General features: G+C 42.8%; 6 protein-coding genes, 2 long non-coding RNA genes and 1 pseudogene across 15 annotated transcripts; 6 read left to right on the top strand and 3 right to left on the bottom strand.

Annotated features, from left to right (window-relative positions):
• Window positions 1-233: 233 nt before the first annotated feature.
• LOC139388560 (zinc finger MYND domain-containing protein 19-like) lies at window positions 234-13,087 on the top strand. 2 transcript variants are annotated; one of them, XM_071135295.1, is made up of 7 exons: window positions 234-713; window positions 5,018-5,048; window positions 8,324-8,383; window positions 8,548-8,654; window positions 8,816-8,956; window positions 11,934-12,114; window positions 12,361-13,087. In XM_071135295.1, exons 4-7 carry the CDS (start codon window positions 8,554-8,556, stop codon window positions 12,502-12,504), a joined length of 567 nt encoding a protein of 188 aa, XP_070991396.1. In that variant the 5' UTR covers window positions 234-713; window positions 5,018-5,048; window positions 8,324-8,383; window positions 8,548-8,553; the 3' UTR covers window positions 12,505-13,087. The 2 variants fall into 2 exon arrangements, with proteins under 2 accessions (XP_070991396.1, XP_070991395.1); XM_071135294.1 differs by lacking the exon at window positions 5,018-5,048.
• A 5,732-nt stretch (window positions 13,088-18,819) lies between these two features.
• On the top strand, window positions 18,820-19,294 carry LOC139388740 (uncharacterized). The gene is made up of 3 exons (XR_011629321.1): window positions 18,820-18,911; window positions 19,008-19,068; window positions 19,178-19,294. It is a non-coding gene; the product is annotated as an uncharacterized lncRNA (long non-coding RNA).
• A 384-nt stretch (window positions 19,295-19,678) lies between these two features.
• On the top strand, window positions 19,679-20,756 carry LOC139388741 (uncharacterized). The gene is made up of 3 exons (XR_011629322.1): window positions 19,679-19,972; window positions 20,086-20,173; window positions 20,294-20,756. It is a non-coding gene; the product is annotated as an uncharacterized lncRNA (long non-coding RNA).
• Window positions 20,757-37,430: 16,674 nt separating this feature from the next.
• On the top strand, window positions 37,431-55,115 carry LOC139388635 (suppressor APC domain-containing protein 2-like). 2 transcript variants are annotated; one of them, XM_071135415.1, is made up of 6 exons: window positions 37,431-38,354; window positions 47,316-47,446; window positions 49,713-49,859; window positions 50,077-50,181; window positions 50,462-50,575; window positions 50,790-55,115. In XM_071135415.1, exons 1-6 carry the CDS (start codon window positions 37,532-37,534, stop codon window positions 50,916-50,918), a joined length of 1,449 nt encoding a protein of 482 aa, XP_070991516.1. In that variant the 5' UTR covers window positions 37,431-37,531; the 3' UTR covers window positions 50,919-55,115. The 2 variants fall into 2 exon arrangements, with proteins under 2 accessions (XP_070991516.1, XP_070991517.1); XM_071135416.1 differs by having other exon boundaries at window positions 50,465-50,575.
• A 5,794-nt stretch (window positions 55,116-60,909) lies between these two features.
• On the top strand, window positions 60,910-61,661 carry LOC139388167 (C-X-C chemokine receptor type 2-like; annotated as a pseudogene).
• Window positions 61,662-63,129: 1,468 nt separating this feature from the next.
• LOC139388129 (zinc finger and SCAN domain-containing protein 2-like) lies at window positions 63,130-66,771 on the bottom strand. The gene is made up of 2 exons (XM_071134710.1): window positions 66,463-66,771; window positions 63,130-66,162 (listed from the first exon to the last, which is right to left on the bottom strand). Exons 1-2 carry the CDS (start codon window positions 66,659-66,661, stop codon window positions 64,559-64,561), a joined length of 1,803 nt encoding a protein of 600 aa, XP_070990811.1. The 5' UTR covers window positions 66,662-66,771; the 3' UTR covers window positions 63,130-64,558.
• Window positions 66,772-67,978: 1,207 nt separating this feature from the next.
• LOC139388538 (PH and SEC7 domain-containing protein 1-like) lies at window positions 67,979-84,033 on the top strand. 4 transcript variants are annotated; one of them, XM_071135250.1, is made up of 14 exons: window positions 70,377-70,549; window positions 71,148-71,841; window positions 73,689-73,779; window positions 74,060-75,371; window positions 75,555-75,635; window positions 75,765-75,936; window positions 78,780-78,869; window positions 79,008-79,051; window positions 79,282-79,454; window positions 79,637-79,707; window positions 79,838-79,983; window positions 81,812-81,956; window positions 83,287-83,433; window positions 83,577-84,033. In XM_071135250.1, exons 2-14 carry the CDS (start codon window positions 71,299-71,301, stop codon window positions 83,859-83,861), a joined length of 3,300 nt encoding a protein of 1,099 aa, XP_070991351.1. In that variant the 5' UTR covers window positions 70,377-70,549; window positions 71,148-71,298; the 3' UTR covers window positions 83,862-84,033. The 4 variants fall into 4 exon arrangements, with proteins under 4 accessions (XP_070991354.1, XP_070991353.1, XP_070991351.1 ...); XM_071135253.1 differs by lacking the exons at window positions 70,377-70,549; window positions 71,148-71,841 and adding an exon at window positions 67,979-68,184; XM_071135252.1 differs by lacking the exons at window positions 70,377-70,549; window positions 71,148-71,841 and adding an exon at window positions 69,953-70,033.
• Window positions 84,034-92,467: 8,434 nt separating this feature from the next.
• On the bottom strand, window positions 92,468-105,098 carry LOC139388007 (paired box protein Pax-8-like). 2 transcript variants are annotated; one of them, XM_071134489.1, is made up of 13 exons: window positions 104,946-105,098; window positions 104,302-104,467; window positions 100,574-100,702; window positions 99,464-99,629; window positions 99,024-99,221; window positions 98,688-98,764; window positions 98,185-98,310; window positions 97,804-97,970; window positions 97,000-97,120; window positions 96,188-96,424; window positions 95,815-95,916; window positions 94,433-94,519; window positions 92,468-93,521 (listed from the first exon to the last, which is right to left on the bottom strand). In XM_071134489.1, exons 3-13 carry the CDS (start codon window positions 100,641-100,643, stop codon window positions 93,451-93,453), a joined length of 1,422 nt encoding a protein of 473 aa, XP_070990590.1. In that variant the 5' UTR covers window positions 100,644-100,702; window positions 104,302-104,467; window positions 104,946-105,098; the 3' UTR covers window positions 92,468-93,450. The 2 variants fall into 2 exon arrangements, with proteins under 2 accessions (XP_070990590.1, XP_070990591.1); XM_071134490.1 differs by lacking the exon at window positions 96,188-96,424.
• Window positions 105,099-129,651: 24,553 nt separating this feature from the next.
• On the bottom strand, window positions 129,652-135,090 carry LOC139388306 (ADP-ribosylation factor-like protein 3). 2 transcript variants are annotated; one of them, XM_071134907.1, is made up of 6 exons: window positions 134,986-135,090; window positions 133,707-133,850; window positions 133,045-133,161; window positions 132,893-132,943; window positions 132,580-132,765; window positions 129,652-130,515 (listed from the first exon to the last, which is right to left on the bottom strand). In XM_071134907.1, exons 1-6 carry the CDS (start codon window positions 134,986-134,988, stop codon window positions 130,468-130,470), a joined length of 549 nt encoding a protein of 182 aa, XP_070991008.1. In that variant the 5' UTR covers window positions 134,989-135,090; the 3' UTR covers window positions 129,652-130,467. The 2 variants fall into 2 exon arrangements, with proteins under 2 accessions (XP_070991008.1, XP_070991007.1); XM_071134906.1 differs by lacking the exon at window positions 134,986-135,090 and having other exon boundaries at window positions 130,302-130,515; window positions 133,707-133,868.
• Between the last annotated feature and the right edge of the window lie 9,089 nt (window positions 135,091-144,179).

Consider the following 144,179-nt stretch of genomic DNA (forward strand, 5'->3'; position numbering starts at 1 on the left):
CCTTATTCTAGCGAGATGCACATAGTTATCAAAATGTCACGCAGTGTAAGTATATACGAAACATAACTCTTATTTGAAGGGTTTCTAAACCCCCTATGGGGAAAAACAATTATGGTGGAAAAACAATTGGAACCATTTCATTGTTTGACCGCTAGGTTTTATGGGTATTAAGATCTCACCGGGATCCTTATGATTGTAATGTACATTAGTTAACTGGCATGGTTAATGTTAGGTAATAGTTATGGTTAATGTAAGGGTTAAAGTTAGGGTTTAGGGCATGGACGTCCAAAGGTTCCCAAATAGCACAGACGTTAACGTGATGGAGCTTGGGTGTTGCTCCAAAGAAATCCCCGTCTTGATTGGCGAATCGGATAGGACGTCAAGAGAATTAAGAACGCAACATATGTTACGATTTTTGGATTGGACCAAAGCTTTTCAAAGCTCTATTCTCATTGGTTTAAAATGTTTTAGCCTCTTTGCCCCTCCCCAAAATCCAGCGGTGTGTCATGGAGATTTTGTTAGCGGGTAGTGAGGACCAGAATCGGGCAACGATTGACCCTGTTTAACTTAACCGGCTGTACATCGGGGCTGGGGGGTCGCCCTGACGAGTTTTAAACGTGTAGATCGCCTCATATTTTTCCACTTGATCGACTGGTCTTCCAATGTCGGATTTCAAGCTTGGGATTGTTCGACTTGGCCGTGTGGCCGGGAAGGTGAGCTGGATCCGAGGGCTGCCATGTGCGACAAGAAGGGGATGGGATCACAAAAAGCGGTTACAAAATGGCTCGTTGAGATAGGTGATGGCATCGAAAATATTTTAATTTTGAATATCTGTCGGAAAAGAAGCATACATAAGTTAGCTATCTAGCTAACGTTAGGTGGCCCAAATGTTTCGCTAAATTCGTATTCTCACGAAGCCGCCCATCTCAAGCCAATTACTAATAGCTAGCTAGGTACAGTTCACCGACGTTCGTAGCTAGTTAATTTATCGAAGCAACGATGTCTTTGGTGAATGTTGAAAGTTAAAATATCATGTAATCTAAATGCACACTTTACCGGTAAAGCAATTGTAGTGTACGCTAGCTAACTGGTATAGATAGTTCTGCTCTAGTCTTAATGAGGAAGCCATTGCATTGCCACGCTTTATCCAGGAACCCCTTGCAGCGTGATTGAGCACCGGCATGTTTTAGCCAACGGTATTTTTTAAACTAGCTTATTTTTATCTTAACATTTGAAGGCTGATACAAATGTCAATAATGACGCCACATAACATGTAACGTTACTAGGGCTAGCTAGCTAATGTTAGTGTTTTTTTTTTTTAGCTAGCTAACGTTTTATTTAGGCTAGCGACAGTAGCTACGTGATCTACTTTTACCTGACGAATTTGAACAGTGACTTGAATATTTAGGGGCCCTCTTGCTTTTAGCCATAGTTTTAGCACCGAGGGCAGCTGGTGAACATTGAAATGGGTGTGTCACTTATACATGAGAACCACTTGGACATATCACGTGTTCTGGAGTGACCCCCCAGGAACATTAGTCAACACCACAATGCGGTGCTGTTGCATGCCACTGCTATGCCTTCCCAAAATGCTTGTTTCATGATTGCTAATTTACTCAAAGCAAATCTAACTTGACTCGTGGTCTTAATTAGGGATGCGTCTACACTTAGAGAATGGTTACCTGAAGGAAAATGGGGAAGGGTCATTATTTAATTTGTTTTATTTAACTAGGCAAGTCAGTTAAGAACAGATTCTTATTTACAACTTTAACTGCCTTGATCAGGGGCAGAACGACAGATGTTTATCTTGTCAGCTCAGGGATTCGAAATAGCAACCTTCCGGGTCCTGGCCCAACACTCTTAACCACAAGGCTACCTGCCACCCCGCCTTGCTTTTTACATTTAAGGCAAAGGGAGGGTTTAGTATTTAAAAAAATAATAATATAGTCCAAGGGAGGGTCATGTAATTGATGAAATTTAGATATTTGTTTTATAATTAGTTGCTACATATTGATGTGTGCCCAATCGCCCCCCCCCCCCCCATCTCTCATTCTCTGCTCTCATGTATTATCCATATTAATTTTTTGTTGTAATTTTACAGCCAATGTTAACTTTTTTATTTGTGGCTACGACAGTCCATTGCAAAACATTCTAGCAGTATTTCTGATTGTCTTTTCAGCTCACGATCACATACTTTTAATGTGGGGCTATGACAGTCAATTACATGATGTCTCATATCTCACCACCACTAATGAGATGGGTGTACATGATGCATGTTGTCAGAGCATCTCAAAGTCAGTGGGTGTGGTCAACAGTGCACACCTCATCTCTGCTGTCAAATCGAACCTGGATCAATATTTGGTTTTAATGCAGATGAGAGCACTGCTGAATCCAGCTTCACAAAGGGTACCATGAGTTCTAATCCTCTGAGGGAAATGGCAGGGTATTCCCTTTGAATCAGGTACCAAAACTCCTCAAGTTACCCTTGAATGCTTTGTTTGAAGCATTCGGTAACATGACAGCTCGAAAGGCCGCACTTGAATAATTCCGAATCAAGGGCGACCTTTTCCCAAAATCAAAGGACACCCGGGTTGAATTTTATCTTTTAGATTTAAATAATTTTCATTTAGCTTTAAGGTTAACAATGTATGATTGAGAGACAGAATATATATAATACCAGTCAAAAGTTTGGACACCTACTCATGCCAGGTTTTTTTTTTTTGGTTGCCATTTTTACATTGTAGAATAATAGTGAAGACAATAACACATGTAGTAACCAATTTTAAAAAATAATCTAAATACGTATATTTTAGATTTGAGATTCTAAGTAGCTACCTATTGCCTTGATGACTGCTTCGCACACTCTTTGCATTCTCTCAACCAGCTTCATGAGGTAGTCAGTCACCTGGAATTCATTTCAATTAACAGGTGTGCCATGTTAAAAGTTAATATATGGAATTTCTTTCCTTAATGCGTTTGAGCCAATTAGTTGTGTTGTGACAAGGTAGGGGTGGTATACAGAAGATAGCCCTATTTGGTAAATGACCAAGTCCATATGGCAATATTATAGCTCCAATAAGCAAAGAGAAAGGACAGTCAATCATCACTTTAAGACATGAAGGTCAGTCAACCCGGAAAATTTCGGATAACTTTTAAAGTTTCTTCGAGTGCAGTCGCATAAACCATTAAGGGCTATGATAACTGGCTCTCGTGAGGATCGCCACAGGAAAGGAAGGCCCAGAGTTACCTCTGCTGCAGAGGGATATGTTCATTAGTTACCAGCCTCAGAAATTGCAGCACAAATAAATGCTTCAATGTTCAAGTAACAGACACATCTCAACATCAATTGTTTAGAGGAGACTGTGTGAATCCGGCCTTCATGGATGAATTGCTGCAAAGAAACCACTACTAAAGGATCGATAAGAAGAGACTTACTTGTGCCAAGAAACACGAGCAATGCACATTAGACCGGTAGTCCAAAGGACAGATGTCCGAGTCCAAATGTTTGATTTTGGTTCCAACCGCCATGTCTTTGTGAGACGCAGAGTAGGTGAACAGATGATATCTGCATGTGGGGTTCCCACCGTGAAGCATAGAAGAGAAGGTGTGATTGTCTGGGGGTGCTTAGCTAATGACAGTTGATGTGTTTAGAGTTCAAGGCACACTTAACCAGCATGGCTACCACAGCGTTCTACAGCAATACGCCATCCCATCTGGTTTGCGCTTAGTCCCACTATCATTTGTTTTTCAACAGGACAATGACCCAACACCTCCAGGCTGTGTAAGGTTTTTTTCTTTACCAAGAAGGAGAGTGATGGAGTGCTGCATCAGATGACCTGGCCTCCACAATCACCCGACGTCAACCCAATTAAGATGGTTTGGGATGAGTTGGACCGCAGAGTGAAGGGAAAAGCAGCTAACAAGTGCTCAGCTTATGTGGGAACTCCTTCAAGACTGTTGGAAAATGATTCCAGGTGAAGCTGGTTGAGGGAATGTCAAGAGTGTGCAACACTGTCATCAAGGCAAAGGGTGCAGCTTAACTAGGTCTTTCCTTGCACTACTTGGCCATACAACTGGACAATAATCAAGATATGAGAGAACTAGAGCCTGCAGGAGTGTGGTGTTACGGACAGCCCTCTCCCCATCTTTACAACCATTGAATCTATATGTTTTGACCATGACAGTTTACAATCTATGGTAACAGCAAGTCATTTAGTCTTCTCAACTTGTTCAATCAGTCATTACCAGATTCAGCTGAGGTGTAGAATTTAGGGAATGATTTGTATCAAATACAATGCTCTTAGTTTTAGAGATGTTCAGGGCCAGTTTATTATTGGCCGCCCATTCCAAAACAGACTACAACTCTTTGAGGGTTTCGGTGACTTCATTAGCTGTGGTTGCTGATGCGTACATGGTTGAATCATCAGCATACATGGATACACATGCTTTGTCTAATGCCAGTGGCAGGTCATTGGTAAAAATACGTAGTCCTATGGCATACCCTCTAAATTAGTCTGGGTTTGAACTGAACAGCAGGCCTATAGGCTATTTAGTGTGGTCTAGTTCTAGGCTACGAAGTGCATGCTCTGAGAAGCACAGCAAAGTTCTATTTCTATGATAGCTGCTGGGATGGTGTAGGAATAAATAAAACAAGGCTGCATTACACATGCAATGGATGTTCCAACCTTGAGCCCCAGGCTGCTCTGCCCTTGCTGATAAACTTTTTGGGGTGCTGCCTAACCAATGGCAGTTCTGATTTTTATTTATTTATCAAGCCTAGTCCCAAAAATGCATCTTGCGCGTCAGACTAGCCTATAGCCTAAATTCTGTTCCGTTTGAGAAAGAGAGCGTGAAGAAAAGGACCGGAGGTAAACTTGGATTGCTACTACTATAATTATTTTATTAAACAATATTGTTTTTCTTTTTTTAGTTGTTATTTTCAATGACGGCCTTGCAACCTTACAGTTAACTAGTCCAACGCTCTAACCACCTGCCTCTCATTGCACTCCATGAGGAGACTGCCTGTTACGCGAATGGAGTAAGCCAAGGTAAGTTTCTAGCTAGCATTAAACGTATCTTACAAAAAACAATCAATCAATCATAATCACTAGTTAACTACACATGGTTGATGATATTACTAGTTTATCTAGCGTGTCCTGCGTTGCATAATCGATGCAGTGTGTATCGTTGCTCCAATGTGTACCGAACCATAAACATCAATTCCTTTCTTAAAATCAATACACAGTATATATTTTTAAACCTGCATATTTAGCTAAAATAAATCCAGGTTAGCAGGCAATATTAACCAGGTGAAATTGTCACTTCTCTTGCGTTCATTGCACGCAGAGTCAGGGTATATGCAACAGTTTGGGCCGCATAATTTGCCAGAATTTTATGTAATTATGACATAACATAGAAGGTTGTGCAATTTAACAGGAATATTTAGACTTATGGATGCCAACCGTTAGATAAAATACGGAACGGTTCAGTATTTCACTAAAAGAATAAACGTCTTGTTTTCGAGATGATAGTTTCCGGATTCGACCATATTAATGACCTAATGCTTGTATTTCTGTGTGTTATTATGTTATAACGAAGTCTATGATTTGATAGAGCAGTCTGACTGAGCGGTGGTAGGCAGCAGCAGGCTTGTAAGCATTCATTCAAACAGCACTTTTGTGCTTTTTGCCAGCAGCTCTTCGTTGTGCTTCAAGCATTGCGCTGTTTATGACTTCAAGCCTATCAACTCCCGAGATTAGGCTGGCGTAACCGATGTGAAATGGCTAGCTAGTTAGCGGGGTGCTTGCTAATAACGTTTCAAACGTCACTTGCTCTCAGCCTGTAGTTGTTTCCCTTGCTCTGCATGGGTAACGCTGTTTCAAGGGTGGCTGTTGTCGATGTGTTTCTGGTTCGAGCCCAGGTAGGAGCGAGGAGAGAGACGGAAGCTTTTCTGTTACACTGGCAATACTAAAGTGCCTTTAAGAACATCCAATAGTCAAAGGTATATGAAATACAAATGGTATAGAGATAAATAGTCCTATAATTCCTATAATATCTACAACCTAAAACTTCTTACCTGGGAATATTGAAGACTCGTGTTAAAAGGAACCACCAGCTTTCATATGTTCTCATGTTCTGTGCAAGGAACTTAAACGTTAGCTTTCTTACATGGCACATATTGCACTTTTACTTTCTCCTCCAACACTTGGTTTTTGCATTATTTACACCAAATTGAACATGTTTCATTATTTATGAGGCTAAATTGATTAATGTATTATATTAAGTTAAAATAAGTGTTCATTCAGTATTGTTGTAATTGTCATTATTACAAATAAATAAATAAAAAATAGGCCGATTTAATCGGTATCGGCTTTTTTTGGTCCTCCAATAATCCGTATCGACGTTGAAAAATCCTAAACGGTTGACCTTTACTCTCCAGAGATGTTCGATCGGGTTCAAGTCCGGGCTCTGGCTGGGCCATTCAAGTACATTCAGAGACTTGTCCTGAAGCCACTCCTGCGTTGTCTTGGCTGTGTACTTAGGGTCGTTGTCCTGTTGGAAGGTGAACCTTTGCCCCAGTCTGAGATCCTGAGCTCCTTGGAACAGGTTTTCATCAAGGATTTCTCTGTACTTTGCGCTGTTCATCTTTGCCTCGATCATGACTAGTCTCCCAGTCCCTGCTGCTGAAAAACATCCCCACAGCATGATGCTGCCACCACCGTGCCAGGTTTCCTCCAGATGTGAGGCGTGGCATTAATCAGACCAAAGAATCTTGTTTCTCGTGGTCTGAGAGTCCTTCAGCTTCCAAACTTCTTCCATTTAAGAATGATTGAGGCCACTGTGTTCTTGGGGACCTTCAATGCAGCAGACATTTTTTGGTTCCCTTCCCCAGATCTGTGCATTGACACAATCTTGACTTTGAGCTCTGTGGACAATTCCTTTGACCTCATGGCTTGGTTTTTGCTCTGACATGCACTGTCAACTGTGGGACCTTTTATAGACGGGTGTGTGCCTTTCCAAATCATGTCCAATCAATTGAAATTATTATTTTTTTTGTTGTTTGAATTTTACCCCTTTTTTTCCCCAATTTCGTGGTATCCAATTGTTGTAGTAGCTACTATCTTGTCTCATTGCTACAACTCCCGTACGGGCTCGGGAGAGACGAAGGCTGAATGTCATGCGTCCTCCGATACACAACCCAACCAGCCGTACTGCTTCTTAACACAGCGCGCATCCAACCCGGAAGCCAGCCGCACCAATGTGTCAGAGGCTACACCGTGCACCTGGCAACCTTGGCTAGCGCGCCACAGGAGTCGCTGGTGCGCGATGAGACAAGGAGATCCCTACCGACCAATCCATCCCTAACCCGGACGACGCTAGGCCAATTGTGCGTCGCCCCACGGACCTCCCGGTCGCGGCCGGTTACGACAGAGCCTGGGCGCAAACCCAGGGACTCTGATGGCACAGCTGGCGCTGCAGTACAGCGCACTTAACCACTGCGCCACCCGGGAGGCCCCAATCAATTGAATTAACCACAGGTGGACATCTCAAGGATGATCAATAGAAACAGGATGCACCTGAGCTCAATTTCGAGTCTCATAGCAAAGGATCTGTAGACTTATGTAAATAAGGTATTTCTGTTCTTGACTTGTAATAACTGTGCAAATATTTATAAAAAAACTTTTTCGCTTTCATTACACTTCATTATGGCGTACTGTGAGTAGATTTGAGGAAAATAAATAATTTTTGAATAAGACTGTAACGTAACAAAATGTGGAAAAAGGCGAGGGGTCTGAATACTTTCTGAATGCACTGTATAAAAGGCAATTTTTGTCTTGGCCCATCAAATATGCCAATTGATTCATGCAATGCTTTTACTATGAAGGATATCTTTCCACCCCTACTCTTGTCCACGGTGGTCTGGCCCGCAGCCCTGTGCACTATCAAAATTCCTACATTGGCATGTAATGGATACAGGATGAAGAACAGTTTATAAAACGGTGTATTTAAGGCTCTGGTCTGTCCAAGAAGTGATGGCAAATGTTCTCTACTATCCACTTTGTTTTATTTATTATTTTGGGTATAGGGTGGTGTCGCTTTTTTTTCATACCTTCGGGGAGGTTTTTAGATAAAAGGGCCATCCATTTTCATTTCAGAGAAGTCCAATTTTCTCCATTTAACCCTTATTATAAATAATGTTCACGCCCTCATACCGTCCACATGGTTCAGTGTCGTGTCACACCTCACTGTTGTGACCTTTACACTACACAATAATAGTGTTAACCCACATTCCAGGTGGCATTATCTGTCCTTTCTTTTGCAGACGAAGTACACACTGATCGATGAACAGGACATACCATTGGTGGAGAACTATGCCTTCGAGGTAAGAGGGTGGGGATTTACGAGGAGGGTGTGGTGAGGGTCATTCTAGTCAAAGACCATTCCCACACGAGACTGGCCCCAGTAAACAAAACAAAACAAGAACAACTGGACTTTTCTTGAGGAAATGGTCTGGGATATAAAAATGTCACACCATTATTTTTTCAGGCACGCATGGATGTCGATGCAGACGGCAATGGGGCAAAGATCTTTGCTTATGCCTTTGACATTGGCAAAGGGCGCTGGGCTGGCAGGCCACTGCACGAGCTGCTCTGGTGAGTTGATGTCCCACCCCTACATTCTGCTCCTGAATACATCATCGTAGTCTGTTGGTAAGGGCAGCTTTTTGCCTTTTATCAAACAAACTATCCATTGTTCATATTGTGTGTGACGCTGGCAGACTGGTTGTCAAAAGGAAATGTCAATGTTTCTCCAGGGAGAAGCACAGAGGAGGCATCGCTCCCAGCTTCCAAGTTGTCCACATCAACTCTGTCACAGTGGATAACCGTCTGGACAATCTGCGACTGGTCCCCCTGGGCTGGAGCCCCAAACCAGAGGAGATCTCCAGCAAGCAAAGGTATTACAGCTACCTTCTGCTCTCCTAGCATTCATCACTTCTCCACTACAATTACTAGAGATACATTCTGCTCTCCTAGCATTCATCACTTCTCCACTACAATTACTAGAGCTACATTCTGCTCTCCTAGCATTCATCACTTCTCCACTACAATTACTAGAGCTACATTCTGCTCTCCTAGCATTCATCACTTCTCCACTACAATTACTAGAGCTACATTCTGCTCTCCTAGCATTCACCACTTCTCCACTACAATTACTAGAGCTACATTCTGCTCTCCCAGCATTCACCACTTCTCCACTACAATTACTAGAGCTACATTCTGCTCTCCTAGCATTCATCACTTCTCCACTACAATTACTAGAGCTACATTCTGCTCTCCTAGCATTCATCACTTCTCCACTACAATTACTAGAGCTACATTCTGCTCTCCCAGCATTCATCACTTCTCCACTACAATTACTAGAGCTACATTCTGTTCTCCTAGCATTCATCACTTCTCCACTACAATTACTGGAGCTACATTCTGCTCTCCTAGCATTCACCACTTCTCCACTACAATTACTAGAGCTACATTCTGCTCTCCTAGCATTCATCACTTCTCCACTACAATTACTAGAGCTACATTCTGCTCTCCTAGCATTCATCACTTCTCCACTACAATTACTAGAGCTACATTCTGTTCTCCTAGCATTCATCACTTCTCCACTACAATTACTGGAGCTACATTCTGCTCTCCTAGCATTCACCACTTCTCCACTACAATTACTAGAGCTACATTCTGTTCTCCCAGCATTCATCACTTCTCCACTACAATTACTAGAGCTACATTCTGCTCTCCCAGCATTCATCACCTCTCCACTACAATTACTAGAGCTACATTCTGCTCTCCTAGCATTCATCACTTCTCCACTACAATTACTAGAGCTACATTCTGTTCTCCCAGCATTCATCACTTCTCCACTACAATTACTAGAGCTACATTCTGCTCTCTCAGCATTCATCACCTCCACTACAATTACTAGAGCTACATTCTGCTCTCCCAGCATTCATCACTTCTCCACTACAATTACTGGAGCTACATTCTGCTCTCCTAGCATTCATCACTTCTCCACTACAATTACTAGAGCTACATTCTGTTCTCCTAGCATTCATCACTTCTCCACTACAATTACTGGAGCTACATTCTGCTCTCCTAGCATTCACCACTTATCCACTACAATTACTAGAGCTACATTCTGCTCTCCTAGCATTCACCACTTATCCACTACAATTACTAGAGCTACATTCTGCTCTCCTAGCATTCAGCACTTCTCCACTACAATTACTAGAGCTACATTCTGTTCTCCTAGCATTCAGCACTTCTCCACTACAATTACTGGAGCTACATTCTGCTCTCCTAGCATTCACCACTTCTCCACTACAATTACTAGAGCTACATTCTGTTCTCCCAGCATTCATCACTTCTCCACTACAATTACTAGAGCTACATTCTGCTCTCCCAGCATTCATCACCTCTCCACTACAATTACTAGAGCTACATTCTGCTCTCCCAGCATTCATCACCTCTCCACTACAATTACTAGAGCTACATTCTGCTCTCCCAGCATTCATCACCTCTCCACTACAATTACTAGAGCTACATTCTGCTCTCCCAGCATTCATCACCTCTCCACTACAATTACTAGAGCTACATTCTGCTCTCCCAGCATTCATCACCTCTCCACTACAATTACTAGAGCTACATTCTACTCTCCCAGCATTCATCACCTCTCCACTACAATTACTAGAGCTACATTCTGCTCTCCCAGCATTCATCACCTCTCCACTACAATTACTAGAGCTACATTCTGCTCTCCCAGCATTCATCACCTCTCCACTACAATTACTAGAGCTACATTCTGCTCTCCCAGCATTCATCACCTCTCCACTACAATTACTAGAGCTACATTCTGCTCTCCCAGCATTCATCACCTCTCCACTACAATTACTAGAGCTACATTCTACTCTCCCAGCATTCATCACCTCTCCACTACAATTACTAGAGCTACATTCTGCTCTCCCAGCATTCATCACCTATCCACTACAATTACTAGAGCTACATTCTGCTCTCCTAGCATTCATCACTTCTCCACTACAATTACTGGAGCTACATTCTGCTCTCCTAGCATTCACCACTTCTCCACTACAATTACTAGAGCTACATTCTGCTCTCCTAGCATTCAGCACTTCTCCACTACAATTACTAGAGCTACATTCTGTTCTCCTAGCATTCAGCACTTCTCCACTACAATTACTGGAGCTACATTCTGCTCTCCTAGCATTCACCACTTCTCCACTACAATTACTAGAGCTACATTCTGTTCTCCCAGCATTCATCACTTCTCCACTACAATTACTAGAGCTACATTCTGCTCTCCCAGCATTCATCACCTCTCCACTACAATTACTAGAGCTACATTCTGCTCTCCCAGCATTCATCACCTCTCCACTACAATTACTAGAGCTACATTCTGCTCTCCCAGCATTCATCACCTCTCCACTACAATTACTAGAGCTACATTCTGCTCTCCCAGCATTCATCACCTCTCCACTACAATTACTAGAGCTACATTCTGCTCTCCCAGCATTCATCACCTCTCCACTACAATTACTAGAGCTACATTCTGCTCTCCCAGCATTCATCACCTCTCCACTACAATTACTAGAGCTACATTCTACTCTCCCAGCATTCATCACCTCTCCACTACAATTACTAGAGCTACATTCTGCTCTCCCAGCATTCATCACCTCTCCACTACAATTACTAGAGCTACATTCTGCTCTCCCAGCATTCATCACTTCTTTACTGAGGAAAATACAACATCTTTACTGAGGAAAGACAAGGATATTCAGACTTAGCTCAGTATGACTGGTGTGTTTTAAATGTTTCAGTTGTCATGAAGGTGTGTTATGGTCTTTATTTCTCCCCCTGTAGAGAGCAGTCTCTGTACTGGCTGGCCATCCAGCAGGTACCAGCTGACCCTGTAGAGGAGCAGTACCTGGAGCTCAGTCGTACCCGCTACTACAATGCTAACGGAGAGCTGGTGGAGGAGGAGGAGTGCTCCTGTACTTACTACGAGTGTCACTACCCACCCTGCTCGCTCATCGAGAGGAGAGTACGTACTGCTACCATCCTATTCAGTTACCTTCAGTTATTTTCACACTCCATATACTTTCACTGTAGGCAAGGGAATATTGAAGTACATGGCTTTGAGGATTTCTGTGATCCCATTTACTTCCGAGGCTGACATAGATATTGTTGCTATTTTTAGGCATTTTAATATGTTAGTCTCAGAACAGTGTCACAAAACCCATACAGGTGTCTTTCCACCAGTCTGATTTCTGTCTCCATCTGTCCACAGCTTAGAGAGTTCAACATCTGTGGTCGCTGTCAGGTGGCTCGCTACTGTGGCTCTCAATGCCAGCAAAGGGACTGGCCCGCCCACAAGAAGCAGTGCCGTGAGCGCAAAAGAGTCCTTGCCCTGGAGTCTGAACCAGAGCGATGATCTCTGGATCAACTACCAGGATAGGGGAATGGGGGGAAGATTGGGAATGAAGTGCAAAGAAAAAAAATCTGCCAACAGAGAATTATGAGAGGACAATGTTGGTTGGTAGGGTTTAAAAAAAAAAAAAATCTCCATATACTTTCTTAACATGTCAATGGGGATGGTGGGGAAGTGTATATATCATTTTTTTTCCGGAGAGGACGATCCTCCTCGAGCTCTACCTGCTGCTATGGATTTGTATGTTTGAGTAAGATGATGTCACACGGATAAATTGCTTCTTTTGGACAGCAATTGATTATCGACAGTTGTCGTCATCAGCTTTCTCCTTCCTGCCATCCACCAACCTGTAATGCCGTGTACAGGGATCTAGGGAGGACAGTACCTGCTGCTCACCTTGTACAATGGGGCATGGACCTTTTCACTGTACCTCTTGGACCTCTGCTGCACACACTCAGTCATCTCCTTGTTATGCTCTAAGACCAACATACAGCAGATAGATTTACTTTGCTATTTCGCACTAGCAGTGTTGTGTGTGCTGCCATTTTGGACTGACGGACATGGATGAAGTGCTGAACATTGGGGGGGGGGGGGATTTTGGGTGTGTGTGTGTGTGTGTGTGTGTGTGTGTGTGTGTGTGTGTGTGTGTATATATATATATATATATATATATATATATTAGTGTCCCTCTTTGTTGGGAAGGGGTCATCAACTTTGGGCTTGATCAGGCATTAAACATCCCTGAATGAATCTGCGATTGGTCTGTTGCCCTTCCAGATGCCCACACAAACAGTCCCTGTCACTAACGCTAACGTTCAAGGGATATCCTGGGAAAAACTTGGAAAACCCAGGTTGGACAGGCTATGTCAGTTCGGGTCTTGGGATTGTATGAAATGGCCCGAATTCAATTCCATTGTTTTCTACACGTCAGTCATCAGAGATATTTGTTCTATGCCCAATGATCACTCCCTAGGAGTGATGGATGAACACCTGCTCAAAGTTTGTCTTCCTGTTGTGTCTTAGGTGGCGATGAGGAATCCTGACACTCACAGATAATGCATGTAACAAGCAGACCGACATAATACATGCAGCACACGTTGATAGTTTATGTGGACTGGTTCATAACACTGTGCACTGAGTTGTTTTAACACACCCAACCGTTACCTTTGTCATAGAGATGGGGGGGAGTTTAGAGGTAGGGAGAGTTGACTGTTGGGTGTAAAAATTCTACTTTTTTTTTTTTTTTTTACAGAATGAAAGCATTAATCACAAGAGTAAAAAGCTACAGTATATGAACAGGAGTACAGTTGGGGATAACTAGCTGTCTCTTTTCACTGTAAAATGATCAAATGAAATAAAATGACAAAATGTTTCCCATGGATGTATGACTGGTGGGAGTTTAAGGCGCCCTCATGGTATGTCACCTCAAAACTGTTTGTTCATTTAGATATGGAGGAAATGGTCTACGTTCACTTGGCCTGATACAATAACAGTGTGACACAGAAGCAATTTGAAGGTGTCGCATATGAGGGTTAGGCTCAGGAAATAATAGCCGGGAATTTATTGTGGAGCTTGTAAAATTAGATCTTTACTTCCATTGGCAGGTGTGTGAATAAACTGGAAGAAAAAGTAAAAGGGACAGCAGACATACAAATAAAGGAGCCTGGACAGTTTAATGTGTCTAAGTAAAGTGGAATGAATAACCTTTACTCAACGTCACCATGGTGATCAGTGGGCTGGTCTGGTACTGTGCAGCTCTCTGGGACAAGAGATAGGAGCATAAGGAGCCTGTGACGTTTATCCCCTCCCCTCTCCTTCACATTCCCAAAGCGAACCCAGGCAAAGGAGTGACAAACCCTCACTATATTGAATTAGAGCCTATGTGAAATAGCGGCTTAAGGAAAAATTGCTTGAGAAACACTTACGACTGCTACTAGAAAATGTCACAAAAGTCTATCTTTAGTTGAGTTACCATTGGCCCAGAGGCTCAAATAGTGTTACCGGAGTGCTGAAGGATGGCTTGCTCTGCTGTGCCCAGTGGACTATGATTTACTTACTGGACAGCTTATATGGATGTAGAAAGTCTGTACCCGAACCACGACTTTTTGAAAACTCACTTTGCACCAACCCGGTGAGTATTTCAAGCTTATATGTTCATATAATTACATTTGTATTATTGTAAGGGCAGACGGCGTCAGAGAGCTGCGCAGGCAATCATAACCAAATCCTAACTCGGGAATCCTAACTTTGGGGACTTTTATTCCCAAAAGGCACTGAAATCCTGAAATAAAACCACTCCTGACAATTGATGGCTTGTCCTTGCCAATGTCACTCGGAGAGATCACTGTCCATGCTCCTGTGTCCGGAGCCCACTCATGTGAAGGCTGCGTTGGAAGTTCTGAGTAGGTCTGCTCAGGAGAGCAGAAAGCAGCTGGTGGTGGAGATACTGAAGGATCCTAAGAGAGAGCGCTACATCAGGACACTAGAATATTTACTCAGCTCCACAGACTCATGGTGAGTGCAGATTGATACTACTTTACAGTTTTTACACATTACAGTTTTGCCCTGTTTACACCTGGGCTCTCAAACAACCCATCACGTACTCTATTCCTAAAGGTGTGTCATGCAAACATGCCTTGTGATCAAGGTTGCATTATGGTATTTGTGTACCTATACAGTACAATGTTTTATTTTACTGTAATAAAGAAGTAATTAGTCCCTGCACATCAATGTTTGTGCTGCTAAGACAAAATGCACATATTTCCTCTAAGTAAGCATTTGTCTATCCTCTCCTGTGCAGTGAGAGGAAAAGTCTTCCCTGCCTTGTACGGGCCTCACTTTGCGTTCCCATAACAGCAAGGTCCCCACCCTGAACTCCAATAAGTGATATGGAGGTTGGCTGCCCTTGAATATGCCTGAGTTTGTGACTACTGAATGTGACTACTAAAGAAAATCATGTTTACTGCTGTTTGTAATTTACACAACCATGGTTCCAAGACGCATATACGTAAATCTCTAAACGCATATTAATATCAGCCTTTACACTGACTGGTGGTTAATGTTTTTCCCGTTGCTCATTCAGGCTTTGCAGTACCGCAGCCTATCTTCTTGGAGTCCTGGTGGAGAGAGAGGAGGTTGTGCAGCAGCTCAAGGCCAAGGCTCCAAAGGGCAGCAACAGCCTTGTTGGGACTCTAGGGAAGCTCCTAACCAGACATGATCCAGACATTGTGATGAATGCTGCTGGTGCTTTAGCCTCTTTGGTAATAGAGTGTGTGTGTGTGTAAAAGAGAGTGTGTGGGGCAGCCTTACCAGTGACCCTCTCTGTCTTGAATCATCCCTCTCTCTCAGGTTGAGAGCTCGGCTGGACGTGGGTGGCTACAGAGAGACCAGGCTGTGTTTGGTCAGCTCTTGACCAGCCTGTTGACCCTGCTGGACCAAGGACCAGAGAGCATGGTGAACTCTGCAGCCCTGATCCTGGCCAGGCTGTCCCTGTGTGATGTGGCCTGCCAAGGCCTGTTACGCCACCCCTCAGCCCCCAGCACCTTGGGCTGCCTGGTACAATGCCTGGCACACAGCCATACAGGTCAGAGCTAAGGACGCAGGAGGGATAAGGTCTTGTGTGGCAAAACATAGTGCTGCCAATGCTCTGCACTATTGAACCCAAAATACCAGTAGGAATGGTTTTATTGCTTCACTAGGTCGGGATGTTTCGTCAAATGTTGACAGTGACAGGTTTTCTTGTTTAATAGATAAACGTTTAGCTGCATGCTTCTAATGGCTGTTTTTCACTTGTAATAGACACGGCTATGAATGCAGCCTTTGCTTTGGGTCGTCTGTGTGGAAGTGAAAGAGGCAGGAGTCTCATTCTGACATTTGCGCCAGAGTACCAACTGGTAAGACACTGTACACATCTGTTTTAGGAGAACAGTAGATGGTGGAATAAGTAGTAGATTCTGAATCCACACCAAGCTCTGTCATTCAAAAGGGCCTTGTACTTTTCATCTCTCCAGGTTCACAGTCTGCAAGCCCTCATGAGTGAGGTGGCTGGGCCAGAGGCAGGACAGACAGCCTGTTTTGCATTGAGTTGCCTAGTAACAGAAGAAGATGGACACGCTCTGGTGCTGGGTAGCCCATCCCTTCCCAGCCTTCTTGATGCTCTTCTCTACCGCTTACAAACAGAAGACCAGGACAGTGCCTGGTTTGCTGCCATGTACGTATGTCACTCAATCCTCCACCTTACACCCTAGGGCTTAACTCCTTCTATGATCAAGAAGCATTAATAGTCTCACTGTCACTGTACCACTAGAGAACATGGAAAACATTTCACAATCTATCACAGTGAAGTCAGGTTAGGTAGCTAGCTGAAGCACACCGCCTCACCCTTCCGTCCCTCTCTCGGTCTCACAGGGCAGTGAAAGTGTTCGTGTCACGACTGGCTGGAGTGTTACACGTGCGAGAGCACAGGTCTCTGAGGGAGCGACTGAAGGTTGTCTTATTACAGTACTCTCTGGAGAATTTCTGTTGAACCAGTTTATGCTAATGTGCCTGGAATGCAGTGTTTGCTTGGTTGGTCAGTTATTACATAGCCTATAGATATTTTTTTCAGTATCAATAGGATGTCTATTATTACATCAATCATATTACTATATCAAAGTTTTATTATATATGTCAATATCCATTAACAGTTATCAATTCAAAATTAAATTGTCTTACTTGCATTCATTACATTGTCTCAATCCCTTTCTGACTCTCTCCTCCAGTCTCTCTCCAGCTCTCCCTCCATTGGCAAGGATCTCAGGGAGGAAGTGACCTCATGTCTTAGGAAGCTGGAGCCACTTGTTAAGCCATTGCCCCCGACAACTAGGCGCCTCCCATCTGGGGCCTGCACTGTGTCATGGGAGAAGTGTTTCCCTGAGAGTGGCCTAGAGGTCACTTACAGGTCAGCTGGATGCAGGAATGTTAAGGAGTGTTATTATAGGGACCTTTTCACCAAATACACCCTCTCGCAATATTCTTAGAGGAAACCAGAAAATATCAAAGTGTGCTAACAAACAACCTGTTTTACATTGTGGCATACTGGCATTTAACATAGAATTGCAGAAACAACAAACAAATACTAAAATGTATCTTTTTTAGCAATAAGCTGATATGTGGTCTCTTACTGTCCTCAGCCTTCTGGACAGAGAGATAGTTCTGTATCGTGGAACCCAATGTCACGTGACTTTACCGGTATCAGTCCTCAAACCTGGACATGAGTTCTCACTCCGACTAATCCACTCTTCCGCTGATGGAGACACCAGCCCCTGCAGCGAGCCTGTGCTATTGGTCATAGAATCAGAGGAGACGGGGGCAAGGCCTGGTCCTCCAGAGAAGCTGTGCGTGATTGGATGCACAGCCTCTCATGTGCGACTGAGTTGGGTTGCGCCGGCGGGTGAGCTGAAGCCCCAGGTGTATCAGCTGTATCGTGGGGAAACACTACTAGATACCACAACAGAGCTGAGGTAAATGATGTAACAATCAATGTCCTTTTTAAACAGCTCCTTTTGAGTAAAGAGTTATCATCATCCTCCACACAAAAGCCTGGAATATTAACCAGAACACCAAACACTATATTATGTTATTTGCCAGGGCTGTAGTGGGTGGTCTGTCCCCGGGAACCGTTTTCCAGCTGGGTGTGTGCGCAGTGGGGCCAGGGGAAGAGGTGGGCCCCTGTGCGGAGGTGGAGGTCCGTACAGCCAAGGAACAGGACCACGCACCCAGCGGCCTGACCATGGTGGTGCTGGGCAGGCATGAGCTGCAGATCATGTGGGGGGCTCCCCTGGTGCCCCTGGGTCGCCTGTTCAACTATGAGCTGAGGCTGAACGATTGCGTGGCTTACTTGGGCACGGCGCGTGCTCACACTGCCCGCCGTCTGGCCGCCAACACGGCCTACACCTGTACTGTAACGGCCATCACCACCAGAGGGCGCTCTCAGAGCCGGTCCGTCACTAAGAGGACCGCTCGCGACGAGTACCCGTACACACAGAGGTGAGAAGAGGAGAGACAATCAGATTATATCTCTAACATGTAGCTTGTGTAACTGAATCTATCCATTGACAGGGTGGACTTTAAGAGTGTTCGGTCTCAAGTGATGCTCTTTCCCATGTGTGGGGGCCGTATCACAAGCCACAGTTTTGTTATATTCTGTCCGTCTGGCTGCCTATCAGGTGTCTGTACTCCTCCAGCCGTCAGCCTCCTCCTAAGACTCCTTCATCACCCCCATCAGTCACAGAGGCAACAGAGGTCAGACGAAAGGTCACAGAGATCGTGGAAAAGGCCAAGAAACCCCACTCTGCACACGACCATCTGACCAAGGTCAATCTGTCCAGCAGGCAATACAGAGGGACTGATCACGACAGCGAGAGACACAGGTTACCCTCATCTGAAACGAAGCTTTGTCATGTGAGAGATCATCTTGACGTGTAGAATTGGTGTGATTTTATGTCCTTTTCTTTTCCTTCCTCCAGGCAACCTTTGGTCTACACTTCATCTGCTGGCTGTGAAAGCAGCAAAATGGAATCATCTGAGGTAGGCCTACCTACACTTTGGTATCTTAGACAGTGCAGTAACAAAGCAATTTTGGGGGGAATCCAAGCGCTAATGATTTCTCCTGTTTTACTGTATTTCTTTGTTCTAGATGATGACCATGGGGCTGGTGAATGGATATGATGCAAAGGCCTTATGGAGGAGAGCCAAAGAGAGGGCAGGAGTATCTGTCTGCCCTGCTGGGCTTCCAGTCCGACCCCTGCTCCATCTCCAGGCTAAGACTGAGGAAAACCTGCTTGAGAGGCAGTCCCACCGTGGCCTGGACCAGCATTTAGACCCTTCATGCCTCAGGGCCCAAATAAGCCCATGTAGGTAGTCTGACTAGACATCCTGGTCCACATTTTTCTAATGTTCCAGCTTAACACGTTTGTATGTAATAGAACGTCAGTTTGGCATAGAGGAGCTACGTCACTGCCTATGCCACTACCTTATCTGCTTGAATAAAATATAAAATAGTAGCTAGCAAGATGGAGATCACAGACATTATTTTGAATGAGTTAATTTTGCAAGTGACTAATTTGCATCAATTAAAACCACTGCAAAGGTTTGGCCTGCAAACTTTGTTTACAAATTGACGTTCTGGCATGTTTTCCTCGTGATTTGTTGGGAGAGTTGTCTGTCTGAAGAGGGCCCTCCCCGGATTAAAAAAAACAAACCTTTATTGAAGTTGCCAAAAGAGTCATTGAAAACAGAACCTAGTCACTGCTGTTTCCTAGGGTCGAGACTACCAGGTAGGTTATATTTGTTTGTCAAATAGATAGAGGCTTCACTGGTCATGGGTAATGGTGCACCTATTGTATAACCCCAGGGATGCTTCTCCAGTGGAGTGCTCTCAGAAGACGACCTAGAGACAGAGGAAAACTCCCCTGTATCCCCCATCATATAGGTGAATATGTTACATGTTTAGCAACAACACAAATGCACTATTCCTGTCATACATCTGTTTCTGTCTATGTCTGTGCTTGTGTTCATGTCTGTTTGTGGTGGTACATACAACAGATGCAGTGAAGTTAGTCCATCCCATTCCTCCCTCCTACCCACAACTGGACTGGACAGGAAACTATAAAGACAAGCTGCTGAGAGACCGGTAGGGGTCCTGTTGACTTTTTATCTGGAACTTGAACACTCTGCTGTCTTTCAATATTGTTTTCTGCCTTAACATCCCTTCCTATAACCCTAACCCTCTGTCTGTGTACATCTGTCCTAGGACAAGGCTTTTGATAGGACCAAGAGTGCAGAGCGAAATCCGAGGAAGACATCCCCTAACAACAAACTGGACCAAGCTTAGCTGATAATGATCCGTAGAGGAAAGCATGGGTTTACACGGAAAAATCTAAAACAAGCAGAGAATGGTGCTGCTTCAGAGAATGGTGCTGCTTCAGAGAATGGTGCTGCTTCAGAGAATGGTGCTGCTTCAGAGAATGGGTTTTGGGGGCTCGTCTCAATACCAGTGATTTTCATAAAGACTGTGTGAATGGAAAAATGTAATAATCAACTGTTACAGGCTTGTTATTCAGTATTAATGCCCGGAATTCAATTTTTTAAAATGTTTTGTTTATTTTGATGCCCATGTTTGTTTCAAATCACTGATGTTAGATGAGTGAATCTCAAATCATAGATCCTCATTTTTGCATCAGTCATATGGTTAAAGAAGTATTACTCAGCAGAAAATAAACTATCCCACCAAACAAAATATTTTTCTGTCCCCAAAATAGAGTACAGTAATGTATCTATGAAATGTATTTTTTCTGATGTTATTGTCAGATTATCCAGCCTCGTCATTATTTGACTAGTGTAGTTGTACCTGTGTTGTGAACAGAGACATTTTTAGAGGACATATTCAACATCAAGCAATCATCTCAAATTGGGTTGCACATTTTTGGGGAATATGCAGAGGTGGAAACTTTCCGTGGGAATTAACGGGAATGAACTGAAATATATGGAAATTAATATTAATACCATTTAAATGTAGATGTTTTTTGCATTGGATATATTTACCGTATCACATGGAGACAGAAACGTAAACCTTTGACCTCATCATAAGTAGACATAATTGCAAATGATTAAATCCTTCCAATAGAAATAAAAAAAGATTGAATTATGAATTAAATGAGTTGACTCCTCACATGGGAAGATTTCACTGAACAACAAAAGAAAGGGGATATTGAATGATCCCCAATGATCCATCGCATCTCCCAAAAACATTTTCAACACACATCTGTAAAATGATAGTCTAGAAACTAAAGCTTTGGTTGTCTTCCTCTCAGGACGATGGAGGCAACAGGGGAAAGAGCCTCAGATCCACAAAGTCCCTTCCACCAGGTGGGCGATTGAGATATGTTGGAACAACTGCCATATTGCATCTCCATCCCAAAGCCCTTGCTTGGAATTGTACTTTGTCAGACTGCCAAGAACCTTGCTTTCCTCCAGGCCAAGGTGGCGAGACACGGTAGTGATGACACCATAGGCCTTGTTGATCTCTGCACCAGACAGGGTGCTCTTGCCAGCGTACTTGGAATCAAACATGTACGCTGCTGTGTGTATGGTCTTCAGGCAGAAGTCTTCACGCTTTTTGATGTATTTCAGCACTGCAGTTTCCTCTGCTTGGAGCAACAGTGAAGTGGGCAGGGCAGTACGGATTTATTCTCTTACATCTGCAAGCAGAGTCTGAACATCAGACAGGATGGCATTGTCTCCCTCAATCCAAGCAATGGCTACTGCTATAGGTTCCAGGAGTTTCAGGCTGCTTTACCACTCTCTCCCAAAATACATCATCCAGGAGGATCCTCTTGATGGGGCTGTCCATATCGGCAGACTGTGATATGGCATTTTCATTTCTTGGAGAGACTCCTTCCCCTCCAGGAGACTGTCAAACATGATGACAACATCACCCCAATGGGTGTTGCTGGGAAGCTTCAATGTGTTGCTCTTATTCTTCTCACTTTGCTTGGTGAGGTAGATTGATGCTATAACTTGATGACCCTTCACATACCTAGCCATTTCCTTGGCTCTCTTGTAGAGTGTATCCATTGTTTTCAGTGCCAGATGTCCTTGAGGAGCAGATTCAATGCATGAGCAGCACAGCCAATGGGTGTGATGTGAGGGTAGGACTCCTCCACTTTAGACCAAGCAGCCTTCATGTTCACAGCATTGTCTGTCACCAGTGCAAATACCTTCTGTGGTCCAAGGTCATTGGTGACTGCCTTCAGCTCATCTGCAACGTAGAGACGGGTGTGTCTGTTGTCCCTTGTGTCTGTGCTCTTGTAGAATACTGGTTGAGGAGTGGAGATGATGTAGTTAATTATTCCTTGCCCACGAACCCATCAGAGATGATTGCAAAACTTTCTGCTTTCTCTATGATTTGCTTGATCTTCACTTGAACTCTGTTGAACTCTGCATCCAGCAAATTAGTAAATTAAGCATGTCTGGTTGGAGGGGTGTATGCTGGGCGAAGAATATTCAGAAATCTCTTCCAATACACATTGCCTGTGAGCATCAGAGGTGAGCCAGTTGCATTACACAGCTCGAGCAAGACATTCATCAGCATTTCTCTGACTACGCTCCTCCATTGAGTAAAAAAAACCGTTGAATTCCAGGAGGACCATGAGCTGTTGCTATCGATAAGGTGTCTGATTCATCATTTCCACCTCGAATAGAAGTAGAGGGACTTTTGTCAGATGTTGCTTGTTGTAAGCGCTGAGCAAACTTTATGCACTTGGCCAGCTGATTCTGCATCTTTGTTGCATTCCTCACATATAATTTGGCACAGTATTTGCAAATGTACACAGCTTTTCCTTCTACATTAGCTGCAGTGAAATGTCTCCACACATCAGAAAAAAAACTCAAATACAGTTCCATGTACAGATAAATAGTTAAGCTGTTAGATTAAGATAAATGTTTTAAAATGAAACATGTATGGAAACAGCAGGCTCAAGCAAGCTAAAACCCACATGGTAGCAAAAACTAACTTGCAGAAATTGTTAACAAGTTACAAATGATTATAAACACACTTTGCTGTAGGCTACTATTTACTAGGTAACAAAACATCATGTATGTCATATAAAATATATTGACCCCACCCAGTATTGTAATCAAAACTTACCAGAAAGCATGTAGTCCTTGGCTCAGACAGTGTAGTAGTGTCGGCACAATAGCATCTCATTAGTGTGCAAGATCTTGAGAATCAGCTGCACATGTAATAGAAGAGTGTGTTGCACATGTGATGGAAGAATGCACTGTGCATGCAGAGGGTTGCAATTCCATTGAATTGGAGATACTTTAACCAAAATATGCCACAAGACCTAGAATTGCCTTATGTGTATCCCACAAAAAAGGTTAACTGTTATAAGCTAACTTTTTTGATAAATTTAAGCAAAATTCCCCAAATTGTTTTGAATTTATCATCACTTTAGAAAACGTTATCCATTCCGTTGTGTTGTGTTAGGTTTTGAAACAACATCCACAACAGCCATTTTTTACCCTGTTTCAACCTGCTTTTGAACAAATTTCTTCAAATTGATCATCACAGTGAGGTGAGTTTTAAAAGCATGATACTGTTTTGAGTGGCTGTTAGGGTACTACCTACACATGTCCTGAGAGCATAGAGGAGATTACCGCGACTCAACAGTCACATGGAATTTTACTGGCGTTGCAGCGGTAATATGGTCACCGCTACAGCCCTAGCTGCTATTCTATTCTATGTGGACTCCACCGGAATTCTTGGTGTGCACAATACTGTACCTGATGAAGAGGGATAACATAAGGCCAGGGGTTTATTCAGCTCTCTGACATCTCTCGGTGTCAGTCTGTGCTGTCTGTGTTGCAGTATCAGAGCCTGCAGCTGAGGAACCAGCTGGGCCGAAGAAGACCCCATATGGAGATGTGATGGAATGACCACATAACATACTCATGTACAGGCAACCCCAGCTCTCTGCTTCACATCACACCAGGTCAATCCCATCAACGAGCACATTTATTTATTATGGTTTGACTGTGTCACCACCAATGGACGATGTTCTGCCACGTTGGACTTCTTTTCACACAGCTTAATTGAACCCTCTTTTTGGAGCAGAGAACCTTGTAAAGGGTTTAGTTAGGACCGGGACAATACCAGTATCTTGATCTTTTTTTTCCATGGCCAAAATAAAATCACGAAGCAGACCTAATTCTTTGTTCCTTTAAAAACCGGCTGTATGTAAATAATTGTGTGCTATAGCTTGGAAAATAAATGTGACTGGATGACAGCATCATGTTTGTTTTCAACATTAGGGCTGTTTTCCTAAAGAAGTTAAATCTGCTTCATGTTTTGTTTCCTTACCATGATACTAATGAGTATGGTGAAACTGGTATCCTCCCGGCCCTCGTTTCAGTTGATTATTGTATTTCTTCAGATTTGGCCACCTTGACTTGTGTCCAGATGTGTACCGTATAGCCTATTGTAGGGGTATTCAGCTCTTACCCTATGAGGTCTGGAACCTATTGGTTTCTGTTCTACCTGATACTTAATTGCACCCACCTGGTGTCCAAGGTCTAAAACAGTGATTAGAGGGGAACGATTAAAAAAAGCAGTGGAACTGGCTTCAAGGTCCGGAGTTGAGTTTGAGGGGCCTAGTGCATATGTTATTTATGGAAAAGGTAGGGGGAAACATTGTTATTCTCTGTCACAGAGTGGTCCTTGGGACGCAAGTGAAACTTGAGTCTTGAGGTTGAATAAACAATGTCCATTTGATCACATCCTGAAAATACTGGGTTTATTGCAATAGAAGTCATGACCATCATCATCAAGCTTTTATCTCCTCAAAGATAATCTACTGTTGACACATGGAAGTAAGGGTGAGATTTCCAGACAGATATGCTGTGGGATTTGGAACCGGATATGAGGGCTGATGATGATGCTGCATTTTGACAGCAAATTTGACAGCAAATTTGAAGCTCATGATCATGTATTATTCTTTATGTATGGGTTGGCATGTTGTATGGTGAAACAAACCTGTAGTTTCATAATTTGCCACTAGTGGTCAGTATCGATTATTGAGGTTTTGTATAACCGCTGAGCCTGTAACACAGTTTGGGACAGGTTATAGTCACAGAATAACATACGGTACTAGATATAAAGGGCATGAGGATGCCTCACTTACATGATGCTTTAATGTTTGACAAAAGGTCTGATAGAATTCCATTGTAAGGACTGTACTGCCTGCATTCATTAACTTGGTGAGCAGCTCCCTTAAGAGTTGACCAACCCTTTCTGTTCTTAAGAAATGTGCCATGTGATGCATTAAAACATATGTCAAGGGAAGACGCTGCCCTAATAACTTGAGATCTTGTGTTATCATTAAGTGATCGCAGGTGTCAAAGCAATGTGTATTTTCACTTTCACATTTGTGAGTACTTTGCATGATATGCTGAATTCTGTTAATTTAAAAGTCAACGGAAGTTCCACTGATTTAGAAGACAGCAATGATGACTGGAGGGAAAGAAGGGAATTAAACTCCAAGTTTTTTATAGTAAACTGAAAGTAAAACAATAACTAAACATGAAATAAACCATTTAATAATCTGAAATAAAATAATTAAGCCCATTTGGAAAAGCTAAAACTATACTGAAACTATTTTGACTGGCTACCCAAACTCCTTGCTCCGGCCAAACGCTACGCCCACAGACGTCAGTTTCTTCTCCGCAATGAGTCTGGATCTGAGTAACTCCCCGACGAGTTCTAGAACGTTAACACATTCTAACCGTTCTGATTGGTCCCAGAAACCGATGGGTTGGGCCAGAACCAGAACACACAATCGCTGATTACTTTGTTTCGTATGACACCCCTCATTTTGACATCACCACAAATGACTTCAACGAGGGCAGTCTCAGACTGAAGTATGTAGCGAATATAGAGGCCTCCCGAGGGGAGCAGTGGTCTAAGGCACTGCATCGCAGTGCTAGCTGTGCCACTAGAGATGCTGGGGCCAAGTCCATACTCTGTCACAGCCGGTCGCGACCGGGTGACCCATGGGGCAGCACACAATTGGCCCAGCGTCGTCCGGGTTAGGGGAGGGTTTGGCCGGCAGGGATGTCCTTGTCCCGTTGTACACTAGCAACTCCTGTGGCGGCCTGGACGCAGTGCACGCTGTTACTGTCGCCAAGTGTACAGTGTTTCCTCCGACACATTGGTGCGGCTGGCTTCCCGGTTAAGTGGGCATTGTGTCGAGAAGCAGTGCGGCTTGGTTGGGTTGTGTTTCGGAGGAGGCACGACTCTCGATCTTCGCCTCTCCCGTGTCCGTACAGGAGTTGCAGCGATGAGACAAGACTGTAACTACCAATCGGGTACCATGAAATTGGGGTAATTCAGAAGCTTGGGGTTTTCAAGCTTCTGAATCTTCCGGGTCACATTGAGATTAACTTTATGATTGAAAGGTCGACTCAGCGAGATCATGTTGCCTCGAGCAGCACCACAGATATTGGGTGTGTTCGAGCAGTAAGGCTAACGAGTCGATTGTAGACAAAATTTGTCGAGTAAAGTCGGGGGAGGTGCAACTGTGACAGTGGAAAGTCAGACACGGGTGGTTTTCCAACCGCAAGGCTCAGATCAACATTGCAGTGTCAACATAGCTGCTTTTATTTATACAAGGTTTTTAATTATAAATGTGGAAATATACCCCTATAACACACAGGCACAAACTGAAAACATAACGTCTCAAATCTAATGTTCATTCCTATACCCTTTAGCTTTAGAATAGCGGACAAGTTGGTTCCTGTTTCAGTCATGTCTTTGGTCATGTTTGCGTGGGTCACCCAAAAACACCCTTATAATTGGTTGACAAATAGTGCCTCCCACAATGCAGGAGATGGCTGCATGGTGCAGTTGGTGAGAAGCAACGGCAGCGCCTTGAAGGTGACTTAATCAAAAACAACCTTACCTTTGATCACATGGTCATTGACTAGACAAAATGTATCCGCTCGAAGGGGATGAGCGTGATGCAAAACTTTGCTCTCTCCTACAGTCATTGGTCATGTTCGAGAGGAAACCACTGGGAACTCGGAAATCTCCAACTTAGTTGCATTCAACTCGTAAAAAAATAGCTCCGACTGGGATTTATTTGTATTTTTATGGTCATCTAACTCGGAATTCTAAGTTGGAAACTCTGGCCTCTTTAAATCAGATCTTACTAATTGAAAACTAACTGAAAAACTAACTGAAACTAAACTACATTTCTAATAAAAATCTTAAAACTAATATAAATAAAAACAGCTATAATAACCTTGGTGAGCACAGACACCATGTAAGCTAATGTGATGGTGTCTGTAATGATTCATAACACAATGTTCATTCAACTAAAGCAGTTAAAAATGGAGAGGCTGAAACGGTCAGCGTTAGTGTTAATGTACAACGTTAACGTACAGGATTTGCCTCTGAAACATACATTAAACAGATCATGTTTGCCTTTATGTCACAGTATACAGTGCCTTGCGAAAGTATTCGGCCCCCTTGAACTTTGCGACCTTTTGCCACATTTCAGGCTTCAAACATAAAGATATAAAACTGTATTTTTTGTGAAGAATCAACAACAAGTGGGACACAATCATGAAGTGGAATGACATTTATTGGATATTTCAAACTTTTTTAACAAATCAAAAACTGAAAAATTGGGCGTGCAAAATTATTATATATATATATATATATATATATATACACTGAGTATACAAAACATTAGGAATACCTGCTCTTTTTGTGACCGACTGACCAGGTGAATCGTTATTTATTTAATTTTTATTTCACCTTTATTTAACCAGGTAGGCTAGTTGAGAACAAGTTCTCATTAAAAACTGCGATCTGGCCAAGATAAAGCAAAGCAGTGCGACAAAAACAACAACACAGAGCTAGCTACACATTGGATAAGAAAATGTACAGTCAATAACACAATAGAAAATCTGTCTACAGTGTGTGCAAATGAAGTAAGGAGGTAAGGCAATAGATAGGCTGTAGTGGCGAAGTAATTACAATTTAGCAATTGACACCGGAGTGATAGATGTGCAGATGAGGATGTGCAAGTAGAAATACTGGTGTGCAAAAGAGCAGAAAAAACAACAAATATGGGGATGAGGTAAGGGATGAGGTAGGTAGTTGGTTGGATGGGCTATTTACAGATGGGCTGTGTACAGCTGAAGTGATCGGTAAGCTGCTCTGATAGCCGATGCTTGAAGTTAGTGAGGGAGATATAAGTCTCCAACTTCAGTGATTTTTCCAATTCATTCCAGTCATTGGCAGCAGAGAACTGGAAGGAAAGGCGGCCAAATGAGGTGTTGGCTTTGGGGATGACCAGTGAGATATACCTGCTGGAACGCGTGCTATGGCTGGGTGTTGCTATGGTGACCAGTGAGCTGAGATAAGGCGAAGCTTTACCTAGCAAAGACTAGATAACCTGGAGCCAGTGGGTTTGGCGACGAATATGTTGCAAGGACCAGTCAACGAGAGCATACATTGGTGGGTAGTATATGGGGCTTTGGTGACAAAATGGATGGCACTGTGATAGACTGCATCCAATTTGATGAGTAGAGTGTTGGAGGTTATTTTGTAAATGACATCACCGAAGTCAAGGATCGGCAGGATAGTCAGTTTTACGAGGGTATGTTTGGCAGCATGAGTGAAGGAGGCTTTGTTGCGAAATAGGAAGCCAAATTTAGATTTAATTTTGGATTGGAGATGCTTAATATGAGTCTGGAAGGAGAGTTTACAGTCTAGCCAGACATGTAGGTATTTGTAGTTGTCCACATATTCTAAGTCAGAACCGTCCAGAGTAGTGATGCTAGGTGGGCGGGCGGGTGCGGGCAGCGATCGGTTGAAGAGCATGCATTTAGTTTTACTAGCATTTAAGAGCAGTTGGAGGCTACGGAAGGAGTGTTGCATGGCATTGAAGCTCATTTGGAGGTTTGTTAATACAGTGTCCAAAGAAGGGCCAGATGTATACAGGATGGTGTCGTCTGCGTACAGGTGGATCAAAGAATCACCCGCAGCAAGAGCGACATCATTGATATATACAGAGAAAAGTGTTGGACCGAGATCGGCCCGAATCCAGGTGTTAGGTTCTAAATAAACAGAGTAAAAACTCACGGACGATTAGTAACACTCAAACCAAGTTTATTCACCCACTGGGTCACACAGCTGCATAAGACAAAGACATGTTTCCACCAGCACAAGTATATACACCCCAACGTGGGTGAAGTCTCCTCCTTCCCTCTAAACATGACATCTTTATTGCTAGGCAGAACTTTAGTGATATCTGCTCTTCCTCACTTCATCTGACCTGACCTCTGCCCCAGATTCCTCACTCCTCCCCGTAGGATCCCTGATGTCTAACAATAAGATATTCTAACAGAATGTAAAAGTTCTACATTCCCCTCTCTCGTTCAGTGACTTGAACAAGGATATTTCATATTTTCAAGGTTAGAAGTCAGAACCCATCATAGGTGAAAGCTATGATCCCTTATTAATGTCACTTGTTAAATCCACTTCAAACAAGTGTAGGTGAAGGGGAGGAGACAGGTTAAAGAAGGATTTTTAAGCCTTGAGACAATTGAGTCATGGATTGTGTATATGAATGGCAAGACTGAATCGGCAAGACAAAAGATTTAGGTGCCTTTGAACAGGGTATGGTTGTAGGTGCCTGGCGCACCAAGTGTGTCAAGAACTGCTATGCCGCTGGGTTTTTCACACTCAACAGTTTCCTGTGTGTCTTAAGTATGGTCCACCACTCAAAGGACATCCAGTCATCTTGACACAACTGTGGGACGCTTTGGAGTCAGCATGGGCCAGCATCCTTGTACAATGATTTCAACACTTTGTAGAATCCGAATAGGAGGGTGTTCCTAATGTTTTGTACACTCAGTGTATATAGCAAACGCTACAAGTCTGGAGAGGAGACTTTGGTCAGCATTATTTAGGCATGTCAACACTAGCTGGCTCACATATGTGTAAATCCACTCTCACACCTCTCTTGTGAGAATTTGCTCATCTGGGTTCAAGCAGAGGTGAGAGCATGAAATTGTGACCATATGACACAAGTCAGTGTATTCTACTTCCTCATTGCAGTAACTGCCTGTAGTTATGGCCCTGCTCTGTAGATTATTGCCATTCAGCGCTCCTGACAGAATAGATTATGACTTGTACATCACTCAGAATCCATCTCTCACCAGCATCTGCCCACACATCAGAGGAGAGGTGTATATGTCCCATCTGCTTTGGTCTCAGTGAATAGCTGCTTGTCCGAGAATGAGAAATGCTTTTCTTTGCCATTGAGGGCTGACAGGGTCTTATTTGTGTACAGTACAACAGGTAATCTGGGCCCAGCAGATTGATAACCTGTGGTGCAGCGACCAGGGATTAGCCATAAGAGAGTGGCAAGGGGTCTCATAATGCATTGGCAGCATGGGGCAGCCAGGTAAGGTGAGACACCTTGTTAAATGTGCAACCAGAGGAGAAAGAAATTCTATATTACCTGTACTCCACACACAGAGACGCGTACAAAGCTCTCCCTCGCCGTCCATTTGGTAAATCTGACCACAATTCTATCCTTCTGATTCCTGCTTACAAGCAAAAAATTAAAGCAGGAAGCACCAGTGACTCGGCCTATAAAAAAGTGGTCAGATGAAGCAGATGCTAAACTACAGGACTGTTTTGCTATCACAGACTGGAACAAGGGATTCTTCCGTGATTCTTCTGATGGCATTGAGCAGTACATCACATCAGTCACTAGTTTTATCAATAAGTGCATTGAGGACGTCGTCCCCACAGTGACTGTACATACATACCGCAACCAGAAGCCATGGATTTACAGGCAACATTCGCACTGAGCTAAAGGGTAGAGCTGCCGCTTTCAAGGTGCGGGACTCTAATCTGGAAGTTTACAAGAAATCCTTCTATGCCCTGCGACGAACCATCAAACAGGCAAAGCGTAAATACAGGGCTAAGATTGAATCATACTACACCAGCTCCGACGCTCGTCTTATGTGGCAGGGCTTGCGAACTATTACAGACAACAAAGGGAAGCACAGCCGCGAGCTGCCCAGTGGCACGAGCCAAATCACTTCTATGCTCGCTTCGAGGCATGCATGAGAGCATCAGCTGTTCCGGACGACTGTGTGATCACTCTCTCCGTAGCCGAAGTGATTAAGACCTTTAAACAGGTCAACATACACAAGGCTGCGGGGCCAGACGGATTACTAGGACGTGTGCTCCGGGCACATGTCCTGTCCTTTGATTGAGTCTGTAATACCAACATGTTTCAAGCAGACCACCATAGTCCCTGTGCCCAAGAACACAAAGGCAACCTGCCTAAATGACTACAGACCGGTAGCACTCATGTCCGTAGCCATGAAGTGCTTTGAAAGGTTGGTAATGGCTCACATCAACACCATTATCCCAGAAACCCTAGACCCACTCCAATTTGCATACCGCCCAAACAGATCCACAGACGATGCAATCTCTATTGCACTCCACACTTCCCTTTCCCACCTGGACAAGAGGAACACTTATGTGATAATGCTATTCATTGACTACAGCTCAGCGTTCAACACCATAGTACCCTCAAAGCTCATCACTAAGCTAAGGATCCTGGGACTAAACACCTCCCTTTGCAACTGGATCCTGGACTTCCTGACGGGCCGCACCCAGGTGGTGAGGGTAGGTAGCAACACATCTGCCACGCTGATCCTCAACACTGGAGCTCCACAGGGGTGCGTGCTCAGTCCCCTCCTGTACTCCCTGTTCACCCACGACTGCATGGCCAGGCACGACTCCAACACCATCATTAAGTTTGCAGACGACACAACAGTGGAAGCCTGATCACCAACAACGACGAGACAGCCTATAGGGAGGAGGTCAGAGACCTGGCCGGGTGGTGCCAGAATAACAACATATCCCTCAACGTAACTAAGACTAAGGAGATGATTGTGGACTACAGGAAAAGGAGGACCGAGCACGCCCCCATTCTCATCGACGGGGCTGTGGTGGAGCAGGTTGAGAGCTTCAAGTTCCTTGGTGTCCACATCAACAACAAACTAGAATGGTCCAAACACACAGTTGTGAAGAGGGCACGACAAAGCCTATTCCCCCTCAGGAAACTAAAAAGATTTGGCATGGGTCCTGAGACGCTCAAAAGGTTCTACAGCTGCAACATCGAGAGCATGGTTGCATCACTGCCTGGTACGGCAATTGCTCGGCCTCTGACCGCAAGGCACTACAGAGGGTAGTGCGTACGGCCCAGTACATCTCCCCCCCCCCCCCAACACGTATTTTTACACTGCTGCTACTCTCTGTTCATCAGATATGCATAGTCACTTTAACTATACAGTCATGTACATACTACCTCAATTGGGCCGACCAACCACTGCTCCTGCACATTGGCTAACAGGGCTATCTGCATTGTGTCCCGCCACCCACCACCCGCCAACCCCTCTTTAACGCTACTGCTTTTCTCTGTTCATCATATATGCATAGTCACTTTAACCATATCTACATGTACATACTACCTCAGTCAGCCTGACTAACCAGTGTCTGTATGTAGCCTCACTACTTTTATAGCCTCGCTACCGTATATAGCCTGTCTTTTTACTGTTGTTTTATTTCTTTACTTAACTATTGTTCACCTAACACCTTTTTTGCACTATTGGTTAGAGCCTGTAAGTAAGTATTTCACTGTAAGATCTACTACACCTGTTGTATTCGGCGCACGTGACAAATAAACTTTGATTTGATTTGACACCACTGGGTGACACTCCCAGCTCTCCCTGACAATCTCCAACTGCCTGGGGCTGCTCCTCAGCTGGGTCTGTCTACCAGTAGTTTTATGTGTGTCATAAATACATTTCATCCTATTGACTCTGAATGACTTTTCAGGTAGACAATGTTGTGTCTCACGCAATGCATTGGCCAACAACCCAAAAACGACAACCCCAAGATTGACCCAGTGTAGTAGTTCAGTCTTCTCTAGAGTAGGGTCCTTAAGGATAAAAATAAACAGAGGCTGGGTAAAACATGAAGATGTAGTATGGTTCAAGCTCCTTGTCTCAAGGCGCTCAAAATCATACTTGAACTAGTGTCAACAGACATACCCAATTGGTGTGACATTTCTGTTGTACATACCAGAGGTATGTTATTACCATATAGTGGCAAGCACACTGATAAGCAATGCTTCCAAAAACAAGAACACATTTTTCATCGTAAGCCCTGCAGTCACATGATGGATTCTATAGATGGCTTAGAGCTAGACATGCATTACAATCTATAAATAAATAGTGTATTTATAGGAGTTTGAGCAAGGATTTGGCTTTGCATCAGTACTGTAAGAAAAACACAGTCCATTTTTAATACACCATTTTATACACCAACACAGTCCGTTTTTATACACCATTTTATACACCAACAGAGTCTGTTTTTATATTTGCATGGCTGAACTAGTTTATTTTTTCAATTTTGTTTTTCTTAATGGAGGCCAGTGAAACAATGGACTCCTTTTACACATAACTCCCAGGAGAAACTAGGTGACCAAAGTCCAGGCCCTTAGGCACCCAAAGAAGTGCTTAAAGAAAACCTCTTAACAATACTAGGCGCCAGGAACAGACTGGAGAAGTGGATTGGCATGGACGAAACTCATCCAGGATTGGATTGTTTTCATTTGATGACAGACATGAAGTCAAATCATAACTGAAGGCTAAATGAGAGAAATACTTGATACTATGTGTTCTCTCCTTTAGTCTCCATGGCTTAAATTCACTTCCACTTCCTCTTTGTCTTCCACTGTGACTAAGCTTTGATTAAAAGACTGTGATTTTGAAGCACTTCCCGAAAAAGAATACTGCAGTGACCCAGCTCTCAAATCATTTGCCACATGTAGTGATATTGTTGAAGGGAGAGACAGAAATACAGAGAGCAAGCAAGGCACAGAGTGAGAAAAAAAAGGTATGGTGTGTGTGTGTGTGTGTGTGTGTGTGTGTCTGTGTGTGTGTGCACATATGCACGCCTGAGGGCCAGGTGGCCAGTGGGGTGAGGAAAAGTATGGTTCTAATAAGTAAGATTAACAATACCAGGGATAAGTCCCTCAGCGCACAGATGGTTTAGCTTCCACTCATGATCTGTGGGCACTGCAGTGAGTGTGTGAGCGTGTGTTTGTGTGACTGTGGCGGTGTATGCAGGGCTCTAAATTAAACATCGTAATTGGTAGCACTGGTGATAAAAAAAATAAAAAAGCTTTAGATACAGCCTATATGAAAACAAGCTACCTTTGAAGCATGTTGTGCCTTTAGAAACTAATATGTAACCCTGTAAATAGCCTACATTAGTTTATTATAAAAGCTCAAATGTTCATATTCATTACATACCTGTCATTGAAATGACAAAGTCATTTGTGGAATACTAGACTTCTAAATTGTGTTAAAGCACTATTTAACTATTGAGATTCCCCTGGTTTTAATGTATATGATTGAGATGAGATTCATTACATTGAAAATTGTACACTGTCTTTTTAAAAATGTCAGATTTGTGTTGACAAGCAAGAGATCTGTCATTCATTCGTTGCTATGATCACTAATCTCCTGAATCTCTTTTCCTTTCTTTATGTGCCGCCAAATGTTTGGATATACTGATAAACATAACAAGTTGTTAGCTAGCTAGCCAATGGGGAAACGTAACTGAACGACGGGCGAGTAGTTTTAGAACGCCCCACGACATGGTTATGAATGTAAAATGCTGTCCCGGTGAACCGCAATAGGAAGATACAAATGTTGCTTCGGTGTCTTCTATCTAGAAGCAAGCCATTTTCGCTGTAGTAATGTTGCTCTCAAGACAACTGGGAACTCTGAAAAAAACGACGTCAAATTGATGTCTGTGATTTTCAGGTTGAAAAGTCGGACTGTGCATATTCACTATATCATTGTTGGGTCAGTGCCACTTAAAATAAAAGTTTGATTTTGGACAATTTCCTCTTCCAGTTTTTCAAATCAAATGTTATTGGTCTCAGATTTAGCAGATGTTATTGCGGGTGTAGCTAAATGCTTAGATGGACATCATCTTCTATTTGCGTCTCCCTTTCGCCTAGGCCTATTATATGGACAACGTTGTTTTTATGTATCTGTTTGTCAGTGTGAGCAGAGTAGGCTAACCTGTAATTTGTCGTATTAAATCAGATTTTGCTAATGTCTCCAGTCAGTGGCGACCCTCCCGGGAACCTTGTTCCAGAGCTCCGACTTTTCAACCTGAAGATCACAGACGTCATCCTCGCCAGGGATAAGGGGGATGCTCTCCGCTGGAGCCAATAAGATAGGCTATACTGTTGTTCGGTCAATTAAATTGAGAGTTGTGATAACTAAAACAGAGATTCGTATTTGCATTGTCTTCTCTTTACCGCAATAGCATTTACTTTACAAACTATGTTTTCCCGGTATTATATTTTGAAATATTGGGATCTGCTTGGCTTGGCCTGGACTGAATTTTTCACTGCCAGTCGCAACTCAAAAATAATCTATTTGGTATTGGCAACACGTGCTGCCCAAATTGTACGCGCCGCCTTTCTTTCCGACTGTAGGCAATTAAGGCAAAGTGATGGTCCACATTAGGTTGACATAAAATAAAATAAATAGGAAATTACTATGAAATAATAAAATATCAGTTGTGGATATTGCTTCGATGATTGTATTGCTTGTCATACCTTAACATCATAATCTCATCTCTGCTTAGCCAGATAACGTTATCTATGTGCTCCCCATACTATGCTATCTTCAGTCATCCTGTTTAGCAAGGCTAACCTGCCTAAGGATGCTGCAGAGCTGTCTGACGAAATTATTTTACTAGTTCTTTAAACTAGATAAGACACTTTCACGCACTGTCTCTATCCCTCCCCCTTGTCTTTGTGTTGTGTACATGCGGCCAATGCCGTATCTGTGTGTGTATCTAACCTAAAGTAGAACATAGCGGGGGTAAAAGTGTCTCCATCTCTGAGCCAAGAAAACAGGCGCAATGGATTAATGTCATTGTAGTTAATTGCCACGTTTCTGCGCGGAACTAATTGGAATATTTCCTTAATGAAAACTACAACTCCCTTCAGCCCAGGGTCAAACATAGTTCTTCACTTGGTCTCTTTCATGAGTGATTTGATTTCTCTCGAGAAATGGCGCGTTTGGCAAAGAAAAACCGAACTAAATGGAATTCAAGTAGCCTAACTGTACTGACATCGGTCAATTAGTTGTTTAATAGTCTCTAACCGAACCCCCGGTTAACCCCCGGTTAATCGCTCAGTACTAAAAACAATCCACAACTTGATTTTTTTTAAAGAAGCTAATGATCCTCTGTGGCACAGTCATAACATTTTTGAAATATTTTACTTATTTTTGTATAGAAGGGATTTGGCTAATTAGGTTATATACTTTTGGGAATTCAATTTCCTTTACAGAAAGCATTAAGCATTAAGCATGACCCTGTGAACCTACCGATCAGTAAAAGAGCACCCCTCCCATTGAACTCTCTCTCTCAACAATCAATACGTCTGCAATAGTGCTGTGTTTACTGTGTGACAGGATATTAATTTATAGATCATAAATGCATAGCCTGTGATATATATTGCAGTGAAACTGACATCAACATCAATTTCAAAGTTGAGCTCAAGGGATAAGATAAGAATTCAAGTCTGAGCAAGCGAGGCTATAGGATAAAATGGGACTAGAAGACTTGACTTGTGTTAAAATAACCCTTTTTCTAAAGATCTTTTATGATATTTTTGGTAATATGAAGCCATACAAAGCTCTATGTTGAACATTCTGAAAGATAAGTTTTCAATGGAATGTAGCTCTGTGATACAATGTTATACAATGTAGGCTATACATTGTGTCACAATGTATCATAAGCATGATACTATGTACAAACATTATAATAAACAAATTGTAAAAAAGACTGCCTCTGTTTTTTTTAACAATAAAACCCACATGTAGGGAGTGTAAGGAAACATATTTCCTCACAAAAAAATTCCTGCGGGTAGGGTATGAATCCGAGGGTGAATAACGTCCGGCTTTATGAATAACAAAAGCACAACTCAAACTTCTGCCTTCCACAACCTCCAACCAATAAGCTCACGGCAATTCTGACCATGACCAATGGCTGCGTCCCTGGACAAATCTGCGCAGATGTTTGAAGGGCGGTCCTGTTGAAAAAGGTATGCTGGAGCCGCAAGACTTGGGAGGGAAAGTAGAAACTTTCGTTAAGCGAAGGCATAAAGAAAAACTGGTCGGATTTCTAATCTGTTTTGGAGAAATATAGTCTATAAAGACAGGTAGGGTAGGCTACTTATAAACACATTTATTTTTGTATCTCGCGTAAAGTAATAAGACGTTGGTTATAACCACATTATAAGATATATCTTGGTGAGGTTTGATTTTGGCATCATTCAATTCAACGATTGATAACTTCATGGCTTTGATAGAAACTGATACTGATGGTAGCTGCAAATTGAACGGGCCGTCGACAATTTACGGTAGGATTGGCACAAGAAGACAAGGCAAGACAGGCATAACCGGTAAAATGCAGCCCAAAGACACGGAATATTCAACAGATGGGTTACCCAAAGCCTTTTTACACAGTCTGAGGACACTCTTTGACATCCTTGATGATGGGAAGAGAGGATATGTGCACATATCGGAGATTGAGAGTAGATGGCAAGGGGCAGATACTCATGATTTGTCCGGCGGGGTTCTGGAGTGTCTGAGGCTGGTGGCCCCACCTCATGGCTGCCTGACATTTGAGCGCTTCGTGGCGGGGCTGCGATACTCCATGCCGAAAGCGGACAACAACAACCACATAAAGGCTCAGGTTTCCCTGCACCCGAAACAAGCACTCCTGCACTCCAAACGGCACCATATGCCAGCGCAAAAACCTGCCCCGCTCTCGACCTGCTCTGTCGGAACTCTGATTGAAAACAAAGTTCGCCCACTGGGTCCAAGCAATGGGACAAATACGCATCACAAACGCGCGTCCTCACTTCAGAGTCGGTCCAGACATAATGAGGGGAAAACTGGACACCCACCAGTCACCTCGGTCGTAGGGGGTCCCATGCGTTACACCAATACGGGTTATGAGAGAACAGGCAGAAGTTTGGAACGGATAACCATTGTGCCCGAAAGCGGTTCACATCGAGCGGATTCGGTTCGGATGGGGAAGCAGACGCATCCACAGAAGAGTCGGGTGAGGTCCACAGAGTCCCTTGCTTTCGAGTCGTCAAGTCTCCAAAAACCAAGTAAGTTTGATTATCAAAGCTCAATCAAATCAGGACCAGTCTTCCATCATCTCTATCCATCTCCCCATCATGTCTATGTATTTTGTTTCTCACTATGATAAGCGATCAGTAATCGTCCTCAGCAATAAGATCAACTGGGGTATAAACAGATCAGGGCTATTCTGCTGCCTCAGTCTCATTGACCCATGTGTGGAGGTAGAGGAGTTGGAAACACACACACACACCCATTACACACATTTCTATACCAGGCTGTCATCACTAAACAACTGCAGCACTAGCACCAGGTTCCAACATGTTTAGCATCACATGCTGACTAGACTAGGTTGAAAAGCATTAAACATGCATGGCAATTTAGCTACCTAGCTTGCTGTTGCTAGCTAATTTGTCCTGCGATATAAACATTGGGCTGTTATTTTACCTGAAATGCATAAAGTCCATTACTCTGACAATGAATCCACAGATAAAAGGGTAAACCGAGTTTGTTTCTAGAACTCTCTCCTCCTTCAGGCTTCTTCCTTTTCTTTGGACTTTATATGGCGGTTGGCAACCAACTTTAAGGTGCATTATGAGTGTGGACCTCAGTTCATGTTTCAATCACCCACAAGGGGATATGCTCCTAAAAACCAATGAGGACATACACACACTTTCACGCATTGTATATGCTGCTGCTACTCTATTCTTATTTTACTCTTATGAGTATCTATCCTGGTGCCTATATGTACATATCTACCTCAATGACCTCATACCCCTGCACATTGATCTGGTACTCGTACTCCCTGTATATAGCCTCATTATTGTGTATTTTATTCCTATTGTGTTATTATTTGTATTTATTTGTATTTCTTAACTCTGCATAGTTGGGAACGGCCTAGTAAGTAAGCATTTCATATTAAAGTCTCTACCTGTTGTATTCGGCGCATGTGTCAAATACAATTATATTTGATTTGTTGACAAATGTCCACATTAAAACAGAGCCCATGACCTGGGGCCACAGCTAGGGGTCAATCCTTCCACACACTCTGGATTTTTACTAATGGAGGAGCTCAGCTAACATTATTTTGTTATCGTTATTTCAAAGCCCTGGTATGCCTCTCAAATCTCTCTGCTGCAGTGAAGAGTGTGTAATTGAATAATTGACCTCCAGCTCATCCAGAGTGAGTCACAGATCATGTCTCAAATTCTTCTGGATGCTTAGCCAGAGTTTAGACTGGGTTCTGGGCTCCTCCTATTGGGATCATCAGCCCAATTTTCCCTGGTCCTTTCCTGGTCTCGCTCATTAGACTGACCTGTGTTCACTGAAGTCGGGAAAGCTATGGAGAAAATCCTGCTCTCTCTCTCCTATGTGCACACAGGCACACCCCCCCCCCCCCCCCCCCCCTCTCTCACTTTCTCTCTCTCCCTCTGATGGCCCTGCTGAGTCCAATCCTGTCTGTATCTATAACAGGGACATGTCCGTGAAGCAGCCTGGAGGCCCTGGCTAGCTACTTATATCAGTGCCATAGACCCACGCTACCCACTACTCTCTGTAGAACCATGGGATTGGAGAGTGTGGTGAATGGCAATGTTATCTCCCCCAGCAAACCCGCTGGATTAGCACAGATTACGTGCAGAGTAATTGAGGCACTGCAGCGGTGAAATCCTGCCCACCCCTGGCCAAGCTACCATTACCCTGCTCTCTCTTCTCTCGCTCTCACTGTGTTCCAAATGGCATCCTATTCCCTACATAGTGCACTACTTGGCCCTGGTCAAAACTAGTGCACTATGTAGGAAATAGAGTGCCATTTGGGATGCAGACTCTTGGGGGATGTCCAAAATCATGGAGAGAGGTCACGTCTGCCCGGCTGTGGAACTCATTGAAGAGGCTGATGTGGTATTGGCGTAGGGTAATGTGAAGAGGCGGATGTGGTATTGGAGCAGGGTAATGTGAAGAGGCTGATGTGGTATTGGAGCAGGGTAATGTGAAGAGGCTGATGTGGTATTGGAGCAGGGAAATGTGAAGAGGCTGATGTGGTATTGGAGCAGGGTAATGTGAAGAGGCAGATGTGGTATTCGTGTAGGGTAATGTGAAGAGGCGGATGTGATATTGCAGCAGGGTAATGTGAAGAGGCAGATGTGGTATTGGTGTAGGGTAATGTGAAGAGGCAGATGTGGTATTGGAGCAGGGTAATGTGAAGAGGCAGATGTGGTATTGGAGCAGGGTAATGTGAAGAGGCAGATGTGATATTGCAGCAGGGTAATGTGAAGAGGCTGATGTGGTATTGGAGCAGGGTAATATGAAGAGGCAGATGTGATATTGCAGCAGGGTAATGTGAAGAGGCTGATGTGGTATTGGAGCAGGGTAATGTGAAGAGGCAGATGTGGTATTGCAGCAGGGTAATGTGAAGAGGCTGATGTGGTATTGGAGCAGGGTAATATGAAGAGGCAGATGTGATATTGCAGCAGGGTAATGTGAAGAGGCAGATGTGGTATTGGCGTAGGGTAATGTGAAGAGGCTGATGTGGTATTGGCGTAGGGTAATGTGAAGAGGCAGATGTGGTATTGGAGCAGGGTAATGTGAAGAGGCTGATGTGGTATTGGTGTAGGGTAATATGAAGAGGCAGATGTGATATTGCAGCAGGGTAATGTGAAGAGGCAGATGTGGTATTGGAGCAGGGTAATGTGAAGAGGCTGATGTGGTATTGGAGCAGGGTAATGTGAAGAGGCAGATGTGGTATTGGAGCAGGGTAATGTGAAGAGGCAGATGTGGTATTGGAGCAGGGTAATGTGAAGAGGCTGATGTGGTATTGGAGCAGGGTAATGTGAAGAGGCAGATGTGGTATTGGAGCAGGGTAATGTGAAGAGGCTGATGTGGTATTGGAGCAGGGTAATGTGAAGAGGCAGATGTGGTATTGGAGCAGGGTAATGTGAAGAGGCGGATGTGATATTGGAGCAGGGTAATGGGCCAGTGGATGGAGCTGGACTGTGGACTATGTTTAACAGAACTATTGACCCCAATGCTTTAGTGCCCTGCCAAAGTTAAGCTGAAAGAAAGGCATAATAACAAGTATCACTTCCCTGGAACACTATGAAGTATTTCCCACACTCTTAACGGCAGCTTCTGGACAACGTCACTGTGTGGGCGACATGGCGTCCATGCTATACAATGCTCTAAACACTGAAAAAAGATGAGGACAGATTGAGCATTTTTCATGGTTGCAGTGCCTGTTGTTCTATCTCTGTGTACCTGAGCAGTGAACTGTAGGCAGCCACGCAGGCAGGGGAGGCTATGTGGAAGTGGTTGGACAGAGAGAGCGAGAGAGAGCTTGTCAGAGCTGGCCTTTCCGACCCGTCTGACTGCAAATTACCCATGAGGCGTGAGGAACAACTCACCTCTGGAAAAACTGTCTCTGGAGCCAGAGACCGTTTGGAGAAGCGCAGAGGAGGTGGTGTATGTCTCTTTGTTAACAACAACTTGTCCACAATCTGTAATATTAAGGACGTCTCGAGGTTCGGCTCGCCTGAGTTAGAATACCTCATGATAAGCTGTAGACCACATAATTTACCAACTGAGTTTTCATCTTAATTTTACGTAGTTTCTATTTACCACCTCAAGCTGATGCTGGCACTAAGACCGCACTCAACGAGCTGTATAAGGCCAAAAGCAAACAAGAAAATGCTCACCCAGAGTGGCCGGTCACTTTAATTCAAGAAAACTGAAATCACATTTACTCCACACACAGAGTCACATACAAAGCTCTCCCTCGCCCTCCATTTGGTAAATCTGACCATAACTCTATCCTTCTGATTCCTGCTTAAAAGCAAAAACTCAAACAGGAAGTACCAGTGACATGCTCAATACGGAAGTGCTCTGATGAAGCAGATGCTAAGTTATAGGACTGTTTTGCTAGCACAGACTGGAATATGTTCTGGCATTCATCCGATTGCATTGAGGAGTTTACCACATCAGTCACCTGCTTCATTAATAAATGCATCGATGACTTTGTCCCCTCAGTGACTGTACATACATATCCCAACCAGAAGCCAAAGATTACAGCCAACATCCGCACTGAGCTAAAGGCTAGATCTGCTGGTTTCAATGAGCTAATCCCGCTATGCCCTCCGACGAACCGTTAAACAGGCAAAGTGTCAATACAGGACCAAGATCGAATCCTGCTACACCAGCTCTGATGCTCGTCGGATGTGGCAGGGCTTGCACACTATCATGGATTACAAACGGAAACCCAGCCGTGAGCTGTCCAGTGCCTACCAGCTAAATACTTTCTATGCGCGCTTCGAGGCTAGCAACGCTGAACTATGCATGAGAGCACCAGCTGTTTCTGGATGACTGTGTGATCACGCTCTCTGTAGCCGATGTGCGTAAGACCTTTAAACAGTCTTACATTCTCAAGGCCGAAGGGCCAGACGGATTACCAGGACACGTAGTGAGACCAGCTGGCAAGTGTCTTCACTGACATTTTCAACCTCTCCCTGACCCAGTCTGTAATACCTACATGTCTCAAGCACACCACCAGTCCCTGTGCACAAGAATGCCAAGGTAACCTGTCTGAATGACTCACATGTGTAGCCATGACATTTTTTGAAAGGCTGGTCATGGTATCACATCAACACCATCATCCCAGATGCCCTGGACCCACTCCAATTAGCATACCACTTCAAAAGATCCACAGATGCCGCAATCGATATTGCACTCCACACTGCCCTTTCCCACCTGAACAAAAGGAACACCTACAGTGGGGCAAAAAAAGTATTTAGTCAGCCACCAATTGTGCAAGTTCTCCGACTTAAAAAGATGAGAGAGGCCTGTAATTTTCATCATAGGTACACTTCAACTATGACAGACAAATTGAGAAAAAAAATACAGAAAATCACATTGTAGGATTTTTTATGAATTTATTTGCAAATTATGGTGGAAAATAAGTATTTGGTCAATAACAAAAGTTTATCTCAATACTTTGTTATATACCCTTTGTTGGCAATGACAGAGGCCAAACGTTTTCTGTAAGTCTTCAAGGTTTTCACACACTGTTGCTGGTATTTTGGCCCATTCCTCCATGCAGATCTCCTCTAGAGCAGTGAAGTTTTGGGGCTGTTGCTGGGCAACACGGACTTTCAACTCCCTCCAAATATTTTCTATGGGGTAGAGATCTGCAGACTGGCTAGGCCACTCCAGGACCTTGAAATGCTTCTTACGAAGCCACTCCTTCGTTGCCTGGGCGGTGTGTTTGGGATCATTGTCATGCTGAAAGACCCAGCCACGTTTCATCTTCAATGCCCTTGCTGATAGAAGGAGGTTTTCACTCAAAATCTCACGATACATGGCCCCATTCATTCTTTCCTTTACACGGATCAGTCGTCCTGGTCCCTTTGCAGAAAAACAGCCCCAAAGCATGATGTTTCCACCCCCATGCTTCACAGTAGGTATGGTGTTCTTTGGATGCAACTCAGCATTCTTTGTCCTCCAAACACGACGAGTTAGGGTTAGTTTTTACCAAAAAGTTATATTTTGGTTTCATCTGACCATATGACATTCTCCCAATCTTCTTCTGGATCATCCAAATGCTCTCTAGCAAACTTCAGACGGGCCTGGACATGTACTGGCTTAAGCAGGGGGACACGTCTGGCACTGCAGGATTTGAGTCCCTGGCGGCGTAGTGTGTTACTGATGGTAGGCTTTGTTACTTTGGTCCCAACTCTCTGCAGGTCATTCACTAGGTGCTCACCGTTCTTGTGATCATTTTGACCCCACGGGGTGAGATCTTGCGTGGAGCCCCAGATCGAGGGAGATTATCAGTGGTCTTGTATGTCTTCCATTTCCTAATAATTGCTCCCACAGTTGATTTCTTCAAACCAAGCTGCTTACCTATTGCAGATTCAGTCTTCCCAGCCTGGTGCAGGTCTACACTTTTGTTTCTGGTGTCCTTTGACAGCTCTTTGGTCTTGGCCATAGTGGAGTTTGGAGTGTTACTGTTTGAGGTTGTGGACAGGTGTCTTTTATACTGATAACAAGTTCAAACAGGTGCCATTAATACAGGTAACAGTAGAGGACAGTAGAGGCCTCTTAAAGAAGAAGTTACAGGTCTGTGAGAGCCAGACATCTTGCTTGTTTGTAGGTGACCAAATACTTATTTTCCACCATAATTTGCAAATAAATTCATAAAAAATCCTACAATGTGATTTCTTTTTCTCTCTCATTTTGTCTGTCATAGTTGAAGTGTACCTATGATGAACATTACAGGCCTCTCTCATCTTTTTAAGTGGGAGAACTTGCACAATTGGTGGCTGACTAAATACTTTTTTGCCCCACTGTATGTGAGAATGCAGTTCATTGAATACAGCTCTGTGTTCAACACCGTTGTGCCCTTCAAGCTCATCGCTAATCTAACGATGCTGGGATTAAACACCTCCCTCTACAACTGAATCCTTCCTGACGGGCCACCCCCAGGTGGTTAGGGTAGGCAACAACAACTACGCCACGCTGACCTTCAACACGGGGGCCCCTCAGGGGTGTGTGCTTAGTCCCCTCCTGTACTCCCTGTTCACCCACGACTCCAACACCATCATTAAATTTGCAGACGACACAGCCTGATCACTGACGACGATGAGACAGCCTACAGGGAGGAGGTCAGAGACCTGGCAGTGTGGTGGCAGGACAATAACCTCTCCCTCAACGTCAGCAAGACAAGGGAGCTGATTGTGGACTACAGGAAACGGAGGACCGAGCATGCCCCCATCCACATCACAGGGTCTGTTGTGGAACAGGTTGAGAGCTTCAAGTTCCTTGGTGCCCACATGAATAAGGAATTATCATGGTCCACACACATCAACCCAGTCATGAAGAAGGCACTGCAACGCCTCATCACCCTCATAAGGCTGAAAAGATTCTGCATGTGCCCTCAGATCCTCAAAAAGGATTGAGAGCATCTTGAGAGCATCAGCATTGAGAGCATCTTGACTGGCTGCATCAACACTTAGTATGGCAACTGTTTGGCATCAGACGCACGACGCTACAGAGGGTAGTGCGTACCGCCCAGTACATAACTGGGGCCGAGCTCCCTGCCATCCAGGACCTTTATACCAGGTGGTGTCAGAGGAAGACCCTAAAAATTGTCAAAGACTCCAGCCACACAAGTCATAGACTGTTCTCTCTGCTACCACACGCCAATGGTACCGATGCACCAAGTCTGGAACAAACAGGACCCTGAACAGCTTATACCCCCAAGCCATAAGACTGCTAAATAGTTAGTTAAATAGTTAACCAATACCTACCAGGACTATCTGTAGTGACCCTTTTTGCACAAACTCTTTTGACTCATCAAATACTCTGCTGCTACTATTTATTATGTATCCTGTTGCCTAGTCACTTTATCTCTACCTATATGTACATATCTACCTCAATTACCTCGTACCCCTGCACATCAACTCTGTACTGGTATCCCATGTATATAGGCAAGTTATCTTTACTCATTGTGTATTTATTCCTTGCGTTATTATTTTTACATTTATTCCTTGTGTTATTATTTTAAATGTTTTCAACAACAAAAAAGTAGAAATGGCCATTAGGCTCTCTTTCAATTAGCAATGCTGTTTCAAGGCATGCAAATGAGGCTTACCTACACTGGTAAACAGTATCCCCTTTGGGTGCCACAGTCCAACTTGACGATTATCTAGAGCCACTAAACTAGGTGCTCTACATATTTCCCTCCACCCCTCTGAACCCCGCATACTCCTGCCCTCAAGGAACTATCTCCAGTTACCGATTAACAGGATTTCTGGAAGTCCGGATACAACATTGAAACGGGTCATGTTTTCTCTGCTCTGTTATCAACTATCACCTGAACTGTTTTTATATACATAAGTTCTTACATTTTATTCTCATCTTCCCCCAGAATTGTAATTTATCCCCATTCAATACAACCCAACCAGATAGGGTTGATAAGGTTAGCAGGGAGGGAGGGTAGCACCCTCGTGTGGCCACCAAAGGCACTGCAGGGTTTACAGATTTCACTATTCTGAGTAGTGGCCTCTCCCCTTTCTCTCTCTCTCTCTCTCTCTCTCTCTCTCTCTCTCTCTGTCTCTTTCGTGTTCTCCCTCGTTCACGCACACTCACTCACTCACTCATATACACACACACAGTCATAGACTGTTCTCTCTGCTACCGCATGGCAAGCAGTAGCGATGCACCAAGTCTCGAACCAACAGGATCCTGAACAACGTTTACCCCCAAGCCATGGGACTGCTAAATAGTTACCCAAATAGCTACCCAGACTGCATTGACCATTTTTGCACCAACTCATTTGATTCATCACTTACTGTATGCTGCTGCTGCTACTCTGTTTATTATCTATTCTGTTGCCTAGTCACTTTACCCCTGCCTATAGGTACATAGTACCTCAATTACCTCCTAGTCCTGTACATCGACTTGGTACCCAATGTATATAGCCAAGTTATCATTGCTCATTTTGTGTTTGTTCCTCGTTATTTTTAAAATAATTTTTCAAAATGTTCTCTGCATTGTTGGGAAGAGCCCGTAAGTAAGCATTTCACTGTTAGTCTACACTTGTTGTTTATGTGAAAGCATGTGACAAATTACAATTTGATTTGATGTGGGGTTTTGGTGACAATGTCTCTTTTGATTGTTGGCTGGGGGACAGTTCAGTTCTATCATAGATGGAAACCGTGATGCACTGAACACAACAGAGTGAGTCAGAACTTCTCTCTGATGTTCATGTCCATCTAGCTCTATGTATTTGATACTAACATTATAGAAGTGCAAACAAGTTTGTTCTTCCTCACAGCAAATGGGTATGTTTACATTTTATGTATTAATTATCCAGTTACCCAAAGCATAGTTGTACTAACCAGACAGTTGATACCTGTGTTCCAGACAAGACCTGGAAGTCAGTTGATGAAATCAGCAAAACATCTTTCTGACCACCCATTCCTGCCCAATTTCTGGTCCAGGTATTGTGGAGGCTGGGTTACCGAGGTCCCAGAGTGAGTCAGCCACGGGATTCACTGTCTCCAGACGCCATGGGCGGAGCCGAGATGAGCAGAGACGCCACACCATCACCAACGGGGTGGATTATGGAATGGTACTTACGCCCGCTAACACACACACACACACACACACACACACACACACACACACACACACACACACACACACACACTGTTGCATTATGCACAGTTTTCAGAGAGGCAGTCAAACAACCATGTTCTCACTGCCAGTGAAAACAGGTATTTTGTGACCCACAGACAACGTGAAAGTGGTCTCATACTGGTGTTCAGTGATATGGTTGGTGTTAGGGGTCAGTTCAACTTTTTATCTAGAGTGGGGGTGAGGTGGAGAACAGTTTCATGGATAAACAGGCCTATCTGCTCTGTGCAGACTGCAACTGCTGTAGGTCACTTTGTTTCTGTTGGCCAACACCCACCATTAACTCCCCCATTCAACCCCTTTCCCTACACCCCTCCCACCTTTCACTCAGTCCAACCCCTCTCCCCCTGTGGCCCTCCCAATCTCCTGCCCCCTTTCCATGCCTCCTCTCGCCCTCTTTTTCTCTCTTTCTATCCCCCTGCCTCCAGTTTCTCTCTGAGCCCTACTTTATCCCCCTCTCTATGTCTTCTCCTCTCCTTCCACTCGTTCTCTGTGTGAAGTCGTAGAGGGAGCTGCTCCCCCTTCCCCCCTCTGGCCGCCTGTCCTCATTGTAATGAGCCGGGTCGGGCCCAGGGGCCTGGAAGCAGGGGATTCGCTTGGCCCACCCGGCCCAGCCTGGACAGCTGTCTGGGCAGCCTACACCACTGTCTTCATCCCTCTCAGCAGCAGTCTGTACAGCAGCAAGGCGCTGCACTTTTTCCTCGGGGTGAGTGAGAACAACTAGAGGAGAGAGGTCAGGAAAGAGAAGTAAAAACGGAGTCTTGTTTGGTCATTGAGCTGTTTCCATGTATGTGTATGTCTATTACACGCTTGCAGATGTGTGTTGAGCAGTGTCAAAATGTAACTATGGAGTTATGAGCAGAGTCAGGGAGAGATAACTGTTTGTCAACTAATTGAATATTTAACAGTTCTGTGTCTGCGGTTGATGTGTTGTTGAAGCTAGTGGAAAGTACCAGTTTCAGTTGGTGTCTTGTTGATAACCAGTAAACTCCTAGTTGTAATGTTTGTTCCTCTGGCCCTAGCAGGTGTATGGTAGTTTGTACTGTTTGGAGCTGTTGTGTAGATTATCCTGATGCCCATGATTTTGTACTTTGTGATTTTAGATATGACAACATCAGCTGTGTCATGCCGTTGTAGTACGCTTTGTCATTTTAACATTTACATTCAAGTAATTTAGCAGACGCTCTTATCCATAGCGACTTACAGGAGCAATTAAGGTTAGGTGTCTTGCTCAAGGGCACATCGTCGGCTCGGGGATTCAAACCACAGACCTCTCAGTTATGCTGTTAACCGCGAGGCCACCTGCAGCCCTGGTGATGTTAGCTTTGTCAGCCAGCTCTCCCCTCCCGTACCCCCTCTCCCCTCTGCAACTTTTCCTCCCCCTGTTCTGTGTTCTCTCCCCTCTTTACAGAGCAGATTTTCCCTGCCTGTGGCCCACCACACAAACACAGCCTGACACTCTGGGTCACGCTTCATTCCAGCCACAACCCCACCCCCCACTCCCCAACCTCTCTTTCATCCCTCGCTCTCCTCTCCTCTGTTTGCAGCTCCCATTCATCCCAGCATGGCCAGAGCTGAAAGGGGAAATGTGTTTAGTATGCAGTGATGGCTAATTACAGTCCAGATCAGATAACAACAACGACAGGATCAGTAGACTTTGACAATACTGGTTGGTTTGGCCACCGCATTATGTCATTGGGAACTAGGCCTTTGTAGAGACATGGTTTTCCCAACGGTGATAGTGTATAGAGAGGGTGGCTGAATGCCAGGAATGGGGCCTGTGCTGTGGTACTGGAGGATAGGATGGTCAGCAGAACTCTATGCTGTCTACCTGTCACTGGGACAGGACGACCTGTTGTAGTGGCTACTGTTTTCCCATTCTTAGGTCTCTGCATGGTTGCCATGGCGCCGGGCAGATCGCTGCTCTTAACATTGTCTCTCCTGTTGAGATCAGGGTACCACTCCGGCACAATTGGCCCGGTGCCATTGTCTCAGAACAAAAGCGGCAGTCAAATGTGCAAATAGAAGGGTGCAGATTTCCCAAGTCACCCAAAACAACATAACCATCATAAATATTGACATGCAAGCTTTGTTTGGGGCTCAGGATGAGTATAAGCTTGAGGGGACAGGTTTGCCAAATGAGGTAAGTGACCCATATTGACTATGACAGTAAGAGAGAAGTTGTTCCCCCCTCCCTCCAGCTGAAGCAGATGAAGGAGTTGGAGCAGGAGAAGGACTCTCTGCTGGCCGGTCTGGGCGTGGTGGAGCGGGCTAGAGAGTGGTACCAGACTCAGATCCACAACGTCACCGAGAGACAGAGACACGTGGGCCAAAGCAACCACTGCACGGTAACGACTGTTCAGTAGGCAAGAAACAGATGGAAAAATAACTGAAACAGGGAGGGACTAATATTGAGGTTCAATAAGAAACGCTCCTTTTCGTTTTCCGTTGCATGCCCTAATGAACATGACCCAAGGCATGTATACAATTTAGTAGGAATGGATGATACAGTGTATGAATTATCTGAAACTGTCCGGTTCTTACTCTCTTTCTCTCTCCCACCAGGATTCCTTCGCAGAATCCCAGAATCAAAGTCACAGGAATGTTCTGCTTCCCAAGCTGCAGGAAGTCAACCGTTGCCTTAATGACCTAATTTCCTGCTCTGGAGTGGTGCGTCTTGAAATAACACACCTTACCTAACTGTATCTAACTGAGCGTCCTCACTGCTCTTAAAATGGGGGATGGTTGTCTCATATGACTGTGTCATTTCTAAGGTCAAATTGAATTCCACGGGACTTATTTTCCTCTTACTGGAGTCCTCCCAGTGGCAATTAGATGTTGAGAGGTAGTTCTACGTTTTAGAAACAGAGTATAGTCAAGCCTAAACACTAGAGTCGTTACTGAAACATGGTAATTCATGGGGAATAATCTTTCTTTCTCTCCCTCTTAGCAGTCTTTCCCATCCTCCAGCTCCCAGCCCACAGTGATCTCCTCCAGCTCCCAGCCTCCTGCCCCCCCACAAGCCATTCAGAGACTAAAGGACCAGAACCGCCTTCTCACCCAGGTAAACTGAACATATCATGTCAATGTATTGTAAATGTCCAGATTTCCTGAACACCTCACCACTGTCCCTTTATGATGGTCTGACCTCTACCTATGTCTTCTCCCGGCTGCACTGGAGCTGTGTGTAAACTCCTTTAATGCACAATAAAGGCTTGTTTAAACTCAAAACGATCTTCCCCCCCTGTCCATGTCTCTCGTCCTCCATCCCGGTGCAGGAGGTGACAGATAAGGGTAAGCGCATCACTCAGCTGGAGCAGGAGAAGTCTGCTCTGATCAAACAGCTGTTTGAAGCTCGCGCCCGGAGCACGCATGACAGCAGCACCATGGACTCCACCTTCATCTGAATACAGACACCATAATACAACCACACTGGGCTCCAGCTCTATCTGACCCCCTCCTGTACCACTCCTACTGGATTCCACACTCAACTCACCACTTCTGTCATTATGAAAGCACCTTGAACTTTTTACCCCGCATTGTACCACTCCCTTTGGATCTCCCCAACTGACCACTCCACTTAAAATGGCCTGCACACTAATCTGGGCTGGCCACTCCTTGAGGGGAGGGACCCCCGAATCAACCCTCCTATAATACAGTCAGCCTCACCCACTGGGCAAAAATCCAGGAACACCACAGTCTTACCACTCCTAACTGGGGCCTTCCCAGGATTCCACTCCCACTCCAAGGATCTACTGTGATGCACTAGGATCCTTATTGGACCAGCCTTTATGTTTACCCTCCCTCTCATCACAGTATATCCTATGTGATTGGACATCATGGACTACATTTAAAACCGCTACAGGGAGCTACAGGATCCATCCCTGCCAATCACCATGACAACAGCTGCTGTACAAAATACAAAAAAATTGTTAGAGGGACTTCCGGACCGATACAGACACCACACTAAAAATGTAGATTTTTTAAAATGAAAAAGTTGATGTGCTGTGATCTACCATTCCAACACAATGTTGTTAACCATTTAATCCAGAGACTTTGATCCCGGTCACACATTGGTCGATATTTCTCCCCTTCAATTCCAACACACCCAGTTGTGTACCTCAAACCTTCATTGAAATGGTTGATATGATGAGAAGCTGAGCTCTCCTGACCTGGAGGGCACAATGACTGTGCAGCATCGCATTTATGTCTCTCTAAGTGCCCTTTAAGTGACACACCAGTATATATAGCCTATTGCCCACCATTTTAGAAGCAGAGCAGCGTGTAAATGTCCCATTTTGTTTCCCTTAAAGTGAATGTATATTGAGAACACCAAAAGGTCCTACAAGCCAAGGGGATCGAGTAGTGGAGAGGGTAAGAGAGAGGTTTGCACGTAGAAGAGACTTGAAGATGAGAAGGATTGGTATATATTGAATGTGCATTGAGCCCTGGTCCTCAGCGGCAGTGTGACCACTGGAGCAGGGCGTGGCTCAGAGAAGAGGGCTGTTGTGTTGGCTAGTGGAATTAAAGTGACTCCTTGGTTAATAGGCCTCTAATGTAATGATTCATGCAAGACTGGTTTTATCGTGCCACTTCTCCTCTGTGGTGTCCTGGAGCCTTTGTGTAAAAAAAAAAAGAAAAAAGAATGAGTGATACCACTTTCTGTTCGCCCTGTACTAACATGGTATGCGAGACTTGGTTCCCTGAGAGGTGAACACCAAGCACAGGTGCAACCGCTCTTTACTGCTGTTCTTCATAATGGTCCCACTAATCCAGGATAATAAACCACATGGTCGACAGGGGCCGCTCAGTCTTGAACCCCCTTTTTAACTGAGAAAATGTTCGTTTTTTTAGTGGCTGTAGATTGCTATGTAACGCAGCTATGTGATGATGTTGCAGTGCAACTTGTATTAGGTACTGTCGTGATGTCTGCATACCAATACTCTCTGCTGTGACTGACTGCCTGTCTGTCTCTCCTGTTTGATTGTATGTCTTTGGTCTCCTTATTATCTCGCTGCACATGAGTATATGCCACCCTATCCTTTCCTATTTCAATTGAAGTATTCCCACTTGACTGTAAAATAAACACCAAAAGGTGCCAATAAGGTCATACTATCGATCAGCCACCTTTTCATCTATTTTGTGGTGTTTTACCTTGTGATTCATTTAGCCTTGCTTTTTCATTCCATTGTATTCCAGGGTTGATCCAGATGAGGGTCATCAGTAGTAGGGTGGTTTTAACATGTTATATTAGCATCTTGTTGAACAAAGTTGACTTGATTTAGAAAGCAGTCACCTCTATGCAGGTGGATGTTATGGGTCAGGATGTTGACTGAACAGCTTTTGGGTGCAGGGTGCCTCCAAGTCGTGTTTTGCATGTTTTTCAACCAGAATCTTACAAACTCTGGGTTGCAGACTGAGTAGATTAATTGAAGTTTATGAACAGTGATAACGAAATTCTCATAACAGCATGGCACAGTTGGGAGCTTATAAAGTACGTAGGATCTGTTATATTACTTCTAAACAACCTCTTTTCCAGTATAGCAGATATTTAGAAAGTGAAGGAAAATATAAATAATTCTTACTTTGGTTAAAAAAGGTTTATACAGACAGCAAACTGGGCAAATATTTCACATTTGGATTCATATTTGTTGTTGTCAGCAAACATGAATTCAATTTAAAAATCAACCAAACAGTAAAACCCTCTTGTTGATTTGTGGTTGAAACCGGTGTTAAATTTAAACCATTTCTTCAACATCAATCAAAGAGCCATATTTGACGATGTTTACGTTGTGGGGAACAACAATGTGCGGGGTGTCTATGGAAAAATGTTGCATCTTATTAAAACTGTTGATACACAAACGTCTCAATGAGAAAGTGTGTAAGAGGACAGGTATTCGAGGACGTGTAGCTTTGTCTTGAACCAGGCTTCCCTAAAACAGGTGTGACAACGACGTGATTTTGGAGGTATGGCAACGCGGGACTAGGTGGCGGGTAGTAGTGCTCATGTGTGGAGAGAAAGAAGACTCTTGTTTATCTTTAAAGAATTACTGATACATTTGCATCTGATACTCATTCTTCCTCTTCTTTTGTAAAACTCTTTTTGTCGGTGGCTGCCAGTAAATAGCACCATTAGATTATCACACACATATAATAGCGCTTAACTAGTTGACTGTTTTTTTTTTTTTCAATTGGTTCTTTCTGATCAAATAAAAAAGCAACCCGTGCCAAGTTGATGGACAGGTTGAAATGAATAACCTTTGATTGAGTGTGTTATTGTAAAGATGGATGGACAGAGTGTAACTGACCAGAGATGGGAAATGATCTGTGCAACAATGAGAAATATTACCCATCTAATTCATTGCTGGCGTCCAGACTACTAGAAGCTACATAGTCTATTCTCAGATAGAGATCTTTGTGTCTTCCGTTGAGAGATAATATAACTGGCATTAGGCGTCTCTGACAGATCAATGATTGCCATTGTATTTAATTAGGTGGACAATGCCTCACAGATAACCGTCAGACTAGGAAATGCCCTAGTACGTTATCACAGTATGACATAATTCATCCAATATTCAATTTGGATTTCATTAGTTAAGATCGAACGGAAAAGTTTTTAATAAGTAATATAATTCTGTTTGGCCTGAACATACATCTTAGACTTTATTGGGATTGGTATAATGACTACTGTATGTCTTTCAAACGTTTTAGAAATGGTGAGACTGTGGGGTTTATTCAAGAGACATTAGGATGTGACCATTAAGCAAGTTGAGGAAGCTAAACTCCTAGGTATAACATTGGATGGTCAATTATCATGGTCAAGTCATATTGACAGAGTTGTTGTGAAGATGGGGAGGGGTCTGGCTGTTATAAAAAAATATGCTCTGTGTTTGTTTTTACACAAAAATCAACTGTACTAGTTGTTCAGGCTCTGGTCTTGTCCCATCTTGATCACTATCCGGAATATGTGAAGCAAAGAAAGACCTAGCAAAGTCACAGCTTGTCCTTCACTGCACATGCAGAACTATCATCAACGACCTGCATGCCAGTCCTTCCTGGTTGAGAGTTGACGAGAGATTAACTGCTTCTCTTCTAGTTTTTATGAGAAATATTACTGTGATGAAAATTCCAAATAACATTCAGCTCAGACACTCATACATACCCCACAAGACATGTCACCAGGGGTCTCTTCACTGTCCCCAAATCCAAAACAAATTCACGGCAACGCACAGTATTAAACAGAGCCATGATCACATTGAACTCCCTTCCATCTTCTATTACTCAAGCAAAAGCAAAATTACCTTTGAAAGTGTATAAAACAACATCTCATGGCACAAGACTGTGAAATGACAAACACACGCACACCCAGACACACTATCACACATTATTCTTTAGTTGTATTGCTTGTATATCATTGTATTTTAAAATTGTGTGACTGTTCCTGTCCATCAGTGTTTTGTTACTTGTCGTGTTTTATGTTTTTGTGTGGACCCCAGGAAGAATAGCTGCTGCTTTGGAAAAACCTAATGGGGATACTAATAAAAGCTAATGGGGATCCGAATGAATTTGATTATATATATCTAACATCCATAAACAAATGAATCAACTTATGTCATTCACTTTTTTCATTACATTACATTTCACCAGCTTCAGAAACAATAAAAACAACAGCAATACAAACAACAAAAAGAAACATTCCTAATTATTTGCAATTATTTTTAGACTCCACTGATTCCCCTTTGAAGCATTAATTCCCACTAATTAAATGAGCACCCAAAGCAACAACAGCTAAGCATGTTGAGTCAGAGACCCCAAGGGAAGTTTCCCTCTGCACTTCATCTCTCTCTCTCAGAGACTAACTAAACAGAATGGCATCATGCCACCTCTCTCTCTCAGAGACTAACTAAACAGAATGGCATCATGCCACCTCTCTCTCTCAGAGACTAACTAAACAGAATGGCATCATGCCACCTCTCTCTCTCAGAGACTAACTAAACAGAATGGCATCATGTCATCTGCATGACTGACTTCTGCATGGTGGGGATGTGACTTTCACACAAGATACTGTCTGTGGGATAGGAGAAGCATGCAAACAAATGTCTGGCATAATGTGCTCTTCAATTATGTGTCACTGTGACTTCAGGTAGTCACTTCTCTCTGAGGTATCCAAGAGAAGGGGATTTACAGTAAGTCAACTGAATGGCATCTCCTTTTAACCTATCAGTTTCATTGCTGGCGTTTTCAGCCAAATTGGTAATCTAATGAAAGTTTCCTGAAACGCATAAGTGAAATGACAAGGAAATGACACGTACTTAAATCAGAATGGTATAATTCAAATGTACATGCCATTTGAATTGAGACATTTAAATGAACTTTGGTTTGATCTTATGTCTGCAGTTGTAAAAACAGAACCCTTGTCTTGTGGCTGGAGGTGGTGCTCAGAGCCCAGGGCTGAATGTGGCAAGCATCTGGGAATCTTGCCTTATATGAGCAAAATATGTCCTGTGTGAGCATAGCACTAATGTAAACACAACCTTGGATTCAGTCACACAATGAAAGAACCTGGGTTGTTTCGACAGATTCTGTGGGGAATTGTAACCATTATAACCAAGATAAAACACTCAAAGTTATACAGATGTGTGTGTGGATAGATTTCAATAACCATGTTTGCTCAAACAAATCAGACATACAAATTAGTGAACAAATAAGGTGACTCCCTCTGGACTGGATCTAGCTGTGTTGATTGACTTTCACTGTATGAGAAGCGTAGTCATATATTCTAAAGACAACAAGCAATATCTGATGTCACAGTGAAGTGTAATCTAATTCCAATTTGTAATTGAAAAAGGTTTCCTTCACTTGTGTCAATGTCTTTATTCATCTTCCTTTCTGTTCCTTCATAATGGAATGAAAATGAAGAAAGAACACTGAGCTCTGTGATGTGAGAGGTCAAACAACCTCTTTATGAGATCAGGTTCTGACATTCAGAGTATTAGGGATCTTCTTGCCATCTGTACAGAGAACAGACCAAAGACACCACGTAGGCTGTGTCTCGACGACAGTGGCATACCTCAGTAAAAAAATAAAGATAAAACATTTGTAGTTTTATAGCTAATCTCATTCAACACATTTTGCCATGAGGCTGAGAGAAAATACAGTATATATATAAAGCTACACTATATATACAAAAGTATGTGGACACCCCTTCAAATGAGTGAATTCTGCTAATTCAGCCACACCCGTTGCTGACAGGTGTATAAAATCGAGCGCAATCTCCATAGAATTTATTTTATACCTTTATTTAACTAGGCAAGTCAGTTGAGAACAAATTCTTATTTTCAATGACGGCCTAGGAACAGTGGGTTAACTGCCTATTCAGGGCAGAACGACAGATTTGTACCTTGTCAGCTCAGGGATTTGAACTTGCAACCTTCCGGTTGCTGCTCTAACGCTCTAACCACTAGGCTACCCTGCCACCCCATCATAGGATGCCACCTTTCCAACAAGTCAGTTTGTCAAATTTCTGCCCTGCTAGAGCTGCCCCGGTCAAATGTAAGTGCTGTTATTGTGAAGTGAAGTTGTGTTCTATTCATGTGCTTTTCTAATAACCGTTTTCTGTGCTCATGTAAGTGACTGACTGAAGGAATCCTCACTATCAGTAGCTGCAATGTGGCAGTACGCCTTGACCTTTGTTTTGAGAACCGAAAGATATCTCAGTTTCAAGGTCTCAGCTTGGAGTGAAGAAGCCTCGTGAGCTATTGGTCTGTCAAATGTTATGAACCAGTATTGGTCGGTCACATGAATTAAACAAAAACGGTAATGATGAATTCATTATGCTAAATCATGCAAATATAACTTGTCTTATATACGGCTGTACACAGACAACTGCTGGGACTGCCCCAGCAGAGCTCCTGATTGACATGTGTACTATGGTGCATTGAGTTGGTTGGAACCTCTCCAGCGCGCAAATAATAAAGGATGATTAATATAAGATTGACTTTGAGTGCCCCTGGTGGTAATTTCCACGACATGTGTGTAAGAATTTCCACAACACAGCAGCTCAGCTACAAAGTGGTAGGCCACACAAGCTCAGAGAAGCGTAGTGCAGAAGCGCGTAGCGCGTAAAAATCATCTGTCATTGTTGCAACACTCACTACCTAGTTCCAAACTGCCCCTGGAAGAAACGTCAGCACAATTACTGTTTTTCAGGAACTTCATGAAATGGGTTTCCACGGCCGAGCAGCCACACGCAAGCTTAAGATCACCATGCGCAATGCCAAGCGTCGACTGGAGTGGTGTAAAGCTTGCCGCCATTGGACTCTGGAGCAGTGGAACCGTGTTCTTTGGAGTGATGAATCACACTTCACCATCTGGCAGTCTGACAGGCAAATCTGGGTTTGCCGGGTGCCAGGAGAACTCTACCTGCCCCAATGCATAGTGCCAACTGTAAAGTTTTGTGGAGGAAGAATAATGGTCCGGGGCTCTTAACCCTACATCATACAATGACATTCTAGACAATTCTGTGCTTCCAACTTTGTGGCAATAGTTTGGGGAAGGCCCTTTCCTGTTTCAGCATGACAATGCCCCATGACAATGCCCCGTGCACAAAGCGAAGCAATACAGAAATTGTTTGTCGAGATCAGTGTGTGACCTGCACAGAGCCCTGATCTCAACCCCATTGAACACCTTTGGGATGAACTGGAATGCCCAACATCAGTGCCCGACCTCACTAATGCTCTTGTGGCTGAATGGAAGCAAGTCCCCACAGCAATGTTCTAACATCTAGTGGAAAGCCTCCCAGAAGAGTGGAGGCTGTTATAGCAGCAAAAGGGGGACCAACTCTATATTAATGCCCATGATCTTGGAATAAGACGTTCGATGAGCAGGTGTCCACATACTTTTGGTCATGTAGAGTAATTTCCTGCAATTCCACAAATATTGCTATGGGGCAGAGAGGAAAATGTGCAGTTTTATAGCTAATCTCATGCTATTCTACACATTTTGCAATTAGGCTGAGAGAATATAGATTTGTTTGTGCTATTTTATACATTTTGCCATGAGGTTGAGCTCAGTGGAGGCTCCTCGGAGGAGGAAGGGGAGGGCCATCCTCCACAGTGAATTTCTTTTAAAAAAAGAACATACAAAAGTTGTCCTTTTTAGATAAAACTATACTAAATATAGTCACGTCACCAAATAATGTGTTTAAAATAAACTGTTTTGCAATGAAGGTCTACAGTAGCCTCAACAGCATTCCATCCTCCTCTGGGTACACTGACTTTAATACAAAACCTAGGAGGCTCATGGTTCTCACCCCCTTCCATAAACTTAAACAGTAACTATGACAACTCCCGGAGGACGTCCTCCAACTGGGTGACATGTTGTCCACCCAGTCAAAGGATCAGAGAATTATTCTAGTACTGAAAGCATAAGCTACAGCTAGCTAGCACTGCAGTGCATAAAATATGGTGAGTAGCTGACTCAAAGAGAGAGAAAGACAAAAAAAGAGGAACTCTTGCTTCTCCTTCATTTTGGAAGAAATGAAATAGTTGAACAGTTAACAAATTCATTTTTTCATTTTTAGTTTCACTTACTTAACTAGCAAATGCAGATAGCTAGTTTAGCCTACTCAAACACCTTGCTCAAACAGGAGGGATGCTATGTTAGCTATCTGGCTATGACTATCCAACACAACACTGGAATTCTTCCAATTCAAGGTAAGGTTTTGGTTTTACTAATTTATTGCCACCAGGGCCCACCGGTGTAAGTGCTAAACTGCTTTCTGACTGTACACTACCATTACTGCATGATTGTAGTGGTTTGACTAACGTGTTAGTTATATTAGCTATGTTGACTAGGACATTACTTTAGCTAATATGGTGACAAAGATGTAGGCTGTGTGTAGCGGTTATGATATGCTTTAGCTTGGAAAGTTTTTTGCCTGGTCACATACAGCTGATGTGTTGTGCATTGAAGTCCACAAGTGAAGGGGAAAGGTGAGAGGAGGAGAGCGGATAGATGCGAAAAGGAATACAACGTGGCTGCTATTAGTGAACTGTGTTTACGCATGATCAGGGGTGTATTCTGTTGAAACATGTTTCTTAAACGGAAGCAAAAGGAACAAAACCGGGATAAACATACCTAAATTTGTCCAATAGAAACTCTCAATTGCAACTGTACTAATATTTACACACTAGATCAGCTAGATGAAGGCAAGAGTGTGCAAGGCGGCATTGAATGTGTCACTGTCTGTCACCTCAAGAATATGTGCACCTACATTATTCCATAGACAAATGCCTGTATAGAAAACCATGCTCCTCGCAGTACTGTTTACTCTTGGGATTTAACGAGACATAACACTAGCTCTAGTATTGTGATGATTATAGACCATATCATTGTGGTTTTCCATATAACCTGGGGCACGATCATTTAAGATATAAGATTAAATTGGTCCACTCTGGACTCCAAAGGCAACAGGCCCACCTCCCAGAACTCCTGTACCACTATGTGGGTCCTAGGGGGGGACATTCAGCATATACCTGATAACATTATTATGCATTACCTGCATTCTCTTTTTCAGCTTTTTTGATAGCCCACTATACCAAGCAGAGCAGGCATAATCAAAATGACACTGAATCAAGGTTGAGACAAGCAGTTTCTTAACTTGATGTTAAAATATCTAGTGGTACGCTATAAAAAAAAATAATATTTTTTTGTTGCCATTTTAGATTTTAAGTCTCCAGAAAGGGATTGATCTAGGGACACACCAAGATAAGTTACACTGTTTTAGATTCAATCTTGCCTGCACAGTTTACCTTTATCATGTCAGCATATATCCTAGGAAACAAAGAGAATACATACTGCATGTTTACTTTGCATATACTCTACATTACAGGCATCTGCAAACAGGTGTCATGGCAAGTTTCAGTCCTTATTATGTGCACATGAACTAAAACGGAATGCACTCCCAGTTTACCTTTAAACAGTGTATTAAAAACATGTGGCAAGAGGAATTATTCAATATCAGACAACTCTATTCTGGAATCAAGTAAGCAGATTTATTTCTTAAGGCAGATGTTAAGTCATGTTGAAGTTCAGTGACTAGAGGAAAAGGAAGATGCTAACGGGATATGTTGTTTTATTACAAATCGTGATCAATGTCATGATATGTCAAAGTGTCCAACTAGCTGTTAGAGATGTTGTGCCAAATCTGACAGTTTTATTCTTTGTTTGTCTATAGAGTCCTCCTTGACCTGTTTGGTGTCCACTGAGTCTCCTACTAGTCCAGTGATCATGGAGTGCTTCAACTCATCCTTGTTCTACATCAATTCATCCTTGCTCTTAAATCTCCCACAAACCATTAAACTGCAGCATAGGGGTGTGTATGGGCAGTCTGAAGACATGCCAGCCGTTCTCCTCTTCTACCTGGCGCTGCAGTTCATCAACATGTTCCTGGGGATCCAGGATGGTGCTGTGGCCCTGCACAAGAACAAGAGTGACTCTACCACCTCAGACATCTTCGTAATGCACCTTGCCATCCTGGACACCTTCTTCCGCCTCACCCCCACTCTGGAGGTTGCCAACGTCCTCTACCGGACCACCAGCAGCACCTGATACATGCTGCGCTACTTCTACGGCGTCAAGGACTTCTTCTCCTGCGTCTGTCAAGGATCGCTACATGGCCATGCTCCACCCGATCACCTTCACAGAGCTCAAGGAGCGCCGCCACTGGGCTCTTCATGCTGGCCTATGCTACCGCCAAGTGCGTGGGCAACATCATGAACTTTGAGAAGGTCTTCACATTCAAGATCCTGGTGGCATTTGCCTTCATGTTATTCTGTAACGTTGCCATCCTGTGGGCCCTGAGGCAGTTTGGGCTGGGCCGCCACGAGATGCACCCCGTCAGAGCCTTTAAGATGGTCCTTCTCACCTTGGCAATCATTGTTTTGAACTACTTCCCTCCAGTGGCTCTGTTCCCATTCCAGCACTACTTCTCCCTGCATGTATTCTGCTGCTACATCCACCACCACATTGTCTTTGGCTTCAGGAACATCAGCAGCAGCATCCAGACTGTGTTTTACCTGTTCAAAGACAATATACTACCACAGAAACCTGGCTCCTGCTGTACTGGAAATACAGCCAACTCAGGATGATTCCTCAACACACATACTGTACAGGTAGTTGTCTGGTTATTAGGGTGTGAATATGTTTTGGTCTAAAACTGACTGAATGTAAGATACTGATGAAGACACAAAATGTAGGTAGACTGCCAGTAGAACATCTCTCAGATTTAAGGTGAAACAACATTTGCATTTAAAAAATATATAATTTACTAACTTCATACTGTATGTCATACACGGGGATGGAAATGCCTTTGAGGAAATAGACCTGTCAAGCAAATAAATGCAATAAAATGTTGACCATACTCTGTTATTTTGATATGTAGGCTAATGTCTTTGTATGCCAATGTCTTTGCATATGTTATTGCTGTTGTATCAAAGCTATTTAATAAAAAGTTATTAACACATACTATACTATGTCTGAGTGGATTATGCTTTTGCTTGTGTCTGTATACCAACTGATTTGAATGCTGGTGTCAGAATGAAAAATATGTAAATATAACATTGTAGAAAGAAACACATAATTGAACCCTAGTTGCTAGTGGGGGTGGATGGAGACATGTTGGCTGGGTGGGGTTGGGAGAATGGAATGGAAGGTTGGGGGTGGAGGCCCACTTCATTTTTTAATTTTTCTGTTTATACTGAATGTATTATTACTTAAACTCTCTGTGTGTTTTGTTTTTCTTTTGAGTGGCAGCTCACTGGTAAATGTTATATAAACGGAATATATTAATTAAAATTGATATTTTACCTGTAATTTCATATTTTCATGTGTATCTGAGCTATTGGCATTCAAGCAGGCAGAAATTCAGCCGGTATGATGCAGCACAGTGATAAAGTCTCTCACTAGCACTGGATGTTAATAGTAATGACTTTTAAATCGTGAAAACGTCTATCACACATGTCAGTTTTCAGTACTGGCCGATGTCATAACTCAGGCGGATGTCTTCTCTCGAATGAGCCATTGAGCATTTTTTGTGTGATATTCATTCCTTGAGAAATTTGTAATTTAATGGAGGGTCTAGCACATTTGTCCTATTTGTCTGCCTCTTTCATCCAGGATGCATTGCCATAGAGGACCACAAATACAAATTCCATCTAGATACCGTTGCCCTAGAGCACACAAAAAACGATACATACCTCAGCCTAAACATCAGCGCCACAAGTAACTTCCACAAATATTTGAACGATCTGAGAGACAAGGCAAGAAGGGCCTTCTATGCCATCAAAAGGAACATAAAATTCAACATACCAATTAGGATCTGGCTTAAAATACTTCACTCGGTTATAGAACCCATTGCTCTTTATGGTTGTGAGGTCTGGGGTCCGCTCACCAACAAAGAATTCACAAAATGGGACAAACACCAAATTGAGACTCAGCATGCAGAATTCTGCAAAAATATCTTGTGTACAACGTAAAAAAAACAAATAATGCATGCAGAGCAGAATTAGGCAGATACCGGCTAATTATTAAAATCCAGAAATGAGCAGTTAAATTTACAACCACCTAAAAGGAAGCGATTTCCAAACCTTCCATAACAAAGCCATCACCTACAGAGAGATGAACCTGGAGAAGAGTCCCCTAAGCAAGCTGGTCCTGGGCTCTGTTCACAAACACAAACAGACCACACAGAGCCCTAGGACAGCAACACAATTAACAATTAGACAACCAAATCATGGGAAAACAAAAATATAATTACTTGACACACTGGAAAGAATTAACAAAAAAACTGTGCAAACTAGAATGCTATTTGGCCCTAAACAGAGAGCACACAGTGGCAGAATACCTGACCAGTGACTGACCCAAAATTAAGGAGCATAGCCTAGCTATTGAGAAAGGTCGCCATAGGCAGACATGGCTCTCAAGAGAAGACAGGCCCACAAAATGAGGTAGAAACTGTGCTGCACTTCCTAACCTCCTGCCAAATTGTTGACCATATTAGAGGCACATATTTCCCTCAGATTACACAGATCCACAAAGAATTCTAAAAAACAAATACAATTTTGATAAACTCCCATATTTATTGGGTGAAATACCAGTGCTCCTTGTCCCAGAATCACCCAAAATGCCCCGCGCGGCCCATTGACATAGTATGGAAGTTTCCCATCTCCGCAAAAGTATATATGCAGTTGCGAATGTTAGACTCCACATCAATCTGCAGGTTGAACATGGTGAGATTGTAGACTCCTACAATTTGTTCAGGCGATTTTACAGCTAACTACCCACTTCGCTGATATTGTCTTCGGTATTACTGTGTAGCTACGTTTGCTAAATCGCCAATAGAGAGAGCATTGCGGATTTTGTGTTGCTACCAACCTTATAACATCAAAATGAAACATTTGTTCATAAAAAATATTGTTCACAGTGTTATTTAACACTGTAAATGAAAAGAATGCGTGGTTTTGGGTGGATTATTCCTTTAATTACACTTTGAATAATAAATAGCTTTCAAAGTTTGGCATCATTCTTACCAAAAGAATGCAATATTCTAGTGTAACGTGTTGATTTGTTTAAAACCATTAATTGTGAAAATGAACGGCATGTTCATAGATTAAATGATCTAGCTTGTCTCTAGGTAAAGGCCATTGCAACCAATTTGGGTGAATTTCATTATTTACACTAAAATGCATGACATTCTTTTTAAGAAAATCGAAGTTTTCTTAGAGAATATGACTTAAAAGCTATGTACAGTGTTAGGAAACAACATTACCACTATATACATAGAAAGACTACTACAAATTACAATTATTACCATAGTTTAATACTGGCAAAGACTAGCTCTTGGGCTACATCCACTAAAAGCAGTTTGCTGTCCTACTACTTGGGACAAATCTAAACTTGAGTTCTCATGAAATTCAGCATAGTCTTTCTCCAACACTGTACTGATACATCAACATTAAATATCCATATATATTGCAATGTAACAGTCTTAGTCCTCAATCTTTATTTCCAGGTTATGGGGAACATCAGTCCCACTGGTACTGCCCTCAATCTCCTCAGTCCTCATCTCCTCATCTCCATGAGTCTTCTGGTGCTTTTTGAGGGATGACTGGTCGGTGTAGGTCTTCCCACACTGGTCACAGGTGTAGACCTTCTCCTTGGTGTGGACCTGTTCGTGTCTCTTCAGATGGCCAGACCTACTGAAGCTCTTCCCACAGTAAGAGCAGCTGAAGAGTTTCTCCCCTGTATGAGTCCTCAGGTGCAGCTTGAGGCTGCTCGCCACGCTGAAGCTTTTACCACACTCTGAGCACGTGTATGGTTTCTCTCCCGTGTGCATCCGCTTGTGTATGGTGAGGTGGCCTGCCTGGCTGAAGGTCTTCTCACACAGGTCACAGTGGTACGGCCTCTCCCCTGTATGAATCCTGTAATGTGTTTTGAGGTCCCCCATACCATTGAACCTCTTGCCACACTGTACACAGCAGTAAGGCTTTTCCCCCGTGTGTATTCTCTGATGTATTCTCAGGTTACCTGCGTTGCTAAATGTTTTGGCGCAGACAGTGCAACTGTATGGCCTCTCTCCTGTGTGAGTTCGTAAGTGGACTTTAAGCTGGTTGTGTTCACTGAAGCGCTTCCCACAATGTGGGCAGCAGTACGGTCTCTCTCCCGTATGAACACGCTTGTGTATTCTGAGCTGGCCCGGGTGACTGTAGTTCTTCCCACAGAGGTTGCAGCTGAACGGTCTCTCTCCTGTGTGAGTACGCTTGTGGGACTTGAGCAGGTCTGCCCGGCCAAAGCGTTTGCCGCAGTAGTTGCAGCAGTGGGCCTTCTCGCCACTATGATTCCTCATGTGAATGTTGAGGGAGCTCACTCGACTAAATGTCTTCTCACACTGGGTGCAGTTGTAGAAGCCTTGTGTGTTTTTAGAGGGCTCTGTAGCGTGAGAGTTCCGAGTTGGTAAAATGTCCTCCCCTGTCGTCCCAGCGGGGTCAGTTCCCGTGTCAGGGTAGTATGCCAAGAAAGGATCTTCTTCTGGCTCAGACTCTCCAGTATCATTGTGACACAGCCTTCCCTCCGATTCAACAAAATTGCCACCCTCATCGTCTCCCATCTCCATGTGAATGTCAGACACTATGGTGACTTTGACATCACTGTCGCTGTCTCTAGAGTCCACATCTGTGTCCAGTGGTGACTGAAAATGTTCATCATACTCTTCAGGAATGATATAGCTCAACTCAGCACTCTCCATCTTAATTTGCCTAGATGCCAGGTTGAGAGGAGATGGTGGTTTTGAGAGGTCTATAGCATAGTCATCCTCCATATCAGGTTCTGTCTTTATGTTTTTGAAAATGAGGGTGGAAACCGCAGTGTCTGGGATGTTTTTGAGGCATTCTGGTTCCTGCTGAGCTGCTGGATCCATAATGGAGACAGACCCTCTGCTCTGAGGTATCTTGCCCTTGTGCTGTCTCCTGGAGCTCCTCCTCTCATCACCCTGTGTTTTGATTGGCTTATGGGATTGGCTGACAGATGAACGGCTGGAACATGTCTTCCTTGATAAGTCTGGGAGGTGAACGACGTCCTGGTTACTTTCAGGGTCTGGGCAACAACAAATACATGTTAAATGTAAAAAATGTCCAACAAAGTCAGGGGATTACTATCTACTACAAGTTCCAACGTCGAAAGCTAGTCTGAAAGTACCACTGACAACAACTGTTGTCCATGGTTACAATGAGTGTTTGGAAACGACATGTAAAACATGCAACAGAGAGGGTTCAGCTAGGCTCGGTGGCCATCTTGGCAGCATGTACCTCAAAATGGGACAACAAAGGACAGCTGCAACTAACGATAGCTGCACTGGCGATTATTATTTTGAAGCCAACTGCATTGTGTACGTACCCTTTACGATCGAATCCTTATTGTCTTGTTCGTGCAGCCTTCGTTTAAGATCCTCATTCTCACTTTCAATTCTTTGTATTTTGCCCTTGTACTCAGACAACGTTTGGTCCACTGACTCCAATATGTCACTTACTGTGGCTTTAAAAATCTCGTTCAGAGACGACTCCAAAAACACTTTTAAGTCTTTTGACTTTGCCATAATCTGCAAATAAATAGCATACAAATAAAATATTAAAACCTAAACTATCTTACGATGTGGGTGTGACCGAGGTTGTTGCCGTGTCCGGAACAAAGCAGTAATCGTCGCTTGAAAGTGACGTTCCATCCTGTCAATATGTCGTTCTCTCCCTCTTTCACCGCCTCCGCAGTTAAGGAGGACGCATTGCATGTGTGTTAGCCGTCGATTTCAAGTGTCGTAGGCAACCAACCACCTGGCAGGTACTTGTATATGTTTAATGTTATATATGTGATACATTTAGTGCATTCTTTCGAGGGCGGCTTGTAGTAGCTTGTTTGTTGATTTGACACGTGTTTACAGTTCAAAAAGCATAGACCCAAGTCATACTTGTCACAACAACCAGCCCTGGCTACAAGCGGTGCGTCTTATAGGGCTTAACAACAACATAATTCATAAAGTTGACACATGCACAGTGGTTATGTTTATCCTTTTTGTTATTTTGAGGTTTACATGGAACAATCATTAGGAAAAACACAGTGGGAATGTTGTCATGGAACCAATAAACCAGGGGGAATATGGTCCACTGGGACTCATAAGTATTTGCTTCAAAGGATGCCTACAGTGCCCTGAGGCTCGACCAGTCCACTCCCTTGTGTCAGTCAAGACTTGCAGGAATGAAGTTAAGCCACTCTCCTGACCTGTGGCTGTATGAGTGGCAGAGTTATATTAAACTGGACCGGGCGTGACCGGTGAGGGAGGAGCGCCAAGCTCAAATCAAACAGCAATCTGCAGCGCTTGGTTATGTTGTCAACAAGACAGCATGATCCATCGTTCAGAAACATACATATATTTTCCATAAAATGTATGTTCACATTTTCAAACAAGTTTTCATTGGGAAGGCAGCTTAAGCCTTTTTTCCCCTTTTTTTTTTTAAACATACAGAATCCTACTAATTCGTCCACCTTTTGCTTTGAGTCAACTTCGCTGTCGGCCAGAACGAGGCAGCTGGCTCATGCCCGGGAGCAGCACGGTTCCAAAACGAATGCAATCACTTTTTACCCAGTGCAAACTATGCCTTCCCGGGCCAGCATTATAGAATCCCCTCAATGTATGCTTGTGCGCATCTGTGCCTTCAGGCTGTGGGCGGGCCCAATGCTCTCAGGTGTCTTTGTGCTATTTCGCTCCCTGCCAATCACAATGTGGCTTTTCTTTCTTTTTGTTGCCTCTTTCCCTGTTTTTGCAAGGCATATCCATGTTGCAGATGAGCAGAGGGAGGCGGAAGTCTGGGATCTGTTGCCTGGAGATGAGGTATCGCTCACAGAGGAGGAGTGGACTAAGACTTGCGACTCGCATGCATCCTCTGTGACACCCCAGGCTAGCGCTGTGTAAGTGAGAGAGGCTAGAAAACTTGTCATCTGAGGGATTACACCTTGTGCACTAAGCTGTCTGTCTACATGGCAATAAAGAGGTTTGCCCCCCCCAGACGGACTTAAAGCCTTACTAACTGACTGGTTATATGATACCCCATGAGAAGGCTTTAAAGGGTAAGTCCAAATCGAAGTTTACTAAGAAAATGGAAAATGGCTCTCTGAAAGTAGTTTGTGTTTGAGTTAGAGTTTTTAATGATCTGAGGCATGTTATTATTTTGCTGACAGCAGTAGTTTATTATCTGGTGTTTCCACACATGAATAATATATATTAACCTTGTTATCCTGTTGGTATTGATGGTTTCATTCAAGTTTGTGGTTTGATTTCTGCATAGTTGTACTTGTCATGTAGAGCCTTTGGGTGTGTTGTTGACGAGTCAATGTGGTTACAGTCAATTTGGCATCTCCCTCTGATAGACTGCCTCAACAGCTAGAGAGTCCCATGCATAGTGCCTGCCAAAACAATGGTCCACTGGTAGGGGATCATCCACATAATCACTGGGACGTCCACAAGTTAATGGTTTATCAGCTGCACTAAACCTCTGAAATGTCAATGTTTATTAGACCTTAATGTCCTGAATTTAAAATATATATATAAACGTAACATGCAACATTTTCAAAGATTTTACTGAGTTACGGTTCATATAAAGAAGTCAGTAAATTAAAATAAATGAATTAGGCCCTAATCTATGGATTTCACGTGACTGGGAATACTTATCTGTGGGTCATAGATACTTTTAAAAAATGGGACTCACAATGGGGCCTCAGGATCTAATTGATATTGATAAAATGCAATTGTGTTCATTGTCTGTAGTTTATGCCTGCCTGTCTGCCTGCCCATACCATAACCCACCACCACCATGTGTCACTCTGTTCACAACGGCAAACCGCTTGCCCACACGACTCCTTACACGTGGTCTTTGGTTGGAGGTACTGCCAAATTCTCTAAAATGATGTGGAGGTGGCTTGTGGTAGAGAAATTAACATTCAAATATCTGGCAACATCTCTGGTGGACATTCCTGTAGTCAGCATGCCAATTGCACCCTCCCTGAAAACTTGAGACATCTGTGGCATTGTGTTGTGTGATGAGACGGCACATTTTAGAGTGGTCTTTTATTGTGCCTAGCACAAGGTGCACCTGTGTAATGATCATGCTGTTTATTCAGCTTCTTGATTTGCCACACCTGTCAGGTGGATGGATGATCTTGGCAAAGGATAAATGCTCACTAACAGGGATGTAAACAAATTTGTTTGCACAAAATGTGAGAGAAATGTGTTTTGTGTATATGGCACATTTCTGATATATTTTATTTCAGCTCATGAAGCATGGGACCAACACTTTACATGTTGCGTTTCATATTTTTTCCAGTGTAGTAATGCTGGTAATTTAAAGGACACAACTGAAATCTCTGTCTTATTAACTTTAAAAACCTGAAGACTTAATCACCAGCAACATTCAAATCCAAGGTCAGAGATTATTGTTGTTATTACACCAAACAATAGATAGGCCTATATTGTGCCTGCATAAAGGGAACAATGTTCCTCTAATTAGATAACTGTAACCTATGACCTGAATACCTTCAAATATTATACCTAAAGGAAGATGACTGTAAAGTCTTTATCCAGACTCCAAAGTAAGAGTAATCTAGTTTATACAACACACACATGGACCTTTATACAATCTCAGAGAGCTGCAAATCTAATTCACACAGATTCAATGAGGAAGTATGGGGTGCAAAAAGAAAGTATCTGTCTATCATTGTAAGTTTATACCGTTCTTTGCTGTTTTTAAGTGGAGCGCCAGCCTAGCACCCTAACAGGAAATGAGAAGTGAGCACCCACACAGGAAGTGTGGCCAAGCACTGTCCCGGATGTTGGTTATGTGATGTGAGTAGACTATTGACAAAAAGGCTGAGCGACTGAAAGAGAGAAATGGAGTGAAAGTTTAAATAGACGGAATAGGAGGTATTTGAACCCATTTTCCATGTCACTCTTCTTTTTATGACGACTGGAGGCTTAGTATGAGGCTTCACATGAATTGTTACAAAAATGCTGTGTTTATATTAGGTAGTGTCCTTGATATGGATCAACAACATACTACTGTAAAATCTTCACTGATATCCTCCGGGTCGGTCCATGGACCATGACCTATACATGTACATCATGGTAGCTCAAGTTGATGGTTAGCAGTAGACATGAGTATTTAGGATACAGTGAAACCGCTCACACCCCCACCATCTGGCTCTCACTCTCTATTTCTCTCCATCTATGCTCTCCAACTTCTCTCTCTCTCTCTCTTTCTGTAAAGGCTGCTCTTCTGTGGTCAGGAAGTAAATGCGCCTCTGTAATGTTTCAGCAAAAGTCATTGCAAAGCACATCCGCTGTGCCACGCCAAAAGAGAGAGAAGTAAACAGGGTTTATAAAACAACCTCTTCCTTAAAATATATTAACTGGATAGTGTTTGGTATGCAGAAGTGAATGGTGAGTGTTGGCTAACATTTTAATATGTTTAAGAGACCATGTTTGTCATTGAACTGTGCCTATTGGTGTATGATGTGTGAGAGTGACATGAGCTACCGCTGGTCTAAGTTTTAGGATGTTGGCTTTCTGTCAATTGAAAGAGTGTTAATCTCACACCCTAGTCCATTTTTTTTTTTAAATAATACAATTTAAAAATTGAAATTTCACACTGTAATATTATTGATATACAAGGCAGGTAGCCAGTGTTGGGGAGTATATTTTAGCCTGTAGAGCAGTATTTTCTCCTGGATTTACTGTACCTGTTTAGATTGGCTTTCATTTGGCAGATGACTCAGTTCACCACATATGTTTATTTATAAACAAGTGCCAGAATGATTGATCTCCTCAAGGTGTACTTCAAGAGAACCTGTCTTTAGCTAAACATATTGTCTTACTGATTTATTTTCATTTGAACATTAGCACTTTACAAACACTACTTGTTTGACATTACTGTGGGAATTTATGAGCGAGTCACTAGTTAGTTTGAATGGATGTATGTTTTGCCATATTTTATTGTACATGAATGTTCTTGCTTTACGGACCTCGTGCACATAACTAGGGCAGCACCGGAAGCTAACCAACCACAGGAGTCAACCATGACAGCATCACTCTGACCTAATTCCAAGATGGATGCCCTGGCCAGCACAGAGGAACGAGACTAAACTAAGTTGAGCCATATCTCTGCTTAGGACTGAGTGAAGAGAGAGGTTATGGAGGGGTCTAGGGTGCGCTCTCCTCTCCCAGACCTCAGGGAGCAAGACAGCCAGACATGGCCCAATATGGATCTCCCACTACATAGCAGGCCACTCGAGGAGGCTATTGGGTGGAGAGAGATGGAGGAGCAAGTGAACCAGATGGACAGGGAGGAAGAGGATAACTCTCATCAGACTGGAAGGACTGAGGAGCCAGAGGAGCACTGGGATTCCATGACTTTACCTGTGTACCCCATGATCCATCCCAGTGTCCCTCTGTCCTTTGCCACGGTGCAGTGGGACATAACCAACCCCTCCCCTGACATTCCCTACCCCATGACTGACAACAGCTCGGCCGATGAGCTGGACTCCAGTGGAGCGGCCAGTCTGGACTGGACTGTGAGTCCCCTGTCCCACCACCACCACCAGCAGCAGCAGCAACATCAAGCCTGTGTGCCAGGAATCAACATAGAGCTGTCTGTCCAGGAGAAGACACATAATCACAACAGACCGGAGCAACAGCTGCCTTTGGACACAGACCAGAGTGAAAGCTCCCCTCGGGTACGTCAGGCAGAACGGAAAGGATTGTGGTTATGTGTCTGTTGTCATTTGAAATTATGTTGCTGTGCGTTTGTGTGCATTTGTGGACCTTTATTTCCTGTGTGCATTTGTCTGTGAAGTACAAGAGAAAGAGAGTATTTAGGATGAGAAATAGCTCTACCTCTGTCTATTCATAGATTATATACCAGCATATAGGTTTCAGTTGTAGGTTGAGATGAGGTGGATGGAATATACCGTTATACAGTACCAGTCAAAAGTTTGGACATACTTAATCATTCAAGGGTTTTTCTTTATTTTTACTATTTTCTACATTGTAGAATATTAGTGAAGACATGAAAACTATGAAATAACACATATGGAATCATGTCATAACCAGAAAAGTGTTAAACAAATCAAAATATATTTTAGATTCTTCAAAGTAGCCACCGTTTGCCTTGATGACAGCTTTCCACACTCTTGGCATTCTCTCAACCAGCTTCATGAGGTAGTCACCTGGAATGCATTTCAATTAACAGGTGTGCCTTGTTAAGTTCATTTGTGGAATTTCTTTCCTTAATGCATTCGAACCAATCAGTTGTGCTGTGACAAGGTAGGGGTGGTATACAGAAGATAGCCCTATTTGGTAAAAGACCAAGTCCATATTATGGCAAGAACAGCTTTAAAACATGAAGCTCAGTCAATCCAGAACATTTCAGTCGCAAAACCATCAAGCACTATGATGAAACTGGCTCTCATGAGGACCACCACAGGAAAGGAAGACCCAGAGTTACCTCTGCTGCGGAGGATACGTTCATTAGAGTTACCAGCATCAGAAATGGCTGCCCAAATAAATGCTGCACAGAGTTCAAGTAACAGACACATCTCAACAAACTGTTCAGAGGAGTCTGCGTGAATCAGGCCTTCATGGTCGAATTGCTGCAAAGAAACCGCTACTAAAGGACACCAATAAGAAGAGACTTGCTTTGGCCAAGAAACACGAGCAACGGACATTAGACCGATGGAAATCTGTCCTTTAATCTGATGAGTCCAAATTCAACCGCCGAGTCTTTGTGAGGCGCAGAGTAGGTGAATAGATAATCTCCACATGTGTGGTTCCCACCGTGAAGCATGTAGGTGTGATGGTGTGGGGGTTCTTCGCTGGTGACACGGTCAGTGATTTGTTTAGAATTCAAGGCACACTTATGCTGCTACCACAGCATTCTACAGCAATACGCCATCCCATCTGGTTTGAGCTTAGTGGGACTGTCATTTGTTTTTTTAACAGGACAATGACCCAAAACACACCTATAGGCTGTGTAAGGGCTATTTGATCAAGAAGGAAAGTGATGGAGTGCTGCATCAGATGACCTGGCCTCCACAATCACCTGACCTCAACCCAATTGAGATGGTTTGGGATGAGTTGGACCCCAGAGTGAAGGAAAAGCAGCCAACAAGTGCTCAGCATAAGTGGGAACTCCTTCAAGGCTTTTGGAAAAGCATTCCAGGTGAAGCTGGTTGAGAGAATGCCAAGAATGTGCAACGCTGTCATCAAGGCAAAGCGTAGCTGCTTTGTAGACTCTAAAATATATATAATATATACACTTTTTTTTGGTTACTACATGTTTCCATATGTGCTATTTCATAGTTGTGATGTCTTCACTATTATTCTACAAAGTAGAAAATAGTATAAAAATAAATAAAAACCCTTGAATGAGTAAGTGTGTCCAAGCTATTGACTGATACTGTACATATCAGTCATCTGAGAGCCAGGTCCCTTCTGTCTGAGTGCTGATCAGCCCACCTCTTTCTCAATCACAAGTTTTCCCCAGCTCGATGTTTATTGTTGACAGCTGCTTTTGCAATTCCAGGCATGGGATACACCAAGGCCATATGTGGAGGAGCATGCAGCACACACACAGGAAGAGGAGGCTTCAGCACAAGAGCTATTTGAGGACCATGGTGAGTGCAGACCGAGGTCATTTTCACAAATGCACCATGGGCATACATGTGTTGACATATATTCTGATAGTTGCTACCGATTCAAATGCATTTGACCTCTCACCTCGACTTGATCATATAGTATGTAGAGTGCATAGGATGTTGGTGGCACCTTAATTGGGGAAAATAGGCTCGTTCTAATGACTGGAGCTGAAAAGTGGAATGGTACCAATTACATCAAACACCTGGTTTCCTGTGATATTGACTTGGTCAATATTAACATGGGTATTTGTGTGTTTAGACTCTCTTTCAGGGAGACGTCCATGGCCAGAGGAAGGGATAGGACAGTCTGTGACAGAGGAGACTATCACACCCTCTGATATAGCTCCTAGCTCTGTAGAAACAGGAGAGTCCGAGACTAGGCCGGATAGTGAGAGTTTAGGCTCTGTGCCGGGAGAGAAACAGGAACAGACTGGCACAGTCCTGACTATACAGATCAACCCAGAGCAAGGATCCAGCTCTACGGACTATGAGGAGGAGGAGGAGGAGCAGACAGAACAGATAGGACAGTCAGAGGGGAGGGAACAGTCGGACAGTGAGGAGGAATCAGCAATGATAGAACTCTTAGAGCACCTGCTTGAGCCAGCTGAACTGAAAGAACAGTCAGAACTCTCAGAGAAGTCTGAACACAGTGGGCAGTCAGAGCCTAATCACACAGAACAGAGTGAATACGGGAACAATAATGAGACAACAGAGCAGCCAGAAGACTCTGAGAAACTTGTAGAGTCCGACCAGGTAGAACATTCAAATCAGTCAGGGGACGAAGACCAGCAAACTGAAGAGGCCCATTTACAACAGGCAGAACAGTCAGAAGTGACAGACCAGTCAAAACAATCAAAAGAATCAGAGCAGACGCAACAGCCAGAACAGACAGAATGTTTAGAATCAAAACAGACGCAACATTCTGAGCAAACTATGCACTCCGAGCAGACAGACTTTTCAGTGCAGGCAGAACCACAGACAGAACCATCACAGCAGACGGAACACTCTGAAGATTCTGAGCAGTCAAAACAATCAGGGCAGATGGAGCAGTCCGAGCAGACGGAGCAGTCAGAGCAGACGGAGCAGTCAGAGCAGACGGAGCAGTCAGAGCAGACGGAGCAGTCGGAGCAGACGGAGCAGACGGAGCAGTCAGAGCAGACAGAGCAGTCCGAGCAGACAGACAAACCAATACATTCAAAGCAGTTAGAAGAATTACTTTTCCTTTGCACAGAGGAGCTTGAACAGACAGACCAGACAGAAGACCAGAAACAGTCAGGGGATGAACAGCCAGCGCAGACTGCACTGACTGAGTCGACAGAAGAGCTTGAGCAGACAGAGCATGTAGAACAATTGGAACAGAACGTTTGTACAGAGGATTCATGTTTGCCGCCCAGGGAAGGAAGTGGAGAGCAACTGGAGTCTCAGGTACAGCAGACGGAGGCCTCAGAACCAGTGGTGGTCCATATGAATGGTGGAGGTTTGGACAGGGAGAGGGCCTGCAGGCTGGCTGAAAGACTCTACAGGCTGGATGGGATCTACAAGACAGATGTGGTCAAACACCTGGACAAAGAGTAAGACCAAAGGCTGCAGAACCTTGGCGTGGCCAAACGTTACATCACATAGGTCTTATGCAGTAGTAACTATTAGGGTAATGATCCATGCTAGTAAGTACTTTGAGTTTTTTTTTCTCATAATGTGTCACCTTGAATCATGAACTTGACCTGTCTTTGTCTCCCGGCCCCTCTCTAATTCAGTAATGACTTTAGCCGAGCCGTTGGGGAGGAGTACCTGAAGTTCTTTGACTTCACCGATCAGAGACTGGACCAAGGCCTGAGGTAAATCCTTCACACTTTCTAATTCGATTTTTCCTAGTTCACTATAATAGTAACAAGTAATGGTCTCAAATTAGCATCTTCCATCTGTAAATTATCTTATATTTCCTCTATTTTGCCCTCCTCTCCCAGGTCTTTCCTGAGGGTGGTGGTGCTTATCGGTGAGACCCAGGAAAGAGAGCGGGTGCTGCAGCATTTCTCCTGTCGATTCCAGCAATGCAACCCTCACACCTTCTCCTCTTCCGGAGAAGTACTCACACTCACCTGTTCTGTGATGCTCCTGAACTCTGATCTGCATGGACAGGTGAGTCCCCACTGCACTGCAAACGTGTAGGTATTTAGGGTTTTGAATGTTGTTACGCACGCCTCCATGAAGAGGGAACGCAACACCCTGCTTTAACTCAGCTCTCCATGAAGTGAAAGAGGTATGGACTGTAGGTGCGAGTAAGGATGACAAAAGGCAGAATTTACCACTTACTAGGAATTTATTCCTTCACACGGTAATGTGGGGAAAAGGGGCTGGATGGAACCAAAGCAAAGAAAGTAAATCTCAAACCCCCTCTCCTACATTACCTGCCTACCCACTACTTACCTAATTTAGCACCACCTGGTGCCCTAACCAAAATACAGGGGGTGGTCCGCCCAGGTCTTACCTAGTGTGCCTAGACAGTGAATATACTACGGGTATATGTATGCCCTCGGGCCTCTTGCCTAAGCACTCCCTTGGTGCCTTCCCCTTCCCCCTGGGAACAAATGAAACAGAATATTAAACAACCCACTTCACAACAAAACTGAGAAAAAACTAACTCAGGCCATTAAAGAAGCTCTGCCAAACCCACAAACACAGAACCGCACCAAAGCTGCTACCAAGAACAACTAACATAGTACATACTAACGACCAACATGCTATACCCCTCAGCCATCAACCTCCTCTCTCAGCAATGATCTATATCACGATCAATCTCTCCCCTGAACAACAGAACACTGGCTTTTATAGCTTCAGAAGGCATTGGAAATTGGAGACAGCTGCGTCCTGACGAGGGGGCGGGGGTCAGTTCTCCAATTAATCGTGGAGTCGACCAATCAGCTGCTGGGGGATCTCAGGAAGCCATCTCCTGAAACACACTCAAATACACAAACTACAACACAGAAACTGGGGAACGTAACAAATGTATACACAGTTAAACCAGGGGAGGACCATCCTCCTTAGTGAATTTCAGAAAAATAAAGAGTGAAACAAAACAAAGTTATCCTTTTTAGATAAAAATATACTAAATATTTTCAGTTTTAGCCTCCCGGGTGGCGCAGTGGTTAAGGACGCTGTACTGCAGCACCAGCTGTGCCATCAGAGACTCTGGGTTCGCGCCCAGGCTCTGTTGTAACCAGCCGCGACCGGGAGGTTCGTGGGGCGACGCACAATTGGCCTAGCGTCGTCCGGGTTAGGGAGGGATTGGCCGGTAGGGATGTCCTTGTCTCATCACGCACCAGCGACTCCTGTGGCGGGCCGGGCGCAGTGCGCGCTAACCAAGGTTGCCAGGTGCACGGTGTTTCCTCCGACACATTGGTGCGGCTGACTTCCGGGTTGGATGCGCTCTGTGTTAAGAAGCAGTGCGGCTTGGTTGGGTTGTGTATCGGAGGACGCATGACCTTCAATCAATCCGAGCCCGTACTGGAGTTGTAGCTACTTAAACATTTGGATACCACGAAATTGGGGAGAAAAAGGGGTTAAAAAAATATAAAAATAAATACACAGTTTTGCAATAAGTCTAGCAGCACTCTCTAGGTTAGCACCATGGTGTAGCCGGAGGACAGCTAGTTTCCATCCTCCTCTGGGTACATTGACTTCAATACAAAACCCAGGAGGCTCATGGTTCTCATCCCCTTCCATAGACTTAAACAGTTATGACAACTTCCGGAGGACATCCTCCGACCTATCAGAGCTCTTGCTGTATGAACTGCTGTATGTTTTCATTTCAATCAGGATTGAATCAGGATCAGAGAATGAATCTAGTATTGAAACCATAAGCTACAGCTAGCTAGCATTGCAGTGTGTAAAATGTGTTGAGTAGTTGACTCAAAGAGAGAGAAAGACAATAGTTGAACAGTTTTGAACAAATTAATTTCTTAAATGGAGAAGCAAAAGAGAGCGAGAGCTAGCTATATTTCATTGTCTTTTAAAAAAACTTACCTATCTAGCGAATTCAGCTAGCTAGTTGAGCCTACACAAACTCCTGGCTCAAACAGAGAGGGATGCTATGTTAGATGGCTATGGCTATCCAACACTATAACTCTTCTAAGTCAAGGTACGCTTTTGGTTTGATTTATTCCCAACGGGGCCCACTGGTGTAACTGCTAAACTGCTTGCTGTACACTCTACTGCAAGATTGTAGTGGGTTTATTGAGAGTTAGTCAATATAGCTAAGTATTTTAACTATGACGTTAGCTAATATGGTGACAACGATGTAGGCTGTGTGTGGAGGTTATGGTATGAAGTTTTGTTTTGGAAAGTTTTTTTTTTCTTGGTCAGCTACTGTATTCTGCACTGAAGTTGAAAGGAAAATGTGAGAGGAGGAGAGCGTGTAGATGCGAGAAGGAATTATACAATGAGCAAATTATCATGCTGTTGGTGTGTGGCTTCTATGTGGCTGCTATGAATTGAACTGTTTGTGGTGATCAAGGGTTTATTTATTCACCCGATTCTGTTGAAATACATTTCTTAAACGGAAGAAAACGGAATGAAACGGAGTTAAACATACCTGAATTTGTCCAATAGAAACTCTCGTTTGCGACTGTTGGACTACTGATTACACCTTAGATCAGCTAGACGCAGGCAAGAGTGTGCCAGGAAGTATTGAATGTGTCACGGTCTGTCACCTTGATTACTGAAAAATGTCTCTAGACCAGTGCACCTACGTTGTAAACTTTAATTTGTTGTCTAGGTTGTAGCAACCTCATGATGGGTATAGGAAAAATGTGAGTATCATGTAGTAGCCTAAACCTATCGCTGTTACATTGAACTGGGTGAATGGAATATGAATGACAGTCATCCAATATGCTTTAATAGAAATAAGATCATCCTCGTAAAAAAAATTATTAAACTGCACTGACCGCTACTGAGTTAAACATTGTTTTTGTGTCTGTCCTCAGAATGTGGGCAAACCCATGTCTGTGTCCAGCTTCGTGTCCAACCTGGATGGGATGAATGAGGGTGAGAGCTTCAGTAAGGAGCTGTTGAAGGTAAGATTATCCTCCTCATTCTACACCTACTCAATATTTCAGTAGATACTGTTAACTGAAAGAACCGTGTCTATAGCAGTCTGAAGTAACCCTTTTTTACGGAACACTTCAGAGTCCTTTCTCTTGTTTCTTACTCAGGCTCTCTACAACTCCATTAAGAACGAGCCTCTGGAATGGGCAGTGTAAGTAGTCTGACTTAAGAACAAGGTAGTGGGTAGCATTATTCTATACTATTTGCCACCACCTTTTCAGTCTCCCCTTGGACATTGTAGATTTACACACAGCTTCCTCTTCATGTTGCTTTCTCCAATATATTGTGGTTGTGTTACACCTCTCATATTTTCATTGTTTTTTAATTTCCTCTCCATTGCTTCTTCATTCCTCCCCTCATCTCGTCAATCGCCCTGTTCAGTGATGAGAAGGAACTGAAGAGCTCCATGTTGTTGGCAGAGGATGCTAAAGAGGACGCACCCCTGCGCTCCAAGAGCAACCCGTTCCAAGATGTGCCGCATGACAAGAAGGCCTCAGTGTTCAAACAGAGCTTCCTCAAACGCAAGGCCCACGCTGACATCGATGGCAAACGCAGTGAGTGGGACTGTGACACTGTTTGCACGAAACCATAGGAATTTAAATATCAGGGCAATAAAGTGTGTACAAGAGCGTCATGGTGTTTTGATAAATTATTTGACGATTCATCAGTCTGGTGAAATGTCTTTGAGAAGCATCCTTTGACCTCAGGAGTGATGTAATGTAACTGTGTGTGACAGCTCCTTGGGGGAAGAGAAGCTGGAAGATCTTCTATGGAGTGCTGAAGGGAATGGTCCTCTACTTGCAGAAGGTTAGAGTTTCCTCCTCTCCCTCATCTTATTCCATACTTTCCATATCACGGCCTCTTGATAATGTTCTGGATGCCTTTGACACGAATCCCTCACTGCTTGTTACCCTATCCAACCTGTCCTCTCCCTCAGGATGAGTATACGATGGAGTGGCAGAGTACAGAGGAGGTGGTCAGTGTGCACCATGCCCTGGCAGAGCAGGCAGCAGACTACACTAAGAGACCACACGTCTTCCGCCTGCAGACCGCTGACTGGAGGGTCTTCCTCTTTCAGGCCTCGTGAGTCTATGTTTGAGAGACCCGAACTACAGTGAGGGAAAAAAGTATTTGATCCCCTGCTGACTTTGTACGTTTGCCCACTGACAAAGAAATGATCCGTCTATAATTTTAATAATTTATAATTTTATTTGAACAGTGAGAGAAAGAATAACAACAAAAAAATCCAGAAAAACGCATGTCAAAAATGTTATGAATTGATTTGCATTTTAATGAGGGAAATAAGTATTTGACCCCCTCTCAATCAGAAAGATTTCTGGCTCCCAGGTGTCTTTTATACAGGTAACAGGCTGAGATTAGGAGCACACTCTTAAAGGGAGTGCTCCTAATCTCAGTTTGTTACCTGTATAAAAGACACCTGTCCACAGAAGCAATCAATCAGATTCCAAACTCTCCACCATGGCCAAGACCAAAGAGCTCTCCAAGGATGTCAGGGACAAGATTGTAGACCTGCACAAGGCTGGAATGAGATACAAGACCATCACCAAGCAGCTTGGTGAGGAGGTGACAACAGTTGGTGCGATTATTGGAAGAAACGCAAATTGAAGAAACACAAAATAACTGTCAATCTCCCTCGGCCTGGGGCTCCATGCAAGATCTCACCTCGTGGAGTTGCAATGATCATGAGAACGGTGAGGAACAGCCCAGAACTACACAGGAGGATCTTGTCAATGATCTCAAAGCAGCTGTGATCATAGTCACCAAGAAAACAATTGGTAACACATTACGCCGTGAAGGACTGAAATCCTGCAGCGCCCGCAAGGTCCCCCTGCTCAAGAAAGCACATATACATGCCCGTCTGAAGTTTGCCAATGAACATCTGAATGATTCAGCGGACAACTGGTTGAAAGTGTTGTGGTCAGATGAGACCAAAATGGAGCTCTTTGGCATCAACTCAACTCGCCGTGTTTGGAGGAGGGGGAATGCTGCCTATGACCCCAAGAACACCATCCCCACCGTCTAACATGGAGGTGGAAACATTATCCTTTGGGGGTGTTTTTCTGCTAAGGGGACAGGACAACTTCACCGCATCAAAGGGACGATGGACGGGGCAATGTACCGTCAAATCTTGTGTGGAACCTCCTTCCCTCAGCCAAGGCATTGAAAATGGGTTGTGGATGTGTATTCCAGCATGACAATGACCCAAAACACACGGCCAAGGCAACAAAGGAGTGGCTCAAGAAGAAGCACATTAAGGTCCTGGAGTGGCCTTGCCAGTCTCCAGACCTTAATCCCATAGAAAATCTGTGGAGGGAGCTGAAGGTTTGAGTTGCCAAACGTCAGCCTCGAAACCTTAATGACTTAAAGAAGATCCGCAAAGAGTGGGACAAAATCCCTCCTGTGTGCACGCCTGGTGGCCAACTACAAGAAACGTCTGACCTCTGTGATTGCCAACAAGGGTTTTGCCAACAAGTACTAAGTCATGTTTTGCAGAGGGGTCAAATACTTATTTCCCTCATTTAAAATGCAAATCAATTTATAACATTTTTGACATGCGTTTTTCTGGATTTTTTTTGTTGTTATTCTGTCTCTCACTGTTCAAATAAACCTACCATTAAAATTATGGACTGATCATTTCTATATCAGTGGCAAACGTACAAAATCAGCAGGGGATCAAATACTTTTTTCCCTCACTGTATATCCATGTAGTATTGGAGTTGTGAATTTACATTTGTCACACAAAGGTCTAATGTGTTTGACAGTTTGGCGGTGTGAAGGAACAATCACATCAATCAGGATGCAGCAGTCCAATAATCCTGTGACTTTGTATACAAAGATATGATTAGATATGTTATGTCTTCTATGTGCACGGTTCCCTTGTTGTCCGAAGCTCCACAGCAGAGATGATTTCATGGATCAGCCGTATCAACCTGGTGTCAGCCCTACACTCCTCTCCTCCCTTCCCTGCTGCCGTGGGCTCTCAGAGGAAGTTCTGCAGACCCATCCTGCCAGCCTCGCAGTCTGCACACACACTGGTACTGTATTCACGTACCCTCTTGGTTCACTCTCTGTAGTCCCAACTGCTTTGTTTTAGTACATTATGTATTCATCTTTGTGGGGTGTGATATTTAAGAGTACGCTGAGACTGTGAACTCAGCAAAAAAAGAAACGTCCTCTCACTGTCAACTGCGTTTATTTTCAGCAAACTTAACATGTGTAAACGAGCAGTATGGCTCGTGGCATTGTCATGCTGGAGGGTCATGTCAGAATGAACCTGCAGGAAGGGTACCACATGAGGGAGGAGGATGTCTTCCCTGTAACGCACAGCATTGAGATTGCCTGTAATGACAACAAGCTCAGTCCGATGACGCTGTGACACACCGCCCCAGACCATGATGGACACTCCACCTCCAAATCGATCCCTCTCCAGAGTACAGGCCTCGGTGTAATGCTCATTCCATTGACGATAAACACGAATCCGACCGTCACCCCTGGTGAGACAAAACCGCGACTCATCAGTGAAGAGCACTTTTTGCCAGTCCTGTCTGGTCCAGCAACGGTGGGTTTGTGCCCATAGGTGACGTTGTTGGCGGTGATGTCTGGTGAGGACCTGCCTTACAACAGGCCTACAAGCCCCCAGTCCAGCCTCTTTCAGCCTATTGCGGACAGTCTGAGCACTGATGGAGGGATTGTGCGTTCCTGGTGTAACTCGGGCAGTTGTTGTTGCCATCCTGTACCTGTCCCGCAGGTGTGATGTTCGGATATACCGATCCTGTGTAGGTGTTGTTACACGTGGTCTGCCACTGAGAGGACGATCAGCTGTCCATCCTGTCTCCCTGTAGCGCTGTCTTAGGCGTCTCACAGTACGGACATTGCAATTTATTGCCCTGGCCACATCTGCAGTCATCATGCCTCGCAGCATGCCTAAGGCACGTTCACGCAGATGAGCAGGGACCCTGGGCATTTTTCTTTTGGTGTTTTTCTGAGTTAGTAGAAAGGCCGCTTTAGTGTCCTAAGGTTTCATAACTGTGACCTAATTGCCTACCGTCTGTAATCTGTTAGTGTCTTAACGACCGTTCCACAGGTGTATGTTCACTAATTGTTTAGGGTTCATTGAACAAGCATGGGAAACAGTGTTTAAACTCTTTACAATGAAGATCTGTGAAGTTATTTGTAATTTTACGAATTATCTTTGAAAGACAGGGTCCTGAAAAAGGGACGTTTCTTTTTTGCTGAGTTTATGTACTCTAGTTGTGCTGGGCCAGGTAGGGTAATCTGATACTAGATCTATGGTTAGGGACACTTTCTACCTGGAGTGTGTTCTGAGCCAGTTCACTGAGCCTGGCTCTCTGCTGCCCCCTGCAGGAGAGACAGCTGCAGTCCCATGCAGGCATGCTGGAGTCCTTCCAGGAAGACCTGGCCTACCTGCAGCAGAGTCTCCCTGACGGGCGCAGGGCCAAAGCCAAGGAGATGGAGGAACACCGAGTCAGAGAGGAGTACCTGCAGCATGAGGTGTGTGTGTGTGTGTGTTATCTGCATATTTATGTGCATATGGGATTGACCACAATGTTAAGCTCTGTGACATTATCTTAATGCAGGCTACATTTTTTCCCCCTTCACTCTATTAGATGTCTCATTCCTTCCTCTCCCCACAGAAATGTCGCTACGAGGCCTACATCCAGATGCTGGAGGTCTGGAAGGGTTTGAACCAGTCAACTGAGACTGAGGTGGGAACCAGTGAGCTCAACCTGTTTGACAGAGCTGTGTGTAAGGACACAGTGGATGAGGAGGGGGGGGAGGGAACCCTGAAGAAGTCCCACTCCAGCCCCTCCCTGGATCTGGAGATGGCCTCGCAACCCGTGGTCAAAGTTAAACGCAACATCTCGGAGAGACGGACCTATCGCAAGATCATCATACCGAGACGCAACCAGGACATATGAGGGCAGGTGTCCAAAAGTGAGACACATAGAACTCTGACATGACTTTTCAATGGCTTTTTTTAGGACGGGGACTATGTGTTACTTCCAAGCACAGTCTTTTTTAAGTTTTCATTTTCAGCTTGCACTTATTCAGCAAGAAGGCAAAGGTCAATAAAACAGAATGCATCCCTCAGGGAACTTGCTTGAGTCCTTTTGTTTGTTACATTCTCTCTTCATAAGATACAAGTATTTTAGTTCATATTTGTGCACTTTCAATTTAACAAAATTAATTGAACCTCAGAAGTCGATGTTTCATGCTGACGGGTCAAAAAGAGTAATAAAATGATTGTCTCCTAACGATTTTGATCCCTCAAAACCCACATGGACCTACCTACACCTATGAATTTACTGTGATATGTTGGGATACCTATTTATTTATATTTATCTCTGCAGTTTCCATATCTTACTCGTTTGCTCTGTATGGCCAGTGTGGAACTCTAGCCACATGAGGGTGCTATACAACAGCATATCACACATCAAATAAAAAAGAAGTTATAAAACAGTTTGAAAAAGAATCTAAATTATGTCAATATGCTCATTCTAGTTATGCAGTCTTGTATCTTCTATGTCCTTTTATATAAACATATTTGGATTTCATCTCCATGAAAGACTACCATCACATTTCACTGTAAGCTTCACAATGATTTGATTAGGCTTCTTGAGTTTAGAATCAAAACAGTTAAATGATCCATCCCAGTTGTTTGAGCTGCCAGTCACGTATGCCCTTGTCAATAAGAATGGTGAAAAGGGATTTAATAGTTTTTTGATCTCGCGTGGCACGTGGAGGAATTCTGGGCCGTTCTTTTTCAGAGGGACATCTTCAGCCACGGTCAGAACAGGATGTTTCAGAAGACCCTCACATTCCTCCTTAATGTCACTGTTATGGATGACAAACAGGAATGTGATGTGACAATAGGTATAAAAAAAAAGTGCACAGACAATACAGATGGGACACACCTTTTCTGACTGGGCTAGTCTCTTCAGGATCAAGACTAATATCTTGAACAGGAACATGCATACATTCAGAAATACATTCTACATCATTTGCTTGGGCACCAAGTTTATCCTGGCATACTAAGGCCCAGAGTTTCTCTTGTTCAGGTCATCTGGTAATGTCAAGTAAAGGACCCGTGTCATGAGACATGGGTTCATCAAATGTGTAATGTTATGATATTGCTGACACAGGACCTGCGTTAATGTGATAGTGCTTATTTGTGTGTTTTTTTCTGTTAAAATGGTTCATATTCATTCATTTGAATAACAACAGACCATTAAGATAAAGTCAGATTCTAAAGATGTGGATGATTGATTGAGCGAATGATTGGCAGGAGCTTCAGGCCATGACAATGCTCCGGGTGTGTCTGCCTGATAAGCTCAAAAGACGCCATCTTGGATAACCTTCAAGTTCTTGGTCTGTTGTACATGAATTGCAACAGTAGGAGAAATTCAGAAATCCTGCTGTTCTGAGGCAATGTTAACCTGTTAAACACATGGACTTTCACACATTCACATCGGGCTTCTTCTTAATGCATGCAGGGTACAAATTGCAGTGAATACTTTGGCTTTCATCAATGGAGGGTCTTGACCCAGGCTCTATACATGTTCTCTAGACCATGACAGCAGCAGTGGTGCTGGGTTGGAGTGCCATCTTGCTCCTCCACTCCACACAAAGAGTGGCCATGGCAGTGAGGCAGGCAAGACTCAGCCTTGCATTAGCAGAGGTTAGGGCCATACTTCAGATGGAAAGGTCCTGTTTTTGTTCCCCTCCTCTACTCCCCATTCTGTGGATTGAAGAGCTTTGTGGCGCTCTGTCAGGGCTGGTTGGGTAATTAAAAAGGCAAGGCCAGAGTTGTGATCATTAGGGGCTTGTCCAACGCTTGCACTGGGCAGTGGACTCAAAATAAGCCCCTCCACACATAAGGTCTCTCCCTGTGAAGCACACAAACACTCATCCTGTGTTGAACGCTATCCAACATTCCAAAAGCCCTAATATAGACACACACACACACACACACAGACACACACACAGTATTTGTCCCTGTGTTTCATTTTCTCCGTCTGTCTCTCCTGCCTCTGCCCTCAATGTCCCTCCCGACACACATTGCCCATCTGGTGCTGACGCCTCACACGCTCTACTTGTTACTTTTTATCTTTTATTCGCACTAACCCTTTATTTGTCTCTCTCTCCCCTCTGTATTCGATGTAGCTTTTTACTCCCTCTACCTCTCCCCATCCTCTTTTATATCCTTGGCCTTTCAGTCGCTCCACTCTTGACTGCTGGCGTCGTGGCGTGGCTTCCTCTGTGGCCCGGCTCTTGAATTCTACTCTTTTCTCTCTGTGATCTTTTCAGGAGTCTCTTTTCCATTTGGACCCTCATCCCCCTTCACTTATCCACTGTCAGCTCCCTCTGTGTCCACTTGAGTTAGAGAGTCTCCAGTGTGACAATCAACACCAAACCCCACAACGTGCTCCATTTCATACTTACACTGTTTCTCTAACCCTATTCATTATCAGTTTTATTGTCTCGTTTTTTTTTGCTTTTATTATTTATCATGTCATCATCATATTTCTTATTGTCCTCTTCCTATTTTATTTAGCCCCTTTTCACAGGTACCAGATGTGAGGGCATGGAGGCTAGAGATGTCCAGAAATAGCATTAGACTCATCCTTTTTTTCTTTCCCCCATTTTAGACTCAGAAAGCAGACATATTCATTTGATTTGCTAAGCAGACCCAGGCCTAACATGAATAACACTTCCACGTTCTACTCTTTCCTTCGTCCCCTTTAGAATGAAGCCCTTGTACCCGTGGAGTCTCTCACTGGAACAGCTAAGGTAAAGTGCCTGGCTTAAGGGCATTTCAATGCATGACCTAACATTACACTCTCCACTTCCACACACTCCTGCCTGGGACAACACTCCCTAGGCAGGGATTCAGTGCTTCTCAGACCCAGGCGCTGCAGACAAACATAATGACACGTAGAATAGGGTTTAGAGGCGGCGTACAGTACGCTGCGGTTAGAGCTTTTAATCTGGGCAGGCAGGACAAACACTGAAAACACTGTATGTTGACGGTGTGTCCTTTTCAATCTGAGCTTGACCGAGTTTTAAGCAGTACTAGTGAGGGGTTTCATCTTGGTGCTATTCATGATAGATCTGCGTAGTGCTGCGTAGCAAATGAAATGTTGAGTGTGAGGAGAGTATGTTTTGAAGCATCTGATGGAGAGAGCAGTGTTGGTCTTGGTTGACTCTGTCCCCATGTCCAGAGTTCAGGCCTCTCCCTCGGGGCAGTACCTGATACCTGGCAGATTTGATCCAGGTGGTTGTATATAGGAGTGTGTGTATGTGAGTCCGGAAGGTGTGTGCTTTGAAAGGTGCGTTCCTCTTGATGTCTCCAGTCAATAGTGCTTCCTGCCCTCAGGGCTGTGTGCTAATAGGCCAGTCAAACAGAGGGCACCTGTCTTTCACCTCCGATCTACCACAGGCTCACAGAGACCGTCTGTTTGGCCACTTCTTTTCTGTTTGGCCACTTCGATTGTTTTAAGTCCTTCTATGGTTTGATGGACAGATGAGATCCTTGAAGTTACTGATGGTATTCATTATAAATGTTTGAGGAAGAGGGACTGTTTTCAAGGGTAGAATTGAAAGTAGTAGTACTCATATTATAATCTGTAGATTAGTGATCACTAAAGCTTTTCTCAGGTTTATTCTGACAAAGGAAATATATTAATGATGACATCAGAGACCGTTCAGAATTGGTAGGGACATGTCATTCCAGGACAATGAGCTCATTTTAAATAGTTTGAAAGAGAAACCTTTTTGTAACAGACCGACAGGGCTCACGTTAATGACTGCTGCTCCATCCAAATCAATAAATTAAGGTGACGAGTTCAATCAAACAGTCTGGATGAAGTGCTTTTCACCAAGCCTCAAAGCCTGTCCTCACAGAAAACATCCGGCAGACGAGACCCTTGTAGCCCCGCAATTCACAGTTTAAAACAACAGCAGCCTGTGTTTTTTTTAGGCAGACCAATGTTGTCCTGTGCACCATGCTTATTTGCGAGTCTGAGTTGGTTCGCCCAATGTTTCAGGCCCAGAGATAAGTGGAGAAGTTTCCAGTTGACTGGCGCGGGACAACTCTGACCCGTCATTCCACTGATTGCCACACACTCCTCTCTGCACTGCCTTTTTGGCAGCAGCTACTCCAGGGGCCTCTATCTGTCTCTTAGTTTGTCCCAGTAATGGCTATGGCACACACATGCACCACACACACACACACACACACACACACACACACACATGGATGCATGTGTACACACACACCGCTCTGTCCCTCTCTGTGTTAAATGTAGTTACCCCAAGCCCCCAGCGCTCTCCCCATCCTGCTGGCTTTGTCCCCCCTCAGCTGTTCCGGCCGGGTGCCTGTATTGTGCTGCCGGGCTCATTACTAGAAGCACTGTGGCCCAAAACCTTAACACTAATAGGCCCACTGTCGCCCAGAGCCAGGCCTGGGCTGGGAATTGTGTGTGTGTGTGTGTGTGTGTGTGTGTGTGTGTGTGTGTGTGTGTGTGTGTGTGTGTGTGTGTGTGTGTGTGTGTGTGTGTGTGTGTGTGTGTGTGTGTGTGTGTGTGTGTGTGTGTGTGTGTGTGTGAAAAAGAGAGAGAGAGATGAAGTATTTGTGTTGTAGTTGTTTGTGGCAGTATTATGTTGTTTTCGACTCTTTGGCTGCAGGATTGTTAATGTTTAACAGTTGCTGTCATTATTTCCCTGGCAGTCCGTCAGCTGGCTGGGTTTGTGGAGGCTTTGGAATTTGAATTTGATGCTTTGGGGGGATTGCCTCATTTTGCAGCCATTAAAAAACAGAGGGGACATATACTTTAAAGCTCCTCTGTGTTTCAGTATGTGGATGTGATGTGTGTTTCTGCGTGCCTGCACAGGGAACTGAAAACAATGTGTTCCATTCGTTTGATGGGAGTGGGACATCCCACTTCAACAACAACGGAGAAGGGAGTATTGTCTTAAGTACACAGGGCAGAGAGTAGAGTGAGCATGAGGGTCGCAACTTGGATAGGAAAGAGAGGTGTGAAGAGAAGAGAGAGAGAGAGAAAGTGAGAGGATGAGGGAGGGAGAGGGAGGAAGACAGAGCATACAGTAAATAAAGATATGTCATGAATCATCTTCGTCAGTTGCTGAGTACTGCCCTGATTACATTGTATTGCTTGCCAGTTATCATTGATATTGTTTACTTAAAACCATTTTTCAAACGGGAGCTTAGCCTTAATTTGATTTGATTTTTGCATTGTTTTAGTGGTTCTTTTAGTGGTAAATTAAGGCCATGATGTGTTCCGTTTTTGAGGGACTAATAAAGGTTTATAGCCTACATTCAGAAGAAAAACAACACACGAATAAAAAAATGGATGTAGGTAAAAAGAGTATTAGATTAAAAAAGAGTTTGAATTAGCCGATGGTAAAAACAAAACAAAATGTAGTCTCTTAATTATATTGATATAATGTATGAGTCTTTATCTTGAAGTAGAATACCACAATGCACAAATTTTAGGTTACGAATTGTCTGAATATGCAACTATATGCAAAGGATGTGTGGCAGTAGGCCTATTAGATTTGCCAGCTCACAATCAAGGGTTATTACCTTAGCGCAGAAACTCACTGATGAAGTTGAAACTCTAAGACTAGGGGAAAATAAAGACAGCAACGAATTCATCCCCAGTTCACAAGCACTGCGGTACCTAAATTACACCTTCAAATAAAACAAATAAAATGTGAGACAGAACAGGATTGAGTCCATTTTGAAGACAAAAGGAATTGCCTTGGCTTGGCTGCTTTTCCAGAGACAATAGCCTACACATACAGTAGGTCTTCTTTCCAACATCATGGGGTGTGATCTGGTATCGAATCAGACTTATGCACGGCGGCGAGGCAGGCCATCCATCAAGTCCCGCGGCTTGTGCTGCGATGGTGGGTCCAGGTGGGCCGTGGCACCGCCGAACCGTGGCCTCGTTACCGCGGTATAATTATGCTGCCGCAAAGAGGGGAGAAATAATTGCAAATAAAACTACATGAAGCAGAAAATAAAAAAAGAAATTAAACAGATGCGCGTTTGATCAGGATCATTGATTTTGTCCTCTTACGTTTCTGGTAAATTGCTGAGTTGCACGAAATATGCAACATTTGAGTTTTGCAGTGGAACCATATAGACCCCAATAATAATAATAATAATAACAACAACAGCAACTAATAGGAATAGTTATGTATTCTGTTATAACGATTTAATTCACTACGTATTTATTGTGCACAATGGGAATCCTACATTTTAGATCCACGGGAGGAAACTATGCCTATTGTCTTTGTGAATAATTGACATCACTAATAGGACACAGTAAAGTGGTGTGAGGCAGTGAGATCCGGTGAGATATTGGGTTGATAAATTGAAATTAGCAGAACACCTATTTTGACTATAGGCTAAAGAGTTGCACTGCGACTAAAATCCCTAGTAGCACTTTATAATCACTCGACGTAATAAAGCATTTATAATGGATTAGTAAAAGGTTTATTCATCATCTATTAATCATTACTCCGGTCTTAAGGCATTTAATATAGGTCCTTATAAACCATTTACTAATCATTAGTTAAGTATTTTTGCATGGCCGTGTCTAAAGTGTGTGCTATTTATACTTTATAAATGCTTGATAAATGTTTGAGTGACGAGTGTAATTTCTGACAAAAAGAGGGAAAGGCCGTTGGTAGACATTCCAGCAGTATCTGATGCTCCTTAAGTTCGTAAAATAGCCTAGAACATATCAATGGTAACATAATAAGCACACAACACAGGATGTTTAAAGGTCCACTGCATCATTTGTGGGTAACAATTAACTGTAGTACTGTGATTGTTTTCAATTAAAATGTAAAATGATCAAAAATAGCTCTTGGCAAAGGTCAATTTCTCAAACAAGAATTTTGCTAGGACTGTCTGGGAGTGGTCTGAGTGGGGAGGGGAAAACTGAAAAAACTAGCTGTTATTGGCAGAGAGGTTTGGAACTGTCATTCTTGTTGGTCTTTTAACTAATCACCAGGCATCCCACTAAAACAGGCTGAAATTTCAGGCAGTCATTTCAAACAACATAATTTTCACAATTTCACAGTATTATTTTAACCTCATAGTGTGGAAATACAGTATATATAACACACAGGACAATCTAGTTTTTGTCTGCACTAGGCCTTTAAGGAAATATATGAAAAATGTTATTCACAAAAACTATTGTAAAACAACTGTCTCAATGATGTGAGGAGGTGTTGTAATGTGATTATTTTGCTAATGTTGTCAACCTCATGAACACAATCTAATCATAAAACAGAGAGATGTAGCCTACACACAAAAGCTGGCCAGACCGCCAGTTTTTCTCTAGTTTTTATTCTTTCATAACTACTGATATGTGATTGAGTTAGACATTTTACATTTATGATGTGCATGTAGAAATGTTATAACCTTTAAGTGCTTCCAGTGCTTCAGTCTTTTAACCACAGACTCATTTTCACACATGGCATTGTTTGGCAGCACTTTTACTGGGCCTTAATAAATGTGTTAACTCTTTAACCGTAATGGGATAGTTCAACGATATGATGTATTCAGATATTTATTTCCTTAACTCATTAGCATTCTATGGATTACGGAGTGACTGCAATCTGCAACTTGGTTTTGGTAGAAAAGTCCCTGCCAAGAAACGCTGATGATAGCATTTTCAGACGAAACGTTATTTTACTCAGCATAACGTGTGTCTAAAGTTACACATCACACTATTACAATAATGTGACTGTTTTGGAATAACATTTTCAATATATTTAAACATCCTCTGAATTGTCTGCTTGTCTGCTGGAATGTCTACCCATCTTTTTTGGAGAAATAACACTGGTCACTCAAAACATTCATAAAGTATAAATGGCCCACACTTTAGACGACGCAAAAATACTTAACTAATGATTAGTAAATGGTTTATACGGACATTTATTATACATCTTATGAATGGTGTAATGATTAATAGATGATGTATGAACGATTTACTAATCGATTATAAATGCTTCAGCATGGGGAGTTGGTATACAGGGCTACAATAGCGAAATTCTAAGCTGCATGTGTGACAGAATATTCCAGTTTTGTGATTGTTAGAACAATAGGAGCTTTGTGCAGCATGAAACAACACTGTGACGAAACAACGATCCTCTCATTGTGATGTCCATTCCTTATTGTGATGGAAGTAGTGGGGAGCTTTGTGTAGGCCTATGTTTGTTCATGCACTACATACGACATGCCACAACACTCAAACGGCAAAGGCTTTAATAGAAACGGGTTTCTTATTTTTTTGTCAGTTGATTCTAAGGATATTAATAGGACTTTAATGTAAATGTTCTCATGACTCATTAGATGTGCAAACATGTGGGGAAGAGACTGCAATGCACAATCACTTTGTCATGCTTTATTTAATTAAAATAATTATTTAGAAATTCCATATTTACATCTTCAATAACATTAATAACAGTATAAGAAAAGAAAAAACAGTTTAGTCACAGTTCTCATACTAAACATCAGCATGACAACAAAATCGAATTATCATAAAGAAAAAACAATGAAAGAGTTGTTTTGTTTTTCAGATACTCAGTCATTAATCCCCACAATATTCGCCCCCAAATCATCCTTCTGATAAAATTGCATTTCTTTCTCAAGAGCAGTTTGCCATTTACAATATATACATATTGCCAAACAAGAGTAACCCAGACAGTTCAATTCATGACAAAAAAATTTTTTGACAAGGACATGAGGACATTTTGCTATGAGAATGATACCCCGTGTGACTGTATGCCTCATTCAGACAATTGGCACTGCACTACATTTAAGATCTGGAAGGTTTGGTTGGGTGGTGAGCTCAAAGAGGCTGAATTTTGAATTCAACACAGAGGATCCTGAAAAAAACGACACTGGAATGCGAAAGGGACGTGTGTATTATTGTATAAAACTATTGTAAACTTGATGCAAATACAGGAGTAGCTTCACAAAAAAAGCTGTTACTGTACTGTGCCACCAAAACATCCTATGATGTCATGAAGTCAAAGTCGCATGTCAGAGTGTTGCAAAATGTGCTACAAATAAAGTCTTTGGTGAAACAGCTTTGGAGCGACGTACACACAATGCAGGATTCAGGGCCTTTGCCACTGACAAAGTCATAGACATCAGTTGCCCAAATGTATTAGAGTGTTTAGAATGTCATGTGTAAACGTGTCAAGTCACCCTGGATGAGGCTGTCATTAAAAACAAATAAATAATGAATTAGTTAGCCACGAGAAGGTATTGTCCATGAGTTCAGGGTCAAGCATAGCTGGTCCAGTGTTGCCACTAAAAGTATTCAATGTCCCTCGGATGTCTTTACTCCCCTGTCCATCATTGGGAGACAGTCCAATTCTCCTCATAGCTTCCTATCCCTTGCTGCATTTGCCTGTTGGTCCCCATTATCAGTCCTCTTGATGAGGGTTGGTCCATGGGAGCTAGAGATGGTCGTAGGCTGCAGTGGATGGTGGAGCGGTGCGGGAGGCCGAGCTATAGTAATAGGGAGAACCTGCAGGGGGCGACAGAGATAAAGGAGTTTACCATTGTGGTTTGATTTTTAGCTTGGCTTTGATGGTGTTAGGAGGGACAATGCAACGCAGAGCAGGCTTTCTTAATCCCATCAACCACATGACAATAGCAGATGGTTCAGATGGAAATCTGCCTTGCTTGGATAGTTTGTCCCATGAATAAAGCTGCCTGTTTTGCACCTTCTCTCTGTTAAAGTATGGGGCTACTTGATGGAAGAAATATCACCGAATATTTTGCATTATGCATAGAATTAAGCATTCAGAACACACAAGCATTAATACTGTCTATGTTCCCCGGTGTCGTTAATAATTGGTGAAATCAGCTGGCTCAAGGTGACACACAGACTTGTGACCAGAAAGTCACAACAGAACACAAGTTCTCATTGGCTGGTAAGCTCAGAGAGAGTTACCGTACACACCAAGAGACGGCAGTGGTATAGCGCAGACCCCCTGGTAACTGGGTAACTAGTTTCCATGGGGACTAGGGGAGATCCTGATACATGTGACCTGACTGAAACCAAAAGTTTGACTGCACTATATTTCCTGGTTGGCGTGAGGATTTGTATTTGAGGTTTTCCCATTGATACTCTAGGTTCAAATTCATTGTATTTTAGGTTCAAAGCTATTGAATAAGGTTCAAAGTATAAACTTGACCTGACAGGAATGGTTTGCATTAAAAAATAATAATAATAATTGGAAGCTGGGACTTTTATCTATAACAATTCAGTCACTTTTGTCACGTTCACAATCATAACACATCAGCTTTATAAACAGTATGGTCCTGTGTGGAATCTTTCATCGTTCCAGTACTGACACAACACAGACTACAGTACATGCTTCTAATACTTATGAAGGGTGTGTCCATTGAACACCACTGTGCCGACTGACTCACCGAGAATGCTGGAGTTGGTGAATCTCCATGCTTCACTGTAGGAGGTGTAGGGGGAGTGAGTGTAGGTCTGACCAGAGTAGTCTGCACCTGCAAGGACATGGAACAAAACAGCACGTACATCAGATGTACACTAAGAGACATATAGTAACAAACATCATTCAGTAAGAAATTCCCAGATGTACGTGTATAGAAAGAAATACATCACAGACAATATCAGGCATAAAATGTCTTATAGAGACACAGCATTCCTCAAAGTGTTTGTTTTTTTGCCTTCAGTTGAGGGTGTTTGTCCTCTTGCCAGCATCTGCTAAGACTTAGCTCATAATTCACCAATGGTTAGGGCATCTTGTAAACCATTAATCTATGGGCCAGGTGGATGGCTGGGGGTAAAATCCCTCGACTCATTGGTGCGTGTGGCTAGTCTCCGCTTCCTCTCTTTAGCGTTTACCCCTCCCCTCTCCGTCCGTCCAAAATGCCCTCCTCTCCTCTCTATCCCTCACTTCCTGCTTCAGCCTTTCAGCCATTCTCTGTCTCCTCTATTTTCTCCTCTTCTTTTTTTAACATTCCAATATCTAATTGGTAATTATGTTGGCTGGATTGAATACCCCTGCCCCCCCCAGACCCCCCCCCTTTCTGTGAGTAATTGTGTATGAACGCTTCCTCACAGCGAGCCCACCAGAAAAATAATAAATCAGACCCTCTCATTTCGCGCTTCGAAGGGCAGACTTCAAATAAAAAGGCACACACACACACACACACACACACACACACACACACACACACACCACAAAGACCCTCCTCCTCTGCTCTCTCTCTCTCTCGCCCAGGCCCACTCTGCCACCCTGTGGCCCCCCACCCTCTCCCCCCCTCTGGTGGGGCCCCTGGTTCCCATGGTGATGTGTGGTCAGAGGGGCGGCGTGGGGGTGCGGGCAGCAGGGCGGAACCCCCAGCCTGTTCTCTTGTACCCCCTGGGCCCTGGCTGCACCGCCATGCAGTTCACCAGCCGAGCAGGCTACTCATTAACCAGCATGCCTTCCTGTTAATCTCCAATCCTCCCTCCCAGCATTTCGCTCTCCCTGTCTCACGCCCATCCTTGCTTTTTTAGCGTTGGTTTTGCTCACTGCCTTGTCCTAAAAAAAAAAATGTTTTTTTTTGTCTAAATCCTTCTCAGTGGTGCTTTGTCCTAATAGCGTATGCAGTTTCAGCATTCCCTAAGGGAAAACCCAGATAGGATCAGGTTTGGCTAAAAATAAAACTATGAACTGCATTTAAATAAGCTGAACTGAAAGTAGAGACATCATTCATCTCTTTCTCAGAAATCCCATTTTAGGATGCCATGGCCTGTCTCATAGCCTGTGTGTGTCAAGGGACGGGAGTCTTACCTGCTACCATGCCAGTGATGGCCGAGGATGAGTAGCCTGTCTGGCCACTGGAGGGGATGTGAGGAGGGTAGCCAGGGAGAGTGGAGCTCACCATATCCCGCCCTGAAACAGAGGAGGACAGACCACACACTGTCAGCATGAGGATGTACACATACTGTAGTAGTGCAGCAGCTGGATATACACATGAAAAACAAATCAATTCTGGCACTGTCAGTGGTGCTCACCATCATCTACAGCAATTGACGTTCCAGTACAGTACTGCACATGGGGTTTGGTGTGTCGTGGCAGGTGACATGATAAGCGAGTGTAGTCTATACTGTCTGCATGGACCCCCTACAGGGCGTGGCAATGGGTGAGACGAATGCTTCATTACCTGCTATGAGAGACTGGCTGCTGAAATGGCCGTACACTGGTGCATGATGGGAGAATGAGTTGAACGCATGAGGGAAATGGTTGGAGCTGCTGCAGCTGCTACTGACAGTGACAGGGGCCTGCAATGACTGCAGCTCTAGGAAGGCAGAGTTGGCCACCGCATTTAGGGAGGGGCTTGTGCTGGTCACCTCCGGGGACATTTCCTGTTTCAGACAAAGTGTGAGGGGCTGTAGGGGGTCTGAGGTGACATGGCCAGTGGGTGGATGGGTGAGAAAATGAAATAAAATGGAATTAACTAATATGAATGAATGGATTAACAAATACACTGCAGAAATAGCCAGGAAGCTGAAATTAATTCTTGAAACAAATGACGAGTGAATGGGTACTGCATTAGACATACAGCACATATTGTACGTCTGTTTTAAATTAAACTTGAAAGGGTGCTTTGGGCAGCTCGTGATAATAGGCCAAATTAATTGTACAACGCATCAGCAGGCACGGCAAACTAACATGTGGCTGCACTGCAGAGATAAACATCAACTGCTATGATAGCTCGGTCGGAAACAAGATCTATTATCAGATTGATGACAACCGCAGTTGCTACAGTCCGGAGTATACACGCCTAAACAGACTGCTATTACATTCACAGATTATGAATGCATTATGATATTTAAAATAACTGCCTTTGTGAATTGGGTGTTGAGATATGCTAATGTTTCCATGTGCCAGCGTGTTCAGTTTTCCTTCTGCTTCATCTTTGAGCGCTGATCTTTGTGCGGGGTGAGAGGGCACCATCCATCGTTAGAGTCTTACCTGTCACCACAGTGTAACCCTGGTGCGCTGCCAGATTCCGACCAATAGCAGCACTCGATGTTGAGAGGCTGGTCTTCCCGTCTTCTAGACTGCCATTGATGAGCGAGAGAGGGTACACAGTCTGTGGAGAATAAAAGCGGATTAACCATTTGTACGTGAGCGTGTGTTGTGTGTGAAAAATAGAGGGGGGAATTCAAATAAATAAGGAAATCTTTGACTATGTACAGACTCAGTGAGCATAGCCTTGCTATCGAGAAAGGCTGCCGAAGGCAGACCTGGCTCTCATAAGCAGACAGGCAATGTGCACGCTGCCCACAAAATGAGGTGGAAACTGAGCTGCACTTCCTAACCTTCTGTCAAATATATGACCATATTAGAGACACGTATTTTCCTCAGATTACACAATTTTTTGATAAACTCCCATATCTACTGGGTGAAATACCACAGTGTGCCATCACAGCAGAAATATTTGTGACCTGTTGCCACAAGAAGAGGGCAACCAGTGAAGAACAAACACCATTGAGAATACAACCTATACTTATGTTAATTTATTTTCCCTTTTGTATTTTAACTATTTGCACATCATTACAACACTGTATATATACATAATATGACATTTGATATGTGTTTATTATTTTGGAACTTTTGTAAGTGTAATGTTTACTGTTAATTTGTTATTGTTTATTTAGCTTTTGTTTATTATCTATTTCATTTGCTTTGGCAATGTAAACATATGTTTCCCATGCCAGTGGCGTTAAGCAGACTCCACCTCTCAGTGCCAATGTGACATGTAGGTCACCGTACCTGCTCGGTCTTGCTGGCTGCTGCAGAGCTGAAGTCTGGTGGATAGTGGTGGCGGTCAAAGCCACAGTCCAGGTGCTGCGGGGGGAAGTGCTCCGGTCTCAGCTGCTTCCTAGGAACGCCTGCGCTGCCCTGAGAGTCCACACTGTGTCTACAGCTCTCCTGGTCACCTGAGAGAGGTGAGAGAAAGAGAGAGAGAGAGAGAGAGAGAGAGGGTAGGGTTATATTGAGAAGTTATTGAATCTATTTGAGTTTGTACATAAATTATGGTAGAATAAATTGTCAGAGTGAATCTTACTGAATTGCATAAAAAAATATTATAAAATGTGAGAGGAGTATAGAACATCAGGATTTGGGATTGCACAAGAATTTGTGGGTATTTACTGTCATCATGGCTCCTCTTGCCCTCTTGGCTGGGCTGTGGTATTCCCAGCAGGCCACTGATGGAGTAGGTGGAGCCCAGGGAGTCGGACTGGGGCGACTCTGGGGGAGTGACAGCTGAACTGGGGACTGACAGAAAGAAAGGGAAAACTGACTATTATTACTGCAATATTATCGTTGACCATTAGCGCTTAATCTTACGAACCATTAAGCATGGAGTTTCTTTAGGCTAAATACTATATGATCAGATCTTAATGCTAGGCCTTAGTGAAGGCGTGTGTTGGTGCTTGGAGTGGGGGGGTGATAGTGCTTTGTTAATGACTAGGGTGTGTGTGTGTGTGTGTGTGTGTGTGTGTGTGTGTGTGTGTGTGTGTGTGTGTGTGTGTGTGTGTGTGTGTGTGTGTGTGTGTGTGTGTGTGTGTGTGTGTGTGTGTGTGTGTGTGTGTGTGTGTGTGTGTTTGTGTGTGCATGTGTGTGCATGTGCGTGTGTGTGTGTAGAGACTCACTGAGTGTGTGTCCTGGGCTTAGGCCTTTACCATCCAGAGGCAGGTTGAAAGGCAGCTGCACCTTGGTTCGGATTATTCTGGAATAAAGAGCAGAGATTATAAATAATATTAAATCAACGTTTTATTGTCACATACCAGATAGGTGCAGTGAAATGTGTTTATTGGACAACAGTGTAAAATTTATTGCACCACATACTTACATCTGCGATTGTTCTGCTGATTTAATTTCTATACACTTGTTTAACACTATTTAAGAGATCACAGTTCTTATTTTAAAGGCCCACTTAGTGATATTTATTGGTTTACACATAGCATAATGTAGAGGTTAGTCAGTACCTGTTGATGGAGCTAACACTGGGCACGGTGTCGCTGTCACACACCCCCTCTGCCAGGAGCCTGTCTCTGATCTCCCAGGCAAACATTGTGGGGTTCTGACGCTTGTAATCTGCTATTTTATCAACCACTTTAGGAGTGGCCACCTTGGGCTTGGAGCCCCCAATCACTCCTGGCTTGATGCTGCCAGTCTCATAGTAGCTGGAAAAGGAGAGAGAGGTTTGTTCAGTCAGAGAGCAATATAGTGAATGTGGGTGGTCATCATTTGGATTGAACAAAAATAGGTGTTTACATGACCAATGATGTACTGTGTAGTGAACCCAGACACTTTTCACAATGGGAGACCGTGGTTCATGGTTTAGGTGTCTTGAGAACACAATAGAGGGCTGCTAACAGTATCACCCTGTTGTGTAAAGGGTGTAAAGGTGCTATGAGGTGCTCACCGTCCCAGGATCTTGCTGACACAGCCGTGGCTGACACGGAGCTGGCGGGAGATGTCACAGGGACGCACGCCCTGGTGGGCCATGTCCACGATGCGCTGCCGGATCACCTCCGGGAGCGGACGGCCGTTCACAAACATTCCGCCTAGTTGGTTAAGACCCCCATGACCTGGGGGAGGAGGGGGGATGAAACACTTAGAAATGTCATGGAACCTGAGCTCACTGCCACCCACGCTACCACCCACACACAGCACTACCTCACACAGAGGATACACATACAGGGAGGGCACACTGATATTGGGTCTGGGCTGGTTCTACTTCAAGCTATTTGTTTGGTCTGTGACAGGGCTTACATGGCACCTAATGTTCTTACCTTGATACGACAATGACATACTACAGACATGTAGAACAAAATAGATGAATTGATCAAATAAATCACATATTATTTAGGCATCTACTGGCAATATCATTTTCAGAATGCAATAAAAAAAACTGGATAAAAGGTGGGTCCTTTGGGTTTCCAAGAGAAGACGTTATTGAACCTGGTGGGACAATTCAGCACACAAAATTGTGCAGGTCATGAACATAACAATGAGCATATATTTCCTGGAATTTGTTTCACTGTATTGTTTGAAATTTTTTCATATTCTGTTTTTTTTTTTATGTTGAGGAGACAGGCATGTTTGGTGTGTCCAAGTTTACAGGTAATTGATATGAATGTTGGACAAAAAAAAGATTCACTAAACTATAAGTTACAGTAGCATAGGGCTCTACACAATCTATCTTGCTGAAGTTCAGCATTACAGAGTGATTGAAATGTAGATGAAATGTTCCCGCATTAGCGGAGACTGTATTCACGGTAAACGCTGTACAGGCTATGTTGGCTCAATCGGGAAATTGCCTTTACATTTCTAAAGCGCAATCTGTAACGCTTCAGCGATACAGATTGAATAGAGCCCCTAGCTATCAAACTAACCCGGGTACAGATCTTAAAAGGGCTATATAAAAATGATGACAGAGATGTGAATGATGCAAATGTCAGAATATATTTTGTCAATTTATCATGCATAATTCAGTGTTGTTTTAAAAGAGTGGTAAAAGAGGGTAACTGACCAATTAAGTCGGATCTAGCTAGAAATTTGACAGCCTCTGGTCTAGACAGCTCTGTGTAAGTCTTCCACATTCTAGATGTTCTCAATCCTGGTTCTGACCTCTAGATTCCTCTCTCCGGGTTTGGGTTTCCTATGGGACACACAAGGCAGCGAGAGAAGGTAGTCATTTCTCGCAGAGGAAGTAAGTTTATCCTAACTTTGATATAAATGAATTTCACATTAAACGTTATAAAGCGGAGAATTTTACGCGTTTTACATTTTTTATGTAAGGAGTTTGGGGCCCATAGGCCATGCATAATTTAGGCCCATTCTGGCAAGCGGCATGGAAAAACAGCTCACATGCACAATGATACGATATTGCCATCATTTCGATTTCAAAATGCCCTGAAGTGATACTGTCTAAGCTACAATTCTATAGCCTAAATGACAAAGTCAATTATTTATCATCATGTTATGTTTTGGAGTTTATTTTTTCACGATTTGGTCAATTATTCGTTAAAAAAAAGTATATCTGCGAGGATAATGGGTTTCTATAGGTTATAGCATCAAGTTCAATGTGAAACCACCTCTCTGACAGGCATGTTTATCACATTTACAATTACGCAAAATAAATGGCAATAATTCGTTTTTTACATTAGAAAAATGTAGCCTACATCGTGAGCATGTTGACCATTTCCAATAGCTATATTAGGTCAAATAGCAATTGTGTGGTGTAAATCAAGTTATTGATAGCCTATTTGCGTGCAAGCATACTCACTACATTTCTTATCGTCTAAACACATCGATGGGCTGTCAGTAGTCAGTTGGTATAATGCGGTTATTATAAACAGAAAATATTACATTGAGAGTGATGTAGTCTATGGCAGAACGTGTCCATCGTCTGAATTTGAACTATAGGGATTAATGTAATAGTGATTCCTATAAACATTTCCCATATAGGCCTATACAATTATTGTGGTTCACCAATATGCTCGAGATAATGCGCATGCATATTCGTTTGTAGAATAAAATGTATTCCCTTGTGTCGATGCTTAAATGAATAGCCTACCATAGGCCTAGACTACACCAGGTAATGCATGTTATAGTTATAGTTGACCATTTTAATTTACAAAATCAAAAATCGACTTCTCCTTTAAGAGGACTTGGAAATGACGCTGGGGGAAAGGGTTTGCCATGTCATTTTGAAAGTTGTCAGCAGCTTCTCTGTCTTTCTATAGACTGCATCAGTGACTTTGTAAGAATCCCATTGCTTTTAATTTAACCCATTCAGCAGCTTTCTTCCTCGCCTTGCTCTTTTCTCAGCCCTTTCCCAGCTTTTATTTCCACATCAAACGGAGGCCGGACGAGGCTGGGTGGGGAGCAGGAGCACCATTAGCCGTGCTAGCGGAGTGTGTAAAAATCTCCCCGCCAAGCTTCACCAACCTGCAGGATATTAAAGCTGAGCAACCCCAAGGGAATAAACACACACGCATATACACACACGCGCGCACTCTGTCTCGCTCTTCTGTCACACAAACACATACATACACACGCACACACATACGCACGCACGCACACACACACACAAATCCCTCATAAAGACGATTTATCCTAATTGCACAATTAATAGCCTATATTGTCTCCATTTCGCGTAATTTGTAATGATGCCATTCATTCTTTAGGTTGTTTCCCTTAAAATAATGAATCCCCTTGCATGGTTTTCCTCCTCAAAATGGATTCGAATTTATAATCCACTGTAAAATATATGATTTTATTGATTCTAGACTTCAAATGATGCGGGAACTAGGTCTAAAGGCCTAGCCTTTTGGATGAGTATGTACACATTTGGATTGAGAACACAATCTACAATGTAGCATAAGGAGCCGTCAAAATGCCAGAGGAAATATCTACCATACCTGAAAAAACTGGTTTTGTTCACCTATTGTGTGTGTGTGTGTGTGTGTGTGTGTGTGTGTGTGTGTGTGTGTGTGTGTGTGTGTGTGTGTGTGTGTGTGTGTGTGTGTGTGTGTGTGTGTGTGTAACTTATACCCTTATATTAAATATAATATAGCCCACCCCACACAAACTATTGCAGAACCTCTCACTTTCCATTTTAGTTTGACATGAACTTCAATAATTCAGCATTTCTGTTACACTGCACTTTAGTCCCTATATGATAGCCCACTCTTTATATATTTAGTTTTATTCCACTAACTTGCCATTAGGTTATAGAATGAACGTGTGGCCACTGACCACGATTAGCACAACCTATTATTTAGTCTAAATTCAAAATAAGCAGTTTTAATAAGCCACTAGAGATCGATTGCCTATGTTTGACACCATTGGTTGACTATCCTATAGGCTACTCCTAACAATTTTAAACAATATTGTCACGTAATTTTAATAGACCCATAACATTTAAATGTTGGTAATTTAGCAGACGCTCTTATCCAGAGTGACTTTTTGTGAGTGCATACATTTTCGTACTTTTCCCTTACTGAACCCACAACCCTGGCGTTGCAAGCGCAATCCTCTACCAACTGAGCCAAACGGCACCCAATAACCTCAATAACCTCTGAGGTGCAATGCTGCACTGTAACTTCTGAACGGTTATTGTAACCCCTGACAGCGGGTGCTATGAGAACATGAAAGAAGATGGCGCATTTGAGGCGACAAGAGGGTGTCATAATTTATACCGCGGGGTAGACCGGGTGAAACGTAAACAAGCCATACCATTCAGCTCCCCACCGTTCCATCATTGGCACAATTGAAGTGACAATGACCACGGATTGGCCCAAATCTATATCTGTCAGCTAAACTAACGTCCAATTAACTTGACAAACCCTCCACGAGAGAAGGAAAATCTGTTATTTTTGTTTAGTAAATACACGCTGGATTTATAACACCAGGCTCAACTTTCAGAGTTGTTGGCCTGATCATTGATAGTTCGATTTTTTAAATGTTACATTCATTAATTGACATTCTGTCATAACTTTTACAAAGATCACCCTAAAATGAAGGAAAATAAATGTAATAACAGTGTATAAAGACATGTGCACATGAAGTTATTCAATTATTGATCATTCGGTTTTTATTGACTAAGGTTATTGGCCTTCCTAGCCGATCTCTGCTCTGATAAGAGAAACATTGCTGTATAAACTTTATAAACTGTATGACCAGCCATGGACTACTCAACTATGCTAATGTATTCAGAATTCGTGGGTATACAGATATTACAACAAAACATAGCCTGTTTCTGTTAATAACGTCCTTATTCAGTATGAATAATGTCAAAGTATTAGAGAATGAAATAAAAGCACCCGTACAGTTTACAGCTTATTATCAGCATAATCACTCAATTACTTAAAAAGCTTTTCGTTTTCATGCCATTAGAAATCCCGGTGAATAATGTTAGGTATTCTTAACGAAACTTGGATAGAAAATAATTACAGGGATTATGAATTTATTCCGTTGTCAACGCCTGAGCATAAACTATTAACGGCTGATTTCTGTCAAGGTCTCTGAAATATTTTTTGTCATGCCTGTACTGCATTTTTTGCTTGCTTTGACAATTAAATATTTCATATTGATGAATGAGTTCAGCTTTTTCTAAGGAACATTTTAACAAAGTATCTGTTTATTTATCCTATATTTGAGTAATAGCTACTAAATGCATGTGATTATCTTCTCTTTAGCGGCCAAAATACTATAGCAATACGAGGGAAAGGAGTCTCAGATCTTGTGTTTTACCTCGTCCGGTGGTGTTGGACATATCTCTGAGGTCTTTGTCGTTGGGTGTCCTTGACAAATGCAAGAGGGTCCACGCTCTCTCTCTCTCTCTCTCCCAGTTAATTAGATGTTTTTAGTCCATGTGGGGCCTCGCTTGGAATGAATGTGTTCCTGAGTGCACTCTTTGCTGCAAGAGGACATTGTAATAGTTAATATGGGGTTCTTATGAATACTGTTAAGTAAGGTTATGCCATAGTGTGGCATAGTATTAAAATATATTAGCGCCCGCGTTGCAGTTTCAATTTGAGTCTTAAGTCCCCGTCGCCGCTCTTATTTAAAGAAATATATAGGCTTATATAATAAGCCAAAACAAAAAACACGTTTCACTGCTTATCGTAGGCTAGGCTTTGGATCTTTGTTGGGACTACCAATTAGGAATAATAGGATCTCTATAGGGACTACTCTCTCACACTACTTAGTGAATGTAACCGGACTCGATACTCTAACTAAACGATCAGCCAATACATTACTCATTGTTAAGTTTTTACACATTTACAACCATTTGTTAAAGATGTTAACAACCATTCACATTTGCTAACACAGTGATGTACCCATGACTAGCCGTTTTTTACGATCAAAAACACCTCATTGATGCAAATAATTACCTTCGCCTTGCAGAAAAAAAGGTCCGGGCAGATATCCTTATTATTATCCAATGCTAGACCACACCGGAGAAAATGTAACCTCGGCCGGGGAGATCCAAGTCAATCTTTGATAAAGCGTCTGGTATGATACTCTCTCAACAGGCAGAGGTGGTGTAGCTGTTCACGACCTGCTACCAATACTGTGCAAGGTTTTATCCAACAGACGCTCTCCGAGGCGCGCAGTGGCGATGGTGCGCCGCGGCCATTGGATGATGGAGTCGAGGGGAGTGCAGTAGAACTAAGGGTGAGGTGTGGCTATTTGAAAAGAGGGTGTCACCTTTCCCAAAAGCACATGGATGACTGATTTTGTGTTTTGAGTGGCATTCCACCCAATACAACACACTGTCTTAGAGAAACAGTAACGTTTACGGAAACACTTGTCAAGGAGCCGGTTTGTTTTCATTCACCCCCAGCGACAGCTTCGCTTTGATTAGATTGTGTACAAGATGTGACACGATTTCCGGGGGTCTGTGAATTCCGGTTAATTTGGAGTACACTGTTTTCACACACAATTTGGAACTTGATTTGTTGTGATCTGTCACAATGTCTGCTATCACATGACAGGTATATGTCCCCTTATTTGAGCGATAAAATGAGTAATATAGGACTATAGCATGTCAGGGACATGGGTGAAGCCGATAGCCTACACGTTGTAGATGTTACGTTTAAATCATAAAGTTTAGTTTTGTGTTGTACCCTGAATAAGCACATCAGATATTATCTGCTTACAGTCATACTTGAATGATATAGGACAGCCTATTATTTCGTGTCAGAGGACTTAAATTAAAATCACATTAAAGGTTGAATAAGCGGTTACTAGTATTTGCTACTTTTTACACAGCGTTCAACTAATTAAATATGGATGACATAGGCCATGTTTGCCCACAATATTGATTACATGCATTACTTTTTGCAAATTAATAGCCAACATGTTTATTAGAAACTTCTTTCAGATTGCTTGTCTTTATTGTTGGAATGAATTTATATTTACATATTATTATTAATATATATATTTTTTTTTTACCACCACCACATTATGGCTGTTTTTTATTCTGTTACTAAACAAAGATGCAGAGGTAAATCTTATATACATCATTTTCAACATCATCACCAAATTCAGTCAAAAAACAACTACTCAGTCTTATATGTTGATGTGGGATTACATTATTGTATTACCTTTCACCCACCCGCCCTTAGATTGCTTTCTGTGGTGGTTTGTGCAGTTGTAGGTTAGACAGTGTTACGTGGATTGTGTTCTATCCCTCTAAGCTTTTCTACGATCCTCTTCACCTCTCCGCCAAGTAGCGCTGTAAATACCCATACTAGATTACTAACTAATGGTAGACTGTCTCTTACTTACATAATAAGTAAGTCTGAAGCGAGTTCTTTAAGGTCAAACCAGTTCAACACAGAGACAGTAGACAGTAGACACTGCCTATCCAAATGAGTGGACATCAAGTCTGAACATCACTTCCAAACATCACATCCCACGCATTTTCAGCTGCTGGTTATCATAGTGCCAAGGCGTTCTGATTGTGCGTATTGAATGCCTTAGCTTATTTTACACATTCACCACTTAATCAAGTGAATGGGCTCCGTGAAATATGCGGGTGGTTCTTCGCAACAGGGTGTCGGTGTCCCTCTGAGTTCCAACAGTGTTTAGTTGTTCTCACGAGCTTGGAAAACAAACATAACACCCATAATGACTCTCGTTTATGACCCCATGTTGCCTAACATGGCCACAGTGTCGTCTGCCCAGTAGAAATTATAGTCTATCTAACCATATGGCTCGTGGCACCAATTTACGGTTGTTTTACAGTTTTGCCAGTTGAAGACATAGCAAAATTGATTATGCAAAAGTGCAACCTTTTGCCATGGAAATTGGTGATTGGAAACAGAACATATAGTCGGGGCAATTTAAGTGTAGGTCCTTAAAAACAATCTAGAAACGTTGTATGGCCTGTTAGTTGCGAGATTACGACATATATGTGAAGTAGATAGAAGGGGACCCTTGTGCGCCCCAAACAATTTAACATCATTGGTCAGTGCATCGCAAATCCTTATCTCGTTAGGCTACAATTGGTGAGCTCATTCTCAATCTTCCCCGGCCCGCCGTGCAATGTAAATACCATTACACCAGGTTCGCTCCGGGACAAAAGGGCGAATGTTTTGAAATAAATAAAACTGTCGAGGGACTAAAGTGAATCATAACATTAGATGGGAGCAGAGAATTCCTCTGTGAAGTGCAAAGAGAGAGCGAGAGCGAGGGGCAATTGCCTGGGGAGGGAGGTGAGAGATAGAAAGAAAGATGGAACACAGAGGTTATCGAGAGTTTAACAAGGGATTAAAACTTCTAGATGGCTATCTGCACCAGAAGTGCACATTTTAATAATGTTTAGTTACAGGGGTTTTGTTGTGTGGCTTTGCTTTGAGGCAAACTGATTGCATGAATATACACCCAAAGACTCTCAGATGACTGGGCCATGTGAGTATCCACCAATAATAATAATGATTACAATGAAAAGAGAATATGCAACACACAACACAGTAGCATATGTTAATATAGTAGGCTACCTTCGGTACTGTTATAATAATTATATGACCTCATCATGATCCTTCCTGAACTAATAAACCTAATATTATAATGATGATGAGGATGAAAATGAGAAGATGGAAGAGGAGGAAGAAGAAATAACATAATTAGGCCTACATCAATTGAATCATTACATCAACGATTATGACGGTGGTTTTCAGGTTGCGTGTATTGCCAAAACTGCGCCAAAAATGTTCAATTATTAGCCTAAAATAATCTATTTTACTTCCAGTAATCGCACAACTCTTTTGATAGCCTAATTAAACAGTGTAAATTCAGATATAATGGGCCTCTGCAATATCAAAATAAACGTATTGCATATTTAGAGGGGGATATCGGGGGGGGGGATGTAGGCTATATTTATAGTTTACATATAGGCCTAATGTTTTTGTAAATAGTCTATAATCATCTATAATAATTTCGAAATAAAACCTGAACTAAATGATTCATTCGAATAAAGAGTATAGCCAAGGCAATTCATCTGTCTGGTATTAGATCAACTCGCAGACAGTTTCTGAAAGCATTCTCCGCCCAGGCCATATGAACAAGCCCGTTTAATTTGTAACTTATGCAGGCCTATGCAGCCCCTACTTATTTTCTACTGTGAGATTTTATTACGACAACCCGCGGATTGTTTTCCAATGCTGCACATGTAGGCCTACAGTCAGTCTGTCATGTCCTTCAATTCAGAACCACTCTCAGACTTGGTTGTCAACATGCAATGGAGAAAAGCATTTCGCCAGAGGATATTCTCAAGATCTTATGCGATTTGACTATTGAATGGACCGACACAATCAACGTAGCGCTCGGGTGGAGCCAGTTAATATAAAGTCAAATGAAAAAGTGAAGAAAAAACCATACCTTGATCAAAGAAAAACAAATCACAGCAGCGTTCGGCTTTGAGCACAGCCACCCATATCAAGAACACCTTCTGCAACCATTCTCAAAAAAAATTGATTTAAAAAAAAAAATGAATAACGTCTCCTCAGTCCAAGGATGCTGTGTAATTCCTCAATGAATACGGTCTTTATGTCTGGAGCCTACTTGTTAAAGAAATGCTTGTTTTTAGATGAATGCCTATGCCAACGTTTGCAGATTGGACGCAGTAGTTTCATTGAAAGGTTATTGCTTTATCTCGACAGGTGTAGCATCAATGATCCCACAAAATAAAAATAAGAAGCATTTAAGCATCTAAGTTTTAATCTAAGAAATAATGAATTCATATTTGAACAGTAAAATTTCACAACTGATAGAATAATTAACGTTTTCTAAATTTCTGACAGCTTTCATATGTACTACTTTTTCCTGAGGGCAATCGACTATCCATTTAATTACTTTTCTGTACTAAAACAAACAGGGATAGGTTTAAAATATATCAACATCACTCACTTAGCCTACATTGGGACTTTTTGGGGACATGAGGCAAAAGAAGATGCATGCCCCAAATGTTTCGGGTGTGTCTTGTTGATGGGTGTTTTTACGGATTCAGCTCCCCCGGCCAATTTTGGACCTGCAACAGAGTTCAGACCCAGGGGCGACGGGTGCAAACCATGAGGGCAAAGGGTCAGAAAAGCAGCATCAATTCTTGTCCAAAAGATAGGCTAGTAAATGAAACGGATTAACAAATGATATGCCTATAGGCTACTATAATATTAGCCGAAATCTTCTGACTTCAATTAGACATATGCTTTTCAAGTTTATCATAATTGAATTGGAGTTGAGTTGTAGCCTCAAGCAAAAACATTAAGTTCAACTTTGTCGTTTTCATATTCCACACAACAAAACTATTACTCCACCTTATTAGGATAACCTTTCTTAGGTCTGACACTTTACACCGGTAAAAGGCATGTATGTCTACACCTTGCAACTCAGCTGAGCTATTTTTCACTGGGGAATTACTTCGAGACCACTAAAGTGAACACCACGAGGTAGACTACTCCAAATTAGACATTTAAATATAGGCTATGACATGATATGACAACTGATAAGCCTATGAGGCACAAATATAATATGTTTGAATAGGTCTAAATTATAAAAAATAAAACGAAGGTCAGAAAGCAAGCGATTTAGCTTCATTCAGTAACAAAATATGGAGTCCGTTTTGAAGAAGAAGAGACCAAACTGCTTCGAGAGAGTGGGATAAAGAATAGGCCTAGCCTATCCAGCTAGGGCATAGGCTATTTTTCCTCATAAGCACCAATTGTCATTTTTCCATCTATGTAACTGAACTTTTTTTCTGGTAAAATTCTTCTCAAATAATTGTACAAAAACGAAACGACCGTTTTGTCTTCTTATCCGTGTCTCTCCACCTGCAAAGGTGCGTGCGAAGGGAGGGTAAAGTGAATTCACTGTGTCTGATTCGCTGATTACTCGGTGCGCGCACGTTTCCCGTCCCGCTCTCTGCGTGATGCATGGCCTCCTCTTGCTCCACGCTGCTCCGCTTGTCACTCTGCACGCTCTGCAAGATGAATGGGTTCACGTTAAAGCCCACTTAATAGCAACTTTTATAAATCTAGCCTTACGCTTGTCTCTTTGTGGTCAGCGATTCGAGATGTGCCAGATAATTAGATCATACTAGCTAAAGAAAGGCCTCAATATTAATGATTCCATTACCCCCTTGCAAACTTTTTGTTGTTGTTGGTGCAAACCTACATTTCTACCAGGATCCATGTAAGAATTCCACCCAGACCCCCATTTTTATTTTATATAAGGAATCTTGTCTTTTCCACGGATTTACACTTAAACTACACCCACGTTTGATGTCCCCTGTCCCGTTTCTTCTGATCTTCCAACATTTTCTATTGTTTTTATGCTTTAGATTGAATTTGTGTTAAATGTGTGGACACCATGCAGTAAATGCATTGCACAATTTAGGCCTACACAAAAGTGTCCAAAATTGCAAGCTTTTACAGTGAATATGTGAGGGTACAATATTATATTGCTCAGCTACAGCGTGAGGAGAGCATTAGCCCCCCTTGAAAACACTACAAGATGTCATTGATGCATCCATTCAGTCTTTCATGCTTAGTTGGGCTATATAAGTTAACAGTATGTTGCCAATTGCCATATGTGATTTAACCACATTTAGTTGGATACTCAGTCAGTCACTAGACTGATTCTCTCATGATGTATATGTTGCAAATAGAGGTCTTTTCCTGTTCTTTGGTGCTTGCCTTTTCTCTCGTACCTCCTTTTACCATCTGTTTTGGTACCCCATCTTTCTATCCTCATCTTCCTGTGTTTTGTGCACCGTCACCCCCCTCCAGCTTTGTCTGCCTGGTCCAGCCCCCTCCATTGTTCCCGCTCTCTGCCTCCCATTTCCGCTTTGTGTCTGACCCCTGACCCCACACCCTGTTCCCCTCTCCCCCTGGCACCCCAAATCTTCTTGTTCCTCTGTTGACTGCTCCGCCTGAGGTTTTGGGGCTAATAACTTTTGCCGGCAAGCTCCTCACAAAATCCCAGCGTGACGGCCATTGTATGGGCCACAATGGCACCCAGGCGGTAATAGCCATTAGAAACAGAGGGGCTTGCCCCACATTAAGCCCTACCTGCCCTGCCATCCAGCCTTTTCGGGCTCTACCTTTCTCCCCTCACTCTCTTTTTCCACACATCTATCTTTATCTCTGCCTATCCCTCTCTCTGTCGCTCTCTCTCTGTCGCTCTCTCTGTCTCTCTGTCTCTCTCTCTGTCTCTCTGTCTCTCTCTCTGTCGCTCTCTCTCTCTCTCTCTCTCTCTCTCTCTCTCTCTCCCTCTCTCTCTCTCTCTCTCTCTCTCGCTCATTCTTTTTCTCTTGTCTGTTATGACAGGCATCAGTTACTTCACCCCACTTGTAGGCTTGAGGCAGAAATCTCAAACACTGAATGGTGGCTGCCTGGTTTCTGGTATAGTCAATGCTTGACTTGGGCAGGAGCTTACCGGAGCTGAGTCACCGGAGCTGAGTACCGGCACCTCTTATTTTCTACTACATGAGGTCCTGTTCCTCTTCTAGAATATTAGCTCAAAAGCATTGTGAAACTCCTGCACCTAAATGTAAACAGTACCGGCACCCAAAATGAGTACCGACACCTATTTCAGTCCAAGTCAAGCACAAGGTATAGTAGTCAAATCCCAGTCTTTTTGCTCATAGTAGCTTATTGTGGTCTTTGTTTGATTAATGTAGGTTTTTATTAAGAAAATATGTGGACCTTTCCCTCAGAGATTTTACAATTAATTTCAATGCCCAACCTACAAAATGTATACCTCGTTAACCAACTGTATTGGTCTGGACAATGATTTTCTTCAGCTAATAAAAACATTTAACCACAGCATTCACTTTTAAAAAGAGGACATATGGATGAAAGAGAATAATTCAGCCAATGAAATCAGAGATACTCTTTACACAAAAAGAACAGCTACCATGTGAATGATTCACTTACGTTTACAGTAATATGTAGACCAACAGACAGACAAGGAGCAGACAGACAGTGTAAGAAAGAATAAGTATCAGCAAAGGGAGAGTTGGATGGTCAGAGTGATTGGTAGTACCCCTCTTCATGCCTGTCAGTGAGAGTAGTGGTTTCCATGGAGACTGGCATCACAGGGTGCAAGGCAGTTGCCTGTATGTTTGGAGTTGTGGAGTTGAGTGGACCCGGGGGAAACCATGTTCAGGTGGTCCACTTACTGCAAACATTCTACACCACTGGAGAGATAGCCTATTTGACAAATGGATGGTCAAAGAAATACATTTTTAGTCTAACTCAACCTAATTGGATTATAATTCATAGATTATGTTTAAAGTTATCTGAATAAATTCTTAGTCATAGTATTCAGTCAATCAATGGGGTGCCAGGGAGCCTGCACACCAAGGGAACAGTCTTGTGCGTCTGACATGCTATTCCCAAAGAAGATACATTTAACCCACCCACTCAATTTGATGTGTAGAGAAAGGTCTTAGGTGAAGTTGGCCATAATAGAGGGAGGAGGGTGTAGCTGTGTTGATGAAGCCATAATGTGTGAGCAGGGGATTTTGACACTTGGACTGAGCCGGTGGACAGAGGGTCAGGTAGTTGCTGCCACAGGGTCCTCCTGGGTTCACAAAGACCCCCAATCCTTTTCAGACAGCCAGAGCAGGGTGTCCTCTTGTGCCTCAGTTCCAGCACCATCTTTTTGCCCCACTCTGGGAAATGCAATAGGCCAAAACACAGCTCCTCCTTGCTTTGATGGGTAACTTATTTGTTTATTTTTTTGTATGTAGACCTTGCAGTCAGCTGACACAGAGGATTCCAGGAATAATGTGGGGCCAACCTATTACAAACAACAAGGGCTCATGAGTATTTCATAATCAGGTTATGTGACGAGGAAAACCCCCAGTAATAAGGTAACACTCCTTGATTTGAATGCAAAGCCCACTACTTTTCTGGCAGTTGGTGTGTGTTTGTTGACAGTCATGAAGTCCTCTCCTCTCTTCTCAATCCAACGATTTTATCACCATAGCCTACGCCGTAAAACAGGAATGTGCTTGATATGCAAATGAGCCGGCATGCATCGAGTCCCATTATAACAGAGGGAGAGTGCCTCCCATGAACACCATACACACCTCTCCCCCTGCAAGTTTATGGCCGAGATGTCCTGTGGACACGTCGTCTGACCATTACTGATGGCCCATAGTAATAGCAATGTAATTAGGCCTTTATTGTCATGTAATTCTCCGTCAAGCACATTGTCAATATATTGGTTGATGAGGTTGAAAGTGAGATTGGAGCCACTGACCCAGGTCAAGCTTGGTAATTATAGCAACTGTGCAAAGTACTCTCTTCCTCTCTCAAGGATGCTTGGTAAATGTGTGATAGATGTTGGTTGGAGATTGTAGTGTTTGTTTTTGTCCCAGTGTGGATATACCCTGTCGTTTTATTACGTTATGCCTTCTGGTATCTATTTGAGTGTTTCATTTGTCAGCATGAGTAAAACTGAGGGTTTAGGAGGGGTGAAGACAGAATGCAAAAGGGATTAACCTGGGGAAGTGAGGGAAGGAGAGAGGCAGGGAAAGAAAGAGAGAGCACTATCTCCTCCTCCCTAGTGTGTCACCAGCAGCGTGTCACCAGCAGCGTGTCACTGGCAGCGTGTCACTGGCAGATTTGCTGGTGCGGAAGCAGATCTTTCCCTCAGTGACTCTATTAATTTACCTCATTTATCTTAACCCCCCCCCCCCCCCCATAAATACTGGAGACCTCAGTCAGATTGAGAGTATGCATGTGTGTGTGTGTGTGTGTGTGTGTGTGTGTGTGTGTGTGTGTAAGAATAAAAACACAGCAGCTCCCCTTTCCATTCCCAGAGGACAAATCCGTAGCGGAAAAACTCATTTTCCTGCAAATAGTTTGTCAGCCAAGCTAGGAGGAGTGATAAATTATCACAGACGTTAGGTGAGGGAGGGTGAGAGGGAGAAGAGAAACCCTCCCTTTCTCCTTCTCTCTCCCTCATTTCCCTTCCCTCTCTCCCTTCCATTCTACTTCTCACTCTATTTCCTTCCCACATACTCCTTCTCTTCTCCTCCTTTTTATTTACCTCCATTGCTTTGTTCCCTCTTTTTCTCTCCCTCTCTGATATAAAAAAACCCCCACACAAACAAACACACACCAGCACTTGCACGCACTCACGCTCACAAACACACACACACAAACACACAGCCGGGTACAGTGGAAATTGGGATTTTTTTTGCTGCCCCTACAACTGAAGTGTGACTCCCCATCCCAAATGATAAATTGATGGGCAGCAAAATGGATTTGTTTTCAACTAGTAACACATGAAATAAATAATTATTCTGCACGGGGAGCGTGGCGGAATGATGAATGGGGTGGACAGCTGGATCACAACGGAGCAATGGAGTGAGAGAGAGAGGAAGAGACCTGGAGGAAGAAGGCCTGAGAGAGGGAGAGAGAGAACAACTAGAAAATCCATAAGCAAACAAACATTGCATCATTCAGTGAAATAGTTTGTATGCTGTTTTCATAGACAAAACTAACTGAAATAGACACTCCAGATAGCAGATTATATGTGTGACTGAGAAAATGAGATGAATTGAAAGGAACGGTCCAGCAGATGTCCTTACAGAGGAAAGTGTTGGCACCATTCTTTGAAATGATGGAATTCACTGCTTCATTTAGCTTCATGAATACAGTTTAGTTAGTTAACCATAGTGATTTATGATATATTCCAGAGTCGTTTGAGCAATAATTTAGCAACCAGCTGAGCTATAAAAAGTATTTTGAATATTTAGTTCTTTGAAACTAGAAGAAATGTAATCGTTACTTTTTAAGTTGAGTAAATGTGAAAGGCTGAATTGTCTATTTCACTTGTGACTACCTTGTCAACTACATAGGTGATGAAAGGGACATTTCACTTAGGTAGAAAAATGATTTATATTTAGTTTGGTTGACATTGCCCGAGTTCTCTGCAGACATCAGCTGGTAACCATCATGTTTGCATAGCTGAACATTGTCACACGATGGCAACTAATATAACATTATTACTTCATAGCATGGGACTAAAAGTGTATTGAGAACTGTAATACTGCATCAAATGGGTTCTCTTTTGAACAGAACAGAAAACTGGTGTCTTATATTTTCCTTCATGAAAGATTTGAAATACTTAAGTTTTGTTTAATGATTTATAGCGAGGATCTCTTTCAGGACCCAGGAATTTAGGACTTTAAGGATTTTTAGACGCCATTGAAAAAGTGACGAGGAGTCCAAATCAAATCAAATAGAAACGCACATTCAGCAGTTGGAAGTGAAATAGGCCACTCTCAGCGATGCTTTCACTGTGGCAGCTGTCTGGCTGTATATTTACACATAAATCTACACACAACAGAGCTGAAATATATTTTATAGGCCCCAAACTTGTTAGGATGATGACAATATCATCAAGCTGTTGTTGATGTAGATTACAGTATTTCAGAATTGTGTATATCAAGGACATTTGCACATGACTAAACATTTCCACTTTTCCCTTTGCTTGGGTCAGTGTAATTTATTTATTTTAAATGCAAAGCTACATTTCAGTAACTACACATAACTATAACGCAATTGTCAAACAATAAAAGTATTTTCAGCAAAACAGGTGATGGTTTTCAGTTCAGGCTTTTTACCATTGCATATTGATGAATTTCCTACAGAGATGACGTAAATGCCATATGCAGGTACCCCTCTCCATCTGTACGTCTCCCGCTCAGCCCTCATAATGCTCAGTTGGTGATCTCACATAGGTAATAACCATAACAACTAAGGACATACAATTACCATAAGTACTATCATCACCATCACCATGATCATAATCATCACCATCATCATCACCATCATCATACAATTATAATCACAGTCCCAGCCAAACCGTGCACCATTCTGACACTTTATTCACACTGTAGTGAAGCAGTATTGGGAAAACACATTTATTTGAGACATCATTATGCATGGCAAATTATTAATAACTGCTATTATACCTTTCATTTGGTTGACTTTCTCTCCCCTTTCTCTTTATAATTTATGCTCCTCAATGTCTACACACAATGTGATTTTTTTGTACCACTTTTTATCAATATCTCTTTTTATTGTTTTTCTCTCCCCCACACACACTCTTTCTTGCTCTCTCCTTCTCACTCGCTCTCCCTCCATAGTGATTGATGGAGTTAGGCGACAGAGCACAGAGCAACGTGTGGCCACCAGTCCGAGACAGCCTGTTTCTCAGCGTTCACTGAAAGAGAGAGGGGGAGAGAGAGAGAGAGAGAGAGAGAGAGAGAGAGAGAGAGAGAGAGAGAGAGAGAGAGAGAGAGAGGAAGGGAGGGAAGGAGCGAGAGAGAGAGAGAGCGGGGGAGAGACATTGAGGATATATATATATAAATAGAGAGAGAGAGAGAGAGAGAGAGAGAGAAAGGGGGAAGAGAGAGGCAGGGACTGAAGAACGAAGGGAGGGAAGGATGGAGGAGGAAGGAAGAGAGAGGAAGGGCAGAAGGGAGAGAGTGAGAGAGGGAGGGAGTGGGAGTGTGGAGTGTAAAAGGGAGAGGGGAGCTCAGCTGAAAGCCGCAGACTTAATTCTATGCATCATTAAGCAGTCTCACTCAATGCAACATCCCCTATACATCATCCACGCTCAGTAAACACAACGATGACATTACATTAGCAACTGCAAATGAATTTTCTTTTTACAGGGAAATTGAGAATACTCTCTTTCTCCCTCTCTCCTGCTCTCACACACACAGACGCTTGCAAAACTCAAGCACAAGCCATTAAAAACAGGAAGATATTTAAACAAAACAAAAACAATATTTCCTCCTGCCTCTCCCTCTCTCTTTCTATCTCTGTCTCTCTCATTCTCTCACAGAGAATCACAGAGATTCAAATGTACCATATTTGGAAATGTCTAACTATCATAATATCATATGGATATTACAGTACTGATAATTTCTCACCAAGGAAATATCAATGCCGTAAAAAAAGTTACAAAATATGTTTATTTTTTTGGGGGGGGAGTTCTAGAGCAGAATGTTCTTGTTACAAATAATTCATAGTGTTTTTGGGGACAATATCAGTTAGGCCTATCTAAAGAAACATATAATGCAGGTTCATTCTCATAATATGCTTTTTTATATGTTTGTTAATTTTCTCTATTTTCTATAACAGTCTTTACTTTTGCATACCTTCTCATTTTCCAAATGATTTTGTTCTACAGAGATATTTTCAGACATTGGGAGAAATCTCATTGTGAGAAATCTGTGCATCCTAAATAGAACACACTCACAGTCACTACTCAGGCCTAAGACAATGGGAGTGGCATAAATGATCAGGCTAATCAAATTAACAATGATGTTTTTATTGCACATTATGTATTTTCCTCCTAAAGTACCCAGCCTTTGAAGTCTAGGAAATCCATTAAGGCCATGCAATAGATCATTTCATCTGACCGGCATGTATCGCCAGGCTCATTTAAGAATATTGAATCTGTTACAGTAAAGTAACCCCCCGGATTGAGTCAAATGTAAAAATCCATTCCTTTCATGCATCTGTGAAGAGCTGTCATTGTGTGCTGTAATGACGGATGACGCCGGCTCTCTCTTTCAGCGAGAGGTGATAAAAAGTTCAATTATGACTGCTGGGGAGACAGGTGGGGATGCACGGACACAGAGACAGGGAATTGGAAAAGATCCGTCAAGAGATAAGGCCAATCAGTCAATGAGGAAAGCATTTCTTCACGTGAGCGATGGAATGTGTAATTCTCCCAGTGCCTGTGTGACACAGCCGAGTGCGGTCTGGAGTTAGAGGTCAGCGAAGGGTCAAGAACATGACCTTTGACCTGGCCTATAGCTGATGCAGCAGGCTCCCAGACTGCTCCAAAGAACTTAAGTCCCCACAGTCTGTTTTTGTTATATTGGACACTATTGGTTTCAAGTGAACCTAATCGAAATGTGGTTTGTTAGATTACTTGCAGCAACTGATCATTATGTACTTGTAATGGCACATCCAAATGATAACAAGCACATTTAAGGCTGGATGAAATAATAGCCCAGAAGTGAATCAAGAAAACTAAATGTTCACATAAAAACGTTGCTCTAAACCCATGCAGGGCTATAGAACACTGTGCCATGTTTGTTCCATCCTTTCTATTGGTATTTAAGAGACTCCCCTACTAAAACAGTGTGGAGAAATGTCATCCCACGACACGCTCTCATATACTGTATCTGTGTCACAGGATTCCTGATGTCATAGTGGAAATATAACCCTGACTGAGTAAACAGGCTACTTACTATAACCTCTCACTCTCTCCGCTATCTGTCTCGTCACCATCAAACAGAACAAGGCCCCCTGTCAAGATGGCCTCAGTGGTGACCCCATGGTGTTGCTCTGGGTTTGACCCACACTGAGGTGTGAGGACAGCCTCTACCTCTTACTGAGTTCCAGTCATTTTACTGTCCCCAATCAGTGGCTCTTTATGGCTCATGCCTTGATTACAGTGTGGCCCTTATTGGCCCCCAAGTCCACTGTGCCCTGGAGAGCGGCAGAGTTCCCCCAGAGCTGTTATGGCTCCAAAGAGAGAGAGAGAGAGAGAGAGAGAGAGAGAGAGAGAGAGAGAGAGAGAGAGAGACATCAAAGAGGCTATGGGAGGAATGCCGACATTTGTTTGTTTTATCATGTGGCATTCTGCTGCTTAATCAAAAGGGATGGGTCGTGAATGATACCCTGAGCACTCAGATGGCCAAACGAACCCTCCTCGCTGCTGTAAATGTGTCTGTTGGTCAGATAGGGCAGATTAATCTCAGCCTTGCCAGCCCCCCCTCTCTCTCAACACAGTGGGATGTGTGGGTGGTTGTAGCACGGAGTAAATGGGTACCTTGCTTGATATACAGTATTAACACATTGCAGGTGCAGGACAGAGGTGTGAAAGGCCTTTGAACATTTTATTGCTATTGAGGTCATATTCCTCGTAATCATAATTCTTAAGATAAAAACCACTGATCCTAAAGTAGGCCAATACCACAGCTATAGGAATGTAGTCAATGGTGTAGGAGCCGGGGTGGAACAGGGGGGACATGTCCCCCCCAATGTTAGAAGCAACACTTTTATGAAAACAATAGTAGCCAGATTTGTTGAGGAACTTTTATATTGAAAAAGCCTCCTCTGCCGGAACATGAGAAACTTCCCCCACCTCCACTGACTGCTTCGTTCTCATGCTGCGTTCATAACCAAGTGGGAAGGTGATAATTACCAGTTGTGAAGTTGTAAATACCAGTTAGATGGATTCATGTTCTTTGAACTTGTTGAGAAACGCAGATTGGCTAATGGCCAACAAACTGCTTCAACCATGAACTAAAAGTACATCATTCTTGTACAGAGCCTTCAAAAAATATGAATGATTCTTGAATTATGGACTAAATAGATTTTTTTTCACCCATCGACACACAATACCCCATAATGACAAAGTGAAAACTTGTTTTTGGAAATGTTAGCAAAGATATTGAAAATTAAATACATAAATATTATATTAGTAGTCACACCCCTTTGCTATGACACTCCAAATTGAGCTTGTGTGCATCCAATCTCCATTGATCACCCTTGAGATGTCACTACAACTTGATCAGAGTCCACCTGTGGCCAATTCAATTGATTGGACATGATTTAGAAAGACACCTGTCTATATAAGGTCCCACAATTGACAGTGCATGTCAGAGCCATGAGGTTGAAGGAATTGTCCGTAGAGCTCCACGACAGGATGGTGTCGAGGCGCATTGAAGGTCCCCAAGAACACAGTGGCCTCCATCATTCTTAAATGGAAGAAGTCTGGAACCACCAAAACACTTCCTAGAGCTGGCTGCCCGAACAAACTGAGCAATCGGCGGAGAAGGGACTTGTTCAGGGAGGTGGCCAAGAACCTGATGGTCACTCTGACAGAGCTCCAGAGTTCCTCTGGGGAGATGGGAGAAACTTCCGGTAGGACAACCATTTCTGCAGCACTCCACCAATCAGACCTTTATGGTAAAGTGGCCAGATGCCACTTTTCAGTAAAAGGCTCACGACAGCCAGCTTGGAGTTTGCCAAAAGGCACCTATAGGACTCTCAGACCATGAGAAACATCTGGTCTGATGAAACCAAGATTGAACTCTTTGGCCTGAATACCAAGAACCACGTCTGGAGGAAACCTGGCACCATCCCTACGGTGAAGCATGGTGGTGGCAGCATCATGCTGTGGGGATGTTTTTCAGTGGCAGGGACTGGAAGACTAGTCAGAATCGAGGGAAAGATGAACGAAGCAAATTACAAAGCGATCCTTGATGAAAACCTGCTCCAGAGCGGTCAGGACTTCACACTGTGACAAAGGTTCACCTTCCAACAGGCACACAGCCAAGACAATGCAGGAGTGGTTTCAGGACAAGTCTCTGAATGTCCTTGAGTGGCCCTGCCAGAGCTCGGACTTGAACATCTCTGTAGAGACCTGAAAATAGCTGTGCAGCGACGCTCCCCATCCAACCTGACAGAGCTTTTTTTTATTTTTTATTTTTTATTTTTTTTACAAACTTGGAAAGATTTCTAAAAACCTGTTTTTGCGTTGTCAGTATGGAGTATTGTGTAGTTTGATGAGGGACAATTACAATACATTATAGAAAAAGGCTGTAACGTAACAAAATGTGGAAAAGGTCTAGGGATCTGAATACTTTCCAAATGCACTGTATGTGTGAGTGTGTGGATAGGGGTTGAGTCAAAGGATCACTGATAAGATTCCCACGGGTCGGAGCTGCCACACGAATCAATGACTGACGACACAGATGCCACAAGCCAGAGATGAGACGGGACCATGCAGAAGAAGGAACTCAGATTTCCTTTTGCTTCAACACCTCTCATATTTTTTGTAATTTTCTTTCATAAAACAGCTGTAGCCATACCGCTGAAATCACAAGCCAGCTACTACTTGCTAGCTTCATTGACAAACACGCATCTAGTTAGCAAGTGATTTTCGGCACTGATAAACAGTGTGTAACTTGTACGTTTTTAAGATAGTTGGACAGCTTGCAGATGATGAAGTTGTAGACATGTTATTGTTCTCAGAGATCATGTCCTGAGAGTACACACAGACTTTCCCGACTCAATAGACTGTACAGTATATGCAGTGCACTGACTAGTTTCTCAAGCACATTTTTTTAACTTGAGAAATACTGCATTAAACACCTCATTTAGATGTAAAATTTCCAGACTAAGGCCTCCTTGGCAAAACAAATTCTGAACTGCCGACGGTGGTTACTTCCCCTCAGGACGGTCCCTCCACCACCACTCTGGTGCTGGACATGGACCCAGTGGACCTTTCAACTCCTCCTCTACCAGGGCTGTAGCCAGGGTCTGAGTCTTAGTGAGGTCTGGAGGGACATTTTAAAGCTCAATTACTGTATTTCTATACAATTTAAAAACTGAAATGCTATTTGGAGATTAAAAAAAAACAAGCAAAGACTACCCCAACCATTATCACATTGGTTGCTGTAGCTTCTTTCACTTCAGTATGATCTACAAACACATACCCTATTACCTATCAAATTAGCTGCTGTACTCACATTGACTCAGCACAGGGATTCAAAACAATAACTTGATACGTATAGAGGGATCTGTTAGCAGAAAAATATTGTATTAACAAAAGGTAAGCAAATACGCTTGCTTTACATAACCTTTAGTTTTTGTTGCAGTTTTACAGCTAATTTCCAGCAATTATTCACATTTTGCCGTGACTCATGACATGTTAATATGATATCTGAGTGAGAGTCACTAACAAAATACATGGGGGATCCCTGGAGGTCAAGGTCACCTGGAGGTCAGGGCTACTGGGCACGTGCCCCGCATTCCCTGTCGGTAAAGTTTAGAAAGCTGGCTAGACTTAATAAACTAATTTACCTATCTAAAAATATTTAACTGACATGGGCTAATTGTGTGACTGCATGTCAGTAAGTGACATGTAACAAGAAGAAAACTGCTGGTGCACAACCAAGTATCGAAAATGCATCTTGTGTATTATACTATTATAGCAGCGGGAGGTCCGGGCTCACTGACAGACAAGCAACAGAGACAGACATGGCTGTGTGACGTGTCACAACAAAGGCTGCTCTCACTTTGGGAAGGGATTGCGGACCTTCTTCCTCCTGTGGGGTGGAGGTTTGCTTCTGCTCTCGGCCCATGTCTCGCTGGGCTATGGCTGGGGCCCTCCACGGGGCATGAAGAAACCAGTCTCAGGTGGAGAACAGAGCCATAGATACATGAGGACACTGAGGTCTGGACCACGATAATATAAATAAAATAAAAACTTAGTCAGGGTCTCAACTTACTGTTAAGAATGCAAAAAACATTTCCTTAGGTCTTTCCTTCCTGTACAATCCTGTATTGCACGATTGCATCATTACATGCCATTAAATACTTAAATTCTTAACTCTTTCAAAAAATGTTTGGGGTATAATGTAATCTAATCTCGCTTCAGCTCTCAGCACAGACTGTGAAACTGTGTGTGTTAGTGTGAGAGGGGACGGGCTGGATGTAGCCAATCAGAATCAAGTGAATTGATGGATGAAATGTCTCTAGCTGAATCCTGGGAGAAGACCGTCTCCAGAGAGAGGGCTGCTCTGCCCGTTACTGCTTTTACACATCCTTATTTGCTCTCGTTGCCTTCTTTGATCAATGTTGATGCCCGGCTTTGTGATGCCAGTAAAGGCATATACAGTACTAGTAAAGAATATGGACACACCTACTCATTCCAAGGTTTTTCTTTATTTTTTTTACATTGTAGAATAATAGTGAAAACATCAAAACTATGAAATAACACATACGGAATCATGTAATAGCCAACAAAGTATTACACGAATCAAAATATAATATTTTAATCAAAACAATCTTTTCCCTTGATGACAGCTTTGCACACTCTTGGAATTCTCTCAACCAGCTTCATGAGGTATAGTCACCTGGAATGCCTTGTTAAAAGTACATTTGTGGAATTTCTTTCCTTCTTAACGCGTTTGAGCCAATCAGTTGTGTTGTGACAAGATAGGGGTGGTATACAGAAGATAGCCCTATTTGGTAAAAGACCAAGTCCATATTATGACAAGAACAGCTCAAATAAGCAAAGAGAAACAACAGCCCATCATTACTTTAAGACATAAAGGTCAGTCAATCTGGAAAATGTCAAGAATATTGAAAGTTTGTTCAAGTGCAGTTGCAAAAACGATCAAACGCTATGATGAAACTAGCTCTCATGAGGACCACCACAGGAATGGAAGACCCAGAGTTACCTCTGCTGCAGAGGATAAGTTCATTTGAGTTAATTTCACTTCAGATTGTGGCCAAAATAAATGCTTAACAGACACATATCAACATCAACTGTTCAGAGGAGACTGCGTGAATCAGGCCTTCATGGTCGAATTGCTGCAAAGAAACCAATACTAAAGGACACCAGTAACACGAAAATACTTGCTTTGGCCAAGAAACACAAGCAATGGACAATAGACCGGTGGAAATCTGTCCTTTGTTTGATGAGTCCAAACCAAATGTTTGGTTCCAACCGCCATATCTTTGTGAGACGCAGAGTAGGTGAACGGATGACCTCCGCATATGTGGTTTCCACCGTGAAGCATGGAGGAGGTGTGATGGTGTGGGGATGTTTGTCTGTTGACACTGTCAGTGATTTGTTTAGAATTCAAGGCAGCATGGCTACAGCATGGCTACCAAGGCAGCATTAACCAGCATGGCTACCACAGCATTCTGCAGCGATACGCCATCCCATCTGATTTACACTATCATTTGTTTTTCAACAGGACAATGACCCAACACACCTCCAGGCTGTGTAAGGGCTATTTGACCAAGGAGAGTGATGGAGTGCTGCATCAGATGACCTCGCCTCCACAATCACCCGACCTCAACCCAATTGATATGGTTTGGGATGAGTTAGACCGCAGAGTGAAGGAAAAGTAGCCAACAAGTGCTCAGTTCATGTGGGAACCCCTTCAAGACTTTTGGAAAAGCATTCCAGGTGGATCTGGTTTTAAGAATGCCAAGAGTGTGCAAAGCTGTCATCAAGGCAAAGGGTGGCTTCTTTGAAGAATCTAAAATCTCAAATATATTTTGATTTGTTTAACACTTTTTTGGTTACTACATGATTCCATATGTGTTATTTCATAGTTTTGATGTCTTCACTATTATTCTATAATGTAGAAAATAGTTTAGAAAGAAAAACCCTGGAACGAGTAGGTGTGTCCAAACTTTTGACTGGTATATATATACACACACACTACATGAACAACAGTATGTGGACACCTGCTCGCCGAACATATCATTCCAAGGGCATTAATATGAGCTGGTCCCCTCTTTGCTGTCATAACAGCCTCCACTCTTCTGAGAAGGCTTTCCACTAGATGTTGGAACATTGCTGCGGGGACTTGCTTCCATTCAGTCACAAGAGCATTAGTGAGGTCGAGCACTGATGTTGGGCAATTAGGCCTGGCTCGCAGTCGGTGTTCGAATTCCTCCCAAAGGTGTTCGATTGGGTTGAGGTCAGGGTTCTGTGCAGGCCAGTCTAGTTCTTCCCTACCAATCTCGACAAATAATTTCTGTATGGACCTCGCTTTGTGCACAGGGGCATTGTCATGCTGAAACAGGAAAGGTCCTTCCCCAAACTGTTGCCACAAAGTTGGAAGCACAGAAGCGTGTAGAATGTCATTGTATGCTGTAGCGTTAAGATTTCCCTTCACTGGAACAAAGGGGCCAAGCCTGAACCATGAAAAACAGCCCCAGACCATTATTCGTCATCCACCAAACTTTACAGTACAAATCAAATCAAACTTTGTCACATGCGCCTAATACAACAGGTGTAGTAGACCTTACCGTGAAATGCTTACTTACAAGACCTTAACCAACAGTGCAGTTGAAGAAAGAGTTAGGAATATATTTACCAAATAAACTAAAGTTAAAAATAATAAAAACAGAAAAATGTAACACAATAAAATAACGAGGCTATATACCGGTACTGAGTCAATGTGCGGGGGTGCAAGTTAGTCGAGGTAATTTGAACATGAGTTGAGGTAATTTGTACATGTATTGGGGCAGGTAGCGTTCTCCTGACATCTGCCAAACCCAGATTTGTCCGTCGGATTGCCAGATGGTAAAGCATGATTCATCACTCCAGAGAACGCGTATCCACTGCTCCAGAGTCCAATGACAGCGAGCTTTACATCACTCCAGCCGCCGCTTGGTATAGTGCATGGTGATATTAGGTTTGTGTGCGGCTGCTCGACCAGGGAAACCCATTCGTGAAGCTCCCGATGAACAGTTATTGTGCTGACATTGCTTCCAGAGGCAGTTTGGAACTCGGTAGTAAGTGCTGTAACCGAGGACAGACGATTTTGGCACTTGACGGTCCCGTTCTGTGAATTGGTGTGACCTACCACTTTGCGGCGTAGCTGTTGTTGCTCCTAGATGTTTCCACTTCACAATAACAGCACTTACAGTTGACTGGGGCAGCTCTAGCAGAGCAGAAATTTGATGAACTGACTTGTTAGAAAGGTGGCATCCTATGACGGTTCCAAGGTGAAAGTCAATGAGCTCTTCAGTAAGGCCCTTCTACTGCCAACGTTTGTCTATGGAGATTGCATTGCTGTGTGCGCGATTTTATACACCTGTCTGCAACGGGTGTGGCTGAATTAGCCAAATCCACTAATTTGAAGGGGTGTCCACATACTTTTATATATACATTGTAGTTGTGTAGAGAGAGATTGGTTAATTTCAGTTTGACCTTTCATGTCTAGTTTTATAAATGTTATTATGTTGCTGGTTATTGTTACAGTAAAATAACTGTATTACAAATATAATTTTTTTAGTTTCAAACAATAAAGTAAGCAGAGCAGCAGAAGTAACAAATCTGCTATAGGGAAAGTAAGACAAATATTAGGAAATTAATCATACAGTATCAGAGAAAGACTACAAAATGGTTGTTTAAATTAATATATCCACATAGACAGTCACTGATTGGAGTTTACCAGAGTAAGTGCCCCTCTACAAGGCCCCTCTTAGCCTTGTACATTTGCCTATTTGTTAGTTAAGATTTGTCTGTATCCTTTTCTCAAAAGTAAAAAAAATAAAGAGCATTTAAAAGGTGTTTATCAAAAAAATCTTCCCAGGGGGCTGATGGCCCCAATCAATGTTATACTCTCCTACGCCCCTGCCTGTAGTATAGTTACAGACAGAGACTGTGTGACACACAACACTTTAATTAAGTTAGAGGATATCTCTCTCTTTACCCTGCTGGTCAATCTGTCTTTCTGTCCTTCGTTTCCCCTGTGTGGGAGGCCGGTGTTCTGGGGTAAGAAGCTGGGAAAGTCCCATGATTTATGGCCTACTGCAGGCCTGACTGCCTCTCGCCTCAGCGAGGTTAGCAGTGAGGGTAACGAGGGTTGATTGCTTCTCTCTATTCTCTTATTTGGGAAATCCTATATTGTTCATTGGGATTTATTGTCACTCATCCTCTGCAGTTTGTGATCTGATTAACATCATATTTGGGAAAGGGAAACAACTTTGAGTGCATTTTATTAGTTTGATTATTACATTGTGTGGTTCAGATGTTAATAATTAAGCAATGCAGAGAGAGAGAGTTATGGAGATTTTATCACCTGTCTCACATGGCAGACTTTCATTTCCCTGTTATATTTTTTTCACTTTTCACCTTTAGAAGAGCACTACATGCACCCCATAAAACTATAAACACCTATTTATACACTGGACAAACCCAAAAGCTAAACTTGTGATTCTTTATTTAATTTTCTCAGAACTTAAATGCAACTCCTTATAGATTTCCCCATTTCAGTAGAAAATATATGAAATACTTTTTTAGAATCCATTTCATTAATACGTTCATCTTTACATGACATGTTTCTCTGCTTAGGTAGAGTGATGACCACTATTGCTTTCAAGTGTACCAAAGCAGCAAACCACAGTGAATATGGATGGATCACACTTGTGCATGGTCTACAAAACCCTCCATACTCTATGCTGACTGTTGAATCACCTTGAGGTCCAGTTGAATACTCCTGCTCTCGTTTTGCCTCAGATGGAGGATCAACAGACTTCGGGTTATTAAAGCCAGCCAAGCTTACATGGAGAGCACGGCACACGGCAGAATATTGTGACTCAAGGCCAGAGGAGGAGGTTTGTTTTTATCATGGCAAAGCACCCAAATCATGTTGGTATGAAGAGGGCTATATAAATGCAAATTGTATTGGAGATCTATTAGAGTCCTGGAAAAGGGTTGTATGTAAATGTCTATAAGACCACAGTGGAGCACTCAGCCCAGGCAGATTAGTATGGGCTGCGATAAAAGACAAAATAGAAATAAAAAAAATGGAATTGCCTTGTGGTAAATCATGGTGAACAAGGTGAGAACTTCACTGAATGGTTGAGGTATTCTATGTGATTTATTGTATATGCAAGAGAGATGTATTGAAGAGAGATTGTTGTAAATGCGCCAGTGTCAGAGATTGGTGGGTGCAGTTCATAGTATTTGCTTTACTACGGAAAGAACTCTCATGCATAAAATGTGATCATGTTCAAATTCTAAGGTACGAAATCCAGAGATCATTAGAGTTGCGTTTCGTAGTAATTTGGGGCTTTTATTGTAGTGGTGCAAATTCTCTAGTCTAGACGAACTACATTAGTCCAGTCCAATGAGAGTGAGAAACAAGGGAAAGTTTTAATCGGCTAAATCATTTCTTGCTTTGCTTGTTTGTGTCCTAAAGGATACTGAATAATGACTTCATTTTACCCTATAAAATCACAACCAATATAGATCAATTAATTAAGCCCATAACATAAACTCATCACATACACATGTTGAAATGTATGTTGTTGAAAAACAGTACAAGTACTATGCAACAAGAGGGGATTTGTGAGTGCCTTGAGCAAGCGTTGTCATGGAGATCAATGGTAGAGAAATAGTGCCCTCTAGTAATTTTCTAGTAGAAGCGCAGGCATTCCTGTCTGACATTCGGTGCTTGGGCCTTAGTAGCTAGGTTTCTATCCAATTTGCAACAGATTTTCATGGGAATTTTCTGAAATCTGCATGAAACAATATGCACATTATCCCACCAGTGTGTTGCCAAGAAACAGATTTATTACAGATAAAAGTATGTGCTTGATAACATAGTCCAACTCAATCATCAAGTTTGCAGACAACACAACGAGACAGCCTACAGGGAGGAGGTGAGGGCACTTGGAGTGTGGTGTCAGGAAAACAACCTCTCACTCAACGTCAACAAAACAAAGGAGAAGATCGTAGACTTCAGGAAACAGCAGAGGGAGCACCCCCCTATCCACATCAAAGGGACAGCAGTGGAGAAGGTGGAAAGTTAAGTTCCTGGGCATACACATCACAGACAAACTGAAATTGTCCACCCCCAAAGACAGTGTGGTGAAGAAGGCACAACAGCACGTCTTCAACCTCAGGAGGCTGAAGAAATGTGGCTTGTCACCCAAAACCCCGACAAACTTTTACAAATGCACAACCGAGAGCATCCTGTCGGCAACTGCACCGCCCTCAACCGCAAGGCTCTCTAGAGGGTTGTGTAGTGTGCACAACGCATCACCGGGGGCAAACTACCTGCCCTCCATGACACTTACAGCACTGGATGTCACAGGAAGGCCAAAAATATCATCAAGGACAACAAACACCCGAGCCACTGTCTATTCACACCGCTACCATCCAGAAGGCGAGGTCAGTTCAGGTGCATCAAATAGCTTCTATCTCAAGGCCATCAGACTGCTAAACAACAATCACTCAGAGGCTGCTGCCTACATTGAGACCCAATCACTAGTCACACTTTAAACAATGGCACTTTAATCTTTAATCTTACATTACTCATATCACATGCATATTCTGTATTTTATACCACCTACTGCACATAGCCTATGCCGCTCGACCATTGCTCATCCATATACCTATATGTACATATTCTCATTCACCCCTTTAGATTTGTGTGTATTAGGTAGATGTTGAGGAATTGTTAGATTACTTGTTTGATATTAATGCACTGTTGGAACTAGAAGCACAAGCATTTCACTACACTCGCATTAACATCTGTGTATGTGATAAATACATTTTGATTTTGATTTGCACATAAAATAACTTTTGCGGTTAAATTCCCCTGTACCGAAGAAAATATACAAGTTAAATGGGTTGCCATCACATTTTCAACTCTATTGATGTTTTTGTCACAAAAACGGATTAGTTAGCCTTAAAGAACATTTGCCCCACTGTGTGGGTCGGCTACCTACATGAGATTATTACGGATAATAGAAGCGATAAAATTTGTTTGTTAAATGGTAGCCAAGCATCGATCATCATGTCACCAGAATAAGACCCTCAATATTTATTGAAAAGGTGCATCAAGCTTTCCCGAGTCATAGTGGGAGGACCACATAACATCATTGCGTGACTCCAAGTTGACTTCGATATGATAGTTATTAAATCAATATTTGCGAATTAAGGCGTTTCAACTGCCATTTCGCGCATAATTTATTTTACCGACACAAAAAGATCAGAACATTTTGAACAAACACATTTTATTTGTTAATTCTTTAGGTAATTAAATTGGCATGAAATGGTTGGATAGAAACCTGGTTACTGATACAGAGCAGGATATTTCCCTGCCCCACTGGTACTAAGGACAGAGTTTCAATCACATACAAGCAAACAAAGTACCCACTGGGCAAAAACTGGTTGAATCAACATTGTTTCCACATCATTTCAACCCAAAAGAATCTGTGATAACATGGAATCAACATGGAAAACTAAATGTCATCAACATAAGGGCATGTTGTGTTTTTTTTCCACCCAACTTTTAACCTAAATCCAATGACACGGTGAAAGTTTTTGTTTATTTCACGTTGAATTCAGGTTAGTTGACAACTCAACCAAATGTAAATCAAAACTAGACGTTAGAACTGATGTCTGTGCCCAGTGGGTCGTGTCTATTCAGCTGTTCATTCTTAAAAAACTACTTTCATAATGTAGACATCTTCACAATAAGCCTCCTGACTATTACAAAAGGGTGGCAAAAGTAAGCACAGAGAAATGACAGTTGAGTAATATCTGAATAATTGAAATGTTTAAATAATAACGTATATACAGTATATACAACTGGAGAAGCATTAATAAAATGCTGGTAATGTCAACATTACAGAAAGTTTCTCTTTAAAGTATTTACTCTATTGCAACTGGCTCAGGATCTAGTCAAAAAAATATCACAATACTTTTAAAACATATTATGACAGCAAGTCAAAAGCTTTGATAATGAACACCACTCCACCTTTCACCTCCTACCCTTCGTTTAAGTCTTTGGGAATAAGTATACCCCTGGCGTCACTTCTTACGAACTGCTATGTTCTTGCACACCCACGTCATGCCATCCTATAAAGTAAGTAAACAGACTCATATTACACCGGCACAGTATTAAACGTTAGTGTGCAATCAGTGTCTATGATGCTCTCTAAATGTTCGTACAGTATGTGTGTGTTGTGTGCAAATGTAGTGTACGGGCGGTGTGTGTGTACAGTGCATTCTGAAATGATTCAGAACTTTTCCACATCTTGTTACGTTACAGCCTTATTCTAAAATGGATTAAATTAATATTTTTCCTCATCCATCCACACACTACCCCATAATGACAAATCGAAAACAGGTTTTTAGAAATGTTTGCTAATCTATAAAAAATAATAAACCGAAAAAACATATTTACATCATAAGTATTCAGACCCTTTGCTATGATACTCGAAATTGAGCACAGGTGCATCCTGTTTCCATTGATCATCCTCGAGATGTTTCTACAACTTGATTGGAGTCCACCTGTGGGAAATTCAATTCCTTGGACATGATTTGTAAAGGCCTGTCTATATAAGGTCCCACAGTTGACGGTGCATGTCAGATAAAAAACCAAACCATGAGGTCGAAGGAATTGTCTGTAGAGCTCGGAGACATGATTGTGTCGAGGCACAGATCTATGGAAGGGTAACAGAACATGTTTGCAACATTGAAGGTCCCCAAGAACACAGTCGCCTCCATCATTCTTAAATGGAAGAAGTTTGGAACCACCAAGACTCTTCCTAGAGCTGGCCGCCCGGCCAAACTGAGCAATCGGGGAAGAAGGGACATGTTCAAGGAGGTGACCAAGAACCTGAAGGTCACTCTGAAAGAGCTCCAGAGTTCCTCTGTGGAGATGGGAGAACCTTTCAGAATGACAACCATCTCTGCAGCACTCCACCAAGAATGTATAGTAGAGTGGCCAGACGGAAGACAATCCTCAGTAAAAGGCACATGACAGCCAGCTTGGAGTTTGCCAAAAGGCTTCTAAAGGACACTCAGACCATGAGAAACAAGATTCTCTGGTCTGATGAAAACAAGATTGAACTTTTTGGCCTGAATGCCAAGCGTCACGTCTGGAGGAAACCTGGTAACATCCGTACGGTGAAGCATGGTGGTGGCAGCATCATGCTGTGGGGATGTTTTTCAGCGGCAGGGACTGGGAGACTAGTCAGGTTGAATGAAGCAAAGTACAGAGAGATCCTTGATGAAAACCTGCTCCAGAGCGCTCAGGACAACAACCCTTCCAACAGGACAACAATCCTAAGCACACAGCCAAGACAACACAGGGGTGGCTTCGAGGCCTCCCGAGTGGTGCAGTGGTCTAAGGCACTGCATCGCAGTGCTAGCTGTGGCACTAGAGATTCTGGGTTCGAGTCCAGGCTCTGTTGAGCCGGCCGCAACTGGGAGACCCATGGGGTGGCACACAATTGGGTCACGTCTGGGTTAGGGGAGGGTTTGGTTGGCAGGGATGTTCTTGTCCAACCGCACACTAGAGACTCCTGTGGCGGGCCGGGCGCAGTGCACGCCGACGGGGTCGCCAGGTGTACGGTGTTTCCTTTGACACATTGGTACGGCTGGATTCCGGGTTAAGTGTGTCAAGAAGCAGTGCGGCTTGGTTGGGTTGTTTATTGGGGGACACACGGCTCTCGACCTTTGCCTCTCCCGAGTCCGTACAGGAGTTGTAGCGATGAGACAAGACTGTAACTACTAATTGGATACAACGAAATTGGGGTGAAAACGGGTTAAAAAAAAATGAAAGTATATATAAAAAAAATGTACAACAAGGAATGGCTTTGGGATAAGTCTCTGAATGTCCTTGAGTGGCCCAGCTAGAGCCCAGACTTGAATCCAATCAAACATCTCTGGAGAGACCTGAAAATAGCTGTGCAGCAAAGTCCCCATCCAACCTAACAGAGCTTGAGAGGATCTGCAAATACAGGTGTGCCAAGCTTGTAGCGTCATACCCAAGAAGACTCGAGGCTGTAATCGCTGCCAAAGGTGCAACAAAGTACTGAGTAATGGGTCTGAATACTTATGTAAATGTGATATTTGTTTTTTCTTTTTAATACATTTGCAAAAATGTCTAAACCACCGCAGATGTGTGTTTTATACCTGTACTCCCTCTGCGGTAATTGCAGAGCAGGCCTGGATCTGCCATACCCGGTCTCTGATGGTGTGCAGGTTGAGACCCTCAGCTAGCTCTGATGCAGGAGCCGCAGTCATCAGGTCCTGCTTGTTGGCAAATATCAACAGTGGCACCATGCTCAACTTCTCTTCTTCCATCAACTCAGCTAGCTCCTGTGTGTTTGTGTGTGTGTAAGAGAAGGGCGGGGGAGGGGTTCAATCAATAACTGCATCAAAATAGGGATATCAGAAGACAGCTGAATAGAATATTGTGCATTTTTACAGACTGGTGCCGCTTTACCTGACCTGTCTCTTCAAAGCGTTTCCTGTCTGAACTGTCAATCACATAGATCTGTGACGAAGATGGACAGAGGAGAGTATTAGTGACAGATAGCTTGATACGTTGAACCTTTCTGTCTCCATTTATTTGTGGTCAGAACTTTTTGGACCTACCAGTACGTTTGTGTTCTCAAAGTAGTTCCTCCAGTACGGGCGGATCTTGCGCTGGCCTCCAATGTCCCAAACATTTAGCTTAAATCCCTGGGACTGCATGCTCTTTATGTTGAATCCCTGTGGACAGAGGAGGAGAGTGCCCATCAATGCAATGCTTTAGACAGTTTGTGATCACTGTGAGCATGTGTAACTATGCTTTCATGAGTGTCTGAGCTGTGTTTATGCTATATCTGTATCCAGGGTTGGGCAGGTTACTTCCTAAATGTAATCTTTTACAGTTACTAGTTAGTTACCTGTCAAATTGTATTCAGTAATGTACATTTTGGAACACCCAAACACAGTAAAGTAATATGTTTACTCTGTTACTTTTGGATTACTTTCCCCTTAAGAGGCATTAGAAGATCACAAAAAGGATCCATCAAATGCATTTGGTGCATCATCATAGTGATCTCTGCATTTTTATTTTTATTTTGCTACATCATCTCTGAATTTAAAAGTAATCAAAGTAGTCATCTAGTTTTTCAAAAGTATCTGTAATCTGATTACAATATTTTTAATGGTAACGTAACTGATTGCAGGTATTGTTTCTTCTAATAAGTTAATATGTAACTGATTACATGTAATCAATTACTCCCCAATCCTGTGTACATCAGTACATTTACCTGAGTAGGGGTGATGTGGCTGACATCCTCTGAGGCCAGCTGTTTAAGCAGGGTGGTCTTGCCAGCGTTGTCCAGCCCTAGCAACAGTAACCGCACCTCCTGGTCCGGAGAGTGCTTCAGTCTTCGCAGAATCGACAGCAAACCCTGCAGTTCATCACACATCCAGGTCAGGTGACATCATGACAAACAGCACAAGTTGGTATTTAGGTTATAGCTATGTAATGAAATAAGAACCTAGGCAACAAGGCATTAGGTTCAAACATAATTAACAGCAGGTGGTCCAGCTACAAACAACTTCTGTTCTGTTAACAGGGTTACCTGAAAGCACATTATTGCATAACAGAGCCAACACACCAGGGCAGAAATAATGCTGAGGCCAGAGGCCACGGGCAACCTCAGCCAATCACGAAACGCCCTGGTGTGATTGGGTTTGGCATGGCACAGATTAATGAAGACGAGCCCGAGCTCTGTGTGCAGGAGGAAATAAGCACTAAGAGCACAGATTTAACTGTTAGCCTCTTGCCATGGCCTACTTTCACACCACCTTTGATTGGACAGTTGAGACATGTGCACAGCACGAAGACTCTTCCAGTGTTGAGGGAGGCTTAAGAGGTCTTCTTATTCACTGCTGTCACTGTACTTTTTGATCTAGCCAACTAAATAGACAGCAGATTTTCTACCCACATCCTTGTGATATAGTTCGTCACAATCACTGTAGATTACATGCAATCTGAGTAGGCAACAATAATTAGGACTAGCTAAATAAATTGAAAGACTACACGTGTCACGGGTGATTCTGTAGTCAGCTTGGAGGATTAATGTATTTTCAAAGGTTTGGGGTACTTTATTACTGCAGGAATCAGTAATATGGTATCAAGCCGTACTTGTTAGTTTAAATAACTGATTACCAACCACAAGTTAAAAAGGTGTCCATAACATTTGAAACGTTGTCACTGTTATTAGCTAGCTATAGCTTGTCTATGCGTAACCTTACTTGACAGATAAGACATGGTATTATTTGTTATAAAGTTATGTTCTGACAGTAACAACAGTAATTCATTATTTACATGAATGACAATAAGCATGCCCTGCCAGGTAGACCTTTTTGGCAGGTACAGGCTGTACTGTAGCTAACGTTAACTGTTAGCTGTTAGAAAGCTACGTTAAAGTTAGTCAGTTATCCAAAAAGTGCGACGCGACTAACGTTACTCTCTCACCCATACGATATTGCATTTAGCTCAATTCCAACTTTATGTTGATCATATTGCAGGGTACTTACCATGGTTTGCTCAGCTAGTGGCTCCTGTTCGGGCTCAGTGAGTGGATTAGCTAGCTAGCTAGTAGCATTTGACTGTATTCATTCTAAACAGCTGAAAAGCTCCCCGTAGCTATGGTAGCCGTGACGTCACCATAAGCAACGACCTGGGCCATTATTTGGCCAGGCACGAGACCCATTTATATCTACGATTATTTCAGTTTTTATGAATAGGAATGGCCAATCTTAATAAGTGATCTCTTACTAAATTGTCTTCATTTCCAGTGCTTGTGACTCACTCAGACAAATAGCCATACTTGCGAAATCCCTGCTGTAGACTAACTGCGGCCGAGAGCATAGACGAGTTGGTGTGTCGAAAGGAGTGTGTGTGTGTGTGTGTGTGTGTGGAAAGCGAATAAGGTAATATGGCATATTTGTTGTCACACAAGACCGTTATGCGTGGCTGATTGGGCTGCACAACAAATCGATAAACCGGCAAACAGTGCACTGGTGTATGGACATCCTGCCGACCCGAGACCTGACCAATAGTGTGCAACTGCAGCCCGCAATTCGGCAGTTCCCCCCTCAATCATTCCATTAGTACATTTATGAACACCCCCGCTCCCCCCTCGAACAATTAAATTCAAGAGGCTTTATTGGCATGGGAAACATATGTTAACTTTGTCTAAGCAAATTAGGTAGATAGTATACAAAAGTTAAATAAACAATAAAAATGAACAGTAAACATTACACTCACAGAAGTTCCAAAAGAATAAAGACATGATGTCATTTATGTATATATACAGTGTTGTTACGATGTACAAATGGTTAAAGTACAAAAGGGAAAATAAATAAGCATAAATATGGGTTATATTTACAATGGAGTTTGTTTTTCACTGGTTGACCTTTTCTTGTAGCAACAGGTCACAATCTTGCTGCTGTGATGGCACACTGTGGTATTTTACCCAGTAGACATGGGAGTTTATCAAAATCAGGTTTGTTTTCGAATTCTATGTGGATCTGTGTAATCTGAGGGAAAACTGTGTCTCTAATGTGGTCATACATTAGGCAGGAGGTTAGGAAGTGCCGCTCAGTTTCCACCTCAATTCGTGGGCAGTGTGCCCATAGCCTGTAGCCTGTCTTCTCGAACATCTCATTGGTTCTGTGCACCCCACTGTTTACGAGTGTATGGCTAGCTATAGCTACCCCTGCCCCTTCTTCAAATCAAAATCAAATCAAATGTTATTGGTCACATACAATTGGTTAGTAGATGTTAATGCGAGCGTAGCAAAATGCTTGTGCTTCTAGTTCCAACAGTACAGCAATATCTAACGAGTAATCTAACAATTCCTCAACATCTACCTAATACACAAAAATCTAACGGGGTGAATGAGAATATGTACATATAAGTATATGAATGAGCGATGGACGAGCGGCATAGGCAAGGTGCAATAGATGGTATAAAATACAGAATATGCATGTGATATGAGTAATGTAAGATATGTAAACATGATTAAAGTGGCATTATTTAAAGTGGCATTGTTTAAAGTGACCCGTTCATTAAAGTGTCCAGTGATTGGGTCTCAATGTAGGCAGCAGCTTCTGAGTTAGTGATTGCTGTTTAGCAGTCTGATGGCCTTGAGAATGAAAAATAGCTTCTATCTCTCGGTCGCAGCTTTGATGCACCTGTACTGACTTCGCCTTCTGGATGATAGCGATGTGAATAGACAGTGGCTCGGGTGGTTGTAGTCCTTGATGATATTTTTGGCACTACCCTCGGGAGAGCTTTGCGGTTGAGGGGGGTGCAGTTGCCGTACCAGGCTGTGATACCAGGATGCTCTCGATTGTGCATCTGTAAAAGTTTCAGGGTTTTGGGTGACAAGCCACATTTCTTCAGCCTCCTGAGGTTGAAGAGGCACTGTTGCGCCTTCTTCACCACACTGCCTGTGTGGGTGGACCATTTCAGATTGTCAATGATGTGTACGCCGAGGAACTTGAAGCTTTTCACCTTCTCCACTGCTGTCCCTTCGATGTGGATAGGGGGATGCTCCCCCTGCTGTTTCCTGAAGTCCACGATCACCTCCTTTGTTTTGTTGACGTTGAGGGAGAGGTTAATCTCCGACTTCTGAGGGTTCAAAACAACTGGGACTGGGAAAAAAAAACAAGCTCCGACTGGGAAAAATCATTTTGAACAGTCATCCAACTCGGAATTCAAACTCAGGAACTCGGGCCACTCTCGATCTCCAACATGAAGATTACTGACGTCATGATTTGACCTGTTGTGACTAGGTGGCAGTATTTTAATTTTTGGAAAAATAATGTTCCCAAAGTAAACAGGATATTTTGTCAGGACAAGATGATAGAATATGCATATAATTGACAGCTTAGGATAGAAAACTCAAAAGTTTCCAAAACTGTAAAAATATTGTCTGTGAGTATAACAGAACTGATATTGCAGGCGAAAGCCTGAGAAAAATCCAATCCGGAAGTGACTCATGTTTTGAATGCTCTGCGTTCCGATGCGTCCCTATTGAGCAGTGAATGGGCTATCAACCAGATTACTTTTTCTACATATTCCAAGGTGTCTACAGCATTGTGACGTAGTTTCACACCTTTATGTTGAAGAATAAGCGTAAGCGGCTACATTGCGCAAGTGGTCACCTGATGGCTCTCAGAGTGATTCTTGCGTAAAATACAGAGGTAGCCATTTTTCCTCTCGCTCCTACTGAAAAACATTTGCTATCTAACTGGGAGTCTCGTGAGTGAAAACATCCGAAGCTCATCAAAAGTAAACGATTTAATTTGATTGCTTTTCTGATTTGTGACCAAGTTACCTGCTGCTAACTGGACATAATGCTATGCTAGGCTATCGATAAACTTACAAATGCTTGTCTTGCTTTGGCTGTAAAGCATATTTTGAAAATCTGAGATGACAGGGTGATTAACAAAAGGCTGAACTGTGTTTCAATATATTTCACTTGTGAATTTCATGAATAGGAATATTTTCTAGTAATATTTATGTCCGTTGCGTTACGCCAATTAGAGTCAGATGATGACAACGATCCCGGACACGGGATGGGAGTTACAAGTTTTAAGAGGTCCCAGTTTTTTTGAATGTGGCATATGTACCACAGTACAGTTGAAGTCGGAAGTTCACATACACTTAGATTGGAGTCATTAAAACTAGTTCTCAACCACTCCACAATTTTCTTGTTAACAAACTATAGTTTTGGCATGTTGGTTAGGACATCTACTTTGTGCATGACACAAGTAATTTTTCCAACAATTGTTTACAGACAGATTATTTAACTTACCATTTACTGTATCACAATTCCAGTGGGTCAGAAGTTTACATACACTAAGTTGACTGTGCCTTTAAACAGCTTCCAGAAAATTATGTAATGGCGTTAGAAGCTTCTGATAGGTTAATTGACATCATTTGAGTCAGTTGGAGGTGTACCAGTGGATGTATTTCAAGGCCTACCTTCTAACTCAGTACCTCTTTGCTTGACATCATGGGAAAATCAAAAGAAATCAGCCAAGACCTCAGGAAAAAAAATTGTAGACCTCAGCAAGTCTGGTTCATCCTTGGGAACAATTTCCAAACTCCTGAAGGTACCACATTCATCTGTACAAACAATAATACACAAGTATATTGTGTTTATGTGTTCTGTCTCCTAGAGATGAACGTACTTTGGTGTGAATCAATCCCAGAACAACAGCAAAGGACCTTGTGAAGATGCTGGAGGAAACAGGTACAAAAGTGAATATATACACATACAGCGGGGCAAAACATTAGTTAGTCAGCCACCAATTGTGCAAGTTCTCCCACTTAAAAAGATGAGAGAGGCCTGTAATGTTCATCATAGGTACACTTCAACTATGACAGACAAAATGAGAAAAGAAAATCCAGAAAATCACATTGTAGGATTTTTAATTCATTTATTTGCAAATTATGGTGGAAAATAAGTATTTGGTCACCTACAAACAAGCAAGATTTCTGGCTCTCACAGACCTCTTTAAGAGGCTCCTCAGTCCTCCACTCGTTACCTGTATTAATGGCACCTGTTTGAACTTGTTATCAGTATAAAAGACACCTGTCCACAACCTCAAACAGTCACACTCCAAACTCCACTATGGCCAAGACCAAAGAGCTGTCAAAGGACACCAGAAACTAAATTGTAGACCTGCACCAGGCTGGGAAGACTGAATCTGCAATAGGTAAGCAGCTTGGTTTGAAGAAATCAACTGTGGGATCAATTATTAGGAAATGGAAGACGTACAAGACCACTGATAATGTCCCTCGATCTGGGGCTCCACGCAAGATATCACCCCTTGGGGTCAAAATGATCACAAGAACGGTGAGCAAAAATCCCAGAACCACACGGGGGGACCTAGTGAATGACCTGCAGAGAGCTGGGACCAAAGTAACAAAACCTACCATCAGTAACACACTACGCCGCCAGGGACTCCTGCAGTACCAGACGTGTCCCCCTGCTTAAGCCAGTACATGTCCAGGCCCGTCTGAAGTTTGCTAGAGAGCATTTGGATGATCCAGAAGAAGATTGGGAGAATGTCATATGGTCAGATGAAACCAAAATATAACTTTTTGGTAAAAACTCAACTCGTCGTGTTTGGAGGACAAAGAATGCTGAGTTGCATCCAAAGAACACCATACCTACTGTGAAGCATTGGGGTGGAAACATCATGCTTTGGGGCTGTTTTTCTGCAAAGGGACCAGGACGACTGATCCGTGTAAAGGAAAGAATGAATGGCTCCATGTATCGTGAGATTTTGAGTGAAAACCTCCTTCCATCAGCAAGGGCATTGAAGATGAAACGTGGCTGGGTCTTTCAGCATGACAATGATCCCAAACACACCGCCCGGGAAATGAAGGAGTGGCTCCGTAAGAAGCATTTCAAGGTCCTGGAGTGGCCTAGCCAGTCTCCAGATCTCAACCCCATAGAAATTCTTGAGGGAGTTGAAAGTCCATGTTGCCCAGCAACAGCCCCAAAACATCACTGCTCTAGAGGAGATTTGCATGGAGGAATGGGCCAAAATACCAGCAACAGTGTGTGAAAACCTTGTGAAGACTTACAGAAAACGTTTGACCTCTGTCATTGCCAACAAAGGGTACATAACAAAGTATTGAGATAAGTATTTGGTCAATAACAAAAGTTTATTTTCCACCATAATTTGCAAATAAATTCATAAAAAATCCTACAATGTGATTTTCTGTATTTTTTTTCTCCTCATTTTGTCTGTCATAGTTGAAGTGTACCTATGATGAAAATTACAGGCCTCTCATCTTTTTAAGTGGGAGAATTTGCACAATTGGTGGCTGACTAAATACTTTTTTGCCCCACTGTGTGTGTATGTATATATTTACATACAGTAAAACAAGTCCTATATCGACATAACCTGAAAGGTTGCTCAGCAAGGAAGAAGCCACTGTTCCAAAACCACCATAAAAAAGCCAGACTACGGTTTGCAACTGCACATGGAGACAAAGATCGTACTCTTTGGAGAATTGTCCTCTGGTCTGATGAAACAAAAATAGAACTGTTTGGCCATAATGACCATCGTTATGTCTGGAGGAAAGAGGGGGAGGCTTGCAAGCCGAAGAACACCATCCCAACCGTGAAGCACACAGGGGTGGCAGCATCATGTTGTGGGAGTGCTTTGCTGCAGGAGGGACTGGTGCATTTCACAAAATAGATGGCATCATGACGTAGGAAAATTACATGGATATATTGAAGCAACATCTCAAGACATCGGTCAGGAGGTTAAAGCTTGGTCGCAAATGGGTCTTCTAAATGGACAATGACCCCAAGCATACTTCCAAAGTTGTGGCAAAATGGCTTAGGACAACAAAGTCAAGGTATTGGAGTGGCCATCACAAAGCCCTAACCTCAACCCTATAGAAAATTTGTGGGCAGACCTGAAAAAGCGTTTGCGAGCAAGGAGGCCTACAAACCTGACTCAGTTACACCAGCTCTGTCAGGAGGAATGGTCCAAAATTCACCCAACTTATTGTGGGAAGCTTGTGTAAGGCTACCCGAAACATTTGACCCATGTTAAATAATTTAAAGGCAATGCTACCAAATACTAATTGAGTGTATGTTAACTTCTTACCCAGTGGGAATGTGATGAAAGAAACAAAAGCTGAAATAAATCACTAAATCTTTTTGAATGCGGCATTACACAGAACAATGTGTGTAATTGCTAGCTATTCTTTTGAGTGCTGATGATACAACATTTTATGAGACTTTGGAGCTCCAGTCCGCCCACACAAGTCGCGTGCAACTCCATCGTATTGTGGAGTTGAGAAATTGATTTTTCCCAGTCGGAGCTTGTTTTTTTTTTTTTTTAACTTGTTCCCAGGTGTTGTGAATACACTAAAAAGTCGGAAGTCTGAGATTTCCGAGTTCCCAGTTGTTTTGTACAAGGCATCAATAGATGGGTTAGCTGACAATGTCAGGAAAACAATGTGCACTCTTTAATGGGGCAGAAGTCAATTAAGTTATTTTGATTCTGGATGACCAGATAGCTACCAACAATGACAAAAAACTACCATGTGGGGAATCATAGATGACTCATTGCAGCTAGTTTCATCTTGTTCTTGATACCGTGTCGTTTTGAGTTATTTTGACTGATTTCATGTCAATGTTAATATAGCAAAAAAAATCCTTAGCTAGCTAACCAACAACTGTAAAAATGTATTTGAGAGACAAGTGCTCATTGTGCAAATGTATTTATGTTTTCAATAAATATTGCAGACAAAATATAGTTTACACGTTGGCAACAATCTAAGCCATCCCCGTCTGTTTTGCCCCATAGTTGCACACGTCTGTTTATGTTGCTAAACAACTCCTCTTTAATTACATTTTTTTAGAAGATAAGATATGCATATTAATAGATTTGGATAGGAAACACTGACATTTCTAAAACTGTTTGAATCATGTCTGTGAGTATAATATAACTTATTTAGCAGGCGAAACCCCGAGGACAAACCATCCAGATTTGAGGTCACTCTTTTCAATGGGTTTTCATTGGGAAACCAGATTTCTAAGGGACCTTCTTGCAGTTCCTACCGCTTCCACTGGATGTCAGTCTTTAGAAATTGGTTGAGGTTTTTCCTTTGTGTAATGAAGTAGCCCTGTTCAGAACGAGGGCTGCCAGACCTCTGGTTGAAACAGCTCTCATTCTCTCCCCCTTCACAGTAGAAGCCTCAAACAAGGTTTTAAAGACTGTTGACATCTAGTGGAAGCCGTAGGAAGTGCAATATTACCTCATAGACACTGTATATTCAATAGGCAATGACTTGAAAAAACTACAAACCTCAGATTTCCCACTTCCGCGTTGGACTTTTTCTCAGGTTTTTGCCTGCCATATGAGTTCTGTTATACTCACAGACATCATTCAAACAGTTTTAGAAACTTCAAAGTGTTTTCTATCCAAATCTACGAATTATATGCACATTCTAGCTTTTGGACCTGAGTAGCAGGCAGTTTACTCTGGGCACCTTATTATCCAAGCTACCCAGTCCCAAATAAGTTTTAAGGTATGATTGACGGTAGGTTGTCCACACCAACTAGTATAAAGAGTGTTGTCTCCTGCTTCGCCCCACAGATCTTTACTATAGGCTTCTGAGATATTCTGTATGTGAATCGCTGTCTGCAATTGCATTTTATTACTAAAGAGTTTAATACCAGGGTATCCTGTTTCATCTATCTGGAAGACTGATTGTTGAAGGAAACTTACATCACCCCATGCAAAAGACCACCCAACATTTGGCGAGCTTGCCAGGAGTTGGTGACCACTGCCTCTGGATGACCTTCGTCCCACTGTGCAGCTCATCAAATTATAAGGTAAGCAGACGCCTGTTAAACCAAAAGTCTGAAATGAGAAAAAGCACTGTAATATGATGTATATGTGATAAATGACATAGAATCCCAGATGTAATAGTTAGAAATTCCTGAGGGTCTAATGGAACCTTGTGTGAGGAACTTGGTTAGAATGAACCAAATCAGTACTGAGGTACTGGGTAACTGAGGTACTGGGTAAGTGATTGAAAGTGTTATTTGTGCATGGTGTCCTTACCTGAGGGAAGGCACAGGTTTTTAAAGAATGGTTGTGTCACGGCTGTCTTCGTCCTCCTCATCTGACGAGGAGAATCGAGAAGGATCGGAGGACCAATACGTAGCGTGGTAAGTGTTCGTCATTTTATTGGAAAAAACTGAACACTACAAAACAACAAAATGACACTAATAAACAATAGTGCTGACACAAACACTACACATAGACAATCACCCACAACAACATAACAGGCTACCTAAATATGGTTCCCAATCAGAGACACTGACTAACACCTGCCTCTGATTGAGAACCATATCAGGCCAAACACAGAAACAGACAAACTAGACATCCAACATAGAATGCCCACTCAGATCACACCCTGACCAAACAAAACATAGAAACATACAAAGCAAACTATGGTCAGGGTGTGACAGGTTGTGTATGGTGTCCTTACCTGAGGGAAGACATTGGTTTTGTTTTGATATATGCACAATTGCTGGGATTATAGATTTGGTGTGGGACAATTGTTGTATGAGTTGAGTGTATTTGATAACAGTCAATGGATATATGCTAGTCAATATCAATCATTTCTATGTGCTGAAATAAATCTAGACTGGTATAGACAACAAGTCTGGAAGACTAGTACAAGAAGGGATACATTTGCAAATTGCATATTGGGAAAGACATGTTGTGAGTTTACTCTTCTATTACATCCACAAGAGAGGAGACAGGGAGACCCCCATACTGAAGTTAAAATACAATTGAAACCAATTGTGGTTATTTACCACATATATGTGGAACCATTTACAATTGCGTGGTTAGTGAATAAATGTAGTGAAACTAAAGAAGACGAGGGGTTAGAGAAAATAGAACTGCGTTGGGTATCTCATCCTATGTTAGGTTCTACGGTATACTGGGATAGAACTGGGTTTTTCTACAGTACCATACAGCTAAGTCACTCAGTCCACATTACATAGAACCTGATTAAAACAAAATCACGGAGCACCATGACAGATTCAACCAAAGGCAGTGCAGAGACAGTGGGTCCCACACCAACGAAGGCTGGGCCTCACCTCTCCCACACTGCCCTGACTGATGCTGACTTTTCGTTGACGGTTCTGCATATATAGATCAAGCCA

Source organism: Oncorhynchus clarkii, chromosome 29 (assembly GCF_045791955.1).
Source record: "Oncorhynchus clarkii lewisi isolate Uvic-CL-2024 chromosome 29, UVic_Ocla_1.0, whole genome shotgun sequence".
NCBI classification, from domain to species: domain Eukaryota; kingdom Metazoa; phylum Chordata; class Actinopteri; order Salmoniformes; family Salmonidae; genus Oncorhynchus; species Oncorhynchus clarkii.

Coding starts and splice junctions, on each gene's coding strand:
- LOC139388635 (XM_071135415.1), top strand. CDS start 37,532: ATGGCTTTGATAGAAACTGATACTGATGGTAGCTGCAAATTGAACGGG. Junction 47,447..49,712: donor ACGGGGTGGATTATGGAATG/GTACTTACGCCC, acceptor CCCTCCCTCCAG/CTGAAGCAGATGAAGGAGTT. Junction 50,576..50,789: donor AGAACCGCCTTCTCACCCAG/GTAAACTGAACA, acceptor ATCCCGGTGCAG/GAGGTGACAGATAAGGGTAA.
- LOC139388007 (XM_071134489.1), bottom strand. CDS start 100,643: ATGTGGAAGACTTACACAGAGCTGTCTAGACCAGAGGCTGTCAAATTT. Junction 97,121..97,803: donor CAGCCAGCAAGACCGAGCAG/GTACGGTGACCT, acceptor TATTCTCCACAG/ACTGTGTACCCTCTCTCGCT. Junction 93,522..94,432: donor CACCAACTCCAGCATTCTCG/GTGAGTCAGTCG, acceptor CGCCCCCTGCAG/GTTCTCCCTATTACTATAGC.
- LOC139388306 (XM_071134906.1), bottom strand. CDS start 133,868: ATGTGTGATGAACTGCAGGGTTTGCTGTCGATTCTGCGAAGACTGAAG. Junction 133,162..133,706: donor GCCACATCACCCCTACTCAG/GTAAATGTACTG, acceptor CTCTGTCCACAG/GGATTCAACATAAAGAGCAT. Junction 130,516..132,579: donor TTACCGCAGAGGGAGTACAG/GTATAAAACACA, acceptor CTTACTTTATAG/GATGGCATGACGTGGGTGTG.
- LOC139388129 (XM_071134710.1), bottom strand. CDS start 66,661: ATGGCAAAGTCAAAAGACTTAAAAGTGTTTTTGGAGTCGTCTCTGAAC. Junction 66,163..66,462: donor TAAGGATTCGATCGTAAAGG/GTACGTACACAA, acceptor GTTGTTGCCCAG/ACCCTGAAAGTAACCAGGAC.
- LOC139388560 (XM_071135294.1), top strand. CDS start 663: ATGTCGGATTTCAAGCTTGGGATTGTTCGACTTGGCCGTGTGGCCGGG. Junction 714..8,323: donor TTGGCCGTGTGGCCGGGAAG/GTGAGCTGGATC, acceptor TTTCTTTTGCAG/ACGAAGTACACACTGATCGA. Junction 8,957..11,933: donor GAGATCTCCAGCAAGCAAAG/GTATTACAGCTA, acceptor CTCCCCCTGTAG/AGAGCAGTCTCTGTACTGGC.
- LOC139388538 (XM_071135250.1), top strand. CDS start 71,299: ATGGAGGGGTCTAGGGTGCGCTCTCCTCTCCCAGACCTCAGGGAGCAA. Junction 73,780..74,059: donor AGAGCTATTTGAGGACCATG/GTGAGTGCAGAC, acceptor TTGTGTGTTTAG/ACTCTCTTTCAGGGAGACGT. Junction 81,957..83,286: donor CGCAGTCTGCACACACACTG/GTACTGTATTCA, acceptor TGCCCCCTGCAG/GAGAGACAGCTGCAGTCCCA.